Raw genomic sequence first — 144,179 nt, 5'->3', positions numbered from 1 at the left:
GCATGGAAAGAGATAAGGATCTATTTTCATCCTTCTACATATAGATATCCAATTTCCTAGCACCACTTGTTACAGAGGCTGTCTTTTCTTCAGTGAATATTTTCAGCATTTTGTCAAAAATCATATGGTTGTAGCATCCTGTGTTTACATCTGGCTCCTCTATTCTGTTCCATTGATCTACATATCTGTTTTTGTACCAGTACCATAGTGCCATGCTATTTATTTATTTTTTTTTACTATGGCTCTGCAATATAACTTTTTAAAAATATTTTATTTATTTGCTTACGAGAGAGAGAGAGAGAGAGAGAGAGAGAGAGAGAGAGAGAGAATGGGTATGCCAGGGCCTCCAACTACTGCCAATGAACTCCAGATGTATGTATGTATGACCTTGTGTATCTGACTTATGTGAGTACTTGGGAATCAATCCTGGGTCCTTAGTCTTCACAGACAATCATCTTTTCCACTAAGCCATCTTTTCAGCCCTCTAATATATCTTTTTATGAAAAAAGGTTTATTTTGGCTTACAGATGCAAGGGGAAACTACATGATGGCAGGGGAAAATGATGGCATGAGCAGAGGGTAGCCATCACCTCCTGGCCAACATCCGATAGACAAGCAGCAGAAGAGTGTGTCCACAGCCCTGTAATTATATCTTAATAACAGGCATGGTGATACTGCCTTATTTTTATTACTCAGAATTGCTTTGGCTATTTAAGATTTTTTTTGTGTGCTTCCAAATCAATTTTAGGATTTTTTTTTTTTATTTCAGGAAAGAATGCCATTGGGATTTTGATGGGGATTGCATTAAATCTGTGGGTTGCTTTTAGTAAGACTGACATTTTCACAATTTTGAGTCTTCCAATCCATGAACATGGGCTGCCTTTCCATTTCTTAGCATCTTCTGCAATTGCAGTCTTGAGTGAAAGTTTTCATTGTAGAGATTTTTCACTTCCTTGGTTAGGTTTATATACCAAGGTACTTTAATTTTTCTTTTGAGACAATTGTGAATGGGAATGTTTTCCTGAGCATGTTTGCTATTGGTATCTAGGAAGGCTACTAATTTCTGTATATTAATTTTGTATCCTGCTACATTCTTTTCTTTTTTTTTTAAATTTATTTATTTGAGAGCAACAGACACAGAGAGAAAGACAGATAGAGGGAGAGAGAGAGAATGGGCGCGCCAGGGCTTCCAGCCTCTGCAAACGAACTCCAGACGCGTGCGCCCCCTTGTGCATCTGGCTAACATGGGACCTGGGGAACCGAGCCTCGAACCGGGGTCCTTAGGCTTCACAGGCAAGCGCTTAACCGCTAAGCCATCTCTCCAGCCCTACATTCTTTTTTTTGTTTATTTTTACTTATTTATTTGGCAGCGACAGACAGAGAGAGAAAGAGGCAGAGAGAGAGAATGGATGTGTCAGGTGTTCCAGCCACTGCAAACAAACTCCAGATGCATGTGCCCCCTTGTGCATTTGGCTAATGTGGGTCCTGGGGAATTGAGCCTCCAACTAGGGTCTTTAGGCTTCACAGGGAAGCACTTAACTGCTAAGACATCTCTCCAGCCTTATCCTGCTACATTCTTTATTTAATTTAATTTAATTTATTTGAGTGTAAGAGAGAAAGAAGCAGAGGGTGGGGGGCAGATAGAGAATGGGTGCTCCAGGGCCTCCAGATTCTGCACACAAACTCCAGATGCAAGCACCACCTTGTGCATCTGGCTTTATGTGGGTTCTGGGGAATTGAACCTAGGTCTTTTAGCTTTGCAGGTAAGTGCCTTAACCATTAAGTCATCTTGCTAGGCCTGTTTTAATTTTTATTTATTTGATTTTTAAGGTAGGGCCTGGCTCTAGCATGAGAGAAAGAGAGAGAGAGAGTGAGAATGAGAATGAATGGGCACTCCAGGGCCTCCAGTCACACTGCAAATGAACTCCAGTTGCAGGTGCCACTCTGTGCTTCTGGCTTTACATGGGCACTGAACCTGGATTGTTAGACTTTGCAGGCAAGTGCCTTAACTGCTGAGCCATCTCTCTAGCCCTATATCCTCCTACATTTTTTTTTCAAGATAGTGTCTTGCTGTAGCCCAGGCTGACCTGGAATTTGCTATGTAGTCTTAGGGTGGCTTCAAACTCATGGCCATCCTCCTACCTCCACCTCCTGAGTGCGTGCGCCACTACCTCTGGCCCTGCTACTTTTTTGAAAGCATTTATCATCTCTAACAGTTTTCTAAAATATTTTTATTTATTTATTTATTTGAGAGCGACAGACACAGAGGGAAAGACAGATAGAGGGAGAGAATGGGCGTGCCAGGGCTTCCAGCCTCTGCAAACGAACTCCAGACGCGTGCGCCCCCTTGTGCATCTGGCTAACGTGGGACCTGGGGAACCGAGCCTCGAACCGGGGTCCTTAGGCTTCACAGGCAAGCGCTTAACCGCTAAGCCATCTCTCCAGCCCTCTAACAGTTTTCTAATTGAGTCTTTAGGGCCTCTTATTTATAGAATCATATTATCTGCAAATGATAATAATAATAATAATTTATATGAGAAGGAGAGAGAGAGAGAGAGGAAGAGAGAGTATAGGTGCACCAGGGTTTCCTGCCACTACAAACAAACTCAGATGTATGTGCCACTTTATGCATCTGGCTTTATGTGGGAAGTGGGGACTCGAACCCAGGCTCAGGCTTTGCAATCAACAATCAAGTGCTTTAACTGCTGATTCATCTCAACAAGACCATGGTAATTTATTTGTCTTCTTCTTTTCCTATTTATATCCCTTTTATTTGTGTCTCCTGTCTTATTGCTGTAGCTAAGACTTCCAATACTGCATTATATAAAAGTGGACACCCTTGTCTTATACCTGATTTTAGTGGAAATGCTTCAAAAATTTCCCCCATTTAGTATAATGTTAGTTATAGCTTTTTTTTTTTCAAGGTAGGGTCTCACTCTAGTTCAGGCCGACCTGGAATTCACTATGTCATCTCGGGGTGGCCTCGAACTCACGGCAATCTTCCTACCTCTGCCTCCCAAGTGCTAGGATTAAAGGCGTGTGCCACCATGCCTGGCCTAGCTATAGCTTTTCATAAATAGTATTTATTATGTTGAGACATGTTCCTTCTATTTCCATTTTCTCTTTCTTTCTCTTTTTCTTTTCTTTTCTTTTTTTTGGTGGGGGGTTGACATAGGGTCTTGCTCTAGCCCAGGATGACCTGATATTCACTATATAGTTTCAGGGTAGCCTCAAACTCATGGAGATCATCCTACCTCTGCCTCCCAAATTCTGGGATTAAAGGTGTGTGCCACCATGCCCTGCCTTCCTTTTTTTTTTTTTTTTTTAGGTAGGGTCTCCAGGTTGACCTTGAATTCACTATGTAGTCTCAGGGTGGTCTTGGACTCACAGAGATTCTCCTACCTCTGCCTTCTGAGTGCTGGGATTAAAGGTGTGCACCACCATACCTGGCTTCGCTTCGCTTCTCTTATCTTCCCTTCCCTTCTTTTCTTTTTTCTTTTTCCTCCCTCCTTCCCTCCCTCCCTCCTTTCTTTCTTTCTCTTTGGTTTCTCAAGACTGACCTGGAATTCACTATGTAGTCTCAGGATGGCCTCGAACTCAAAGCAATCCTCCTACCTCTGCCTCCCAAGTGCTGAGATTAAAGGCGTCTGCCACCCCCCCCTCTTTCTTTAGGACTTTGATCATAAAAGGATGTTGGATTTTGTCAAATGCCTTTCTGCATCTATTGAGATGATCATGTGTTTTTTTGTCCTTCAGTCCATTTATATAGTGTGTTACATTTATTGATTTGTGTATGTTGAATCATCTCAATTGCAGGGGTTTTACTGTATATAAATTGTTTTCTGCTCCTGTAGAAACATAATGGTTTATAATGGGAAATAAAGACCTACCATTTTTCTACTACCATATCACAGCATTTAAAGAACAGATTAGCCAGGCATGGTGGCGCATGCCTTTAATCCGAGCACTTGGGAGGCAGAGGTGGGAGGATCGGCGTGAGTTTGAGGCCACCCTGATACTCCATAGTGAATTCCAGGTCAGCCTGTACCAGAGTGAGACCCTACCTCGAAAAAAAAACTAAAAAAAAAAAAGAACAGATTAGTGTATTCACCAGGATTGGTGACACAGGCCTGAAATCCCAGCTACTTGAGAAGCTGAAGCTAGAAGATCAAAAGCTCGAGGCCAGTTTAGATAACTTAGTAAGACCGTCTATCAAAGGAAAAAAAAAAGGGCTGGAGAGATGGCTTAGCTGCTAAGGTGTTGGACTGCAAAGCCAAAGGATCGAAGTTCAACTCCCCAGGACCCTAGTAAGCTAGCTGCACAAGGGGGTGCATGCATCTGGAGTTGGTTTGCAGTGACTAGAGCCTCTGAGTGCCTCTTTTCTTTTTTTTTTTAAATATATTTTAGCCAGGCACTTGGGAGGCAGAGGTAGGAGGCTTGCCATGAGTTCGAGGCCACTCTGAGACTACAAAGTGATTTCCAGGTCAGCCTGAGCTAGAGTGAGACACGACCTCGGAAAAGGAAAACAAAAATATTTATTTAAGAGAGAGAGAGGGAGGCATATAGAGAAAAAGAGAGGAAGAGCATGCCAGGGCCTCCAGCCACTGCAAACGAACTCCAGAAGCAAGTGCCCCCTTGTGCATCTGGCTTACGTGGGTTCTGGGGAGTCGAATTGGGTCCTTAAGCTTTGAAGGCAAAGGCCTTAAACACTAAGCCATTTCCCCAGCCCCTGAGTGCCTATTCTCTTTTTTTTCCTCAGTTTTTATTAACATTTTCCATGATTATAAAAAGTATCCCATAGTAGTACCTCCCTCCCCCCTCACTTTCCCCTTTGAAATTCCATTCTCCATCATATGCCCTCCCCATCTCAATCAGTCTCTCTTTTATTTTGATGTCATGGTCTTTTCCTCCTCTTATAATGGTCTTGTGTAGGTAATGTCAGGCACTATGAGGTCATGGATATCCAGGCCACTTTATGTCTGGAGGGAGCACGTTGTAAGGAGTCCTATGCTTCCTTTGGTTCTTACATTCTTTCTGCCACCTCTTCCGCATTAGACCCTGAGCCTTGGAAGGTGTGATTGAGATGTTACTCAGTACTCCAGTTGCTTTTTTTTTTTGGGGGGGGGTTTCGAAGTAGGGTCTCACTCTGGCTCAGGCTGACCTGGAATTCACTATGTAGTCTCAGGGTGGCCTCGAATTCACAGTGATCCTCCTACCTCTACCTCCCGAGTGCTGGGATTAAAGGCGTGCGCCACCACGCCCGGCTCCAGTCGCTTCTTTTCAGCACTATGATACCTTCTGAGTCATCCCAAAGTCACTGCCATCTGAGAAGAGAAGATTCTCTACCCAAAGTGAGAGTAGCGTTAATATAAGGGTATAAATATTAAGAAAAGTGCTTACTGGGCAGTTTGATAAGCATAGTATATACATTTTCCCAGACATTAGCAGATGTTATACCCCTAGGGCTCATGACTACCCCTGTTTTCAGTTTTCAGTATCAGGGATGTGTTCCCCCCCCCCCCCCGTGGAGTGGGCCTCCAGTCCAATTGGAGGGCAGTTGGTTTCCACCATGACAGACCTGCCACTATTGCACCTGTTGGCTCATTTGGCCTGGCTGGCCAAATATAAAGCTTGCAGTGTCCACTGTTGAGTATCTTCACTGATTTTTTTTTTTCTTTCTCCCATTGAACTGCATGCAGAATGGCTTCTTCCAGCTTTCTGTCAGCTGGTCTACATGGAGGAGGTGATCAGCTCAGTTCCAGCAGGATTTCTCAGCGGCCTTGAAGCGCAAATATGTGGAGTCTTCAGCAATAGGGTCTTACCATCTATTCCTGGTGGGAAACCAAGGGCCTCACAATGGCCTATAATGTTTTGGGGTCATCAGGGACCTCCCTGGCCAACAACTCAATGGAGGTATCCATCCTGTGAGTGCCTATCTCTCTTTCTTAGTAGTGCTTGTGGTACTGACTTGAGGTTTTTTTTTTTTTTTTTTTTTTTGAGATAGGGTCTCATTCTAGACCAGGCTGACCTAGAATTTACTTTATAGTCTCAGGGTGGCCTCAAACTCACAATGATCCTCCTAACTCTGCCTCCCCAGTGCTGAGATTAAAGGCATGTGGTGTCATGCCTGGCCTGACTTGAGTTTTATTAAAAAAATCATTAAATGAATTTTGGCTTGGTATTATGACAGAATTTTCAAGATGTAATAGCTTCTAATGTACTTCTGGTATTTCATGCAGTATATTTATACAAAACTGCATTCTCACCGTTGACAATTATAAAAATTAAAACATTGATCAACTCTGAAGAATGGTGAAGATGATCTACATCCTGCCATTTTAGACAGTCAGCCAAGATTTAATTCTTTTTTGTTCATTTTTATTTATTTTTTTGATAGAGAGAGAGAGAAGGGGAGCACCAGGGCCTCCAGCCTCTGCAAATGAACTCCAGATGTGTGTGCCCCCTTGTGCATCTGGCTAACGTGGGTCCTGGGGAATCGAGCCTCGAACTGGGGTCCCTAGGCTTCACAGGCAAGTGCTTAGCTGCTAAGCCATCTCTCCAGCCCAAGATTTAATTCTTTATGTAAAAAATAAACATATCATTAATATGCCAATTTGCTTTAGCTCTGGTGAATGGTAAAATTATATGTATACCAAGGAATTGTTGGGGCTGAGGAGATTGCTCTGTGGTTAAAGGCACTTACCTACAAAACCTACCAGCCCTAGCTTGAACCTCTAGTACCCACCTAAAGCCAGATTCACAAAATGGCACATGAATCTGGAATTTATTTGCAGTGGCAAGGAGCCCTGCCCATTCTCTCTCTGTCTCTGCTTGCAAATAATTAAATAAATATTTTAAGTCAGGGAGGCAGAGGTATGAGTATCACCATGAATTCAAGGCCACCCTGAGCCTGCACAGTGAATTCCAGGTCAGCCTAGGCTAGAGCCAGACTCTACATTGAAAAATAATATATAAAACAAGGGCTGGAGAGATGGCTTAGCGGTTAAGTGCTTGCCTGTGAAGCCTAAGGACCCCAGTTCGAGGCTCGGTTCCCCAGGTCCCACGTTAGCCAGATGCACAAGGGGGCGCACGCGTCTGGAGTTCGTTTGCAGAGGCTGGAAGCCCTGGGGCGCCCATACTCTCTCTCTCCCTCTATCTGTCTTTCTCTCTGTGTCTGTTAATAAATAAAAAATTAAAAAAATGTTTAAAAAAAAACAAAACCATATATATATATATAATGTCTTAGGTGAAAGAGATTACAAAAGTAGAAAATGTTTGAGAAATTTTGACCTAATAACTAACATAGTGAAACTCCTGAATTCTTGCCAGGCACATGGCAAGAAATCAAGAAAGAGTGCTACTTGTTTGGTGTGGACAGTGATTGAGGGGGACAGAGTCCAAGAAAAGACTCTGGGCCAGACTGTCTGGACCAGCTCTTGCTAAGCTATGTGCACTCCAGTGAGCCACCTGACCTGTCTGTCCTAGGATGTTCTCAACTTAAAAGCCTGTTCCTATGTTAACATTTGTTAAATTTAAGGATATATTTGAGTGTAAGAAAACTGGTCACCCAAGGGAAGATGTGTTGGAGAAGGAATTGGCACAGTGTACTATACCCCATTTATGGGCTATAAATATTATTTCCACTGGCTGCTTTTGGGTTTTGATATTTTTTATTTTTATTTTTTATGAGGGATATATATAGAGAGAACTGCATACCAGGGTCTCCAGCCACTGCAATCGAACTCCAGATTGTGTGTGTCACTTTGTGCATATGTGTGACCTTGTGTTCTTGCATCACCTTGTGCATCTGGCTTACGTGGGACCTGGTGAGTCAAACACAGGTCCTTAGGCATCACAGGCAAGCACCTTAACTGCTAAGCCATCTCTCCAACCTTTTTTATTTGTTTTGCGATGGGGTCTGGAGCTCACTATGTAGCCCAGACAGACCTTGAATTAGTGACAATGTTCCTTCGTCAACCTCTCAAGTGCTGGGTTTACAGGCCTGAGTCATCCTTCCTGTTTCAGAGGCCATTTTGTCCTCTTGATTTCCCCATTCTCTTCAATTGACCATGGAATTGCAGCCTGAGTTGGGCTGAGAGAAAGATGAGATGACCCAGGAACCACCCCACATTCTAGCTCTGGCTCTCCGACCTGTATAGCTACCATTTCCCACTTTCCCTTCCAGAAGGCTGTGCCATTTGTTCCTTAGAAAGGGGTCCTAATTTATACAGTGGGAAGCTATGCATGTTGATACTTCCATAAACATACCCAGCTCTGCTGCTATCAGCAACAAGATAAGTTAACATATGCCCTCACAATCATACTGCTATACTTCTTGCTTAATGTTCCAAAGATACTTATCAACAAGATTCTGTGCCCAGGGTATGAGCTGTCATATTGTCTCAGAAATCACCCAGAGTCACGCACGACCACACAACTACAACCAGACACACTTCCGCATGCTGTCATCCTACAGCCTGGTGTTACCCCGGCCATCTCACCTCACCCCACCATCACAGCTAACCAGCCCCACACCACCTCACCATGGCATGGAACCACCTAGATGCTATCCACAAAGTCTCACCTATATTGTTACATTTTAAAAAAATTATTTAAATGGGACATGATGGCGCACGCCTTTAATCTCAGTGCTCCTGAGGCAGAGGTAAGAGGATCACCATGAGATCAAGACCACCCTGAGACTACATAGTGAATTCCAGGTCAGCCTGGGCTAGAGAGAGACGCTACCTCGAAAAACAAAACAATAATGAAGGCAGCTAACACACACTTCTAACTTTGCTTCTCAATGTGACTGCTCAAGTTACGGCAGGTTGAGGAGCATTGGTGTTTCCAGTGCTGAACTTAACTTGGGAAAGGGGTCAGTACATTCACACACCAAAAACAATTATTGATTTATTTTCACATGTGTTGGGTGTGTATGGATGGGCACTCCAGGGTCTATCTCTTGCCACTGCAAACAAATGCCCATCTGGCTTTATATGGGTGGTTAGGGAATTGAACCCAAGCTATCAGGCTTTGCAAGAAATCACCTTAAACTGCTGAGCCAGCTCCCCAACCCTATATTGTTACATTTCTACATCGTAATTTCGGTTATAAAGCATTATACCCACCACCTTATCCAGCCTCACAAAGTCATATAGTTCAGCTAGATGTTGTCTTCAAATAACCACAGACACTGCTACACACCCACCTGACACTGACATTTATTTAGCCAAACATGTACTCCCAGCTCTAGATTCAAGTCTTTTACAAAAGCTTTGAAGGTACAGAGAATGGAAATACTGTGGCCCAGAGGATAGGGTTGTAAAGAATGATGGCTCTCTGTGGAGGACAAGCCAGGAATGGTGACATATCCCTATCATCCAAGTGCTCAGGAACTGAGGCAGGAGGCTCTTGAGTTTGAGGCCAGCCTGTATTACATAGGGAGTTCACCCTGTCCCAAAACAAACAAAACAAAACAAACAAAAAAATGTCCAGAGTGGTAAGTGCATGCCAGTAATCCCAGCACTTGGCAGGAGGAGGAGGAGGAGGAGGCAGGAGGATCAGGAGTTCAAGTACATCCTGAGCTACATAGTTTGTGACCAGCTTGGACTACATGAGATCCTGTCTCAAAAAAATCAAAACTAACAAGAAAGGAGGGGTTGGAGACTACCCCTGCCTCAAAGCCAAGGCCATACTGTGTGTCCTCAAGAGCTGAGTGGAGCCACCACAGTGGTACTGGTGGTAGGAGGCACAGGGCCTGTGGGAAAGGAACCTGTGGGTGATCCCAGCAGGGGTCCAGGGAAAGGCATAAGGTGGCTGACGGGCCCTGATAGCACCACAGGGCCTAGGCCTGGGTAGAGATGAGCAGTACCTGCAGTGCCCAATGTTAAGCCTGAAGCCACCTCCCCACAATTCCCATTACTACTGCCAGCTACCACCATGAAGCCACCAGCTGGTCCTTCAGCTGGTCCTGTTCCTCCCAGATTCGACCCGCGCTTCTTTTTCCCTTTTCCAGATGCCTTGCGGTTCCGAGTCTGAATTCCATCCTTCCTCATGGTCAGTGGTCTGTTCACCTGCCAAAAGGGAGACCACAGGTTGGATAGCTCAAGCCCTTTGCGTCTCTATGTCTGGGCTAAGGGAGCCCTCTTCACCCCACTTTAAGCATAGAGAATTAAAACCAGGCATAGTGGTGCATGCCTTTAATCCAAGCCCTTGGGAGGCAGAGGTAGGAGGATCACTGGGATTTCAGGCCACTTTGAGAATACATAGTGAATTCCAGGTCAGCCTAGGCTAGAGGGAGGCCCTAGCTAAAAACAAAAACAAACAAAACAAAACAAAAAAAAAAACACCACAATGGAGAATTAGTTCAAAGACCAGGAGAGCATTCCTGGGGCTGGCACAGATATTGGCCTAGAGAATCCTGACATTGTGAGGTCCTGAGCTTGAGACAGTCTCTGAAATTGGTGGGAGCTCCCCAAGACCTAGGACAGGGGAGTAGAAGGTAGTTGATGACTGGAGGTGTCAAGAGGAGAGACAAGAGAGGGAGGAGAGATAGATGGGAAGCGTGGGATGGAAAGGATGAGCAGAGCGGAGGAGGGGAAATGGACAAGGAAGGAGACAGTTAAGAAAAAATAGGGAGCCGGGCGTGGTGGCGCATGCCTTTAATCCCAGCACTCGGGAGGCAGAGGTAAGAGGATCACCGTGAGTTCGAGGCCACCCTGAGACTCCATAGTGAATTCCAGGTCAGCCTGGGCTAGAGTGAGACCCTACCTCGAAAAACCAAAAAAAAAAAAAAAAAAGAAGAAGAATAAATAGGGAAGAGGATGGAGTGAAGGAAGCACAAGGAGGGAAGGAAAGATTAGAAGAAAGGCAGAGGATGAAGGAAAGAAAGAAGAGGCAGCATTCTAAGTGGAAGAGGTTCAGGACAGATCAGGGCCAGATGAAGGGAGAAACCTGGTGTGAGGACACGACCATGGTGTGAGGATAGGATGCAGTGGGAGGGCAGGCTCTACGGAACAAGGTTTCACCTGGTGCAGTTTGTAGTAGAGGCCACAGGCATTGCACACTGGGTCTCCACTGGCATTTCTCCGCCACAGCGTTGTAGTGGTCGTCTGGCAGTTGGTGCATTGAGTACCTGCCCGTTTGCTGACAATCTGGGGACAAAAGGTTGTGAGGTCAGTGCTCTGGGGAGGTAGAAATAGGGGCAGAGGCTCACAGGGCCTGTGGAAAGGACCTCAGCGGTGCAGAGCTAAGATTCATCTTGAAAGCAAGTGTTACCGCCTGGGATGGAGGGCTATTTTATATTGTATGGGAGACTTCATTATTCATGGTTTTCAACTTTGGTCACATCAGCATTTCTTAGGGAAGCCAGACAGGGTGGCTCACATCTGTAGTCACAGCACGCAGGAGGCAGATGCAGAGGCAGGAGGATTACCATGAGTTTGAGGCTAGTCAGGGCTACATACCAAGACCCTGTTTCAAAGCAAGTAAGCAAGCAAGGAAACAAACAAAAACAAGACAAAACAAAAAGTATATTCTCAGCTGGGCATGGTGGCACACGCCTTTAATCCCAGCATTCGGGAGGCAGAGGTAGGAGGATCGCCATGAGTTCGAGGCCACCCTGAGACTACAGAGTGAATTCCAGGTCAGCCTGAGCTACAGTGAAACCCTACCTCGAAAAAAAGAAAAAAAAAATATTTTCTCTTGGGGAGCTACACAAAAAACCCTGTGACTGGAGGTGTAGATCAGTGTGAATGTGTTTGCTTAACATACATGAAGCCTCATGCTCCATTTTTAGCACCACAAAACAAAATCCTATTGCCCAGTTTAATAAAGCTATCATTTCTGTGGGAAGGGACCCAGGATGATTGGAATGTGAACCAGAGATAAACACACACACACACACAAAAAAAAAAAAAAAAAAAAAAAAAAAAAAAAAAAAAACACTGTAAGGGCTGGAGAAATGACTCAGCGGTTAAAGGTGCTTGCTTTCAAAGCCCAACAGCCTGGGTTTGATTCCCCAGTACCCACATAAAGACAGATGCATAAAGTGGCACATGTATCTGCAGGATGTTTGCAATAGCAAGAAGCCTTGGGGTGAAAGAAACCGTCACCCCTCTCTCCTTCTATCTTGCTCCCCTTATAAATAAATAAAATATTTTTTAAAAAGCCACTATATGGCTGGAGAAATGGCTTAGTAGTTAAGGCATTTGCCTGTGAAGCCTAAGGACCCTGGTTCGATTCCCCGGGACCCACGTAAGCCAGATGTACAAGGAAGTGCATGTGCCTGGAGTTCGTTTGCAGTGGCTGGAGGCCCTGGTGTGCTCATTCTCGCTCTCTGCCTCTTCCTCTGTCTCTCAAATAAGTAAATAAATAAATAAATAATATATTTTTAAAAACATCATAAAGGAAAAGGGAAAAGTTTCTACACATTTTGAGGACAGGGCTTCTGTTTGAAGGGCAGGGAGAAGATGGGAGGACAGAGCCTGGTTTCTATATTGGAAAAGGATGGGTATTCTCCTATGGTGAAAGAGTGGAGGAGACCTGTACAAGATGTTCATAAGGGCAAAAATGCTATGTAGGGTGGCAGGCAAGAGTTACACAGGGGTTCCTGAGCATGAGAGAGTGTAGGTTTGTGTCCTAGGCAGGAGAAACAAGGGTCCTGTACAGGTAAGGCCAACCTGTAGTCTTACCAAGCGCTTCTTGGGCCGAATGAGAGGCCGGTTCTGGCCATTCATCTTATGATACAGGCCACAGGCATTGCACAGGTAATGGCCTGTCCTGTCTCTCCGCCAAAGTGGAGTGGCTGTTGCGCCACAGTTCACGCACTCCCTGGCCTCTGGTAGGGTGAACAGAGAGAAGAGGAATTCAGATTCAGCTTCATTTTGCCTTGGGACGTCCAACCCAACTCGACTTCCCTGTCCCTTTTTGAGACCCTTACCACAAGAGGCCAAAGGTAGGCTTCCATGAAACTTAGGGGAAGAATAGGCTGCTGAACTGAGGGGGCTCCCTGTGGGGGAAAAGAAGGGACTGGGAAAGTCAGGTCCCCCATAAGCACTGCTGGCAACTGGGAGTGATGAAGGCAGTGCATTCCCTAGAGTCAAGAGGTCTGGACTCAGCCGCTCTGTCTTCAGGGTCTCCAAGAAGGTGGTGTTGCTCTTCCCATCCTGATCTTCCAGGGCTTGGGGAGGTGTGTCCTCATGGCTGGGGCACACAGTTGATGCAGGATAGAGCCCCGTCTTGCCATAGGCCCAGCCAGCATAGGGTGAGCCCCCTGGGATTCCCTCCATACAGTTGAGCAATGGGTACACCTGAAAGACTGTTGGAAAGGTATGGGGGGAAAATGAAAAGAAAGGGGAAGATCATCCAAGGTCATCCCATTTTCAGGGTGCAATGATGTCCACCATCAGCCCCAACATGGTCACCAGGTTTCTGACTTTTCCACAGGTTATCAGATACTGACCAGTACATGATCTCTAGATCCTGAGCTTCATTGGGCTTTGGGGATAACTACTGTTGGGATTGGGAGTCCACAGATCAATTGGTAATGAGGGGCAGCTAACACACACTTCTAACTCTGCTTCTCAATGTGACTGCTCAAGTTACGGCAGGTTGAGGAGCATTGGTGTTTCCAGGGCTGACCTTAACTTGGGAAAGGGGTCAGTACATTCACACACCAAGCTTCCAACCACTTCTAAGATAGCATTTTCGTGCAATTCTGACATACTAAGGTTCTCCCTGGCAATCCTAGCAGCATCCAGCCAATGCCAAGACAGCCATGCAAAGGGGTTACCTGAAGAGTGTCTATAGGCCTCGGTGTCCCTGTAGTAGGCCAGGGCAGTGGCTGCAGCCGTGGCTGTGCTTGATGCAGTGGAAGAGGCTGCTGCATCCAAGCCCTCAGGACCAGAGGGGAAGAAGCCCCCTGACTCTGGTGTCGAGGACACCAGGGCGGGGTCCACAAACTGGGGCAGAGGTTCTGAGGCCCCCAGGGCTCCCAGGCCAGGGAACTCCATGGGGCCACTGGGGTTTAACCTGTGAGGACCAGAAGGATTCTTAGACACCAAAATCTTCCTCCCACCGTTCTTTCCACCTGCTCCTCTTCCTTCCTTCGTCCTTTTCCTAACCACCATCTATCAGAGTACACATTTCTTCGATCTGCTTCCCAGATCCCTCTCCTCTTCTTCCTTCTCACACTACCATCTCTCTGGTCTCCCAGTCCATTCTCATTTCCTGTCTTCCTTCCTTTCATCTTACCCATTCTCCTCTTCATCACCCACTTTCTTTCCTCCTCCCACTTTCATCTGTTCCTTCATATTCCTTCCCCTTTTCTTCCTCCTTTCCATTTTCTCCTCCCTTTCTTTCATCTCTCCTCCTTCTTCCCTCATTTCCCCTTTTCTCTGTTTCCTTGCTTCTTTCTACTCCAGCCTTATTCAGTTCTTTTCTCGCTTCCTTTATTCCATCTTCTCTCCATTGCCCCATTCCTTGACCCCTTCTTTTTTTTTTAATTTTATTTATTTATTTATTTATTTGAGAGCGACAGACACAGAGAGAAAGACAGATAGAGGGAGAGAGAGAGAATGGGCGCGCCAGGGCTTCCAGCCTCTGCAAACGAACTCCAGACGCGTGCGCCCCCTTGTGCATCTGGCTAACGTGGGACCTGGGGAACCGAGCCTCGAACCGGGGTCCTTAGGCTTCACAGGCAAGAGCTTAACCGCTAAGCCATCTCTCCAGCCCCCTTGACCCCTTCTTTTTCCCCTTCTCTTCACTTTTGTCCCTTCTCCTTCTTGCCTCCTCCTCTTTTTCCGGCTGTTTTCTTTCCCCGTTCCTCTTTCCTCTCCTCTTGTCCCTTTCATCCTTTCCTTCCTTGAGCCTCTTCTCTCTCATTTCTTCTACTCATTTCCTCCCCCCCCCCGTTTCCTTATCTTAGTCTATCTCTGCTTCCATCCTTCCTCCCTTACTCCTGTAGAAGGGTCTGGGTAGGGCTGGAACGAGGTGTATAACCAAGGTCCCTTGAGCCCTTGGATAATTCCCCGAGGACTCTGGGGTTCACCCTCCTGTGCTCCCCAACGTCATCCCTATCAGTTGCATCATGCCATCTGACTCTCTTAGAAACCCCACGGTTTCCGGCTTTATTGCTCCTCCTCCACCTCAGTTGAGTCTGCAGACGAAGGCCTCCTTCGTTCCTCCCTGCCTCATGGGGGGGTCAGTACTCCCCTCCCCGCAGTGCTTATCAGTGCCATCCCCACCCAGCTTTTGAAATCACCCCAAGGCTACTGGCTTCCTCTAAGGAGGGTAACAGGTGGAGTGTTCCTTCTCTCCTCTCCAGTACCCAATCCCCTGCGGAATCTTCAAATCTCACCACTTCAAGGCCTCAGCTTTCCCCATCTGCTATATTGAAGGCGGCAGCTGAGGCTGAGCTAAAAGCTGGGAGATGGTCTTTGCCTCTGTCTTGTCTTGCATGTCTCTTTAGTTCTCTCTCAGTCTGTCTTCCCCTCACTGTTTCCCTTCAAGCATGACTCTGGGTTTTTCCCCATCTTTCTCTGCCTTTAAGGTGTATCTTGCCCCCTTTCTTCTCTTTCTGTGTTTTTTATGTATATTTCCCCTTCTTTTGTCCTGGATGGTCTCTCTCCATCTTTAGTTCTGTCTTTTATTTTTTTGTTTAAATGTCTTTCTCAGCTCTCCTGAAAGTTGTTACTTTGGCTTTCTCCTCCATGCGCATTGCTGAATGTCTTCCAACTTTGTTTCTCTTTTGGTCTCCCACTGTTTACCACAGGCATTGCTGAATATCTCTGCATCTTCCAACTTTGTTTCTTCTTCGCTCTCCCACTGCCTCTTCCTCCAGCTCTGGCTGTTTGAGCCCCCAGCCTTCTCTTATTAGTCCCCTATCCTAAACAGACTCCTGTAAACAGCCCAGGATAACCTCCTTCTGGCCCTTTCTGCTCAGTGTCATCTGTAGGGCGTATGTTGGAGTGACAGAAATGGAGTGGGTCACCTTGTCCCCTTTTCCCACCCACTGTATAGATACATAGGCCAAGGGCTGAGCCTAGTTTTGGGATCCGTGTGGAGAATGAGGCCACCCATGGATGTGTCAATCACCACCAAAGATGACCCCCTTGACCCCAAAGTTCCCACCATATCTCCCTGGACAAAGTCTGTTTTTCCATCTTGGCTTCCAACTCACCTTCCATCTCTTTTCTCCCTATCTTTCTGTCTGGATCCATGATCCTGTCTTTTCCTCCCTTCCTCCCTCCTTCACTCTCTTCCTTCTTCTTTTCATTTCTGCATGCCTCCTTCTTGTTTTCTGCTGCTGGCTGGCCTCTTCCTCTTTCCTACAGTCACTCTGTCTCTGCTTTGCTCTTTCTTTGATTCTTGTTTTTTTTTCCCCTTCATCTTTCTTCATGTCTGTTTTGTCTCTTGCTTCTCCTCTCTCAATGTCTCTGTCACTTGCACCTGAGTTTTCTTTTTGTTACTCTCTCTCTCTGCCTCAGTGTCTCTTGCTCTCTTCCTCTATCATACTTCCTTCATCCCTTTATCCTCATCCCCAGAATCTCCCTCTAACCCACTACCCACCACTGTACCTCACACCTTGGTGGGTTCAAGGCTGCCCACCCCTCCTGTGGCAGGGGCCCACCCCCACCCCAGTTATCACTTTTCGGAGAGAGATAAAGTTTATCTCAGGCTGGGGGATATGAAAGCTCCTTATCAGCTGCCCCAAGCGCAGAGGCACAGGCGGCAGCGGCACCTTGAGCTCTCTCGGTCCAGCCCCTCACCCCAGGTAACAGCCCTAGTGAAGCCCGCAGCCAGCATCTTGCAGGGCTAAAGGGGCACAGGCAGAGTCTAGGGGGCAGATATGGCACTGGGGGGGGGGGTGAGACAGGTGGAATTTGAGGGTCATATGTGGAGTTAAGTTGTTAGAGAGAAGTTTGGTGTATAACCGTGTCACTTGGAGGAAGCATATAGGAGGTTTGAAGAGCAAGGGTGAGCTAGGAAACTCAGAGGTACTTTTTGAGTTCAGAAATAGGAAAAAAAAACCAGATGAGGTTGGAGACTCGGAGGTGAATTTTGAGAGTTAGAAAAAGCTTCAAAGTTAGACATGTAGTTTGGCGGTTCAGAGATGGATTCTGGGGTCATATGAAAATGTGAGGGAGCCAAGGGTACTGCTGAGGCAGCTGCTGGGTTTAGGAGGGAGAGCGAGACTGATGATTGGATGGGGATTCTTGGAGCACAGGAAGGGTTTGGAGAAGCCAAGACAATTAGAGGTAGAGAAATTGTGGAATCAGGCAGATTTTAGGGCTTAGGGCAGACAGACATGAGGGTTCTTGTAGCAGAACAAATTTAGGGGAGCATAACGTCTAGAGTAACAAACACATTTTGACCAACAGACTGGGGCTGGGAGAGAGAAATGGTTTGGGGAAGTCAGAGAGAAGACCAAGAAAGCAGATATGGGGTTTGGTGCCTTAGCCACTAAGCCATCTCTCTAGCCCATGGGGTTTGGCATAATGGGGGCTGAAGCTAGGGTTTGTCAGGTCAGAAACAAGTTTGGGGAGCCAGAGACAATTTGGGGTAGAGACAGGTGTATTGGTTGGGAAGTAGATATAGCCTTGGGGAAGCCAAAGTGAGGTTTTTCAGGAGAACCTGGAGAAACAGACAAGTTTAGGTCAGTAGACATCAGATTAGGAGCAGATATAGGAGTTTTGGGGACTAAGTCATATTTAGGAGGCAGAGTTGGTATTAGGGGGTATGAGCAGAGAGTTAAGGGGCCAGGGACCATGGACATGTTGGGTATAATAAGTGGGTAGAAGTCAGGACGAAAGAGATGGTGTTTGGGGAGCAGAGATGGAAGTTGAAGACAGAAAGGGTCTGAGGAGCTATGAAGGGATTCAGGGGTGGTCCACAGTTTAGGGGCAAGTTGTGGGTAGGAGATGGAGCAGACTGGGGAGTAGCCAGGAGGCTGGAGCAGCAGGTGGGGGTTTCCTTGCTGGGGGGCCCTTTGAGGGCTGAGACTGACCTGGAGTGGTTGATGCAGAGGGTTCAGCCACCTTATGGATGTGGCGAGCTCAGTGTGATCCCAAAGGGTGTCCTCGCTGGCCTTGGCCTTTCAGGCTCCCTTCCTCCCTCCCTCCCTCCTCCTAGACCGCCCTCCCTCCCTTTCTTCTCCCTCCTCCCTCCTCCACAGGGAGTGGTTGGTGCCCTAGTGGGTGTGGCAGTGCAGAGGAGGGGGCGTGCCTCCTACTTGTGGGGGAGCGCTAGGGTACTGGGGCCCCTCCGGTCTACCTGCCCACCCTGTGGATTGTTGGATCCAGCTTGCCTTGGGCTTCCATGGAATCCAACATCCAGCCAAGACATATGAGATCAAATAAAGATAAATGAAAATGTATATATGATTTCATGGCTCCTGTGGGTTTTTCAGTGGGGCAAGCTCTACTGTGTGCCAGGCTGCGTGTAGGCTGGATCCCATATGCATGCGAGCCCTTCTGACTGCAGGGAGAGGAAAGATGAGGCTGTACCCATTTTGCAGAAAGAATGAGGCTCAGAGAGGTTTGGAAGGATTTGAACTAGAGCCCATGGGCCACTTTGTTGAACCACTCTGAGAGACTATCAGAGCTTGTGGAGGTGAGGAGGCAAGGGGACCAAGGCACACTCCTCCTGCGCCTGGGGCTTACGCCAGCTTTGGCCTGCCCTGGGGCGGCAGATAAGTCTTATCAGATGGAGGCGACTGTGGCTGTTGGCGCCGCAGTAACAGGCTGTCTTGGGGTTGAGGGGCAGGTTGGGGGGGCACACAGGGACAGGGACAGTGGCTTCGACTTCTTGCCCGCCATACTGTATTAGAGGCGGGAAACTGAGGTGACACCCAAAGTGAGTTCTCCAGTGAGTCCCCTAGGATTGGGATAAGATGGCAAAGGGGAAGGATAGGAAAGGACAGACAGACAGACAGGGACAGAAACAGAAATAGAGATGGGAATGAGATGGGGAAGGACCGAGATAACTAGAAGAAAAAAAAACAGGTGGAAGGAGGCAGAAGGGGTACAGAAAGGAGAGAGAGAGAGAGAGAGAGAGAGAGAGAGAATCCAAAGAGCCAGCCTGAAACAGTTAAAAATGAATATGTAGAGAGAAGCAAAGGGGAAAGAAAAAATCTGGAAGTAACAGAAGCCAAGGGCACAGAAGATGAAACAGAATGTTCTAGACAGGGACAGAGATGGAGATTATTTAGACAGAGTGTGAGATTTCCCCGGAGGCACTGTGGGGTAAGCCCTAGGCTGCTGTGAATGAGGTCGGGGTACTTTCGCCTCGGTTGCTGTGCTAGGAATCCACGCAGGCTCTCGCGCATGCTAGGCACGTGCTTTGCCACTTGAGCTGTATCTCTGGCCCATGCTTATGATGTTAGCGCTTTTACCAGCGTGAATATACAACCAGAAGCAGGATCGTGTGTTGACAGAATCTAGGAGCGGCGCAAAGTGCTTTCCTTGCCCAATTTTATTCCACTCTTACCAGGTTTTCGTAATATATAATCACTCCCGTCTTCCAGACTGGGAGTTGGACTCACATCTCATTTCTTCATTCCTGGAGGGGACAAAGGGAAGTAAAGGAAGTAAAGGGTGGGGAGTGGGGTGCCTCTTAGGCCAGGCCTCACCCCATTCCCTCCCCCATCCCTGTGGAGAGGGCACAGGCCCAGAAGTCTGTGACCACAGTTCAGCCAGCAGGGAGGCAGCTGGGAAGGCATAGATAAGGGAATCAGCGGGGGCCAGACCAGGCTTGGGGGAGCCCAGTGCAGGGTGGCAGCGGGGGTGGGGTGTCCTGGTCATTGCGCCCTCTGTCAGGCTTCCATCTGAGACCCACTGCAATGTCCTCTGTTTCTGGAAGCCTTCCTTGACTTGGTCTCCTCCCTCTTTCTGGGCATCTTCTGGGGTTCTGGAGTCGGCTTGATCCAAGCCTGGGCATGGATGTTTGTGCCTGTTTGGGACTGGAGTTCATTTACATGGAACTCAACTCACTTTGGTATTGATACCACAGATATGAAAACCGGGCCAAGGGATCATACGTTTGACCTCAGAATCAAATTGTTGTTAATGATTTTTTTTTCTTTAGAATTATTTTTGGGGCCGGAGAAATGGTTTAGTGGTTGAGGCACTTGCCTGTGAAGCCTAAGGACCCAGGTTCGATTCCCCAGTACCCACATAAATCGGATGCACAAGGTGGCACATGCATCTAGAGTTCATTTGCAGTGGGTAGAGGCCCTGGTGTGTCCATTCTTGCTCTCTCTCTAATAAATAAATACAAATTTCAAGAAATATTTTTGAGCAGTTAAAGGCACTTGCTTGCAAAGACTGACAGTCCTGAGTTCAAGTCCATAGTACTCACATAAGCCAGATGCACAAAATTGGTGCATACATCTGGAGTTCAGTTTTAGTGGCAGGAGGCCCAGGCATGCCTATGCTATCTCTCTCTCTCTTTGTCTCTCAAAGAAATAAATAAAAGTCTTTAAAAAGTGAGATCATATAAAAAATTATTATTATTATTATTTTGGTTTTTCGAGGTAGGTTCTCAGTCTAGCTCAGGCTAACCTGGAACTCACTATGAAGTCTTAGGGTGGCCTCGAACTCACAGTAATCCTCCTACCTCTGCCTCTCAAGTGCTGGGATTAAATGCGTGCACCACCATGCCCAGCAAAAATAATTATTTGGAGATGTAATAATGGCCCATGTTTATGGGTACAGCATGATTATTTGATACATGTATACAATGTGCAATGATTAGATAGGGGTAATTAACATATCCAGGTCCTCAAATATTTATGTTTTCTTAGAAGCTAAAAAATTGATCACAAAGAAGGAGTAATAGAATAATGGTTATTAGAGGCTAAGAAGGGGATGCTAGAAAAGAGGAATATATTGTAGTATTCTATAGCCCAGTAGGGTGACTAGAGTTTGCAACAACTGTTTAAATAGAATGTATGTGTTTTGGCTGAGTGAAGTGGTGCACACCTTTAATCCCAGCACTTGGGAGGCAGAGGTAGGAGGATTGCTGTGAGTTTGAGGCCACCCTGAGACTACATAGTGAATTCCAGGTCAGCTCGGGCCAGAGTGAGACCCTACTTTGAAAAACAAAACCAAGAAAGAAAGAAAAAGAATTTATGTATCTTGTTATCATTATTTAAAAGATGAAAGGAAATAACATGAAGCCTGGTGGACATGGTGATGCATGGCTGCAATTTTAGTACTTGGGAAGAAGAGACAGAAGGATCAGGAGGGCAAGGTCGTCCTCTGATACATAGGGAGTTTGAGGCCAGCCTGGGACAGATACTGTATCTCAAAAATTTAAAAGTTCAGAACAGTGATAAATGAGAAAAGTAACTAATTCAGTAATTGTTATATTTGTTTTTGTATTCTACCCAGTAGTCTCTACTATTAGTTTTCCTCCCTTAGAAAAAAAAAACAACCAACTTTTAACAACCTCCGTACATATACACAATATACCATGATCATAATCCCCTCTCACAACCCACCTTTCTCCCCACCCCTATCTCACCTCTACTGAATCCCTTTTTCTTTCCAACTAGTCCCTGTTCTATTTTGAGGCCATCATTTTTCTATTCCTATTATGCAGGTCGTGTGTAACCTGTGTAGGTAGCATCAGCAAGCTACTGTGAGGTCATGAATATCAAGACCACTTTGTGTCTGGAAGACAGTATTGTAAAGCACTCTCCCCCTTCCCCTGGATCTTTTATCTTTTTTATCTTTTATTTATTTATTTTCAAGGAAGGAGGGAGGGAGGGAGGGAGGGGGAGAGAGAGAGAGAGAGAGAGAGAGAGAGAGAGAGAGAGAGAGAGAGAGAGAGGGAGAGAGAGGGAGGGAGGGAGAGAATGGGCACACCAGGGCCTCTAGCCATTGCAAACGAACTCCAGATGCATGTGCTACCTTGTGCATCTGGCTTTCATGGGTTTTGGAGAATGGAACCTGGGTTCTTTGGCTTTGCAGGCAAGCACCTTAAGAACTAAGCCATCTTTCCAGCCCTGGCTTTTCTGTTCTTTAGGCCACCTCTTCTACAATGATCTCTGAGCCTTAGAGGGTGTGATAGAGATGTCTCAGTGCTGAACACTCTACTGTCACTTCTTCTCAGCACTATAATGAGTTTTGAGTCTCCCTAGGGGTCACCACCATTTGAAAAGAAAATTTTGTAACCAAAAGTGAGAGTAGCTTTAATATATGGGCATAATCATAAGTATTTAGAGGGCACTCTGGTGGTCATAATATATCCATTCAAACAAGCAACAGTAGTAGTTCCCCTCCTGGTGCTTATGACCTTCCTTGCCATAGGCTTTTGACTAGGTTTTCAGTACTAGGTATAAAGTCCCTCCCATGGAGTAGGCCTCCAGTCCAATCAGAGAGCAGTTGGTTTCTCTCATAACAGACATACCAGCATTGCACCACTTGGCAAATTTGGTTTGGCTGGCCAGCTGTACAACTTGCAGGGTCCACTGCTGATGAAGACCAATGATAACTTTTTCTCCCCCAGTGGGCTGCATAGGACTTTCCAGCATCCTGACAGCTAGCCCACAGGGAGGAGGCTTCCAGCTCAGCTGCAGCTCGATTTCTCAGTGACCTGCAACCCGAGCACGTGAGGTCTTCAGCCATAGGGTCTTACCATGTAGTTCTCATGAGCAACCAAGAGCCTCGGCAATAGACTGTAATGTATTGGAGGCATCAGGGGCCTCCCTGGCCAACAACTTGCTGGAAGGTATCCCACCCTGGAATTGAAATTTTCTTGTAATAATCTGACTTTTGGGCCCAGGATTATCCACCACTTTCAGGGTACTTCTTCCCAAATTCATTCTCTCTCTCTCTAGGTTTTTTGTTTGTTTGTTTGTTTGTTTGTTTTGTTTTTTGAGGTAGAGTTTCACTCTAGCCTAGGATGACCTGGAATTCACTACGTTAGTCTCAGGCTGGCCTCAAACTCACAGTGATCTTCCTACCTCTGTGCTGGGATGAAAGGTGGGCACTACAATGCCCTGCTCTCTCTCTTTTTTAAAAAAATTATTTATTTATTTATTTATTTGAGAGCGACAGACACACAGAGAAAGACAGATAGAGGGAGAGAGAGAGAATGGGCGCGCCAGGGCTTCCAGCCTCTGTAAACGAACTCCAGACGCGTGCGCCCCCTTGTGCATCTGGCTAACGTGGGACCTGGGGAACCGAGCCTCGAACCGGGGTCCTTAGGCTTCACAGGCAAGCGCTTAACCGCTAAGCCATCTCTCCAGCCCTCTCTTTTTAACATATATAGTTTTAGCTAGTGAAGAAGTAGGTTTCCATATGGCTTATTCATAACATCTTTAATTTGGATTAACTTGCCTCTATCCTCTTACCTTCCACCCCTTTTCCTGACCTGGCTTAAACCATTCCACCCCCAGCATTCTTCCCCTCTATTTATACACAGACATACTATACCCTCCCTCATGGCATCTGTCTAGCTACCTGACCTCTATTACTGACTTTTTCTCCAACTCAAATGCAAATCTAAACATTGAAAGCTAGGATCTGCATATGAGAGGGAACATGGACCTGTTGGCTTTCTGAGCCTGGGTTAGCTCACATTTGCAGATCCATCCATTTCTCTGAAGATTTCATAGTTTCATTTTTCTTTGTACCTGAATAAAACTCCATTGTGTAAATGTACCATATCTTCATGGTGTTCCCCCTTTTATGACTTAATATGCCCCCTTCATATCAGGACAAGGCTAACTAACTGCATAAATTATTGAAATTATTTTTTTGAGGTAGGGTCTCACTCTAGCCCAGGCTGACCTGGAACTTACTCTGCACTCCAAGGCTGGTCTTGAACTCTTGGAGAAATTTTTCAACAAAAAAAATATTTCATTCCCATTTAAAATCTAAGTTACACAAATAAATATGTAATTATTAGAAATAGCAAAAGGGGAAAAACAGGGAACAAGCTGGTACATTCATATACTAAAGGGGGTGCACTGGGATGGTAGCTCGGTTGTAGAGCTGGTGCTTAGAGTTTTTGAGACCCTCAGTTCCATCTCCAGCACTACAATCAAAACAAAACCAAACCCCGGAACGTTATATACTCAAATATCAACATTAGTTCTAGTCAATGACTATGACTAAATATTTTTCCATTTGTTTTTATGTATTTTTTTAATTTAAAAAATATTTATTTATTTGATAGAAGCAGAGAGACAGAGAATGGGTGCACCAGGGTCTCTAGCCACTGCAAACAAACTCCAGACTCTTGCCACCATGTGCTTATGTGGGGTACTGGGGAATCAAACCTGGGTCCTTAGGCTTTGCAGGTAAGCGCCTCAACACTGAGCCATCTCTCTAGCCCTTACATATTTTCTGAAACACTTATTTTGGAAAAAAGCCTAAAGATGAAGCTATTTATTATTATTATTTTGTTCTTTTTGTTGTTGGTATTGTTTTGTTTTTCAAGGTAGGATCTCCCTCTAGCCAAGGCTGACCTGGAATTCACTATGTAGTCTCAGAGTGGCCTCGAACTCATAGCAATCCTCCTACCTTGACCTCACAAATGCTAGGATTAAAGATGTGTACCACCATACCTGTCTACTATTATTTATTGTTCTTATCATTATTATTGTTAATTTTTAAAATTTTTTTGTTTATTTTTATTTATTTATTTGAGAGTGACAGAGAGAGAGAGAATGAGGCAGAGAGAGAGAGAGACAGGGAGGGAATGGGCACCTCAGGGCTTCCAGCCACTGCAAACAAACTCCAGACGCATGCGCCCGCATGTGCATCTGACTAACATGGGTCCTGGGGAGTTGAGCCTCGAACTGTGGTCCTTAAGCTTCACAGGCAAGCGCTTAACCACTAAGCCATCTCTCCAGCCCTATTATTGTTAATTTTGAGACAAGGTCTCAATATGTAATTTAGGCTGGACTTGAACTCATGAACCTCCTGTCTTAGTCTCCCAAATGCTGGCATTATAGGTGTGTACCACCAAGTGTGGCTCTTGCTGTAATCATCCCAGCAGGAACAAAGTATTCTAAGGAGAAACACTTGTATCCCTCTGTTCACTATCAGACTATTGAGATAATGGACCCTGAGAAATTAGAATTCTCCTATGACTCATACTGGGAGAAGGAAAAGGATGGGGCCCTAGACCAGTCCGAGGGAATTTGTCTCTCAGAAAGAGATGTCACAGAGTGCTGACAGATCACTTTGTAGCTGAGACTGGAGATAATGACAATGATGGTCAATGGTGGACAGGACCACACTTTGACCAGGACTGCTTAATTTTTCATACCTCTTGGCTTCTATTTAAACCTAAACCTCATGTCAGGAACTTGAAGATTAATTTGGCCAGTCACTGGATTCTATTTGTTCCTCTTCCCAATATGGCCACATTGAATATATCTCTTTTATTTGTTTATTTATTGGAGAGAGAGAGTGACAGAGACAGAGACAGAGACAGACAGAGAGAGAGAGAGAGAGAGAGAGAATGGGCATGCCAGGGCCTCCAGCCACTGCAAACAAACTCCATACTCATGTGCCACCTTGTGCATCTGGCTTATGTGGGTACTGGGGAATCGAACCTGGGTCCTTTGGCTTCACAGATAAATGCTTTAACTGCTAAGCCATATTTTCATCCTTTATTTATCTATTTATGAATGACAGGGAGATAGAGAGAGAGAGAGAGAGAGAGATGAATAAATCTCTTTTCTCTGTTTTTCACAGCAGCAAGAGGCCCTGGTGTGCCCATTCCCTCACTCCCAACCCCTTTCTCTCTCTACTTGCAAATTAATAAATACATATATATTTAAAACATTTAAGCCAGGCGTGGTTGCACATGCCTTTAATCACAGCACTCGGGAGGCAGAGGTAGGAGGATCACCGTGAGTTCAAGGCCACCCTGAGATTCCATAGTGAATTCCAGATCAGCCTGGGCTAGAGTGAGACCCTACCTTGAAAAAACAGGAAAAAAAAACATTTAAAAAGTGGGAAAGATGTTTGGGGAAGTAGCTCAGTATTAGAGGGCTTGCTTAGCATGTACAATAAAGTCCTGGGTAGAATCCTTAATAAGTAATGCACACACACACACACACACACACACACACACTTGGCTTTGAGTCTATTGATAGTGGGTCTTGACTTCTAAGTACTCTGCACAGTTAGAAGGACTTATTGAATTCCAAACCAACTTGCACTAATCTAAATATGTCTTTTTATTCTTTGGTTAGAGACCTGTAAACTTTATATATATATAATTTCTATTTATTTATTTGACAGAGAAAAAGGGAGAAAGTGTGAGAGAATGAGCATGCTAAGGGCTCCAGCCAGTGCAAACAAACTCCAGCTATCTCATGTGCCCCCTTGTGCATTTGGCTAACGTGGGTTCTGGGGAATTGAACCTGGGTCCTTTGGCCTTGTAGGCAAATGCCTTAACCGCTAAATCATCCCTCCAGCCCTAGAGACCTGGAATCTTATGTTGCCAAGGCTGGCCTCCAACTCCTGGGGCCCTACTCCTGTCTCAGACTCTTTTATTTATTTATTTAAGAATGACAGACAGAGATAGAGAGAAGCAGAGAGAGAGAGAGAGAGAGAGAGAAAGAATGGGAATGAATGGGCGTGCCAGGGCCTCCATCCACTACAGACGAACTCCAGACGCGTGCGCCCCCTTGTGCATCTGGCGAACGTGGTCCTGGGGAATCGAGCCTCAAACCTGAGTCCTTAGGCTTCACAGGCAAGTGCTTAACCGCTAAGCCATCCTTCCATCCCCAGACTCTTTTTTAATTATAATGTTATTTATTTATTTAAGAGAGAGAGAGAGAGAGAGAGATGCAGATAAAAAGAGAGAGAATGAGCACACCAGAGCTTCCAGCCATGGGAAAGAACTCCAGATTCATGTGTCACCTTGTATCTGTCATTATGTGGGTACTGGGAAATCGAACTCAGGTCCTTAGGCTTTGCAGGCAAGCACCTTAACTACTAAGCCATCTCTCCAGCCCCTGCCTCAGACTCTGGAGAGCCCACCTTGCCTGGCCTCTCTACCTTTTATATAATTTTTATTTTTTATTTATTTATTTTTTTTTTTGGTTTTTCGAGGTAGGGTCTCACTCTAGCCCAGGCTGACCTGGAATTTACTATGGAGTCTCAGGGTGGCGTCGAACTCACGGCGATCCTCCTACCTGTGCCTCCCAAGTGCTGGGATTAAAGGCGTGCGCCACCACGCCTGGCTAATTTTTGGTTATTTGTTTATTTGGGAGAGAGAGGATGAGTGCTCTAGGACTTCCAGCCACCGCAAATGAACTCCCAGTGCATGCGCCACCATGTGCATCTGGCTTACATGGATCCTGGGGAATAGAACCTTGGTCCTTTGGCTTTATAGGCAAGTGCCTTAATGGCTAAGCCATCTCTCCAGCCCTCTACCTTTTTTTTTTAAATAAAAAGATATTTTCTAAATTACTAAATGGAGAAGAATGGAATATGGCACCAATACTACTTGAGGCTCAACAGTCTCAATCCAGTCTTCTCTTACATTGTTAATACTGCTAATGTTACTTTTCAAACACACATAGTTCATGCACTTTAATAGATGAGCAAGCAACTAAGAAAAGTCCATTGCTATAAAATCAAGAATATATAAATTGATGCCAGGCATGGTGGCTCATCTCATAATCCCAGAATTTGGGAGGCTGCGGTTGGAGGATCACTGTGAGTTTGAGGCCAGCCTGGGCTATATAGAGTGAGTTCCAGGTCTGCTGCGCTAGCGTGAAACCCTACCTCAAAAGACAATGAAGCCAGGTGTGGTGGCACATGCCTTTAATCCTCGCCCTCAGGAGGCCAAGGTAGGAGGACTGTCATGAGTTTGAGTCCACCCTGAGACTACATAGTGAATTCCAGGTTGGCCTGTTGGCCTGGGATAGAAGGAGACACTACCTCGAAAAACCAAAAAAAAAAAAAAAAAAGAATATGTAAATTGATTACTTTCCCTCAGAGTGTGGCTTCTTAAGTAGAAATTGCCTGGGGAAACAAAAGGTCTCTGCCTATTTATTTATGAGAGAGAGGAAGAGGGAGAGAGAGAGACAGGGAGGGAGAGAGAGAGAGAGAGAGAATGGGGGCAACAGGGCCTCTAGCCACTGCAAACAAACTCCAGACACATGCTCCATCTTGTACATTTGGCTTATGTGGGTCCTGGGGAATCAAATCTGGGTATTTAGGCTTCACAGGCAAGCGCCTGAACCACTAATTCATCTCTCTAGCTCTCTCTTCCCCTTTTTATATTGAAGTATTTTCAAGAGGGGTTCCACCCACTCTTAATGTCAAAGAAACAATTAAGATGAAAAATAGCTGAGGTTCGCCAGGCATGGTGGCACATACCTCTAATCCCAGCACTTGGGAGGCAGAAGCAGGAGGATCACCCTGAGTCTGAGGCCACTCTGAGAGTACATAGTGAATTCTAGTTTGGCCTGGGCTAGAGTGAAACTCTACCTAAAAAAAAAAAAAAAAATTGAGGTTGAAAGATTGTTGAGAGTTCGAGGCCAGCCTGGGACTATAGAATGAGATCTAGGTCAGCCTGGCTAGACTGAGACCCTTACCTTAAAAAAAAAATCAAACAAAAATTACTAATTAAAATAAACTGAAACAATTTTATGTACTACCATCCCTTGTCCAATATGATTCAACTTTATTGAGACAGGGTCTCATGAAATCCACACTAGCCTATAACTCACTGAGTAGCCAAGGCTGTTCTGGAACTACTGATCCTTTTGCCTCTACTTCCCATATGCTTGGATTATAGGTGTGCACCACCACATCATGCATTAGTCAGTTTAGGAAAAAAAAGTTAGAAAAAAATCAGGGTTTTGAGGTAGGGTTTCACTCTGGTCCAAGCTGACCTGGAATTCACTATGTAGTCTCGGGTGGCCTCAAATTCACGGCGATCCTCCTGCTTCTGCCTCCCAAATCCTCGGATTAAAGGCTTGAGCCACCATGCCTGGCTAGAAAATATTTTTAGCCGGACATGGTGGAGCATGCCTTTAATCCCAGCACTTGGGAAGCAGAGGTAGGAGAATCACTGTGAGTTTGAGGCCAGCAGGCAAGCACTTTCACAGCTAAGCCATCTCTTCAATTGCTACTTTTTTTGAGACAGGGTCTTGTTATGTAGCCTATGCTGGCCTTGAACTCACAACCTTCCTGCCTCAAATCCCAGTGTCGATGTGTGTCACTATGCCAGATCTACTCTTTTTTTTTCATTTTTTTAAATTTATTTGAGAGTGACAGACAGACAGAAAGATAGATAGAGGGAGAGAGAGAGAATGGGCGAGCCAGGGCTTCCAGCCACTGCAAACAAACTCCAGACGCGTGCGCCCCCTTGTGCATCTGGCTAACGTGGGACCTGGGGAACCGAGCCTCGAACCGGGGTCCTTAGGCTTCACAGGCAAGCGCTTAACCGCTAAGCCATCTCTCCAGCCTGCCAGATCTACTCTTATTTATTGTATAGCATTTGTATGAGATGGTTCGGGTCTGCTGGATTTTCATTAGCTATGAGTGCTAGTCTTTCTTTTTTCTTTCTTTCTTTTTTTATTTTTCAAGCTAGGGTCTCACTCTAGCTCAGCGTGATCTGAAATTCACAATGTAGAGACAGGATGGCCTTGAACTCATAGTGATCTTCCTACCTCTGCCTCCCGAGTGCTGGGATTAAAGGTGTGCACTGCCACCACGCCCGGCCTTGGTTTTGGTTTTTTGAGACAGGATCCATAGTCCTGACTGGCTTGGAGCTCACCTCATAAACCTTGACTTGCAGTGACTTTCCTGCATCTACCCCCCTGAGTGCTGGGATATCAGTCCTGCGACACCCCACCTGGCTTGGGGACCAGTCCTGAAGATGTTTTACCTGAGCAAACCTTTTGACCTTGAAAATGTGCAGTCAGTTTATCCTGGGAACTGTTACATTTCTTCGGCTGTCTCCCCGTGCTGATTAAACACCCTGTCCCTGAGATAAGAGGGGTCTGCAGTAGCTAGTAAGAAAATGTATGAGAAAGGATGGCACAGAATACATGCTTTTTGTTCTCAGAAGATTAAAGAGCTACATTCCCAGCCCCAAACATTTGTATATTATTTGTTTTGTTTTGTTCTTGATGTAGGATCTTGCTGTAGTCCAGGCTGACTTGGAATTCATTATGTAGTCTCAGGGTGACCTTGAACTCACAGTGGCGCAAGCGTCTGGAGGTTTTTTTTCCCCCCAAGTGGCAAGTCCTGACAGACCAATACTTTTTCTCTCAAATAAGTAAAATCATTGTTTCGAAAAGAACAGGAGGACAGGCATGGTGACACATACCTTTAATCCCGGCACTTTAAAAAAAAATATTTATTTATTTATTTGAGAGCGGCAGACACAGAGAGAAAGACAGGTAGAGGGAGAGAGAGAGAATGGGCGTGCCAGGGCTTTCAGCCTCTGCAAACGAACTCCAGACGCGTGCACCCCCTTGTGCATCTGGCTAACGTGGGACCTGGGGAACCGAGCCTCGAACCGGGGTCCCTAGGCTTCACAGGCAAGCGCTTAACCACTAAGCAATCTCTCCAGCCCTGTTCCCGGCACGTTTAATTTTCCTTTTGAGCATAATTGTAGTTGGGGGTAATTTTAGCCTATTGTGGGGACATCCTAACAGGGGAGCAGGGGAGAAGGCCCTTTTCTTTTTCTTTCTTTTTTTTTTTTTAATGGGAGGAAAGGGCTTATTTTGACTTATAGGCTCAAGGGGAAGCTACATGATGACAGAGAAAATGATGGCATGGGCAGAGTTTGGACATCACCTCCTGGCCAATATCAGGTAGACAACAGCAGCAGGAGAGTGTGCCAAACACTGGCAAGGAGAAAGTGGCTATAACACCCATAAGTCACCCCCAACAATATACCATCTCTGGGAGTCTCCGTTTCCTAAATTGCCACCAGCTGGGGAACCTCATTTTCAGACCACATAAGTTTATGGGGGACACCTGAATCAAAGCACCGCACCAGTGTTGTGTATAATTTGGAGGGTTTCGACAAACTCACATGGCTGCATAACCACCACCACATGAGGATTTAGGACATTTGTGACATCACCATGAAGTTCTCTGATGTGCACCTGTAGCCAGTCCCTTCCTTCTATCCTATAGTAAACCCAGGGCTGCTTTCTTTTTTTTTTTCCTTAACTTGTATTAACATTTTCCATGATTATAGAACTTATCCCATGGTAATACCCTCCCTCACCACCTTCCCCTTTGAAATTCCATTCTCCATCATATCCCCTTCTCAGTCAGTCTCTCTTTTATTTTGATGCCATGATCTTTTCCTCCTCTTATGATGGTCTTGTGTAGGTAGTGTCAGGCACTGTGAGGTCATGGATATCCAGGCCATTTTGTGTCTGGAGGAGCATGTTGTAAGGAGTCCTACCCTTCCTTTGGCTCTTACATTCTTTCTGCCACCTCTTCTGCATTCGACCCTGAGCCTTGGAAGGTGTGATCGAGGTGTTACTCAGTACTCCAGTCACTTCTTTCCAGCACTATGATACCTTCTGAGTCATCCCAAGGTCACTGCCATATGAAAAGAGAAGATTCTCTACCCAAAGTGAGAGTAGCATTAATATAATTAATATAATAATTAATATAAATATTAAGAGAAGTGTTTACTGGGCAGTTTGATAAGCATTGTATATACATTTTCCCAGACATCAGCAGATGTTACACCCCTAGGGCTCATGACTACCCCTGTTTTCAGTTTTCAGTATCAGGGATGTGTTCCCCCCCCCCCCCCCGTGGAGTGGGCCTCCAGTCCAATTGGAGGGCAGTTGGTTTCCACCATGACAGACCTGCCACTATTGCACCCGTTGGCTCATTAGGCCTGGCTGGCCAATTATAAGGCTTGCAGTGTCCACTGTTGAGTATCTTCACTGGTGGTATCTCTTTCTCCCATTGAACTACATGTAGAATGGCTTCTTCCAGCTTTCTGTCAGCTGGTCTACATGGAGGAGGTTATCAGCTCAGTTCCAGCAGGATTTCTCAGTGGCCTTGCAGCCCAGGTATGTGGAGTCTTCAGCAACAGGCTCTTACCATCTATTCCTGGTGGGAAACCAGGAAGGCCCTTTTCATTACCTCTCCAAAACGCATTTAAGTTTTAATCTCATAACTTTTTGATAATACCTTACTCGCTTCATTTATAAAAATTAAATGAATTAGAGCCAGGTGTGGTGGTGCACGCCTTTAATCCCAGCACTCGGGAGGCAGAGATAGGAGGATCACAGTGAGTTCGAGGCCACCCTGAGACTACATAGTGAATTCCAGGTCACCCTGGGCTAGAGTGAGACCTTACCTTGAAAAAAACAAAAAACAAGAAAAAGTAAATGAATTGGGCTGAGGATGTTGCTCAGCATCATTGCCTAGCACATGCAAAGCCCTGTAATCTCAGCACTAAGGAGCTGAGGCAGGAGGATACCACAAGTCTGAAGTCAGCCTGGGCTATATAGTAAGTTCCAGATGGGTCTGCACTAGTCTCAAAAAACAAATACCAAAACAATCAATCCTCAGCATCACAAACAAAGAATAGATGAGGACCTGAGACATATCTCTGAGTTTGGTCCCCAGTACCTACCTAAAATACCAGGTGTGGCAGCTGAGTGCCTGTAATTCCAGCAGGGAGAGGCAATGACAGGTGTGGTGAGGCATACCTTTGATCCCAGCACTCTGTAGCCCATGGTGCTACAGAGTGAGTTCCTTGGCTAGAGTGGAATTCTACTTCAAAAAAAAAGCAAAATAATAAAGGCTGGGCATGGTGGCACACACCTTTAATCCAACCACTCGGGAGGCAGAGGTAGGAGGATCACCACAAGTTCAAGGCCACCCTGAGACTACAGAGTGAATTCCAGGTCAGCCTGAGCTAGAGTGAAACCCTACCTCAAAAGATCAAAATGAGCAAAATCATAAATAAAATGCATAAAAGAAATTAAAATGTACTTGTTTACAAATTATTTTTTAGGTGATTATTGTTGAATCCTCTTAATTATTAGGGTAGCACTGTGTTTGGTGTACAGTATTTAGGTATGTCTAATTTTCTGTTTTGTTTTTCGAGGTACGATCTCACTGTATCCCAGTCTGTCCTGGAATTCACTCTGTAGTCTCAGGCTGGCCTCAAACTCAAAGCAATCATCATACTTTTGCCTCCCAAGTGCTGGGATTAAAGGCATGCACCACCATGCTCAGCTAATTATTTTGACACAGCGTCTATGTGTCCCAGGCTGGCCTGTAACACAGGATCCTTTTGCTTCTGTCTTCTGAGGGCTGAGATTACAGGCTGTTCCAACATGGCTCAGTAAGAAACAGTCTTTTGGAAAAAAAAATAAACAAAAAATAAAATAAAAAAAGAAGAAGAAAAGAAAAAAAAGAAAATCTTTTGTTTTTATTTTTCGAGGTAGGGCCTCACTCTAGCCCAGGCTAGCCTGGAATTCACTATGTTGTCTCAGGCTGGACTTGAACTCACAGCAATCCTCCTACCATGCCTCCTCCCAAGTACTAGGATTAAAAGTGTGTGCCAACATGCCCAACAGAAATAGTTTTAATAAATATAAACAGGTGTATTACTTTATGTACAAGTGCATCTATTTTGTACAATATCAAAATGCTTATTTAGTAAAAGTAAACAGATGTAAACTTGATTTTATTTATGTAATTTTTTTAAAATTTTTTATTTATTTGAGAGTGACAGACACAGAGAGAAAGACAGATAGAGGGAGAGAGAGAGAATGGGCGCGCCAGGGCTTCCAGCCTCTGCAAACGAATTCCAGACGCGTGCGCCCCCTTGTGCATCTGGCTAACGTGGGACCTGGGGAACCGAGCCACGAACGGGGGTCCTTAGGCTTCACAGGCAAGCGCTTAACCGCTAAGCCATCTCTCCAGCCCTTATGTAATATTTTAAATTAATTTTTAAATTATATTTATTTTATTTTATGTTTATTTATTTGAGAGAGAGATACAGAAATTGGCAGGGAGAGAGAGAGAGAGGGAGGGAAAGAATGGGCATGCCAGGGCCTCCAGCCACTGCAAACGAACTCCAGATGCATGAGAACCCTTGTGCATCTGGCTTATGTGGGTCCTGGGGAGTTGAACCTGGGTCCTTTGGCTTTGCAGGCAAGTACCTTAACCGCTAAGCCATCTATCTCTCCAACCCAATTTTTAAAAGTTTTAATTAATTAATTTATTTGACAGAGAGAGAGAATGGGCGTGCCAGGGCCTCCAGGCACTGCAAATGAACTCCAGATGTGTGTGCCCCCTTGTGCACCTTAACTTCTAAGCCATCCCTCCAGCCCTCCAACCCAATTTTTCCCAGTCTAATTATTTATTTATTTATTTATTTTTATTAACAACTTCCATGATTGTAGACAATATCCCATGGTAATGCCCTCCCTCCCCCATTTTCCCCTTTGAAACCCCATTCTCCATTATATGCCCTCCCCATCTCAATCAGTCTCTCTTTTATTTTGATGTCATGATCTTTTCTTCCTTTTATGATGGCCTTGTGTAGGTAGTGTCAGGCACTGTGAGGTCATGGATATCCAGGCCATTTTGTGTCTGTAGGAGCACATTGTAAGTAGTGATACCCTTCCTTTGGCTCTTACATTCTTTCTGCCACCTCTTCCACAATAGACCCTGAGCCTGGTGAGGTGTGATACAGATATTGAAGTTCTGAGCACTCCTGTCACTTCTTTCCAGCACCATGATGCCTTCTGAGTCATCTCCAGGTCACTGCCATCTGAAAAGAGAAGGTTCTCTACCAAAAATGAGAGTAGCATTAATATATGGGTATGAACATTAAGAGAAGTGCTTACTGGGAAGTTTGCTGATCATAGTATATACATTTAGCCAGACAGCAACAGACGTTACACCCCTAGGGTTCATGACTACTTCTGTTTTAAGTTTTCAGTATCAGGGATGTATTCCCTCCCATGGAGCAGGCCTCCAGTCCAATTAGAGGGCAGTTGGTTTCCACCATGACAGATGTGCCACTACTATTGCACCCATCCAACCCATTTTTTTTTTTGTTTTTTTGAGGTAGGGTCTCACTCTAGCTCAGGCTGACCTGGAATTTACTCTGTAATCTCAGAGTAGCCTTAAACTCTCGGCGATCCTCCTACCTCTGCCTCCCGAGTGCTGGGATTAAAGGCGTGAGCCACCACGCCCGGCACCCAACCCAATTTTTAAATTACTTATTTATTGATTTGAGATACAGAGAGAGTGAGAGGCAGAGAGAGAATGGCACGCCAGGCCCTCCAGGCACTGCAAATGAACTCTAGATGCATGTTCCCACCTTGTGCATCTGGCTATGTGGGTACTGGGGAATCGAACCTAGATTCTTTGATTTTCCAGGCAAGTGCCTTCGCTGCTAAGCCATCTATCCAGCTCTTAAATTAATTTTTTTTCTAGTACAAAGAAATACTTCTAGGTTTATTTCTTTTCAGTTTCAAAACAAGCTGATATGACTAATTTTAGTCTTTAATATCAATGATGACTTATAAAATGTGCAATATAAAAACTGAACTCATGGATGGCATGAGCTAAATACAACGTTTAACAATCTTTCTATCTAATGTATTTTTCCTAACCTACAAACTAAAATCTGTCAATTTAAAATACTTGTGTGGTAATAATTTTGTAATGTAAAATACTCTGGATTTCTCCAAATACAATCTGTTTCACTATCCAGTTTTGTGCTTTCTAGCAGAGGTTTCCCAGGTCAATAAAAATACAAACGTGGGGCTAGAGATGTGGCTTAGAGGTTAAGGCACTTGCCTGTGAAGCCTAAGGACCCAGGTTCAATTCCCCAGTATCCACGTAAACCAGATGCTCATGGTGGCCCATGCATCTGTAGTTTGTTTGCAGTGGCCGAAGGCCTCAGCATGCCCATTCTCTCTCTCTCTCTTTCTCTCATATAAATAAAATTTTGAAATAATTGCTGGGTGTGGTGGCACACGTCTTTAATCCCAGAACTTGGGAGGCAGAGGTAGGAAGATCACTGTGAGTTAGAGGCCACCCTGAGAGTACATAGTGAATTCCAGGTCAGCCTGGGTTAGAGTGACACCCTACCTTGGAAAAAGAAAAGAAATTAATTAATTAATAAAATTAAAAGAAAAATACAGCTGGACATGGTGGCACACACCTTTAATCCCAGCACTTGGGAGGCAGAGGTAGAAGGATCACTGTGAGTTCGAGACCACCCTGAAACTACCTAGTGAATTCCAGGTTAGCTTGGGCTAGAGGTAGACCCTACCTCTAAAGAAAAATTAAAAATAAGCTATTGGGCTGGAGAGATAGTTTAGCAGTCAAGGCCCTTGCCTGTGAAGCTTAAGGACCCAGGTTCAATTCTCCAGGTCCCACATAAGCCAAATGCACATGGTGGTGCATGCTTCTGGAGTTTGTTTGCAGTGGTTAGAGGCCCTGGAGCACCCATTTTTTTCTCTCTCTCTGTCTTTCTCCCTGTCTCTAATAAATAAAATAAACAAAAAATAAATCAGAAAAAAATAAGTTATTATCATGAACTATAGAAGCTAGACATGGTGGTATATGCCTTTCATCCCAGTACCCAGGAGGCAGAGGTAGAGGATCGCTGTGAGTTTGAGGCCAGCCTGGGACTGCATAGTGAATTCCAGGTCACTCTGGGCTAGAGTGAGACCATGCCTTGAAAAAAAGAAAAAGGAAAGAAAGAAATGAAATGAAATATGGTGCAAGAAGAACAAGTTATAATTCACTTAAAAAGAAAATTTTACTTATTTGTGTTTAAGCATCACAGTTGCAAGAAACGCCCTTTTTAAAAGACTCATTAAAATGTATGTTTTTACTGAGACATTATTATTATTATTGGTTTTTCAAGGTAGTGTCTTACTAGCCTAGGCTGACCTGGTATTTACTATGTAGTCTCAGGATGGCCTCAAATTCACGACAATCGTCCTACCTCTCTTATATGCTACCTGGATATTAAATAGCATACAGACCACTTTTTAAAGAAAAAACTATGTTAACTAACTTAAAAAGCAAAATTCATTTATAGTTTGTATGCTACCCAATTAAAAGTATATTTATTAAGGGGCTGGAGAGATGGCTTAGAGATTAAGGTGTTTGCCTGCAAAGCCAAAGGACCCAGTTCGATTCTCCAGTACCCACATAAGCCAGATGCACAAGGTGGGGCATGCGTCTGGAGTTCACCTGCAGTGGATAGAGGCCCTGGTCATCCATCTTCATATTCTTTCTCTTTTTCTCTGCTTCTCTCTCAACTAAATAAAGAACTTTAAAAACGTGTCTATTAAAACCACTTGAAGTTATTCATTTGCAGTGGTAGGAGGCTTTCTGTCTCTGTTTTGAATAAAAAATTCCAATAGAGTGATGGCTTAGCAGTTAAGGCACTTACCTGCAAAGTCTAAGGACCCAGATTCAATTCCCTATACCCATGTAAGCCCGATGCACAAGGGGGTGCATGTGTCTGGATCTTTTTTACAGTGGCCTTGGCTTGCCCATTCTCTCTCTCTTCCTCTTTCTCTCTCTCTCACATAAATAAATAAAAATTTATGTCTAAAAAATTCCAACAGAAACAAATATAACTGGCTTAAAACCTTGCATTCTCAAAACATTATAGTGGGGCAAGTTGTTCCAAGTAATCATTCAGAGTGTAGGTAAGGAAAAGATCAGTGAGATCCCAGGCTTCCCATAGCTGAGGTAGCCATGGCAGAGGACTAGATCCATGCATTGCTTTTCTGTGGGTAAAAGGCAATTCTGAAATGGCTCTATATAACTAGGGATTTCTAAGCCAAGCCAAAGTGAACCATCAAGCTGAAATGTTCCATACTTCCATATAGTCAGCCAGGTGGGCTCAGAAGCTGTGAGCTGCTCAACTTCCCCAGACTGCAGACCACCCTGAAGCTCAGCCTGGAGTGTTCGATTGCTACTCAGAAGTATGGGGCAGGGCTGGAGAGATGGCATAGCGGTTAAGCACTTACTTGCCTGTGAAGCCTAACGACCCCGGTTCGAGGCTCAACTCCCCAGAACCCATGTTAGCCAGATGCACAAGGGGGTGCATGTGTCTGGAATTAGTTTGTAGTGGCTGGAGGCCCTGGTGTGCCCATTCTTTCTTTCTTTCTCTCTCTTCCTCTTTCTCTGCCAAATAAATAAATAAATAAAAATAAAATGCTTAAAAATTCATGTTTTGGGGTGTGTGTGTGTGCGCGCGCATGTAGGAAGTCAAAGGAAGACCTCAGGGCGTTAGTCTTCATCTTCTACCTTGTTTGAAATTGTGTCTCTCGTTGTTCATCCTTCCATTCACCTTGAACTAATGATGCTACTGCCTCCACCCCTCAAGGTGGCATGAACAATCACACACAACATCTGTAGGTTTTTTCTCACACAGTCTTGATTATTGCAGGAATGTAGTTTTAATTTTATTTTTTTTTATTTTTTTAAATATTTTATTTATTTATTTGAGAGCGACAGAGTCAGAGAGAAAGACAGAGCGAGAGAGAGAGAATGGGCGCGCCAGGGCTTCCAGCCTCTGCAAACGAACTCCAGACGCGTGCGCCCCCTTGTGCATCTGGCTAACGTGGGACCTGGGGAACCTAGCCTCGAACCCGGGTCCTTAGGCTTCACAGGCAAGCGCTTAACCGCTAAGCCATCTCTCCAGCCCTGAAGCATTTTTTAAAAATTTACTTTTATTTATTTATTAGAGAGAGAGAGAATAGGAATGCCAGGGCCTCTAGCCACTGCAACTGAACTCCAGATGCATGTGCCACCATGTGCATGGGACCTGGAGAATCGAACCTGGGTCCTTAGACTTCGCAGGCAAGCGCCTTAACCACTGAGCAGTCTCTCCAGCCCTTTTTGTTTATTTTTATTTATTTATTTGAGAGCAACAGAGAGAGACAGAGAGAGAGAGAGAGAGAGACAGACAGAGAGAGAGAGAGAGAGAGAGAGAGAGAGAGAGAGAGAGAATGGGTACATCAGGCCCTGCAGCCACTGCAATGAACTCTAGATGCATGCTTCACCTTGTGCATCTGGCTTACGTAGGTATTGGGGAATCAAGCCTCAAACTGGGATCCTTAGGCTTCACAGGCAAGCACATCTCTAAGCCATCTCTCCAGCCCCCTAGTTTTTATTTTTAAATATTTTATTTTATTTATTTATTTGACAGAGAGAAAGAGGGGGAGAGAGAGAGAGAGAGAGAGAGAGAGAGAAGGAAATGGGCGCACTAGGGCCTCCAGCCGCTGCAAATGAACTCCAGACTCATGTGTCACCTTGTGCTTCTGGCTAACGTGGGTTCTGGGGAATCAAACCTGGGTCCTTTGGCTTTGCAGGCAAGCGCCTTAACCTCTAAGCTATCCCTCCATCCCAGTTTTCATTTTTATAACAAAGGAGGGGGCAAGTTTCCAGACAGAGGATCACATGTCTGAACGGGCAGCAAAGTTCTTTTTAATATGTTATTTATTTATTTGAGAGAAAGAGGGAGAAGGTGAGGGAGAGGGAGAAAGAGAGAGAGAGAGGGAGAAAATGGGCATGCCAGGGTCTCCAGCCACTGCAAATGAACTCCAGATGCATGCACCACCTTGTGTGTCTGGCTTATGTGGGTACTGGGGAATCGAACCATGGTTCTTAGGCTTCGCAGGCAAGTGCCTTAACCATTAAGCCATCTCTCCAGCCTCTAGTTTTTTTTTTTTAAGATGTTATTTTTATTTTTATTTATTAGAGACAGAAAGAGTGAGAATGGGCACGCCAGGGCCTCTAGCCACTGCAAACGAACTCCAGACACATGCGCCCCCTTGTGCATCTGGGTAACATGGGACCTGGAGAATCGAACCAGGATCCTTGGGCTTCGCAGGCATGTGCCTTAACCGCTAAGCCATTTCTCCAGCCCCCTAGTTTTGTTTTCTTAATCGGGAGGTACGAGTTCTCAAAATCTGTTTTTTCTCTTTAGAATTGGTACAGATATCTTGGGCCCTTAGAATTTCCATGTAAGTTTTAGAATCAGTTTGTCAGCTTCTCAAAGGAACAGGCTTGGATTTTTTTTTTTTTTTTGTGGCAAGCCCAACAGATAGGAGTTGACGCACCAGGGCCTCCAGCCACTGCAATCAAACTCCAGATGCATGCACCACCTTATGCACCTGGGTCACCTTGTGTGTCTGGCTTACATGGGACCTGTAGAGTTGAACATGGGTCCTTAGCCTTCACAGGCAAGTGTGTCTTAACCGCTAAGCAATCTCTCCAGCACTTGGATTTTGATTGAGATTGTATTGTAGATCTGTAGATCAAATTATCATATTAACACTATAAAGCCTTCCAAATCATGTCCATGAACAAGTGAATTTCTCAACAATTTAGATCTTTTTATTTGTTTGTTTGAGATGGGCTCTTACTCTGTAGTCCAGACTGGCCTAGAACTTGCAATGTAGTCCAGGATGGCCTTGAACTCATGCAAATACTCCTGCTTTACCCTTCTAACTGCTGTGATTATAGGTGTTAACCACTATGCCTAGTTAAGTCTTAGTTTTTCTTTTGAGATAGGGTCTCATGTAGCTCAGGCTGGCCTCAAACTTGACATGTAGCTGAGGATGACCTTGAACTTCTGATGCTCCTGCCTCTACCCTCAGAATTCTGAGATTACATGTGTGTGCCACCATACTTAGTTTCTGGTTAGGTCTTCTAATAAATTAAGTAATACTTTATAGTTTTCAAGGTAGAAGTCTTGTTTGGTTTTGTTCCTTTTATTGCTAAATATTCCTTTACATTGATGCTATCATAATTGGAATTTTTTGTTTTGCAATGCTGGGGATCAAATGAACTGTCTGAGGCATGTTAGTCAAGCATTCTACCACTGAGCCATATTTCTAGTCCTGTAGCTAAATTTAGGTCAACAATACAGTATCTAATTATTAAGATTATGTTTAGTCCTATAATATTTTAACTTCATTTTTGGATCATTAGTTGTACACATGTGTGATTAAGGTTTACATGATCTTGTATCAAACGCAATCATATCTTAAAACCTTGCTGAGCTTATATAATAATGGGGCTCTATTAGTTGTGTTAAGGATTCCTTATGGCAAAGATCATGTTCTCTGCCAAAAGAGATAGGATTATCTTTTCCTTTCCACTGTGGATTTTTTTTTTTTTTTTTTGATTTTCGAAGTAGGGTCTCACTCTGGTGCAGGCTGACCTGGAATTCACTATGTAGTCTCAGAGTGGCCTTGAACTCACAGGGATCACTTTTGCCTCATGAGTGCTGGGATTAAAGGCGTGTTCCACGCCCAGCGAAATCTGGATTTTTTTACATCTTTCAAAATATTATTATTTTTCTGAACATGATGGCACATGTCCCAGCACTGAGGAGGTAGGGGAAGGAGGATCACTGAAAGTTCAAAGGCCAGCCTGGGGCTACAGAGTGAGTTCCAGGTCACCCTGGGCTAGAGTGAGACCCTACCCCCCAAAAGCACCAAAATTTATTATTTTTAATAACATGTAACAATCCATTTTCTCTCTTTTTTTAAATTTATTTATTTGAGAATGACAGACAGAGAGAAAGACAGATAGAGGGAGAGAGAGAGAATGGGCGCGCCAGGGCTTCCAGCCTCTGCAAACGAACTCCAGACGCGTGCGCCCCCTTGTGCATCTGGCTAACGTGGGACCTGGGGAACCGAGCCTCGAACCGGGGTCCTTAGGCTTCACAGGCAAGCGCTTAACCGCTAAGCCATCTCTCCAGCCCCATTTTCTCTCTTTTTTAAAATTTATTTTTACTTATTTATTTGAGAGTGACAGAGAAAGGGGGGAGATAGAGAGAGAGAGAGAGGATGGGGGTGCCAGGGCCTCCAGCCATTGCAAACAAACTCCAGACTCATGCATCCCCTTGTGAATCTGGCTAACGTGGGTCCTGGGGAACCGAGGTTCTTAGGCTTCACAGGCAAGCGCTTAATCACTAAGCCATCTCTAGAGCCCAAAGTTTTGTCTCTTTTTGGTCTAATAGCATCAAGATCCAATCTGAAAATTTCTTGTGGAATAACTTGAGTCTCTTCCCTCCTTGAGCATCTTCTGTGAAGACATTCTCCTTTAATATGTTGTTTTACGATATGAATTTTTATTCTTTGAAATGAAACCATTGTACAAACCATATCTACTGAAGGAATAAATAAGTGAAAAATTATACTGCTGTACAACAGGAGAAAAATTGTAAGAGTAAAAAAAAAAAATTAGGTAATGGTGACAAAAAGGTCTTTATAAACCCTAACGAGGTCCTTGGCATAACGAACATTCCAAATCACGACACTGGCTGGTAATGGGAGGTCACCATCCTCTGAGAATCAGTCAACAGGTTTTGGGGGGGGGTTGCTTTGGATCTCTTTAGGCCTTGGGGCCTGATGTCCACAGAAGGCATTTGTTTGGGATCCCCTGTGCTTGCCTGGGCTGGCTGAAAGGTCTTTGATTCACTGGTGGGGACTGGGGCGAGGGGCATGGAGTGAGGATGTAGGGAGCAGCAGACCGCAGGTGGAAGGAAGCACATTGGATTTCGCTGTCTGCCCTCTCCGCTTGGAAGGCCTTCCTGAGCAGCGTGGAGTGCCCAGCTGCTGGCGCTTCGCCTGGCGAGGCCTTGAAAGGGGATTGGCTGGTCCCTACCTCTGGTCCATTCTTACCTTCAGGCACTTCAAAGAAAAACTAATGACAGCCTCGGTACTGTGGGCGTCTTGTGGTTGCCTTCATTCTCAACTGTGCCAACTCCCTTTGCCTGTCCAGAGAGGCTGCAAGTGGGCAGAAGAGGGAAAGCTGGCCCTGACCGCCTTGCTGGCTCCATGAATGAGTGTGCTGGGTAATCCTTCATCTGTTTATACTGGATCCTCTCATCCCACCCAGCCAAAAAAAAAATTACTCAATTTCACCTTCCATCAAAATGGAGTTTTGCTGAAAAAACAACAACAACAAAACAACATTGCCCTAATCTAGAGGTAGAGCGCCTTCCGACCTTGAGGTACATTGAGAAGTTGTGCATCTTGTTGCATTCAGCCAAGACGAAGAACACAGTTCTCCACAGAACTGACCGCCTGAGGGGCAAAATTGATTAAGTACAAGTTTTTTTTTTTTTTTTTTGTTTTTCGAGGTAGGGTCTCACTCTGGTCCAGGCTGACCTGGAATTAACTCTGTGGTCTCAGGGTGGCCTTGAACTCACAGCGATCCTCCTTCCTCTGCCTCCCGAGTGCTGGGATTAAAGGCGTGCGCCACCACGCCCTGCGTTTTTTTGTTTTTTTTTGTTTTTTTTTTTAAAGACAGAAACCTTTTGGCATTTCTAACTTCAACATTAAGTTTTTGTCAGTTTTTTTTTCCCCCTTACTTCAGGAGATGTTTCTGCATGAAGTATTTGAAAGACAGGAGCATTTTGCTTCTTCTTGAAGTGCAGAAAATAGATAAGCTCCTTCTCAAAATAAATAAATAAATAAAAATAAATAGGAGCTCTACTCTCAGAAACTCTTAGAAAATAGAATCTGGCAGACACAGCAAAACAAAAACAAAACCACACACGACACACAACTCAAAGGAAGTTAGAACTCCAGTGCAGTAAAGAAAGCTTAGGAAAAGTTTTTTTTTATTTTTTTTTATTATTTATTTATTTATTTATTTGAGAGCAACAGACACAGAGAGAAAGACAGAGGGAGAGAGAGAGAATGGGCGCGCCAGGGCTTCCAGCCTCTGCAAATGAACTCCAGATGTGTGTGCCCCCTTGTGCATCTGGCTAACGTGGGACCTGGGGAACCGAGCCTCGAACCGGGGTCCTTAGGCTTCACAGGCAAGCGCTTAACCGCTAAGCCATCTCTCCAGCCCTTAGGAAAAGTTTTAAGGTCTGAGGGTTCCACATATTAATTAGGAGCAAATCAGGCCTCCGAACTCAACAGTCCTGCAGTTCATCTGAGAAGTGTCTCAACTGAGTGAGAGGAGGATGTCTAAGCAGGATCAGGGGAAGGGGAAAGATTGGGCTGCTTCTTTCTGGAGGAATGTACAAATCTTTCCAGTTCCTTGGTGCCTTGTTTCTAGCCTTTAAGGCCCAACCATCAAGGTCCACTTCGCAATGGAGACTGACAGCATGTGCTGGGAACGAGACTCCATCCACCTGTTTGTTGCCTTTAAGGGTCCAAGTGAGATGCAGGAGTAAGTGGCTGTCATCTTGCTTGGGGTTGGAGGAATGGGGGTGACGAAAGGCACTGGATTATTGTGGATTTGAAATCCAAGCCATGTTCCAGGAGCAAAGTTCAGCACCAGCTGTTCCTGCCACCTGTTCTCAGCCTTCTGGCCCCCAGCACTGTGTCAAGGAGAAAAGCTCATAGCCAGCCAGAGAAGCCTTCAGAGGTCCCAGAGAAAGAAGAGACAGAGGAGGAAGTGATGGTGGGGCTAATAGTGTGGAAGTGCCAGAAGAATCAAAGGGCTTTGCGTGTCAATCTGGGCTAGGAGCTGATAAACCCCTAACCCCCATGACCCTAGGAGGTGAAAGCACATCCCAGACAGAGGAGGCCAGCCCCTGGAGACTGGGACTGACCTCTGCAATCCCAGGGGCCCCATGGGCTGGTACTGAGGCTCAGGGTGTGTCCAAGTACCCATTCCCCCACCTGCCTGAATCAGACCCCTGAGGGGTGTCTGCTCTTGTGTGGCTCCGTCCTGCCTGCTGTGAAGTAGTCCTGGGGCAGATAGGCAGTAAGGTGGCAGGAGCCACCCCAAGAGGACACTTTGCAAAGAGAGATGCAAAAGCAGGAAGCATTCCAGAGGTCACCTCAAGGGCACAAGGCACACACACACACAAAAGAAAGCAGAAGGAATTTGTTGAATGGCGAAAAGCCCTGATGAAAATGAATTCCTGATGAGTATCCTCTCAAATAGCTTACTAGAGCATAGAGAAGTGGGGAAAAAAATACAGCACAACACAAATGTCATCTTGGCTTCCGAGACACTGTGCAGACACTCCTGAGCTGTCGACCCGCTTCCCCAAGGACAGTGTCTTCAAGATCGAGTGTTTCTCTTCACAGCAGAGTTCATCAGTGTCTGAATAGTTACACCGCTCTAGGTTTTCTTGGATTTGCACTTAGTAAACTTGAAACATTAGTAGCTCTGTTCGCACCCAAGAGGAATGACTTGGGCAGCTCTGTTCTAGAATTGAGCCTGCTGACGTACCTGCCATGAAACATGGACCAGAGAGGGTTCCACTCGGCATCTACATCTCTGTAGAGAGGCCTCCAGCTTCATCTTTTTAGAAGGTGGTACTCCTTCCAAATCCCTGGACAACTTCCCAGGTTCCTTGTCACCATGGCCAGAGTTCTGAGGCCTGGCTGCAGGTACCCCGAGATTGCTGAAGTCTCTGCAATCTGCAGATGGCTGCCATTCTCCTTTCTCTGAGCTGTTCATGGGGTTTTCCTTTGAAGACTGCGACTTCTGCTCTTCAGAAGCGTCTTCAGCTCCAGCGTGCTCTTTTCCTTCAGCCTGGGTCTCACCCATCTTGGCTTTGTTGCCATCTCTGGCCACAGCTCCCCTGGGCCCTGGGGCAGGGCTGGAGTTGCCGCTGTTCTGCTGTTTGGTGGGGGAGGCGTCTGCTATGGAGCTCCGATTGCTGTTGTCACCATGCATGTCCATCATCCCCAGGGAGGAGCTGTTCTCGAGTGGTCACCTCCGAGCCACACTTCCCGTCTTTGCCTTTCTTCTTATTCTTGCTTTTGTCAACTTTCGGCTCTGTCACAGGGACCCATTTGTAGACTCCTAGGGATGTGTCACTAACAGTCACCCAGTTCGTCTCCCATTTGTGCACTTTCTCCATAGCCGCCACGACCCTCTTGGTATCATCTTTGGCCCGGCTCCTGGTCTCCACTGGAACTGACCTGCCCAACATGGTTCTGGTGGGGGGAGAGAGAGAGGCTGCACCCCTGGGTCCTGCTTGCACTCTCGCGTGACCACACTAGCACTCACATACACACAGACACACACGCATGCATACACACTCTCTCACACATGCCCACATTTTTTTCTCTTTCACACACATGCCACTTAAAACATTAAAACATACGCGGTTTTTTTTTTTTTTTTGAGGATTCCATCTTTCTTTACAGTTTTTTTCTACATTCAAAAATGTATCTGAGTCAATTTATCTAATTTAATCCTGAGCAAAATAACTATTGTAATTAGACAATGAACTCTTCCTCTTTAACACCATATGACAGATACTGTTCTGAGCACTCTACAGATACCATCTCATTTACTCTTTTTTTTTGTTGTTTTTAATTATTTGAGAATGACAGACAGAGAGAGAGAGAAAGAGAGGGAATGGGCTCGCCAGGGCTTCCAGCCACTGCAAACAAACTCCAGATGCATGTGCCACCTTGTGCATCTGGCTTATGTGGGTCCTGGGGAATCGAGCCTCAAACCAGGGTCCTTAGGTTTCACAGGCAAGAGCTTAACCACTAAGCCATCTCTCCAGCCTGATCTCATTTACTCTTAAAGCTGTGTAACACTGTAAGGTCATAATTGTTGTTCTTCTCATCACCTCTCCATGCTGCTCATCATAGTTAGTAAAAGGACAGCAAAAGTCCAATGATGCCTTGGGCTTCCCCCAACATGTTTGAACTGACTTGATAATCAGCAGTTCAGTAGTTCAATAGCAAGCACCCACATTTGGTAACCACTGTATAGTCTTCTTTGGCCTTATAGAAACAGTATGAAAATACATGGTCCAGCAGGGTGCCATGAGTTCGAGGCCACCCTGAGACTACACAGTGAATTTCAGGTCAGCCTGAGCTAGAGTGAGACCCTACTTAAAAAAAAAAAAAAGAAGAAAAAGAAGAAAAGAAAATACTTGGTTCGCTGGGTGGACGTGCAGGAGGGTCATAAAGACCTGTGTCATGAGCAATTCATTATGTGTTCTCAGTAGAGCAGCCACATTGATGAGGTCATCTAGAGTGACATTCGGATAGCATCATACAGGTGATGCCCATCTTTAGGTCCTACCCAAGCTTACCTTAAGTTCCATAAACATACTTTTACTTATTTGTTTTTGAGAGTGTATGGGCACACCAGGGCCTCTTGCTGCAACAAATTTCCAACTCATATGCCACATTGTGCATCTGACTTCATGTGGGTAATAGGAAATTGAACCAGGGTTGGCAAGCTTTGCAAGCAAGTACTTTTAATCTCCTGAGACTTCTCTCTAGCTGCCTTTTACTTCTGTTTCTTGCCTAACTTCCCTATCTAGATTTTCTTTTTTTTATTTTTAAAAATATTTTATTTTATTTATTTATTCATTTCACAGAGAAAGAGGAAGGCAGAGAGAGAATGGGTGCACAGAAGGCCTCCAGCCACTGCAAATGAACTCCAGACATGTGCGCCCCTTTGTGCATCTGGCTAACGTGGGTCCTGGGGAATTGAACCTGGGTCCTTTGGCTTTGCAGGCAAACGCCTTAACCACTAAGCCATCCCTTCAGCCCCCTATCTAGATTTTCTGATAGGATATTGATTGGGTGTGGTAAGAAGATACTATTTTAAGGGAAGCTGTGTATTTCATCTTAAGTGTTATGCTAGTGGAGCAGCTTTGTGAAGATGCTCTTTATCATATAAATGAATTTCTATTTCTAGTTTGATGAGTGTTGTTTTTTGGGGGGGGGGTTAAAGAAATATTTTATTTATTTATTTCAGAGAGACAGAGAATGAATACATCAGGGCCTCTAACCACTGCAAATGAACTCCAGAAGCATGCACCATCTTGTGCATCTGGCTTACATGGGATTGATGAGTGTTTTTTAAACATTTTTATTTATTTATTTTATTTACTTGAGACAGAGGCACACAGAGAGAGAGAGAGAGAGGAAGAGAGAGAGAGAGAGAGAGAGAGAGAGAGAGAGAGAGAGAGAGAGAGGAGAGAATGGGCACACCAAGGCCTTCAGCTGCTGCAAACAAATTCCAGAAGCATGCACCACCATGGTGCATCTGGCTTATGTGGGTCCTGGGGAATAGAACTTGAGTCCTTTGACTTTGTAGGCAAGCACCTTAAATGCTAAGCCAATCCCTCCAGCCCTTGACGAGTGCTTTTTTTTTTTATCATGAAGGAATATTTTCTTTTTAAAATATATATTTTGTATTCATTTGAGAAAGAGAGAGAGATAAACTCCAGACATATGTACTATTTTGTGCACCTGGCTTTACATGGTTACTGAGGAATGGAATCCAGGCTGCCAGGTTTTGCAAACAAATGCCTTTAACTGCTGAGACATCTCCCCAGCCCATTAAGAGGTATTTTCAAATGCTGGTGTTTTCACGCTGTTAATACAGTGTATTGCATTGATTTTCTTGCATTGATCCAAGCTTGCATTTATGGGGAAATTCTACTTAGTCCTTTTCATGTTTTGTATCATCTTTTTTATGTTGCTGGGCTTATGTGAATCCTTATACTTCCCTATTCCTCCTTACCTGACCCATTAGCCCACATCTCCTGGTTTCAGAACTCTAACTGTTCTTGAATGCTTTAGCTGACATTTTCTTTCTGGTTGAACTCTTCCAGTCTCTATTTTCAAAATATTGCCAGAACCTAACCACATTACCCCTTTTCCTGCCTCTGACATAAGAGCTGGCCTGGAGCCCTGCAGTGGCTTCCTCCTCCCTGGCTCTCCTACATCAGCTCTCTCCTTCAGACTATTTCCCACATGGTAGACAGAGGGAATGAAGGAGAAATAGAAGAAAGCTAGGTTTCTTTAGGCAGTTTCAGTTGGGAACTGAAGCCCAGAGAAAACCGATACCACCCTTCCCTGGCGTGAATGGAAGCTTTGGCAGGAATGGAACTTGTGTCTCATCCACAACAACTACAGTGACTCCTGCTGCCCACAGTTTAGCACGCTGACTAGCCTTCACTACCCAGGTGGGCTGGCTCTGAAGCCTGCTCCTTTAAATCTACAAACAAATCAGGTCTTCCTTTTTTAAATTTTTATTTATTTGAGAGCAACAGACAGACAGAGAAAGGGGGAGAGAGAGAGAGAGAGAGAGAGAGGGAGAGAGAAAGAGAGGGAGGGAGAGAGAACGGGCGCATCAGGGCCTCCAGCCACTGCAAATGAACTCCAGATACATGTGCCTTCTTGTGTATCTCGCTTACATGGGTCCTGGAGAATCGAGCCTCGAGCCAGGGTCCTTAGGCTTCACAGGCAAGCGCTTAACTGCTAAGCCATCTCTCCAGCTCAGGTCTTCCTTTTTATACCTGAATCTGAAGGAAGAACCCCATTTTCAATCAACTATAAAGGCCTGTCGTGCTTTTTCCAGTCCCGTTTTCTGCCTTTACTCATTCTGCTCACAGGGATACATGTGAGTCTAGCTCACCTCCCACACGCAGCCTGGTTGGGTGCGTGGAGAGCACAGTACTGTGTGTGTGTGTGCGTGTGTGTGTGTGTGTGTGTGTGTTTGGTGTGAGTCGTTTTTCTGTTTGCCTCTGCTTTATACTTTGGGGTAACTTCTCACTTTAACTAGATGTATGATTTCCCCTGGTCTCTGAATCTATCCCATGCATATTTCCCTTACACTGTAGTTCTGCCACACGGGGCTTTCTCTAACTCTAGGCCTGTTTCCTCTGTAATTGCTCTCAACTTGGGGTAAGCGTGGGTATAACTTTCTTTCCTACCCATGGCTCATCTAATTTCTTGGTCTCTGCTTTGATATTTTCCTCTGCTGTTCTTCCTTAGGCCCCCACTGCTTGCTCTCCTCACTTTCTTCCACGGGAAGCTCAGGGGGAGGCTGTGAGTGTTCCTTCTAAGTCTCCCTACACCAGCCCAGGTTCTGTCTGCCACGTGCTTGTGGCTTCACTCCAGGCTTTCCTTGAAAGCCTCAATGTCTCCTACGTGAGCTTTATGAACGATCCTCCACATGCTTGTGGTGCCCTCCAGTCTTTCCTTGAAAACTTCAATTTCATGAATCTTAGGAGCTATGCTGTGGTTTCCACTGCAGTACACGTTTCCTGCTTCCCGCATGCTTATGGCTGTGCTCTAGTCTCCCTAGATCCCAATTTCCTTTAACTAGACCCCATGATTTGTGGTTTCTCCCTACATAAACTTAATATTTCACAATTTGTCATTTTTGAGCTCGTCATTATCGATTATTTGTTATAGGTAGGACAGAAGGCAAAAATGGGGGCTGGAGAGATGGCTTAGCGATTAAGCGCTTGCCTGTGAAGCCTAAGGACCCCGGTTCGAGGCTCGGTTCCCCAGGTCCCACGTTAGCCAGATGCACAAGGGGGCGCACGCGTCTGGAGTTCGTTTGCAGAGGCTGGAAGCCCTGGCGCGCCCATTCTCGCTCTCTCCCTCTATCTGTCTTTCTCTCTGTGTCTGTCACTCTCAAATAAATAAAGAAAGAAAGAAAGAAGGAAAAATTGGGGTTCATAAATTTGAGGGGCCCCTCCTGAAACCCCAAATCCCGCATCAGGAGCAGGTTGGATCCTTCCTTATGTCACTGTCCTCCTCTGCTCATGACCCTTCTGTAGCACCCCCTCACTCAGAGAAAAAACCAAAGTCCTCACTGGGCTCCATGAGTTCCTTCCTAAATCTGTTGCCTTTATTCCTTCCCTTGTCCTCCCCGGACTGTTCCTCTTCCTCCCACTCCCCAAATGCATTGGCACCTCAAGGCATTTGTGAAGAAGAAACAGGAGTCAGATACCTTTGTTAGGCATCACCCTGCATGCCCTGGTAGGACTAGAACCCACATCTGACCCAGCGTCTTTCAAGAATGCTGCAGGCAGAATTCCCTGGCAGTAGCTTCCTGCTTCTTTCTCAGCTCAGCACGCCTGGTGCCTCCTGAGTCAGCCTCTTGAGTCCACGAACCGATCATGTCTCTCCCTTACACACCTGAGTCTGCCAGCAAGGCTCGTCCTAATTGGATGTCTGACCTATATAAATGGGACTGCCATGGATGTAGATCGCTCTGATCTTCGCCTCCTCCTGTGATGTGGTTTTGTCTGAACACCAGTGTGTAAGCCTCTCTCTACGTCCCCAGCCTGGCTGGAAAGGGGAGGCGCTTCCTTCTGCCTGGGTATATTCCTGCTTACCTTCTACATGTGTCCTTTTGGAGTGTTTCTTCACAGCAATCCTACCTCTGTCTCCCGAGTGCTGGGCTTAAAGGTGTGTGCCACCATGCCCAGCATTCTTATTTACTTATTTATTTATTTTGGTTTCTCCAGGTAGGGTCTCTCTCTAGTCAGGATGACCTGGAATTCACTGTATTCTCAGGGTGGCCTCGAGCCATAGTGATCCTCCTACCTCTGCCTCCCAAGGGCTGGGATTAAAGGCATGCACCACCACTCCTGGCTTCTTTTTTTTTTTAATATTTAATCTGTGTTTCCAACAATAAACACATACTTCTTTGTAAAATGCAAATTATGAACGTTTGTAAGTTTTAAAAATATTTATTTAGGGCTGGAGAGATGGCTTAGCAGTTAAGCGCTTGCCTGTGAAGCCTAAGGACCCCGGTTCGAGGCTCGGTTCCCCAGGTCCCACGTTAGCCAGATGCACAAGGGGGCACACGCATCTGGAGTTCGTTTGCAGAGGCTGGAAGCCCTGGCGCGCCCATTCTCTCTCTTCCTCTATCTGTCTTTCTCTCTGTGTCTGTCGCTCTCAAATAAATAAATTAAAAAAATTATTTATTTAAGAGGGAGAGAGAGAAAGAGGATGGGCATGCCAGGGCCTCCAGCCACTGTAAATGAACATATGCACCACCTTGTGCATCTGGCTTTACACGGGTACTGGGAAATCCAACCTGGATCATTAGATTTCATGGGCAAGCACCTTAACCACTAAGCCATTTCTACAGCTCAAGTTTGTATTTTTTTTTTATTTTGCTGTTGGTTGCTTTTTATTGTATCTATTTATTTATTTGAGGGGAGGGGGAAGAGGCAGATACAGTGAATGGGCATGATTAGGGCCTCTAGCCATTGCAAGTGAACTCCAGATGCATATGGCATCATATATATCTGGCTTATGTGGGTACCTGAGACCTTAGGTTTCACAGGCAAGCACCTTAACTACTAAGCCATCTCTCCAGCCCCAAAGTTTGTAATTTTATTTATTTATTTATTTATTTGAGAGAATGGGCACACCATGCCTCTAGCCACTGAAAATGAACTCCAGATCTGGCTTATATGGGTCCTGGGGAATCAAACTTGGGTACTTAGGCTTCACAACCAAGCACCTCAACTGGTAAACTATTTCTCTAGACCCCAAGTTTGTCATTTTTTTTTGAAAGAATTTGTAAGTGTGTCTATAAATAGCAGCTCTGGGGGAATCCGAGACCTTGTTTTTGAAGAGGACCAGGTTTTCAAGGACAAAGATTAGCGGGTGGGTTGCAATGGTTGGGGCTGATAACCTTATTCTAAGAAGTCCCAGAATTTCTGTCACAGCACTGACTCCTTCCCAACCTGGCTGGCCAATGGTGGCCTTATCTAGAGAGACATTCTGTCCACAAGCTGTGTCCCTAAACTGTTCCAGTCCAATAGATGGGGTGGGGGTGTGGTGGGGGCTGAGTGTAGTAGTAATCCCAGCAGTCAGGAGATGGAGGATCAGGAAATCTGGGCCAATCTTGGTGAGTTTGAGGCCAGCCACTGGCTGTAAAACCCTGTCTCAAGCCACTGTTCTGTCCTTCCAGAAAATATTGGTTAGGACGTAGCTCAGTGGTAGAACATTTGGGCAGCATACTTAAGGCCTGGGACTCAATCCTTGGTATGGAGGTTATGGGCATGGTTTTACCCTGGCTTGTTGGCACACACCTGGAATCCTAGCACTGTAGAGCCTGAGGCAGGAGCATCATCAGATCGTGGCCAATCTTAGCTGCATAGTAACTGAGAGGCTCAGAAGCCAACCTGGGCTACATGAGACCCTGTCTCAAAAAAAATGGGGTCTGGGGAGATGGTTCAGTTGGGTAAAGGCATTTGTTTGCAAACCTGACAGCTCGGGTAAAATTACCCAGTACCCATGTAAAGCCAGACGCACAAAGTGGTCATGTGTCTGGAGTTTGTTTGCAGTGGTAAGGGGTCCTTGCGTGCCCATACTCACTCTCTCGGTCTCTGTCTCTGTCTCTGTCTCTGTCTCTGTCTCTCTCTCAAATAAATAAAAATAAAAACAGGCGTGGTGGTGCACTCCTTTAATCCCAACACTGGGGAGGCAGAGGTAGGAGGATCATCATGAGTTTAAGGCCACCCTGAGACTCCATAGTGAATTTCAGGTCAGCTTGGACTAGAGTGAGACCCTACATTGGAAAAACAAAGAATAGAATAATAATAAAAATAAAATAAAATAAAAGTGGGGTATGGTAGCTCACATTTTGTAATCCCAGCATTGGGAGGCTGAGATGGGAGGTCCGTCAATGAGTTGAAGGCCAGTCTGGGCTACAAGTCAGCCTGGGATAGATGAGACCCTGCCTTGAAAAGCAATAAATAAATAAAATAAACAAACAAAAATTAATGAACATCTTTAAAAAAGTTAATAAATGTATGGGCATGAAATTTATTAGAAACACTCAATTTATACCTTATAAAAGATTAGCCAGGCATGGTGGCACATGACTTTAATCCCAGCACTCTGGAGGCAGAGGTATGAGGATCACTGTGACTTCAAGGCCAGCCTGGGTACTACAGAGTGAGTTCCAGGTCAGCCTGGGCTAGAGTGAATTTATCTCAGAAAACAATAACAACAACAACAACAAAAAAAAATTAAATGAACATACAAAAAACTGACAGAATAGCCAGGTGTGGTGGCACATGTTATGAGTTTTAAGAAGTTTAATTTATTCATTTCATTTATTTATTTGAGAGAGAGAGAATGGATGCACCAGGGCCTCCAGCTGCTACAAACAAACTCCAGATGCATGTGCCACTTTGTGCACCTGGTTTTATGTGGGCACTGGTCAGGGCAGGCTGACATGAAATTCACTATGTAGTCTCAGGCTGGCCTCGAACTCACAACAATCCTTCTACCTTGGCCTCCCAAGTGCTGGGATTAAAGGCATGCATTACTATGCCTGGCTGAAGTTATTCTTTTTAATCCAAACACATACCTTTACTTATTATCCATCCTCTCTCCACATTCCATGACTTTCCTGGGGAGACATATAAGAAATGTCTGTCTACCTTAAACAGGGAAGGAGCTGACAGACCTAAGGATGATTCCATCAAGTGAATACATTGCTTTACTGGGATTATCACTGGAGGTGACTCACAGGAACCTGGACCACCAAGAAGTCCTACCTCCAGTCAATATTTTGTTTGTTTTGTTGAGGCAGGGTCTCACTCTAACCCAGGCTGACCTGGAATTCATTATGGAGTCTCAGGGTGGCCTGGAACTCACTGTGATCCTCCCACCTCTGCCTCCCAAGTGCTGGGACTAAAGGTGTGCACCACCATGCCCGGCTCCCCCATTCAATTTTTACCTCATATATAATTTAGCTCAGGCTGACCTGGAACTCACTATGTAGTCTTAGGGCGGCTTTGAACTCATGGCGATCCTCCTACCTCTGCCACCCAAGTGCTGGGATTAAAGGTGTGAGCCACCACCGCCCAGTCTACTTTATTATTTTTAAATATTTCGTTTATTTGAGAGAGAGAGACCGACAGACAGACAGAGAGAAAGAGGAAAACACAGAGTGATTATGGGAGCGCCAGGGTCTTCTGTCACTGCAAATGAATTCCAGATGGATGGGCCATTTTGTGTATCTGCCTTTATTTGGGTATGGGGGAATTGAACTCAGGTCACCAGACTTTGCAAGCAAGTGCCTTTAGCTGCTGAGCCATCTTGTCAGTCCCTACTTTAGTATTTTTAAGAAGATTTTGTGCAGCTGGGTCAGGAGGGAGTGGGGTTTGGAATCTCAGGGGAGAGCATTGTGAGGGTCTACCCCTTCCCCTCCTTCTCTCAAAGGGCTCTAGCTATCAGCTATATGGTTCTGTTTATTTCCTTTCATGACTGGGGGCCAAGGTCTCCTGTACATCATTACAGCTCAACTTGACTTTCTGCCTTGCATTACTGCTCTGTTCACATCCACACCTCTTCCAATCTACTTTTTCTCTCTCCTGTTATAATGGCAGCCCTACAACCATAGATAAGATTGTGTTTTGTTTTACTTTTGAGACAAGGTCTCCCTATGTTGTCCTTGCTGGCCTTGAACTTGCAGTGATCCTCCTGCCTCTGCATCCCAAGTGCTGGGATTACTCGCATGCACCACATGCCTGGTTGTATAGGCTTAACTGTTTGATACTGTTTCTGCAATGCCTGAAACAGAGGCAAACATACAACCTTTAAAATATTTTTTTGTTCATTTTTTATTTATTTATTTGAGAGCGCCAGACACAGAGAGAAAGACAGAGGGAGAGAGAGAGAATGGGCGCGCCAGGGCTTCCAGCCTCTGCAAACGAATTCCAGACGCGTGCACCCCCTTGTGCATCTGGCTAACGTGGGACCTGGGGAACCGAGCCTGGAACCGGGGTCCTTAGGCTTCACAGGCAAGCGCTTAACCGCTAAGCCATCTCTCCAGCCCACATACAACCTTTAAATGTGCCTTTTAGAGGCTTCAGTGGATAGGGGATGGGGATAGGAGACAAAAGAAAGTAATGGGGGTGGAGAGATTGCTTAGTAGTTAAAGGTAATTAGTAGCCAAGCCTGACTGCATGGGTTCAATTCCCCAGTACCCACATAAAGCCAGATACACAAAGTGGTACATGCATCTGGAGTTCCTTGCAGTGGCAAGAGGCTCTGGTGTGCCCCTTTCCTCTTTCTCATTCTCTCTCTCCTTGCAAATAAATAAATAAATATATTTTTTAAAAAAAAGTAAGGGGGGACTGGAGAGATGGTTTAGCAGTTAAGGTGCTTACCTGTGACCCAGGTTCGATTCCCCAGTACCCACATAAGCCAGATGCAAAAGGTGGCACATGAGTCTGGAGGTTGTTTGCCATGGCTGGAGGCCCTGGTGTGCCCATTCTCTCTCTATCTTCCTCTCTTTCTTTGTCTCTCAAATAAATAAATAAAATATTTTTTTAAAAAATAACGGGAAGGAGCCGGGCGTGGTGGCGCACGCCTTTAATCCCAGCACTCGGGAGGCAGAGGTAGGAGGATCACCGAGAGTTCAAGGCCATCCTGAGACTACATAGTGAATTCCAGGTCAGCCTGAGCCAGAGTGAGACCCTACCTCGAAAGACCAAAAAAAAAAAAATAAAATAAAAATAACGGGAAGGAATTATGGTCCAATATATTACATACAGAAATGAAAATTATCAATAAAGACTTTTTAAATTTAAAAAACTATTTATTTATTCAGAAGGAGAAAGAGAGAAAGAAAATGGGCACACAAGGGCCTCTAGCTGCTACAAACTCCAGATGCATGTGCCACTTTGTGCATCTGGCTTTATGTGGGTACTAGGGAATTGAACCTGAGTACTGGCTTGCAGGCAAGCGCCTTAACCACTGAGACATCTCTCCAGCTCCAACAAAAAGTTTTAAGTGGCCAGGCGTGGTGGTGCACACCTTTAATTCCAGCACTCGGGAGGCAGAGGTAGGAGGATCGCCATGAGTTCAAGGCCACCCTGAGAATACAGAGTGAATTTTAGGTCAGCCTGGCCTAGAGCAAGACCCAATCTTGAAAAACCAAGAAAACAAAAGTGCTGGAGAGTTGGCTTACAGTGGTACTTGCCTACAAAGCCTAAGGACCCAGGTTCAATTCTCTAGTACCCACAAAAGCCTGATGCACAAGGTGGCACATGTGTCTATTGTTTGTTTGTAGGGGCTAGAAGCCCTGGTGCACCCATTCTCTGTCTGCCCCTCTCCTCTCTCTTGATCAAATAAATAAATAAATGAGATTTTTTTTTTAAATAATTCCATTCCAAGTTTTTTTTTTAATTTTTTTTTTGTTCATTTTTATTTATTTGAGTGTGACAGAGAGAGAGAGAATAGGCGCGCCAGGGCTTCCAGCCACTGCAAATGAACTTCAGACGCGTGCGCCTCCTTGTGCATCTGGCTAACGTGGGACCTGGGGAACCGAGCCTCGAACCGGGGTCCTTAGGCTTCACAGGCAAGTACGTAACCACTAAGCCATCTCCCCAGTCCGAGGTATTTTTTATTAAGTAGAAACTTTGTATGGACACAGTGTATGTTGGTACCATCATTTCGCTCCTCCTTGCCCCCTCTCCACTGAGGGCCCTCCTTAGTGGAATTGATGGTATTCACCATAGTGTTGTAGGTTATAAGTTGTGGAACCAGCAGTCTGTCATTGTGGGGAGGGCTGTGTCCCTGGATATGCCTTTCCACCCTGTGGCTCTTACATTTTTTCTGCCTCCTCTTCTGCAAACTTCCCTGAGCCTTTAGTTCTACTTTGGTGGTGAGCGCTCAGTCATTTCTGCATTGCTGTGTTTTGAGTATTCTGAGGGTCTGCCTCCATCACCCTGGCCCAGGTGATCAGGCTTGCCCAGGAAGGGGTACTCTTGCTCATCTCATTAGTTCCTGCTTGGTTTCACCTGGGCCCTGGCTGCTGTGTGGGGGTGGTCCATCTCCTGCCAGGGAGTCAGCTAAATTAAAAGAAAAATTTTGGGGCTGGAGAGATGGCTTAGCAGTTAAGCGCTTGCCTGTGAAGCCTAAGGACCCTGGTTTGAGGCTGGGTTCCCCAGGTCCCACGTTAGCCCGATGCACAAGGGGGCGCACGCGTCTGGAGTTCGTTTGCAGTGGCTGGAAGCCCTGGCGCGCCCATTGTCTCTCTCTCCCTCTGTCTTTCTCTCTGTGTCTGTCGCTCTCAAATAAATAAATAAAAAATGAACAAAAAATATTTAAAAATATTTTTTTTTGGTTTTTCAAGGTAGGGTTTCACTCTAGCCCAGGCTGGCCTGGAGTTCACTACAGAGTCTCAGGGTGGCCTCGAACTCACGGTTATCCTCCTACCTCTACCTCCCCAGTGCTGGGATTAAAGGCGTGTGCCACCACACCTAGCTAAAAATATTTTTTAAAAGATGTTTCTTTGGGGGCTGGAGAAATGGCTTAGTGGTTAAGTGCTTGCCTGTGAAGCCTAAGGACCCCGGTTCGAGGCTCGATTCCCCAGGACCCACATTAGCCAGATGCACAAGGGGGCGCACGCGTCTGGAGTTTGTTTGCAGAGGCTGGAGGTCCCGGCGCGCCCATTCTCTCTGTATATCTGTCTCTTTCTCTTTGTCTGTCACTCTCAAATAAGCAAATAAAAATAAATTAAAAAGTTTAAAAGAAAAAAAGGTTTTTTCGGGCTGGAGAGATGGCTTAGTGGTTAAAGCATTTGCCTGCAAAGGCAAAGGACCTAGGTTTGATTCCCCAGGACTCAGATAAGCCAGATGCACAAGGGGGCATATGCGTCTGGAATTCGTGTGCAGTGCTGGAGGCCCTGGCGCGCTCATTCTCTCTCTCTCTCTCTCTCTCTCTCTCTCTTCTCTCTCTCTCTCTCTGTCAAATAAATAAATAAAAATATTTAAAAACCCATTTTTTCAAAGATGTCTTTTAGTTGAAAAAAATGAGTGAATGGGTTTGGCATGGAAGATGGCAGAAATAGAAGAAACTTTCAAGGTGTGGTGGCTCACACCCATAACTCAGGAGGCTGCTGCAGGAGCAGAGGCCATTCAAGGCTATCGGTCAAGACCCACTCAGAAAGACAGAGGCTAAGGAGATGGCTGAGTGGTTAAAGACACTTGCTTAAAAAGCTTGCCAACCTGGGATTGATTCCCCAGTACTCACATAAAGCCAGATGAACAATGTGATGCATGTATCTAGAGTTGGTTTGCAGTGGCAAAAGACCCTGATGCGCCTCTCCCTCTCTCTCCTTGCAAATGAATAAAATATTTTAAAGAAAACTTTAAAAAGAGTGAGAGAAAAAAAAAAGAAGGAAGGATCTTATCCCACCTATTCCAAAACTGAACAATTGTCATACATATCAGATCCAAATGGATAATGTGTTAAATACTCAAGAATGGCACCAGAGGAAGCTCTGTAGGGAGAGATGGCTTTGTCTGGTAGTGTCCTGGACAGTCTGACAGGAATTGTAGAGATTGTGGGTTCAGACATGGGTCCTTAGGCTTTGCAGGCACATGCCTTAGGTTCTAATCCATCTTTCCAGCCCTAAAGCCACCTTTTTTTTTTTTAAAAAAAAAATAGAAACAGTGCTACTTTTTTTTTAAATAGAAAGAGTACTACTTTTTACAAAATAGAAACAGTACTAATTAAAAAAATAGATATAGGGCTGGAGAGATGGCTTAGCAGTTAAGCGCTTGCCTGTGAAGCCTAAGGACCCCGGTTCGAGGCTCGGTTCCCCAGGTCCCACGTTAGCCAGATGCACAAGGGGGCGCACGCGTCTGGAGTTCGTTTGCAGAGGCTGGAAGCCCTGGCGCGCCCATTCTCTCTCTCTCCCTCTATCTGTCTTTCTCTCTGTGTCTGTCGCTCTCAAACAAATAAATAAATTTTTAAAAAAAAGTAGTACTGTTTCTGTTTCTTTTTAAGGTAGCGTTGTTTCTATTTGTAAAAAACTAAAAAACTACTACTATTTCTATTTTTAAAATTGTACTATATCTATTTTTAAAAATTTTTTTTTATTTATTTGAGAGCGACAGACATAGAGAGAAAGACAGGTAGAGGGAGAGAGAGAGAATGGGCGCGCCAGGGCTTCCAGCCTCTGCAAACGAACTCCAGACGCGTGCGCCCCCTTGTGCATCTGGCTAACGTGGGACCTGGGGAACCGAGCCTCGAACCGGGGTCCTTAGGCTTCACAGGCAAGCGCTTAACCGCTAAGCCATCTCTCCAACCCCACAGTACTACTTTTTGAAAAATAGAAACAGCACTACTTTTTAAAAAATGGAAACTGTACTACTTTTAAAAAAAAATAGGAGTACTACTATTAAAAAAAAAAATAAAAGCAAAAGCCACCTCTTTTGAGGTTTACTAATTTCAGTTGGTTATTCCCCCTCTTTATCTCTAAAAAATTTTTTTTTTCTCTGAGGTAAGGTCTCTCTCTAGCCCAGCCTGACCTGAAATAACTATGTAGTCTCAGGCTGGTCTCAAACTCATAGCTGTCCTGAGCGCACGTGTCACCATGTCCATCTAAAAACAATTCTTTTCCTTTTGGTTTTTAGAGGTAGGGTCTCACACTAGCCCAGACTGATGTGGAATTCACTATGTAGTTTCAGGGTAGCCTTGAATTTACAGCAATCATCCCACCTCTGCCTCCCAAGTGCTGGGATTAAAGGCATGCACCACCATAGCCAGCTTTATTTTATTTATTTATTTTTATTTTAGATACAGCGAGGTGGGAGGGAGAGAGAATTCATGCCCCAGGACCTCAGTCACTGAAATCAAACGCCAGGCACTTGTGCCACCTAGTGGTCATGTGCAACTTTGCACTTGCTTCCCCTCTTGTGCAATTGGCTTATGTGGGATCTGGAAGAGAGTTCAAACATGGGTCTTTAGGCTTTGCAGGCAAATGCCTTAACTGCTAAGCCATCTCTGCAGCCCTAAAGCCACCTCTTTTTATAAATGGAAACACTGTTACTTCTTTTCAAAATAGAAACAATATTACATTTTTAAATAAAAACAGTAGTATTAAAAAAATAGAAATAGTACTATTAAAAAAAAAAACAGAAAGAGTACTACTTTTTTAACAAAAGGTAGAAACAGTACTACTTTTAAAAAAGATAGAAACAAAAGCCACCTCTTTTTTTTCAAATTTTTTATTAACAACTTTCATGATTATGAAAAATATCCCATCATAATACCCTTCTGTCCCCCACTTTCCCCTTTGAAACTCCATTCTCCATCGTATCCCCTCCCCTTCTCAATCAGTCTCTCTTTTATTTTGATGTCATGATATTTTCCTCCTATTATGATGGTCTTGTGTAGGTAGTGTCAGGCACTGTGAGGTCATGGATATCCAGGCCATTTTGTGTCTGGAGGGAGCACGTTGTAAGGAGTCCTACCCTTCCTTTGGCTCTTACTTTCTTTCTGCCAACTCTTCCACATTAGACCTTGAGCCTTGGAAGGTGTAAAAAGAGATATTGTGGTACTGAGCACTGTGGTCACTTCTTCCCAGCACCATGATACCTTCTGAGTTGTCCCAAGGTCACTGCCATCTGAAAAGAGAAGATTCTCTATCAAAAGTGAGAGTAGCATTAACATAAGGGTATGAACATTGAGAGAAGTGCTTACTGGGCAGTTTGGTGAGCATAGTATATACATTTAGCCAGACAGCAGCTGACATTACATCCCTAGGGCTCATGACTAACCCTGTTGTAGGTTTCCAGTATCAGGGATGTATTCCCTCCCATGGAGCGGGTCTCCAGTCCAATTAGAGGGCAGTTGGTTTCCACCATGATAGACGTGTCACTATTGCACCCATTGGCTCCTTTGGCCTGGATGGCCAAATATAAGGCTTGCAGTGTCCAGTGTTGAGTATCTTCACTGGTGATTTCTCTTTCTCCCATTGAACTGCATGCAGAATGAAAAGCCACCTCTTTTGAGACTTTCTAATTTCACTTGGGTATACCCCCTCTATCTCTGAAAATAATATATATATATTTGAGGTAGGGTCTCACTCTAGCCCAGGCTGACCTGGGAGTCACTATGTAGTCTCAGGCTGGTCTCAATCTCATAGCTGTCCTTTTACCTCAGCCTCCTGAGTGCATGTTTCACCATGACCAGCTACAAATTTTTATTTTTATTTTTATTGTTTGAGGTAGGGCCTCACTCTAGCCCAGGTTGACCTGAAATTCACTATGTAGTCTCAGGGTGGCCTCAAACTCACGGCTGATGTTCCTATACCTGCCTCCTGAGTGCTGGGATTAAAGGCGTGTGCCACCACTCCTGGCTAAAATTTATTTATTTATTTATTTATTTGAGACAGTGAGAGACAGGTAGACAAAGAGGGTGAGATATTGGGTATGTCAGGACCTCTTGCCATTGCAAATGAATTCAAGATGCATGTGCCACTCTGTGCATCTGGCTTTACATGGGTACTAGGGACCTGAGCCCAGGCATCAAGCTTTGGAAGCAAGCACCTACAACTGCTAAATCATCGCCCTAGCCCAGCTCTTTAAAAAATTTTTTTGTTCATTTTTATTTATTTATTTGAGAGTGAGAGAGAGAGAGAGAGAGAGAGAGAGGGGAGAATGGGCGCGCCAGGGCTTACAGCCTCTGCAAACGAACTTCAGATGCGTGTGCCCCCTTGTGCATTTGGCCAACGTGGGTCCTGGGGAATTGAGCCATTTCTAAAGCCCCCAACTGTTTTTTGTAATGGAAAATGATATTATTAATACCCATGGTACACATCATTTATACAGGGGCCCACCAATATGTGCCTAGGAGCAAAAAATCTAATTCATCTATCCTAAGATCCAGAGAGGTAAGCTAAAAGATAGAAGAGGGCTCAGCTCAGAGTGAGGCAAATTAATAGCAAAGGGCAACAGAGGTGGGTAGGAATGGGGAAGACTCCACATCTCACACCCCAATAGAATTGAGATACATTGCTCCCTGGGGCACAGAGTTCATAACAGCTTAGGAACCTTCAGAAGCCACGTGTGGTGGCAAATGTGCACAGCTATAATTGTATCTACTTAGGAGCCTGACGTAACACTAATGAGGTCCACAAGAACCCAGAAGTTCTATGCCAGCCTGGGCAATGTAGCAAGAACCCCATCTCAAACAATCATGTCTCAGAAGCAGACCCACAATAAGATAGAATGGTCATATCCCAACTCAGCTCATAACTTCATAACCTGATTACAGGCTCACAGATAAACCAGAGCTTTCCTGCTCTGCAGGCACACTGCTCAGTAGAGCCAAGCCCTCTCACCTGAGAAGACAGCTCCCTCAAAACATCAGGATGAGCGGTTTTCCTGTGTTATTATTAACAATCTACCTATCAATGTGCTGTAGACCATTCACGTTGCTGATATGAACATCCAAACCAGGCAGTTTAGCAGAGGAAGGGATTTATTTCAAGTTTATCCGTGAGGGGAGAGTCCCTTCAGTGGTGGAAGAAGCTGCTCCCATATATCCAAGCAGAGAGAAACAACCCAACAGCCAGTGACAATCAAAACCAGCAAGCAGGAGGGAGCCGCCAGAGCTCACAGGGCTCTGCATTCCTTTGGGCTGGAAATCAGATCTTCCCCCAAGCACACCTCAGAGCACGACCCCAGGATCTGCCCCCACTGACACCTTCTCCAGCCAGGTGGATGGAGACCCAAGTTACAAACTTTAATAAGACATCCCAGTCCATCAGGGACACACATTCAAACTACCAATGTATGGTTGTGTTGGGCACCTGTAGTCCCAGTTACTCAGGACGCTGAGAGAGGAGGGTCACCAGAGCCCAGGAGTTGACGACCAGCCTGGGCAACATATAGAGACATCGGCCCCTTCCGTCTAGAAAAACAGAACTCTTTATACATATTTTATTCTTTTACTACCAAGGCCCTAAGGGTTTTGTTTTGCTGTGCTGATTTGGAACCCAAGGTCTCGGGCTGGAGAGGTGCCTCAGCGGTTAAAGCACTTGACTGTGAAGCCCAAGGACCCAGGTTTGATTCCCCAGGACCAACATAAGCCAGATGCACACGGTGGCGCATACATCTGGAGTTCGTTTTGAGAGTGGTCAGAGGCCCTGTTATGCCAATTCTTTCTATCTGCCTCTTTCTCTCTCCAGTAAATAAATAGACAAATATTAAAAAAAAAACAGAAAGGTAAACACACACACACACACACACACACACACACACACACACACACGGTGCCTTTCACCTGACTCTAGCACTGAGCTACTCTGCTGTCGCTAAAGGCCCCAAGATTAATGCCAAAGTCCCTGTGCTTTGCACTGCCTGCCTCTGTCAGCCGTGCCCTCCCATTCCTGCTCTTTGATCTCCTGGCTCTGAGCCAGCCCCAGGCACAGCCCACACCCAGCTGCCATGTTACGCCGTCTGCCACCCAGGCTGCCAGTCAGGATGTGGAGCAGGACATCAGAGAGTCAGGTGAATGTGGGGATCCTGGGGGCCCAGGGAATGGAGTTCGGCAGTCTGGCTGGGAATCCTAGACCAGTGTGGCAACCTGCTCCCAGGGCATGTTCTCAAAGACAAGCAGAGGGCAGCAGAGGGCATTTAAAGGCCATCATGCCCAAGCCGATGCAGGCCTACCCAGGCAAGAGGTCGGGAGTGTGGGGATGCAGTGGAGCCCTTAGACACAGGGCTGCCTAGTGTCTCTGGGTGACCCAGAGGAAAGCAGTTCAGCCCTGGGCAGGTGGAGAAACCCAAAGGGGTCTCAGGAGGGTAGCAGTGTTGAGGCTATCAGCATAAAACCGTGTGGGGAGTGGCCAGGAAATTAGGAGTTTTGTCAGGACGTTCATGCACCCCTGAGAGCCTGAAAGAAACTTTGAAGAGAAACCTGGAGGATGAAAGAATCATTTCCTGTGGTGGAAGGCAAGGAGGGAGGGCATGGTGGCCAAGGCACTACTAAGGGAGGAAGAGGCTGAGCTCATTTTCCATAGGGTGTCAGCACTGGAGAGGGAGCCAAAGCAGGGCTTAAGGGGGAACTTGGCGCTCGAAAGGCAAAGATTGGAGAAGCAGAAAAGCTGAAAAGCAATGACCTGATTTTTCATATCAAGAAGCTGGAAAAGGGCTGTAGAGATGGCTTAGCAGTTAAGGCACTTGCCTGCAAAGCCCAAGGACCCAGGTTCAATTCCCTAGGACCCATATAAGCCAGATGCACAAAGTGGCGCATGTATCTGGAGTTGGTTTACAGCGGCTGAAGGCCCTGACATGCACAATCATTCTGTCTCTCTCTGTGTCAAATAAATAAAATTTAATTTAAAAAATGTTTTTTTTTTTTAAACCATACCTGGCTTCTTAAAATTCATTTGCAAGGAGAGAGAGGAAAGGGAAATGGGCACACCTGGGCCTCTTGGGAATTGAACTGGGATCGTCAGGATTTGCAAGCAAGCACCTTTGACCACTGACTCAGCTCTCTAGTGCCCAGAAACAACTTTTATCAAACCCTAAGAAAATGGGAAGAAAGTATGAAGATAAAAGCAGAAACTGCTGGCATGGTGGCGCACACCTTTAACCACAGAACTTCTGAGGCAGGGTAGAAGGATCACTGTGAGTTCGAGACCAGTGTTGGACTGCACAGTGAGTTCCAGGTCAGCCTAGAAAAGACCAAAAAGAAAAAAAAAATTAGGCAGAACCTGGGGAAATAGAAAGCAAACATGCAATAAAGGTCAGCAATGTTTAAAGTTGGTTCTTTGAACACAATTAAGAAAATATTAGTAGTTAGGAGAAAAACATAAATCACTGCCACCAGGAACAAAAGATGTGCTCTTACAGATTCTACAGAAGTGAAAGGGTTAATAATACTTTTTTTGTAGGCAGAGGGTGGATGGGTGTATCAGGACCTCTTGCCACCACCAATGAACTCCAGATAGATACACCACTTTATACATCTGGCTTTAAGTGTATTGGGGAATCAAATATGAGCAGTTAGGCTTTGCAAGCCAGTGCTTTTAACTGCTGAGCCATCTCTCAAGTCTCCCAGAAGATGAATGGATTTATCTTCATTAGACCCCCAATGTCATTTATGCCTTTTTGTTTTTGTTTTTGTTTAAGAAAGCATCTTTCTTTAGTCTAGGCTGACTTGGAACTCACTCCATAGTCCAGGCTGGCCTGGAACTCATGGTAATTTTCATACCTCAACTTCTGAATTACTGTAGTTTTTTTAATTTAAAGTTTTATTTTATTTATTTGAGAGAAGGAAGCAGTTAGAGAGAGAATGGGCATACCAGCACCTGTAGCCACTGTAATCTAACTCCAGATGCATGTGCCACCTTGTGCATCTGACTCTACGTGCGTAGTGGGGAATCAAGCCCAGGTTCTTTGGTCTTGCAGGCAAGTGTCTTAACTGCTGAGCCACCTCTCAAGCCTTGGTTTTAGTTTTTTAAACAGGGTCTAACTCTGTAACTCAGAGTGGCCTGGATGTCAATATATACTCCAGGCTGTCCTTGATCTTGTGAAAATCCTCCTGCCTTGGCCTCACCAGTGCTGGGATTATAGGCATATGCCACCACGCTGGACCCATGTCGATATATCTGTGAGGACAGCAGGATGTGGTAACTTTACTAATGTATTCTCTACTCATGAAAACAGGACCACAGTATTTTTTGTATGTTTGTATTGAAATATTTTACTTGACAGAATGAATAGATGAATGATTATGGGTATGTCAGTACATGGTGGGCCAGGAAAAATCATGGAAAGGACAGAAAAGAGATTTCAAGAGCTACTGCCATGTGGAGAAAGAGCCCATGGGGAAAGTAAGGGCTTGTGGTCTGGCTGGGCCTGGGCTGATCAGAGGGGAAACTCATACCAACATCTGGAAGTTCCCACGTGGACAGGCAGCTCAGAGACCTTGTTTGCCTCTCACCAACACATTTACAACCTTATAGAGGTGGGTCTTCCCTTCTGGCTCAGGTGAGCCAGGGAGACAGTTGATTCATTAGGGTTATGGACTGTCTCAGCCAAGTTCTGGGGTCTAAACTTGAGCAACCACAATGTCAGGATTAGATTTAAATCCTAGGAGAGACCTCCCTCCCAGGAGGGGCCCAGGTTGTTTGTGGGAAAACAGAGCTAGGGTGGAGATAATATGTCAGATCATCTTTGAGCTCCAGCAAAGTAGAGACTGCAAGGATAGACCCAAAGGCATTTCTGTTTGTGACTTTCAGGGGCCCAGTCTCTCTAACTGCCTAAAAGAGCTACCCAACTCCCTCTCCTTTCCTCTCTTCAGGAGAGAATACTTCAACTATGAGGAGTCTGCTACACAACACGCTATCTGTAGCTGAAGGATGGCCTAGAACTCCCAGCCACTGATCCTCCTACCTCAGTCTCCCAAGTGCTGGGAATACAGGCAGGCACCACCACTCCCAGCTCTTTTTCACATCATTATTATGTTTTAATCTGGGGCTCAATGAATCTAGTAGTTTAAAACATATATGTTTGGGGCTGCAGAGATTGCTTAGTGGTTAAGGTGCTTACCTGCAAAGGCAAAGGACCCAGGTTCGATTCCCCAGTACCTGCATAAGACAGATGTACAAGGTGGTACATGTGTCTGGAGTTCACTTGCAATGGCTAGAGGCCACAGCATGCCCATTCTCTCTATATATCTGTCTGTCTCTATCTCTGATAAAGAAAATATATTAAAATTTATATAGGTTTAAGCCGGCTGTGGTGGCACATGCCTTTAATCCCAGCACTTGGGAGGCATTGGTAGGAGGATTGCTAAGAGTTCAAGGCCACCCTAAGACTACATAGTGAATTCCAGTCAAGCCTGGGCTACACTGAGACCCTACCTCAAAAAACTATACACACACACACACACACACACACACACACACACACGGGCTTGAATGGCATTAAACAGGAAGGAATGGGAAGGAATAAAATAACAAAATAGAACAGAATGGACTGTAATCCAGTAGAATGTAATGGAATCAACCAGCAGCCAGACTTTGTAGCAAGAAGTGGACGGAATTGTTGTAGTATACAGTCATACATTGAAATATTTGTTTGGGAGACAGAACAGATATCTTTTTTTGTGATACCTTATTACTACTTTGGTTTTTTTTTTCATTTTTTTAAACTGAGAACTTTATTTTAAAAACTTAGTGCATATTGGTCACAATCCCATTGAGTTATATATATTCTTATGGTTGCTCTCCCAAGCCCCCATTCCACTGAGGCCCTCCTCACTATGGTTCTCAATATTCACTGCAGGATCATGAACTCACTAGCCAGCCTCTGTGTGTGGAGGGGACAATGCCTCAGAGTCCAACTTTTACCCTGTGGCTCTTACAACTGCTTTCCTCTTCTGCATTGTTTCCGGAGTTTCAAAGCACTTGTTATTAAAACTTAGAAATATATACATATATTTAGTTTTGGTTATTTATTGGAGACAGAGAATGGAGAGAGAAGAGAGAATGATTGCAACAGGGCTTCCAGCCACTGCAAACTCCAGACACCTGCATCACCTTGGGCATCTGGCTTATATGGGTCTTGGGGAATCAAACCTGGGTCCTTTGGCTTTGCAGTCAAATGCCTTCACCACTAAGCCCTTAAATTCTTTTAGTGTTGATGTCTCAGCCTCCTCTGATCGTCTGCTTGGATGAGTTTTGAGTCTCAGTGCAAGAGTCTCCGAGTTTAAGAAATCTCTTTATTGAGGCTCTCAGGAATTCAGGAAATCAGAAACCGGCCTGGCTATCTCAAAAGCAGGCAAACTACTGACAGATGATTCCAGGGAAGCTGGTCACCTGGGCTGCTATCTCCAAAGCAAGCAGTGGGCCCCCATCACTCCCTCATCTCCTTCTCTCCCCGCCAGCATGATCCCACCTTTAGATAAAAGCCCTCTGCAAAAAGCCCATAGTCCTAGGACTGCTGAAATGTGAAATGTCGCTCGGTGACCTCGGAACAAAATTCTCCTTCTTGCCAGAGATATCCACCTGCTCCTTCCTTTCAAATTTACCTCTACAGTTTTTCCTCACGCTTGGTGTCTACTGCCATCTCCCTGGAAGAAGTTTTCTGGCTAGCAGTGAGAGCAGAACTCATAGTTAAGCCACCACTTCCTCTGTTATGTGTCTTGGGCCCTGACAGATGTGACAGAGATGGCTGGTCACATGCTAGGCCGCTGGCTGTCTTTTCTTGTCATTCTGTAGGGTCTTGAGTCTCCCTGGTATTTGAGGCCATCTGTAAAAAGCAGATTCTGTACCCAAGACCGAGAGAAGCATGTATCAAAGGGGATAAACAGATAATTAGAATATTATAATATTAGCCAAAGAACAGACAGGGAGTCAGGTAGCTTTGTTAGGTAGTTTTAGGGTGGCTGAGCCCTGAATATAAGAAGCAGAGATGTCCTTAAGTCTGTCATTGCAATCTCCACTTTATTAGATTTCAGAGAAGGATCTCTCTCCTCCTTAGCTCTTGCCTAAAAGTGGTCTCTAGACTTGTTTTTCTATGAAAAACCTGAGCCCCTCCCTGGGAGGAAGTTCCCCTTTCTTAGAATATAAATCTGATTTTGACATTGTGGCTGGTTAAGCTCAGCCCTAAAACTTGACATCATGGCTGGCCTCTTCTTGAGCCAGCCCGAGGCCAAAACAATCAGCCCTCACTCTGACTCCCCTTAGCCTGAAGGTGAGGCCCACCACACTGAGGTTATAAATGGACCCTTACCATGTAGTAAGTCTCGGTTGGCTGCCTGTTTACTCTCCTAAATGTCCAGGTGCTGGTAACCCCAACATGGGTTCCCCCTCTCCTGTGCTCCACATGGCATGTGCTATCTGCACTTTCTTCTCTTTCCTCTTAAAACCACTTTTCATGATTTTTCCAGAACATCACGGGTGCTCTCAAAGCAAATGTGTGGGGGGGGATCCATTTCCTTTCTCTTGGTTTTATACTTCGACTAAATACATATAATAATTTAATAAATATCCTCAGTCTTCTATATCAAAATCTTTGGTTAAAAACAGGCATTATTGCTGGGCATGGTGGCACACACCTTTAATCTCAGCACTCGGGAGGCAGAGGTAGGAGGATCACGGTGAGTTCGAGGCCACCCTGAGACTACATAGTGAATTCCAGGTCAGTCTGGGCTAGAGTGAGACCCTACCTCAAACAAACAAACAAACAAACAAACAAAAAAACCCACAAACATTGTTGAACACCCCACACCCCATTACAGAACAGTGGACCCTTCCCTTTAGGGTCTATAACCTTCTAAGCCATAGGCTTCTGACTCAGTTCTCCATGCCAAGGATGAATTCCCTCCCTCTTCGTGAGCTTCATACCCAGTCGGCGAGCAGATGATTACCCCCACAGGCTGTGTGCCACTGTTGTACCAGTGTGTACATCTGGCCTGGTGGGTGACTTTGTAGCTTAGAGGACCCGCTGCTGGTTCCCACTGTTGGGGGCCTTGATCCGCCGTCACCTTGAGCAGCACTTTCCAGCACTAGCAGGGTAGGCAGCAGGGAGCTGGCTTCCTCCGCAGTTCCAGCACGGTCTCTCTCGACGTCCTGCAAGCACAGCCTGTACTGTCTTCAGCAATAGGGTCTCACCACTTAGAGCTGCTGGGCGGCCAAGTGTTTTGACAATGGCCTGCATTGTTTGGGGCCTCATGGGCTTCCCTGACCAATAGCTCCCTGTGGAGGTAACTCACTTCTGGCACAGGGATTTACCAGCAACAGCCTATGGTTTTAGGGTAAAGCTTTCTCCATCAAATCAGGGTGCTTCTACCCACCATTTCCCCCTCTCCCCTCTCTCTTATTAAGACAGTAATATATATATTTCTTTTTTGGTTTTTCAAGGTAGGGTCTCGTTCTAGCCCAGGCTGACCTGGAATTCACTATGTAGTCTCAGGGTGATCCTCCTACCTCTGCCTCCCGATGGCTGGGATTAAAGGCATGTGCCAACATGCATGGTGTAGTTATCTTTTTTGTTTTGAGGCTATCCCAACTGATGACCTTTTTTTATTCTAAAGAGAGCAAAAGCAAGCAAGCAAAGACACAGACACACAGAGAGAATTGTTGTGCCAAGGCCTCAGCCAGTGCAATTGAACTAAAGATGCTTGTGCCACCTACTGTGCATGTGTGACCTTGTGATTGTGTTACCTTGTGTGTCTGGCTTACGTGTGACCTGGAGAGTTGAACAAGGGTCCTCATGCTTCACAGGCAAGTGCCTAAGCTGTTAAGCTATCTCTCCAACCCAGACTGGCCCCCTTTTGGGGGATTTTCAAGGTAGGGTCTTACTCTAGCCCAGGCTGACCTGGAATTCACTTTGTCATCTCAGGGTGGCCTCCAACTCACTGTGATCCTCCTACCTCTGCCTCCCAAGTTCTGGGATCAAAGGCATTCACCACCATGCCTGGCTTAAAACTGGCCTTTTTAAAATGTGTGTGTGTGTGTGTGTGTGTGTGTGTAAGAGAGGGAGAGAGAGAGAGAGAGAGAGAGGAAGAGGAGGAGGGGAGGGAGAGAATGATCATGCCAGGCCCATAGCCACTGCAGTCAAACTCCAATTGCATGTGCCCCTTGTGTGCATGCGGGGCCTTGTGTACTTGCATCACTTGTGTGCCTGGTTTATGTGAGGCCTGGAGAGTTGAACGTGGGTCCTTAGCTTCCACAGGTAAGAGTATTAACTGGTAACCCATCTCTCCAGCCTGAGTTTATACTTTAATAGGCTAATCAAGACAAAGGTCTCTATGGTAGTGATTCAAGGCATTGTTAGTTTTGCATATCTCCTCACTATCCCCCCTCAGTCCCCTATGGATCCTTCTACTCCCTGTATTCCATTGCTCCACTTGCCCGTAAAGCATTCTCTCTCTCATCCCTTCCTGCTTCCCCTATTTCTAAGCCTCTTTCCTTATTAATACTACTGATGCTCACTATAACTCATAAACACATCAAACTATTCCATGTTAGGATCCACATATGAGAGAGAACATGTGGCCTTTGTCTTTCTGAGCCTGTGTAACTTTGCTTAGAATAATTTTTTCAGGTCCATCCATTTTTCCTTCAAACATGATTTCATTTTTCCTTACCACCGAGTAGAATTCTACTGTTGATATGTACCACATTATCATCATTATTCATTCATCAGTTGATGGCATCTGGGCTGATTCCATTTCCTGGCTGTTGTGAATAGAGCAGTAACCAAAATGAGCAAGTATCTCTACAGGAAAGGGTAGTGTAGGATATATGTCCCGAAGTGGTATAGCATGTCAAAGTATGTCTATTTATAGTTTTTGTTTATTTTTTCAAAGTAGAGTCTCATTCTAGCCCAGGCTGACCTGACACTCTCTCTGTAGTCCCAGGCTGGGCTCTAACTCACAGTGATCCTCCTACCTCTGCCTCTTGAGTTCTGGAATTAAAGGTGTGTGCCACTATGCCCAGAGTATTTTAGATTTTGAGGAACCTTCATACTGATTTCCATACTGGCTGTACAAATTTGCACTCCTACCAATATTACATAAGCATTTGATTTTTAAAAATATATTTTAAGTCTTTTTTATTTAAATTTTTATTTTATTTACTTATGAGAGAGAGAGAGAGAAAAGGAACAGATATATAGAGCGAATGGGTGCACCAGGGCCTGTAGCTGCTGCAAATGAACACCAGATGCATGCACAACCTTGTGCATCTGGCATACATGGGTCCTGGGGAATTGATCCTAGATCTTTTAGCTTCCCAGGGAAGATCCATAACCACTAATCAATCTCTCCAGCTCACATATGATTTTTTTTTAAAGAAAACACATATGCAAGTATGGACATTCTTTTTAAAAATTATTTGTATTTTATTTATTTATTTGAGAGCGACAGAGAGAGAGAGAAAGAGGCAGATAGATAGATAGAGAATGGGCACGTCAGGGCCTCTAGCCACTGCAAAGGAACCCCAGATGCGTGTGTCCCTTGTGCATTTGGCTAACAGGAGTTCTGGGGAACTGAGCCTCTTACTGGGGTCCTTAGGCTTGACAGGCAAGCGCTTAACCGCCAAGCCATCTCTCTAGACCGGCATATGATTTTTTTGATGATAGCCATTCTGACTGGAGATGGAATCTCAGAGTAGTTTTAGTTTGTATTTCTCTGACTGCCAAAGATGTTGAACATCTTTTGAGATATTTATTGGCCCTTTGTATTTCTTCTTTAGAGAACTTCCTGTCAGGTACCCTGCCCAATATTTTGGTTGATTGATTGATTTTTTTCTTACATTAAAAATTATTTATTTATTCTATTATTTATTGGGGAGAAAAAAAGAGAAAGAAGCAGAGAGAATGGGAATACTATGGCCTCTATCTACTGCAAACAAACTCCAGACGCACGTGCCACCTTGTGCATCTGGCTTTATGAAGGACTTGGAAGTTGAACCTGGAGCGTTTGGCTTTGAAGGCAAGTGCCTTAACCACTAAGCCATCTCTCCAGCCCTATGGCTTACATTTTGGAGTTAGATCTTAGTATATCCTAGATATTAAACTTCTGTCAGATGTATAGCTGGCAAAGATTTTTCTCCCATTCGATATATAGGGTGTCTACTGATTCTGTCAATAGTTTGCTTAGCTGTACAATAGCTTTTTAGTTTCAAGAGATCCTAAAGGTTGAATGTTTGTCTAATTCCCTGGGCTACTGAGGTCTTATTCAGAAAATCTTTCCCTATGGTTCTATCTTGGAAGATTCTCCCTATTTTTTCCTAGAGTCGTTTTTGTTTCAGGTCTAATGTTGAGGTCCTTTACCCATTTGGAGTAGATTTTGTGCAGGGTGAAAGACAGCCTCGATTCATTCTTGCACAAGTGGTTATCCAGTTTCTCCAACAGCACCATTTGTTGAAGACACTAGTCAGACCCAACAGTGACGCAAGCGTGCAATGCCACGAATGGCCACAAGGCGGCGCACCTGCCTGGATTTTTGTTCACAGCTGCTGAAGGGCCCTGGTGTGCTCATTCTCTCTCTCTCTCCGTGTGTGTGTGTGTGTGTGTGTGTGTGTGTGTGTGTGTGTGTGTGTGTGTGTGTGTAAAAAAAAAAACAACTAGATGAGTCTGTTGAGATTTGGAATGATGGTAAGGACTGTGAATTTTAACTACATAACCAGAATATAATCATCAACATGTCAGCTTTGTTCTAAGCACTTAAAAATAAAATTCTTGAGCCAGGCCTGGTGACACATGCTGTAATTCCACCATTCAGGATGCAGAAGTGCAATTGCCACTAGTCTGAGTCCAGCCTTGGCTTATATACTGAGTTCAACTCTAGCCTGGCCTACATTATGAGACCTTGTCTTAAAATAAAACAATATTTATAAAAGTGAGAAAATATATATTTATCTGGCTGAAGGGATGGCTTAGGCATTAAGGTATTTGCCTGCAAAGCCAAAGGACCAAGGTAAAACTCACCAGGACCCACGTTAGCCAGATGCACAAGGGGGCGCATGCATCTGGCGTTCGTTTGCAGTGGCTAGAGGCCCTGGATGCTTATTGTCTATCTCTTTCTTTCTCCTCTCACTCTCTCTCTCTCAAATAAATAAATATATATAAAAAATAAAATATATGCATAATATTTTATTTTATTTATCGTGTCTATTTAACTGAGAGACTAAGACACAGAGGGATTAAATAATTTATTTTCACCATCTATTCTCTCCCTTTTTGTGTCTTTATTCATGGCACAGGGATGGATCCCAGGGTCTCACACATGCTGGGCAGATGCTTTATGAGTAAATTACAACCACAGCTCTGAGTCTGTTATATCATGGCATGGTGTATGTGTGGTGTATGCATGCTTGTATGCAGATGCATGCACCTCATGCACACATGGCAGAGGACAGTGGAGAATGTCCCCCCTCCATGGTTCATCTGTGTGTCTCCTTCAGTTTGCTGTTTTCACAAGTTCCAGTGATCCTGTGGTCGCTGATCCTCCAAGGACTTGAGTTATAGATGTGCATGCTATGAACCTGGGTGCTGGAGAATTGAACTCAAGGTAAATCAGCAACTCATGCTTGCACAGGATGGGCTTTTACCTGCTAAGCCATCTCTTTAGCCCCTCTGAAATAATGTGTTCTTTGAAATAATGTGTTCTACTCTCTGGTGTAAGAGCCACATGATGGGAAATTGGGCCCCGAGGCATTGCCTCCCCACAATAACTGACTGCAGAATGGAGATAGGAAGGAGGGAACAGATGGTACCAACACAAGATGTAGCCATACAAAGCATGTTCTTAATAAAAAAAAGAAAGAAAGAAAGAAAGAAGAAAGTTTGCTGGAGAGATGGCTTAGTGGCTAAGATGTTTGTCTTCAAAGCCAAAGGACCCATGTTCAACTCTCCATTCCCACATAAGCCAAATAAACAAGATGTTCCATGCATCTGGAGCTTGATTGCAGTGACTAGAGGCCCTGGTATGCCTGTTTTCTCCTCCTCTTTCAAATAAATACATAGAAATAAAAAATAAAGAAAAAGAAGAAAAATAATGAAGTCAAAGGTTGGCTCTAGAGAGAAGTGGAAGAGGAAAGAGCATCATCTCCATCCTGGTTGTCAAAGTGGCTCTGCAAATACATAAACAAATGAATTCCTTTTGTTTTTACTTTTTTTCCGAGGTAGGGCCTCACTCTAGCTCAGGCTGACCTGGAATTGACTATGTAGTCCTAGAGTGGCCTCAAACTTGCAGCGATCCTTCTACCTTTGTCTCCCTAGTTATGGATGGAAGAGAAGGAGAATCAAAGAGGTAGACAGTGCAATGTGGTTTCTTCAGACTTAAAAAGTATTTTATTTTATTTATTTATTAACAATGGTAGAGAGAGAGAGCGACAGACAGACAGAGAGAATGGAGATGCCAGGGCCTCTAGCCATTGTTAACAAACTCTAGATGCATGTACCCTTTACATGGATATTGGGGAATCAAACCCAAGTTGTTGGCATTGCAGGCAATTACTTTAACCACCGAGCCATCTCTCCAGCCCTTTTCTGACTTCTTCTTTTCAGGTAGTGTCTCGTTCTAGACCAGCCTGGCCTGGTATTTGCTACATAGTCTCAGGGTGGCCTCAAGCTCACTGAGATTCTCCTACCTCAGCCTTTCAAGTGCTGAGAATAAAGGCATGTGCCACCATGACCATCTTCCTCTGACTTTTTCTTTGTTATGTTTTGTTTTTGTTTTTATGAGATAGGGTCTCACTCTAGCCTAGGCTGACTTGGAATTCACTATGTAGACTCAGGGTGGTTTCGAACTTGTGGCGATCCTCCTACCTCTGTTTCCATAGTGCTGGGATTAAAGGCATGCACCATCACACCCAGGAGTTTTGACTGTTTAAGACAGACCTGGAGCCAGGCATGGTGGCGCACAGCTTTAATCCCAGCACTCGGGAGGCACAGGTAGGAGGATTTCTATGAGTTAAAGGCCACCCTGAGGCTACATAGTGAATTCCAGGTCAGCCTGGGCTAGAGTGAGACCCTACCTCACAGAGACCCTCCTACCTCAACTTCCCACATGCTGGGATTATAGGCATGAGCACAGCCTTTTCTTATTTATGTCTTTATTTTGACATTGCAGTCATGGAGGACCAGCAATGAGACGCCTCCACCATGCCTTATCCACAGACTGGACCACATTGTGATGACAGTAAGGAACATCGAGGACACTACCATGTTCTACTCCAAGACCCTGGGCATGGGGGTCACTACCTTCAAGGTAAGCACTTCCCCAATGACCAACTGGGTGCATGAAAATGTTATAACACTTGCAATCGTAATTTGAGGTCTGGCGATATAGCTCAGCAGAGAAGCACCAGCCTAACATGCAGTAGATACTGAGTTAAATCCTAGTCCCTAAAAATGCCAAATATAATGTAACTCCAAGAACCAAAACATTGGAATTATGAGAGAAATTATGAATCAATGAAGGATATTCCCAACTCTGAATAAGGGGACATTCAGAGAGAGCATGAAGAAAATGTAAGGGAGGAAATTATTATGGAAACAATGCAGAAGCCTTGGAGTTCAAGAACAGATTGTGCAACATTGCAAAACTCACAAAAAATACAAGAGAACTTTGCATGCTTTATGTACAAAAAGTCAGCTGATTGCCTAGCACAATGACATATGTGTAATTCCTGATGAAATCCATTAAAAAGTAGCTGGGCCTAGGCATGGTGATTGTGGTACTTTGAATAGATGGCCCCGATATATTCAGTGTTTTATTAGTTTGTAGTTTACATCTGCAGCCACCTGGCGGGAGGCAGAGTCACTGGGAAGTTCTTAAGGGGTGATGATGGGTTTGAAATTTTAATCCAGACTAACTTCTGGTTAAGATGGTGGCGTAGGTACCACGCCAAAGCAGCCTGGGGGGAAAAAAGATCAAAAAACCCCCAGCAAAATACACACTTTTACTAAAAAGTGAGGTGTATAGGAAATTGAAGTGGCAGCGGAGAAGTAGGAGAGATCCAGAGCCCGCACAGGCCGGCAAAAGCGGCTCCGGCAGCTCTGTCAACCACTGAGGCCGCAGCGCACCAGAAAGCCGCCAGGCTCGGCTCGAGCCGCAGGAAAAGCCAGGTGCGGGATTTTCCCCTCACACCGCGCTCTCCGCAGCTCAGGAAACGTGAGGGGAGAGCGGCAGCGAGCAGCGGAGGGAGGAGCAGACCGCGAGGTAGAAGAACACGTGGAGCAGCGAGACAACCAGAGCAGCCGCGGCTCCCTCCCCTCCCCCACCGCCTGAGCCCAGCTCCAGCGAACACAGCAGCTTCCCGGGACCCGGCCACGCCAACTTGGGGTGACAGCAGGACCCAGCAGCTCCAGCACCGGCAACAGAGGCCCCAACAGCAGCAGACCCAGCAGCAGCAGCTTCAGCAGCAGCAGTGGCTCCAGAAGTGGCAGCTACAGCAGCAGCAGCAGCAGCAGAGGCAGCAGCAGCGGTGGGCCCAGCAGCAGCAGCTTCAGCAGCTGACAGACCCATCAGAGGCAGCTTGAGCAGCAGCAGTTCCAGCAGCAGGGGTGCTGATCTGCAGGGCCACAGTTTCCAGGCTCGGTTTGCCCCGCAGGAAAAGCCAGTGCTCAGCTCCAGAAATCAGAACAGCAGCCCGACGACCAGGCAGCAACTTGACTGAGACCAAAATCATCCAAAGTAACTGGGATTGCACCAGGGAAGGGTCTCACTTGGTCACAAGCTGACTTGGATCCCTCAACAGACCAGAAATCTTAACCTCTATGTTGATAGAGGATCTGGTTGTAATAATAACTACTCTGGCATACATAATTGGGGCTGTATTTGATTGAATGGGTACAGTGTTTAGTTAACTTTTAGAATATACCTGTATTTTATTCCACTCAGCCTACTTGAATACTCCCATAGCAAGGAAATTCAACCCCTAGGAGCACCTTTGTAGATACTCTGAGAGTCTTAAGAGCCACACCTAACACCTTAAGCTCCTACCCTGAAAATATATAACATCAAATCAACTGATACAGCTAAGAATACCCAGCTAGCTAGAAAATCCAAGCATTAACTTAATCCAACATGCAAAAATATATACATTATAACACAAGGAACACTAAAAGGCAAGACGATATAAATACACCTAAAAGTATTAATGCATCAGAAATGTCCTCCAGTGAGAATGAGTTAGAGGAAATGCCTGAAAAAGATTTCAAAAGAATGATTGTAAATATGTTCAAAGAAGTCAGAGAACAAATCAAAGGAGTCAAAGAGGAACTTAAAAAGGAAATCAAAGGAATCAAAGAAGATGCAGGACACCAATTTCATGAAATAAAGAAGGCAATACAAGACATAAATAAGGAAATAAAAATAATAAAGAAAAACCAGTCAGAATTACTAGCAATGAAGAACACAGTTAATGAATTAAAAAACTCTGTAGAAAACCTCACCAGTAGAATGGATGAAGGAGAGGACAGAATAGCGAGAAGACCAGGTGGCAGATATAATACAGTCCAACAAAGAGAAAGTCAAACTTATAGAAAAGTATGAGTGGGAATTTCAAGATATTCGGGACACTATGAAAAGATCCAATATAAGAATTCAGGGCATAGTAGAAGGAAAGAATTCCACTCCAAAGGGATAGTAGGTGTCTTCAACAAAATCATAGAAGAAAATTTCCCCCAAATTGGGAAAGAAGTGCCAATGAAATTTTAATCCAAATTTAGGCAAAGTGTGCTAGCTGGAGTCCCTGAGGTGTGCTGTGCTGTGTGGCTCTTGACTTTAAGGCTTGGACTTCTCTCTGTGTGTTGGAACCTGTGAAGGCAGGCCAGCTTCTTCTGCCATTATGGAACTTCCCCTACATCTGTAAGCTTCAATAAATATCTTTTCTTCCATAAGTGTGCCAGGTCTGGAAGTTCATCTCAGCGAACCTGAAGCTGTCTGCTACAGTGATGCATGCCTTTGATCCCAGCACTTGGGAGGTAGAGGTAGGAGAATCACCTTGAGTTTTGAGGCCAGCCTGAGACTATATGTTGAATTTGAATTTCAGGCCAGCTTGGGTTAGAGTGAGACCCTCCTTTGAAAAAAAAAAAAACACAGAAAGAAAGAAAGAAGAAAGAAAGAAAGAAAGAAGGAAAGAAAGAAAGAAAGAAAGAAAGAAAGAAAGAAGAATGCAAGCAAGATTCTATGAATTTTTCAAGAGATTAAAAAGTAGTTATTCTACAAAGGAATTAGAAACATGTAAAGAAGGCTGGTGGGATGGCTTAGCAGTTAAGGTACTTGCCTGCAAAGCCAAAGGACCCAGGTTTGATTCCTCAGTACCCATGTAAAGGCACATGAATAAGGTGGCACATATGTCTGGAGTTCTGGTTGCTCGCTCTCTCTCCTTCCCACCCTCTTTCTCTGTCAAAGAAATAAAAATAAAATATGTTTTGAAGAAAGAAACATGCAAATATTAAATTTCTCAAGAATCACATCGCAGGCCAGAAGACAATGGGAGAGTTTCAAGATTCTAAGGGAAAAAAATATCCAAATTAGAATTCTATGTCCAATCAAGCTAGTTATCACAGATAAGTGTTGAATAAATTATCGTTAGGCCCCTAAGCCTGGAAAGGCACTGGGAGATGGCTCAGCAGGCAAGAGTGCTTTTCACACAGCTTGAATGACTGAGGGCTGAGCTGGCATGTATTCAATCCCCAGGATCCCCCTAAAAAGCTGGGAATGGGGGGCTCAGTGGTTAACAGTCTGCCTGAAAGCCCAGCTCTGGGTTCAGTGAGAGAATCTGCCTCAAGAAAATAATAAAGACCAAGGTGTGATAGGGGAGAAGAGCCAGATGTTCTCCTCTGGCTGTGCACATCTGCACACTTATAGGTTTACATCTGGAAAACATGAGACCATCTCAAAACAAATATATAAATATGGCAAAAGAACAGGGGCTGGGAGATGGCTCAGTGCTAAAATGTGCTTGCTTGCAAAGCCCACTGGCCCAGGTTCAATTCCCCAGTATCCACATGAAGCCAGGCCAGACTCATTTGCAGTAGGAGGAGACAAACTCTGACCTCCACATGTGTACACACACACACACACACACACACACACAATGTTTGAAGAAAAACACACACAAAACAACAACAAAGCACATTAGCTTTGTGGGCCAAGGGCTGTTGTTTAGTAGCCCTGTTCTCTTTTTCTCAAAACCTCCCTGAAGTAAACAGGAGGTCTTTAGCTCAAATTCATCTTTTCAGGTGGTTTCCTCTCTCTCTTCTATAGGGAGACCGGAAAGCATTGTGCTTTGGTGACCAAAAGATTAACCTACACGAGGCGGGAAAGGAGTTTGAACCCAAGGCAGCTCACCCTGTTCCGGGCTCCCTGGACATCTGTCTAATCACAGAAACACCTTTGCAGGAGGTGGTCCAGCATCTCAAGGTGAGTGTGACATCACTTTTACTGAGAAAGTTGCTGTAGAGATGGTGAAAATAGAAGCATGACTCAGGGAGACCTGCCTCAAACCACACACATGACAAGTTCTCACATCCACATCATGCCTGTACACAATTATCTACTCATTATTTTCAGTGATGTCATTTTTCTCAACCCAATAGATAAGAAAAGGAAGAATGAAGGGGATGGGGAGATAACTCCATAGATAACTGCTCAGCCAGTCTAGCCCAAGGAGTGAGCTCACTCAGGCCAAAGAGAAATCCTGTCTCCAAAGGGGGTGGAGGACATTCCTGAGGCTCACACCTAGGGTTGTTCTCTGGACTCCATGTATGTCTCCACACAGGGGAACACACAGAGCTGCATACACAAGTATGTGCACATGCATAATAAAAGGAAATATGAGGACCGAAATTGAGATCACACTTTCAAAGACATATCTGAATTCTTTCACATAATTAATTTACTTCTTAAAATTTTTTTGTTCATTTTTATTTATTTACTTGAGAGTGACAGAGAGAGAAAGAGAGAGAGAGAGAGAGAGAGAGAGAATGGGCGCGCCAGGGCTTCCAGCCACTGCAAACGAACTCCAGACGTGTGCGCCCCCTTGTGCATCTGGCTAACGTGGGACCTGGGGAACCGAGCCTCGAACCGGGGTCCTTAGGCTTCACAGGCAAGCGCTTAACCGCCAAGCATCTCTCCAGCCCAATTAATTTACATTTAAGTAAAGTAACCTACTTTACTTAAAATTACTTTACTTTTCTTTACTGCTGGGTAGAACTCCACTGTGTTCGATTCCACATTTCCCACGTAAAGCCACGTGCACAAAGTGACAAGGGACCTGGAGCTTGTTTGCAGCCGCTATAGGCCCTGGCGCACCCATACTCTCTTTCTGTCTCTTATTTCTCTCTGCTTATAAATCAGTAAATCAAAATAATTTTATAAAGGAAATGATGTTTCACAATGTATATGAAAACTCCATTTTATCTTTTATCACCTATTTTATTGACAACTTCCCTAATTGTAATCAATATCCCATGGTAATTCCCTCCCTCCCCCCACTTTCTCCTTTGAAACTCCACTCTCCATCATATCCCCTCCCAACTCAATCAGCTCTCTTTTATTTTGATATCATGATGTTTTCTTCCTATTATGATGGTCTTCAATAGGTAGTGTCAGGCACTGTGAGGTCACGGATATCCAGGCCATTTTGTGTCTGAAGGAGCACGGTGTAAGGAGTCCCACCTTTCCTGTGGCTCTTATACTGTTTCTGCCACCTCTTCTGCTATAGACCCTGAGCCTTGTAAGGTGTGATAGAGATATTGCAGTGCTGAGCACTCCTCTGTCACTTCTTCCCAGTAACATGATGCCTTCTGAGTCATCCCAAGGTCACTGCCATCTGAAAAGAGAAGGTTCTCTACCAAAAGTGAGAGTAGCATTAATATATGGGTATGAACATTAATAGAAGTGCTTACTGGGCAGTTTGCTGAGCATAGTATATACATTTAGCCAGACAACAGCAGACATTACATCCTAGGACTCATGAGCACCCCTGTTGTAGGTTTTCAGTATCAGGGACGTATTCCCTCCCGTGGAGTGGGCCTCCAGTCAAATTACAGGGCAGTTGGTTTCCACCGTAACAGACGTGTCACTATTGCACCCACTGGCTCACTTGGCCTGGCTGGCCAAATATAAGGCTTGCAGTGTCCACTGTTGAGTATCTTTACTAGTGATTTCTCTCTCTCCCTTTGACCTGCATGCAGAATGGCTTCTTTCAGCTTTCTGTCAGCTGGTCTACATGGAGGAGGTGATCAACTCAGTTCCAGCAGTATTTCTCAGTGGCCTTGCAGACCAAGTATGTGGAGTCTTCAGCAATAGAGTCCTACCATCTATTCCTGGTGGGAAACCAAGGGCCTCAGCAATGGCCTGTATTGATTTTGGGGCATCAGGGATATCCCAGGCTAAGAACTCACTGGAAGGTAACCCATCCCTGGCACTGAAGATTTTCTAGTAACAATCTATGGCTCCTGAGTGTTCCATTGTCCAAAATAGTAGGTTTCCATGATGTATTTATATCCTCTTAGATTTTGATTAGCCCTCCCTCCACTTTTCCCTTATTCAATCTCTTCTGCTGACCTCACTTCAACATTTTCACCCCCATTAATCTGTTCTTCTAATTAAATATATACAATACCATCCTACTAAGTCTCCCCCTCTATTTCTATTCCCTTTTTATATACTTTCTAGATTACTGGCCTCTCCTACTGAGTTTTATTCCTACTCACATAGAGGTCCATTCATTTGTAAGTAGCATCCATATATGAGAGAGAAGATATGATGTTTAGCTTTCTGGGCCTGGGTTGCCTCACTAAGTTTAAGCCTTTCCAGATCCATCCATCTTCGTGCAAACTTCAAAACTTTTCTTTTCTTTACTGGAGGGTAGAACTCCACTGTGTAAATGTGCCACATCTTCATTATACACTCATGAGTTGAAAGACATCTAGGCTGGTTCCATTTCCTAGCTATTGTGAATATTGTGAATAGAGTGGCAAAAAGCATGGTTGAGCAATTATCTCTAAGGAAATGAGATGAGTCCTTTGGATATATGCCTAGGAGTGCTATAGCTGGGTCATATGGTAGATCTACTTTTAGCTGTCTCAGGAACCTCCATACTGATTTCCACAATGGCTGGACCAGATTGCATTCCCACCAACAGTGTAGAAGGGTTCCTCTTTTTCTGTATCCTTGCCAGCATTTATGGTCATTTGTTTTCATGATGGTAGCCAGTCTGACAGGAGTGAGATGGAATCTCAAGATAGATTTAATCTGCATTTCCCTGAGGACTAGGGATGTCAAACATTTTTTTTTAGATGTTTCTATGCCATCTGTATTTCTTCTTTTGAGAACTCTCTCTTTAGTTCCGAAGCCCATTTTTAATTCAGTTGTTTTGATTTCTTATTATTTAATTTTTCTGAGTTCTTTGTATATCCTAGATATTAATCCTCTGTCAGATGCACAGCTGGCAAAGATTTTCTCCCCATTTTACGCTGATATAATGGGAAGGTAAAAACCAACAGCGATAGGACTGAGGATATAGCTCATTATTGAATGCTTGCCTGGCCATAGGAGACTCTGAGTTCCAGCCATGGCACTGGGAAAGAAAAAAATAAAAAGAATATAAACTTTGTCTGGGGATTGTGGTAATGCACGCCTTTGATCCCAACACTCAGCAGGCAGAAATAGGAGGATTGCCATGCTTTAAGTCCATCCTGAGACTACACATAGTGAATCCCAGGTCATCCTGGGCTACAGCAACACACTACCTCAAAGAAATATATATAAGCTTTGAGCTGAGCTAATTTTGTTTGAATTCTGGCTTCAGTAGTTACTAGATAATACTTGGTACTATTACCATCCCTATTTTACAGATGAGAAAATTACTCTGCCATGGTTATACATGTTCAACAGAATAAATGAGGACATAATGGTAGGATATGGGGTCAGAAAGACAAGGATGTTCTAGAGGATTCTAGGCCACCTTTAGGAATTAAATTTCGGCTGGGTTTATATAGCTCACTATTATAGCACTTGATTAGGATTTGAGTTCAATCCCCAGTGTAACAGGGATAAAGATAGAATTTTCCAGAAATTAAGTTTTGGTTTTATGCACATGGATTTTTTTTTTTAATAAGGAGAGAGAATGAATAAGAGAGTAGACATGTCAAAGCCTCTTGCCACCTGCAGCAAACTCCAGAAACATGTACCACTTTGGCATCTGGCTTTATATGTTGATTGGGGGATTGAACCTGGGCCATTGAGCTTTGAAAGCAAGAGCCTTTAAATACTGAGTCACCTCTGCAGCCCACACATGGATTTTGAGAAATGACTTTTATGTTCTCTGTTCACTTCAGGCTTGTGACGTACCCATTGAGGAGGGTCCAGTCCCCAGAACTGGAGCAAAAGGACCTATCATGTCCATCTACTTCCGGGATCCTGACAGAAATCTGATTGAAGTATCCAACTACATTGCCTCCTGATTGACACTGACTCTCTTCCGTTCAGTACCCTATAATGGCATCATCTCCTTTCCTTCTGCATTCCTTTGCCTAGTCACAGAGACCTTGTAATTCTAAGAAGTTTGGCTCTTCACACATCCTTTAAAATTGACCTGTGGTGTTTTGAATGTGAAATGTTCCCCAGGCCCTCATGTGTTTGTGTTGGGAGGTGGTCTTGCTGGAGGAGGAATGTCACATGGGTAGGGCCTTGGGGTGTTATAACCCAAACCCCCTTGCCAAAGCTGGCTCACTTTAGCTGATAATCTCAGCAGCTGGGGCAAAAATGTGATGCCCAGACAGTTCTCTGCCATGCTGTGATGAAACTTCCCGTCAAGACTGTAACCTGCAATAAACCCTTTCCTTCCATATGCTGGTTATTCACGTTTTTTATTCCAGAAGTGACAAAGTAATTGCAACAGAACTACAGAAAGATATGATTCCAAATGAATTTTTGGATTGTTTTTCCTATTTCCATGAAGAAAGCCTTTGGAATTTTGATAGGGATTGCATTAAATGTGTAGATTGCTTTAGGTGAGATTGCCATTTTCACAATATTGATTCTTCCAATCCAGGAACAAGGGATGTTTCTCCACTTTCTAGTGTCTTCTGCAATTTCTCGCTTGAGTGTTTTAAAGTTCTCATTGTAGAGATTCTTTACTTCCTTGGTTAGGTTTATTCCAAGGTACTTTATTATTTTTTTTTGATGCAATTGTGAATGGAAGTGATTCTCTGATTTCATCCTCTGTGTGTTTGTTGTTAGCATATATGAAGGCTACTGATTTCTGTGTATTTATTTTGTATCCTGCTACATGGCTGTAGGTTTTGATCAGCTCTAACAGTTTGCTAGTACAGTCTTTAGGGTCCTTTATGTATAGAATCATGTCATCTGCAAATAATGATAACTTGATCTCTTCCTTTCCAATTTGTATCCCTTTTATGTGTGTCTCTTGCCTTATTGCTATGGCTAAGACTTCCAAAACTATATTAAATAAAAGTGGGGACAGTGGACACCCTTGTCTTGTTTCTGATTTTAGTGGAAAAGCTTCCAGTTTTTCCCCATTTAGTAATATGTTGGCTGTAGGCTTGTCATAAATAGCCTTTATTATATTGAGATATGTTCCTTCTATTCCCAGTCTCTGTAGGACTTTTACCATGAAGGGATGTTGGATTTTGTCAAATGCTTTCTCTGCATCTAATGAGATGATCATGTGATTTTTGTCCTTCAACCCGTTTATGTAATGTATTACATTTATAGATTTGCGTATGTTGAACTTTATCGCTGGGATAAAGCCTACTTGGTCAGGGTGAATGATCTTTTTGATATACTCTTGTATTCTGTTTGCCAATATTTTGTTGAGAATTTTCGCATCTATGTTCATGAGGGAGATTGGCCTGTAATTTTCTTTTTTTGTTCTATCTTTGCCTGGTTTTGGTATCAGGGTGATGCTGGCCTCAGAAAGATATATGTATATCGAATCCCCTCCAATACATGAATAATCTTTTTATGTAATTTTATCATTCTTGTCCTGGTCCATTGTCTAGGGATTTGGCAGTACATGAGCTGTCTTGGGTCTTTGAAAGTCTTTGACTAGATTATGACATCTCTCGTTACCACATATAGGGTCATACTTTGGGATTCAAGGCTTCTGACAGGCTTCTCCTTATCAATGACCTATCACCCCTATTTTTGTTTTTTAGAAATATTGATTTATTTAGATGGCTCAGTGGTTAGGCATTTGTCTACAAAGCCAAAGGATTGTGGTTCAATTTTCCAGGACCCACATAAGCCAGATGCACAAGTGGGTGCATGCATCTGGAGTTTGTTCGCAGTGGTACTTCAATCCCTCCCTCCACTCCCCCATTGATACTCCATTCTCCATAATATCCCCTCCACCTCTCAATCAGTCTCTCTTTTATTTTGGTGTCATGATCTTTTCCCTCCTATTATGATGGACTTGGTAGGTTTATCAGGCACTGTGAGGTCATGGATAGCCAGGCCATTTTTTTGTCTGGGGGGAGCAAGTTGTAAGGAGTCCTACCCTTCCTTGGTCTCTACATTCTTTCTGCCACCTCTTCTGCAACAGACCCTGAGCCTTGGAAGGTGTGATAGAGATATTACAATACTGAGCACTTCAGTTGCTTCTTTTCAGCACGATGATACCTTCTGAGTCAACCCAAGGTCACTGCCATCTGAAAAAACAAGATTCTTTTCCAAAAGTTAGATTAGCATTAATATAAGGGTATGAACATTAAGAGAAGTGCTTACTGGGCAGTTTGATAAGCAAAGTATATACATTTAGCCAGATATCAGGAGATGTTACACCCTTTGGGCTCATGACTACCCCTGTTTTAGGTTTTCAGTATCAGGGATCTATTCTTTCCCATGGAGCGGGCCTCTAGTCCAATTAGAGGGCACTGGGTTTCCACCATGGCATATGTACAACTATTACAAGCGTTGGCTCTTTGTCCTGGCTGGTCAAATATAAGTCTTGCAGTGTCCACTGTTGGGTATCTTCACTGGTGATTTCTCTCTCTCCCATTGAACTGCATGCAGAATGGTTCTTCCTGCTTTCTGTCAGCTGGTCTACATGGAGGAGGTTATCAGCTCAGTTCCAGCAGGATTTCTCAGTGGCCTTGCAGCCCAAGTATGTGGAGTCTTCATCAATTGGGTCTTCCCATCTATTCCTGGTAATAAACCAAGAGCTTTTGCAATGGCCTATAATGTTTTGGGGACATCAGGGACCTACCTGGTCAACAACTCACCGGAAGGTATCCCATCCCTGGCACTGAAAATTTTCTAGCAACAATATATGGCTCCAGAGTGTTCCATTGTCCAAAAAAGTAGGTTTCCATATGATCTATTTATATTCTTTTAGATTTTGATTAGCCCTCCCTCCATCTTTCCTTTACTCAATCTCTTCCCCTGACCTCACTTGGGCCTTTTCACCCCATTAATCTAGTTTTCTACTTACATATATACAATACCATCCTATTAAGTGCTCCCTTCCCTTTACATCTCTTTTCTGGATTATTGGCCTTTGCTACTGAGTTTTCTTCCTACTCACACAGAAGTCCAATCATCTGTAGCTAGGATCCACATATGAGAGAGAACATGTGACCCTTGGCTTTCTGGGCCTGGGTTACCTCAGTTATTATAATCCTTTCCAGATCCATCCATTTTGCTGCAAATTTCATAACTTCATTTTTCTTTACTCCTGAGTAGAACTCAATTGTATATATGTGCCATAACTTCATAATCCATTCATCAGTTAACAGTCATCTAGGCTTGTTCTGTTTCCCAGCTATTGTGAATTGAGTGGCAATAAACATGGTTGAGCCAGTATCTCTAAGGTAATGAGAGACGTCCTTAGGATATTTGCCTAGGAGTGCTATAGCTGGGTCATATGGTAGATCTATTTTTAGCTTTCTTAGGAACCTCCACAGTGATTTCCACAATGGCTGGTCCAGATTGTATTCCCACCAATAGTGTACAACTGTTGCTCTTTTTCCACATCCTCGCCAGCATTCATGGTCATTTGTTTTCATGATGGTAGCATCCCCCAACCAAGTCACAGTCCCTTAGGTTTTGTGTTGCCCCACACCCTTAATCCTGTCAACTAGGAGGTTAAGATTTCTGCTCTGTTGAGAGTTCCTAGTCAGCTTGTGACCAAGAGAGACCCTTCCCTAATGAACAACAGAAGAGGGAAAAAATCCACTATAAGTCAAGAAGCAACAAATAACAAGCCCCAAATATAGCTTATTTAAGAATGGCAAATCTCAGCATCCATCAGATTTAACATGTAATTTATCCTGATGTGGAAAGTGCAATTAGCTTTCTCATTCAAGCCAATATACCAGGCTTGTTTTACATGTACTGACCTGGTGTAATCCCAGTTACCTTTTGGGATGATTTTGGTCTCAGCTATGCTGTGCTCCTGTTTGGGTTCCTCTTTGGTGAGCTGTGGGTTCAAGTAGGCTGGCTGGGTCGCTGGATCTCTCCTCTGGTCACGGGTGCTGGGTACTGTGAGCTCCTTTCCCAGGTCTCTGGTGCTTGCTGGCGCTTGTGCTGGCAGTGGGGGAGGGGAGGCAGTATAGGGTGGCTCTCCTTCTCCCGCTGGTCATTGTGATCCTCTACCTCGTGACCTGCTCCTCAGTAGGGTGCTGTGGTCCTCCCTTCATGTTTCTTGAGTTTCTGAGGAGCTCCGGTGTGAGTGGAAAATCCCCTCACATGGCTTTTACTGCGTCTCAAGCTGTTGGTCGCCTGGCTGGTAGAAATCACCCAACCAGGAGCAGCTTGTGGGAAAAAGAGGTTTATTTTGGATTATAGGCCCAAAGGGAAGCTCCACTATGGCAGGGGAAAACTATGGCATGAGCAGCGGGTGGACATCACCCCATGCCCTATCTAAGGTGGACAATGGGAACAGGAGAGTGTGCCTCCAGGCTTTTTAAAATTGTGTGCATGTGTGTAACATAAGCATGTATGTGTGCAGATGTGCACAGCCAGAGGAGAACATCTGGCTGTTCTCCCCTATCACTTTTCTGCATTTATTATTCCCTTGAGGCAGATTCTCTCACTGAATCCTAAGCTGGGTTTCAGGCAGACTGTTAACCACTGAACCTGAGTCCTCAGGATTCCCAGGCACTTGCGAATAAGCCATATCTCCGGCCCTAGTCCACTTTTTTCTGTGTATGTATATATATATATTTTTTTTTTCCTCCTTTTTTCTTTTCTTTTTCTATTTTTTTCTTCTAGCGCACTCTTTGAATTGATTGTTTGGTTTATTATTATTTAGGATTTTTCTCTTTCATTTTTTTTATTAACAACTTCCATGATTATAAAAAAATATCCCATGGTAATGCCCTCCCCACCAACTTTCCCAGTTGAAATTCCATTCTCCATCATATCTCCTCCCCCTCTCAATCAGTCTCTCTTTTATTTTGATATCATGATATTTTCTGCCTATTATAATGGTCTTGTGTAGGTAGGTTTTTTTAAAGTATCCTAGATATTAATTCTCTGTCAGATAATAGCTGGCAAATATTTATCCATATTCTGTAGGCTGCCTCTTTGCTATATTCACAGTGTCCTTTGCCATAGAAAAGGTTTTCTTTTATATTTTGGTTTTTCAAGGTAGGGTCACACTGTGGCGCAGGCTGACCTGGAATTAACTATGTAGTCTCTTTGAGGGTGGCCTCAAAGTCACAGCAAACCTCCTACCTTTGCCTCCTGAGTGCTGGGATTAAAGGAGTAAGCCACCACACTGAGCTTAGAAAAGGTTTTATTTTTTTGTGGTTTTTCATTCTTTCTCTTTATTTTTTATTTCTATTTATTTATTAGAGAACTGGCATGACAGGGCCTATAGTCACTGGATTCAAGCACCACATGCATGCAACATCTTGTTCATCTGGTTTATGTGGGAGTGGAGAGTTGAACATGGGTTCTTTGGCTATGAAGACAAACACCTTAGCCACTAAGCCATCTCTCCAGCAATCTTTCTTCTTTCTTTTTTTTTTTTTTTTAAGAAGTACATACTTTGTATGGATACATCTTGTGATTGTACCATCTTTTCCCTCCTTCCTGTCCCCATTCTGCAGGGAGCCCTCCTTAGTGGGCTTGCTGGTATTCCCCATGGTGTTAGGGGTTATCTGTTGTGGGAGCAGCAGTCAGTTGGGGGAGACAATGTCTCTGGGCCTGATGTCCCAGCATGTGGCTCTTATATCAGGAGTAGAACACATGATTTCTAAGAACAGACTCAGAGGAGCTAAAGAGATGGCTTGGCAGGAAAGATCCCATCCCTTGAAAGCATGAGGACCTGATTTACCTTTAGTTCAATTCCGAAGCACCCAGGTAAATACCATACACATCTATAACTCTAGTCCTTGGAGGAGCAGAGATCCCAAAATAACTGGGGCTTGTGAAAACAGCAAACTCAAGGGGGCACGCAGATGAACCATGGAGGGGGGACGTTCTCCACTGTCCTCTGCCACATGTGCATGAGGTGCATGCGTCCGCATACAAGCATGCATATACCACACATCCACCATGCCATGACACAATGACTCAGAGCTGTGGGTGTAGTTTACACGTAAAGCACCTGTCTAGCATGTGTGAGACCCTGGACTCCATCCCTGTACCACAAATAAAGAAACAAAACCAGGAGAAAATAGATTCTTGAAATAAATTATTTAATCATTCTGTGGTTCAGTCTCTCCTTCAGTAAAATAGACATGATAAATAAAAATAACATATTATATATAATATATATTATATATATTATATATATAACATAATATATAGTATGATATTTTTATTTATTTTTTTGAGAGAGAGAGAAGAGAAAGAGATAGAAAATAGTTGCTCAGGACCTCCAGCCACTGCAAACAAACACCAGACACATGTGCTTCCATGTGGAACTGGTTATCATGGGTCCTGTGGATTGAACCTAGATCCTTTGGTTTTGTTGGCAAACACCTTAACAGCTAAGCCATCTCTCTAGCTAGATATATATGTATATATATTATTTCTCATTTCTATAAATACTGTTTTATTTTAAGACAAGGTCTCATCATGTAGGCCAGGCAAGTATTGAACTCTGTATATAAGCCAAGGCTGGACTCAGATTACTGGCAATACTACTTCTGCATCCTTAATGGAGGAATTACAACATGTGTCACCATGCCTGGCTCAAGAAATTAGTTTTTAGGGCTTTGAAAAAAAGCTGACATGTTTACAATTATATTCTGGTCATGTAGTTAAAATTCACAGTCCTTCCCATGACCGAAAATATCAACAGCCTCTCCTAGTTCTTTTTTGAGACATACAAACACACAAACATACACAGACACACAGACACACAGACACACAGACACACATACACACACACAGAGAGAGAGAGAGAGAGAGAGAGAGAGAGAGGGGAAGAGAGACAGAGAGAATGGGCACACCAGGGCCTTTCAGCCTCTGTGAACGAACTCCAGGCATGCTCGCCCCCTTGTGGGCAGGCGTGGCATCGCATGCTTGAGTCACTGGGTATAGGTAAGGTCTGGAGGATTCGAACAGGAAACTCATAGGCTTCAAATGTAAGCACCTTAATAGATAAGCCATCTCTCCAACCCATCTTCTTTTTCTAAAATATTTCATATATTTATTTTGAAAGTAGATGGCTTTTTCTCCCATTTGATATATAGGTTGTCTACTGACTCTGTTGATGGGGTTGTTTAGCTGTTCATTAGCTTTTTAGTTTCAAGAGATCCTAGTGGGTGAATATTTGTCTAATTCCATGGGCTACTTGGGTCGTATTCAGAAAGTCTTTTCCTATGCTTATATCTTGGAAGATTCTCCCTTCTTTTTCTTCTAGTCATTTTAGTTTCAGGTCTAATGTCGAGGTCCTTTACCCATTTGGAGTAGATTTTGTGCAGGGTGAAAGAGAGCCACATGTGGTTATCCAGTTTCTCCAACAGCACCATCTGTTGAAGATCCTGTCTTTTCTCCAGTGTGTATTTTGTAGCTGTAGTTACTAGAACTTACACCTGGTTCTTCTATTCTATTCCATTGATGTCTCTATCTGCTTTGTGCCAGTACAATGCTGCAAAACAGAGATATTTACTACTCTAAAGCTCATTTTCTAGGCAGGTAGAGTGGTAGTTACATGTGCAAAGGTCCTGAAGCTAAAAACGCAAGGATGTTTTTTATAACGTACAGGAAAAAATGTAGTGTAGCTACATTCAACAACACTAGATGAGGGTTACAGAGATCTTTATTTGGTTAAGGCACTGACCTGCAAAGCCTAATGATCTGGGTTTGATTCCTCAGTACCCATGTAAAGCCAGATGCACAAAATGGTGCATGCATCAGGAGTTTGTTTAGAGCAACTGGAGGCCCTGGTGTATCCGTTCTTTTCTGTTTTTGTCTCCTCTAATTGAAAAATAGATAAAATATTTTAGAAAGGTAACTTGGGCTAGAGAGATGGCTCATCTGTTAAGGTGCTTCATCACGAAGCCTAGGAACTCCTGTTAGGATCCTCCAGATCCTATGAATAGCCAGACGCAACAGTGACGCAAGCATGCAATGCCACACACGCCCACAAGGGGGCAGACGTGCCTGGCCTATATGATGAGATCCTGTTTTAAAATAAAACAATATTTATAAAAATGAGAAAAAAATATGGCTGGAGAGATGGTTTAGCTGTTAAAGTGTTTGCCAGTATAGCCAAAAGACCCAAGTTCAAATCCTCAGGACCTATGTTAACCAGAAGCATAAGGGGACACATGTGTCTGGAGTTCATTTGCAGTGTCTAGAGGCCCTGAGTGCCTATTTTCTATCCTATTCTCTCTCAAATATATTACATTTTAAAATTTTTATTTATCATGTCTATTTTACTGAAAAGAGACCAAAACACAGAAGGATTAAGTAATTTATTTCCAGATCAATTTTCTCCCTCTTTTTGTTTCTTTATTTGTTGGACAGGGATGGAACCCAGGGTCTCACACATGCTACACTATGCTTTACACGTAAACTACACACACAGGTCTGAGTCTGTTATATGATGGCACCGTGTATGTGTGGTGGATGTGTGCTTGTATGCAGATGCATACACCTCATGCACGCATGGCAGAGGACAGTGGAGAATGTCCTCCCTCCATGGTTCATCTGCGTGTCGCCTTGAGTTTGTAGTTTTCACACGCCCCAGTGATCCTGTGGTCGCTGCTATTCCAAGGACTTGAGTTATAGATGTGTATGGTATTTCCCTGGGTGCTGGGGAATTGAACTCAAGGGAAATCAGCTCCTCATGCTTGCACGGCCCATCTCTTTAGCCCCTCTGAGTCTGTTCTTTGAAGTAATGTGTTCTACTCCCTGTAGTAAGAGCCACATGTTTGAACATATGGAACATCATGCCCAGAGCCATTGCCTGCCCCCAAGAACTGACCACTGCTCCCACAAAGCATAACCCCTAACCCCATGGGGAATACCAACAAGTCCACTAATGAGGGCCCCCTGCAGAATGGGGACAGGAAGGGGGGGAAAGATGGTACCATCACAAGATCTATCTATACAAAGTATGTTCTTAATAATAAAAAAAGAAAGAAGAAAGAGAGCTGGAGATGGATTAGTGGCTAAGGTGCTTGCTTTCAAAGCCAAAGGACCCATGTTCAACTCTCCATTCCCACATAAGCCAGATATGCAAGATGCTGCATGCATCTGGAGCTTGATTGAAGTGACTAGAGGCCCTGGTGTGCCAGTTCTCCCTACCTCTTTCAAATAAATGAATAGAAATAAAAGAAATAAAGAAAAAGAAGGGAAAAAATGAAGTCAAGAGTAGGCCCTGGAGAGAAGTGGAAGAGGGAAGAGCATCACCACCCTGGGTGTCCAAGTGGCTCTGAAAATACATAAAGAAATGCATGCCTTTTGTTTTTCCTTTTTTTCCCCCAAAGGTAGGATCTCACTGTAGCTCAGGCTGACCTGGAATTCACTCTGTATTCTCAGGGTGGCCTCAAACTCACAGTGACCCTCCTACCTCAACTTCCAACATCCTGGGATTATAGGTATGAGCACAGCTTTTTCTTATTTATGTCTTTATTTTGACATTGCAGTCATGGAGGACCAGCAATGAGACGCCTCCGCCATGCCTTATCCACAGACTGGACCACATTGTGATGACAGTAAGGAACATCGAGGACACTGCCATGTTCTACTCCAAGACCCTGGGCATGGGGGTCACTACCTTCAAGGTAACCACTTCCCCAATGACCAACTGGGTGCATGACAATGTTATAACACTTCCAATCGTAACTTAAGATTACATGAAAAGAGAGAGACAGAGAGAAGCAGCAGATATATAGGGAGAATGGGTGTGCCAGGGCCTGTTGCTGCTGCGAAGGAACTCCAGATGCACGCACCACCTTGTGCATCTGTCTTACATGGGTCCTGGGGAATTGAACCTGGGCCTTTTAGCTTCACAGGCAAGCACTGTAACCACTAATCAATCTCTCCAGCCCACATTTGATTTTTTTTGATGATAGCCATTCTGACTGGAGATGGAATCTCAGAGTAGGTTGAAATTGTGCCAAAGATGTTGAAGATCTTTTTAGATATTCATTGGCCATTTGTACTTCTTCTTTAGAGAACTTCCTGTCCAGTTCCCTACCCCATTTTTTAGTAGATTGATTGTTGGTTTGTTTGTTGTTTTTTTTTTTTTGCTTACATTAAAAATATTTTATTTATTTATTCTATTACTTATTGGAGAGAGAAAAAGAGAGAGGGGTCTGGAGAGATGTCTTAGCGGTTAAGCGCTTGCCTGTGAAGCCTAAGGACCCCAGTTCGAGGCTCGATTTCCCAGGACCCACGTTAGCCAGATGCACAAGGGGGCGCACACGTCTGGAGTTCATTTGCAGTGGCTGGAGGCCCTGGTGCTCCCTTTTTCTCTCTCTCTCTCTGCCTCTTTCTCTCTCTGTCGCTCTCAAATAAATAAAAATAATTAAAAAAAAAAAGAAGCAGAGAGAATGGGCATACCAGGGCCTCTATCTACTGCAAACAAACTATGGACACATGTATCACCTTGTGCATCTGGCTTTATGTGGGACCTGGAAATTGAACCTGGGTCCTTCGACTTTTCTGGCAAGTACCTTAACCACTAAGCCATCTACCCAGCCCTATGGCTTACATTTTTGAGTTAGTTCTTAGTATATCCTAGATATTAAACCTCTGTCAGATGTATAGCTGTCAAAGATTTTCTCCCATTCAACATATAGGTTGTCTATTAATTCTGTCGATGGTTTGCTTAGCTGTACAATAGCTTTTTAGTTTCAAGAGATCCTAATGGTTGAATGTTTGCCTAATTCCTTGGGGTTACTGGTGTCTTATTCAGAAAGTCTTTCCCCATGCTTCTGTCTTGGAAGATTCTCACTACATTTTCTTCTACTCGTTTTAGTTTCAGGTCTAATGTTGAGGTCCTTTACCCATTTGGAGTAGATTTTGTGCAGAGTAAAAGAGACCTCGATTCATTCTTCCATATGTGGTTATCCAGTTTCTTCAACAGCACCAGTGACCCAAGCATGTAATGCCACGTATGCCCACATGGGGGCGCAAGTACCTGCAATTCGTTCACAGCTGCCGAAGGGCTGGTGTGCTCATTCTCTCTCTCTCTCTCTCTCTCTCTCTCTCTCTCTCTCTCTCTCTCTCTCTCTCTCTCTCTCTCTCTCTCTCTCTCTCTCTCTCTCTCTCTCTCTCTCTCTCTCTCTCTCTCCCTCCCCCTATGTGTGTGTCTCAAAAAACAACAACAAAAACTAGATGAGGTTGTTGAGATTTGGAATCATGGTAAGGACTGTGAATTTTAATTAGATGACCAGAATATAATCATCGACATGTCAGCTTTGTTCTAAGCCCTTAAAAATAAAACTCTTGAGCCAGGCCTGGTGACACATGCTGTAATTCCACCATTCAGTATGCAGAAGTAGTATTGCCACTAGTCTGAGTCCATCCTTGGCTTATATACTGAGTTCAACGCTAGCCTGGCCTACATGATGAGACCTTGTCTTAAAATAAAACAATATTTATAAAAATGAGAAATATATATATCTGGCTGGAGAGATGGCTTAGCCGTTAAGGTATTTGCCAGCAAAGCCAAAGGACCCAGGTTCAACTCCTCAGGACCCACGTTAGCCAGATGCACAAGGGGGCGCATGCGTCTGGAATACTTTTGTAGTGGCTAGAGGCTCTGGATGCCTATTGCCTATCTCTTTCTTTCTCCTATCTCTCTCTCTTTAAAAAATAAATAAAATATTATATATATATATATATATATATATAAAATATTTTAGTTTTCATGTCTATTATACTGAAAAAGAGACTAAGACACAGAGGGAATAAACAATTTATTTCAAGAGTCTATTCTCTCTCTTTTTGTGTCTTTATTCGTGGCACAGGAATGGATCCCAGGGTCTCACACATGCTGGGCAGGTACTTTACAAGTAAACTACACCCACTGGTCTGAGTCTGTTATATGATGGCACCGTGTATGTGTGGTGTATGTGTGCTTATATGCAGATGCATGCACCTCATGCACGCGTGGCAGAGGACAGTGGAGAATGTGCCCCCTCCATGGTTCATCTGCGTGTCTCCTTGAGTTTGCAGTTTTCACACGCCCCAGTGATCCTGTGGGCTCTGTTCCTCCAAGGGTTTGAGGTATAGATGTGGATGGTATTAAGCTGTGTTCGGGGGAATTGAACTCAAGGTAAATCTTCTCCTCATGCTTGCATGGGATGGGCTCTTACCTGCTAAGCCATCTCTTTAGCCCCTCTGAGTCTGTTCATTGATATAATGTGTTCTACTTTCTGTTGTAAGAGCCACATGCTGGGACATCGGGTCCAGAGCCATTGCCTTTCCCCAACAACGGACTGCTGCTCCCACAACGCATAACCCCTAGCCCCTTGGGGAATACCAACACGTCCACTAAGGAGGGCCCCCTGCAAGATGGGGACAGGAAGGAGGGTAAAGATGGTACCAATACAAGATGTAATCATTCAAAGTATGTTCTTCATAAAAAGAAATGAAAGAAGAAAGAGGGCTGTAGAGATGGTTTAGTGGCTACGGTGCTTACTTTCAAAGCTGAAGGACCCATGTTCAACTCTCCATTCCCACATAAGCCAATGAATAAGATGTTGCATGCATCTGGAGCTTGATTGCACTGAGCAGAGTCACTGGTATGCCAGTTCTCTCCCTCTTTCAAATAAATAAATAGAAATCAAAAAAGAAAAAAGAAAAAGAAGAAAAAGAATGAAGTCAAGAGTAGGCTCTAGAGAGAAGTGGAAGAGGGAAGAGCACCACCTCCACCCTGGGTGTCAAAGTGGCTCTGCACATACATAAAGAAGTGCATTCCTTTTGTTTTTACTTTTTCTCTGAGGTAGGGCCTCACTCTAGCTCAGGCTGACCTGGAATTGACTATGCGGTCCTAGAGTGGCCTCAGACTATGTAGTCCTATGGTGGCCTCAAACTTGCAGCGATGCTCCTACCTTTGCCGCCATATTTTTGGATGGATGGAAGAGAAGGAGAAGCAAAGAGGTAGGCAGTGCAATGTGGTTTCTTCTGACTTTAAATAAATATTTCATTTATTTATTGGCAATGGTAGTGAAAGAGGGGGGTTGAGAGACACAGACAGAGAGAATGGCCGTGCCACGGCCTCTAGCCATTGTAAACAAAGCCCAGATGCATGTACCCTTTACATGAGTATTGGGGAATCAAACCCAAGTTGTTAGGCATTGCAGGCAATTGCCTTAACCACTCAACCATCTTTCTATCCCTCTTCTGACTTCTTTTTTCAGGTAGTGTCTCATTCTAGACCAGGCTGACCTGGAATTCACTATGTAGTCTCAGGGTGGCCTCACACTCACCGAGATTCTCCTACCTCTGCCTCCCAAGTGCTGAGATTAAAGGCATGTGCCACCATGCCCACCTTCTCCTGATTTTTTTTTTTTGAGATAGGGTCTCACTCTAGCTCAGGCTGACTTGGAATTCACTATGTAGTCTCAGGATGGTCTTGAAATCATGGCAATCCGCCTACCTCTGGCCCCCTAGTGCTGGGATTAAAGGCGTGTGTCACCACACCAAGCAGTTCTGACTGTTTAAGACATATCTGGGACTCACTCTGTAGCCCAAACTGGCCTAAACTCACAGAGACCCTCCTACCTCAACTTCCCATGTGCTGGGATTATAGGTATGAACACACCTTTTTCTTATTCACGTCTTTATTTTGGCATTGCAGTCATGGAGGACCAGCAATGAGACGCCTCCGCCATGCCTTATCCACAGACTGGACCACATTGTGATGACAGTAAGGAACATTGAGGACACTGCCATGTTCTACTCCAAGACCCTGGGCATGGGGGTCACTACCTTCAAGGTAAGCACTTCCCCAATGACCAACTGGGTGCATGAAAATGTTATAACACTTCCAATCATAACTGGGAGGTCTGGCGGTATAGCTCAGCAGAGAAGCACTGGCCTAACACGCAGTAGATACTGAGATAAATCCTAGTCCTTAAAAATGTCAAATATAATGTAACTCCAAAACCAAAACGTTGGAAATATGAGAGAAAATATGAATCAATGAAGTATATTCCCAACTCTGAATAAGGGGACATTCAGAGAGAGCATGAAGAAAATGTAAGGGAGGAAATTATTATGGAAACAATGCAGGAGGTCTTGGGAATTCAAGAACAGATTGGGGGCTGGAGAGATGGCTTAGCAGTTAAGCGCTTGCCTGTGAAGCCTAAGGACCCCGGTTCGAGGCTCTGTTCCCCAGGTCCCACGTAAGCCAGATGCACAAGGGGGCGCACGCGTCTGGAGTTCGTTTGCAGAGGCTGGAAGCCCTGGCGTGCCCATTCTCTCTCTCTCCCTCTATCTGTCTTTCTCTCTGTATCTGTCGCTCTCAAATAAATAAATAAAAATTTTAAAAACAATTTAAAAATAAAAAGAACAGATTGGGCAACAGCAAAACCTTCAAAAACTACAAGAGAACTTTGCAGGCTTTATGTACAAAAAGTCAGCTGAATGCCTAGAAAAATGACACATGAATGATTCCTGATGGAATCCATTAAAAAATAGCTGTGCTCAGGCATGGTGATTGTGGTACTTTGAATAGATGGCCCCTGATATATTCAGTGTTTTATTAGTGTGTAGTTTGCATCTGCACAAACCTGGCTTGAGGCAGTATCACTGGACAGATCTTAAGGTGTGGTGGTGGGTTTGAGATTTCAATCTAAAGATAGGCAAAGTGTGCTAGCTGGAATTCCTGAAGTGTGCTTTGCTGTGTGGCTTTTGACTTTAAGGCTGTGTGTTTGGTCCTATGAAGGCAGGCCAGCTTCTTTTGCCATTATGGAACTTCCCCTAGATCTGTAAAGCTTCAATAAATATCTCTTCCTCCGTAAGTGTGCCTGGTCTGGAAGTTCATCTCAGAGAACCTGAAGCTGTCTGCTACAGTGAGGCATGCTTTGATCACAGCACTCAAGAAGTAGAGGTAGGAGGATCACCTTGAGTTTCAAGGCCAGCCTGAGACTAGATGTTGAATTTGAATTTCAGACCAGCTTGGGCTAGAGTGAGACCCTCCTTTGAAAAAAACAAAGAAAAAAAGAAAGAGAGAGAGAGAGAGAGAGAGAGAGAGAGAGAGAGAGAGAGAGAGAGAGAAAAGAAAGACAGAAAGAAAGAAAGGAAAGAAGGAAGCTCCTGTGAATTTTTAAAGAGATTAAAAAGTAGTTATTCTACAAAGGATTAAGAAACATGTAATAGGGCTGGAGAGATGGCTTAGCAGTTAAGGCACTTGCCTGCAAAACCAAAGGTCCCAGGTTTGATTCCCCAGTACCCATGTAAAGCCACATGAACAATGTGGCACATATGCCTAGAGTTCATTTACAGGGGCTGGAGGCCCTGGTGTGCCCATTCTCTCTCTCTGTATCTCTCCCTCCTTCCCACCCTATTCCTCTGTCAAATAAATAAAATAAAATAGTTTTTGAAAAAATAAACATGCAAATAGTAGATTTCTCAAGAATCACATTACCAGAAAACAATGGGACATTTTCAAGATTCTAGAGGGGAAAAAAAAAACCAAGTTAGAATTCTATGATCAACCAAGCTAGTAATCATGGATAAGTGTTGAATAAATTATCATTAGGCCCCAAAAGCGTGGAAAGGCACTGGGAGATGGCTCATCAGGTAAGAGTGCTTTTCATACAGCTTGAATGACTGAGAGGGCTGAGCTGGCATGTATTAAATCTCCAGGATCCCCCTAAAAAGCTGGGCATGGGGGGGCTCAGTGGTTAACATTCTGCCTGAGAGCCCAGCTCTGGGTTCAATGAGAGAATCTTCCTCGAGAAAATAATAAAGACCAAGGTGTGATAGGAGAGAAGAGCCAGGTGTTCTCCTCTGGTTGTGCACATCTGCACACTTAAATGTTTGCACCTGGAAAACATGAGACTATCTCAAAACCAATGTATAAATATAGGAAACCAACAGAGGCTGCGAGATTGCTCAGTGGTTACACTTTTGCTTGCTTGCAAAGCCCACTGGCCCAGGTTCAATTCCCCAGTACCCACATGAAGCCAGGCCAGACTCATTTGCAGTAGGAGGAGACCAACTCTGACTTCCACATGTGTACACACACACACACACAATGTTTGAAGAAAAACACACACAAAACAACAACAAAACACATTAGCTTTGTGGGCCAAGGGCTGTCGTTTAATAGCCCTGTTCTCCTTTTCTCAAAACCTTCCTGAGGTAAACAGGAGGTCTTTTAGCTTGAATTCATCTTCGTCATTTAGTTTCAGGTGGTTTCCTCTCTCTGGAATAGGGAGACCGGAAAGCATTGTGCTTTGGACCAAAAGATTAACCTACACGAGGCAGGGAAGGAGTTTGAACCCAAGGCAGCTCACCCTGCTCTGAGCTCCCTGGACATCTGTCTAATCACAGAAACACCTTTGCAGGAGGTGGTCCAGCATCTCAAGGTGAGTGTGACATCATTTTTACTGAGAAATTTGCTTTAGAGATGGTAAATATAGAAGCAATACTCAGGGAGACCTGCCTAAAACCACACACATGACAAATTCTCACATCCACATCATGCCTGTAGACAATTATGTACTCATTATTTTCATTGATGTTATTTTTTTCAACCAAATAGATAAGAAAAGGAAGAATGAAGGCTATGGGGAGATAACTCCATAGATAACTGCTCAGCCAGTCTAGCCCAAGGAGTGAGCTCACTCAGGCCAAAGAGAAATCCTGTCTCCAAAGGGGGTGGAGGACATTCCTGAGGCTCACACCTAGGGTTGTTCTCTGGACTCCATGTATGTCTCCACACAGGGGAACACACAGAGCTGCATGCACAAGTACGTGCACATGCATAATAAAAGGAAATATGAAGGCCGAAATTGAGATCACACTTTCAAAGACTTATATCTGAATTCTTTTACATAATTAATTTACATACAAAGGAAATAATTGGGGCTGGAGAGATGGCTCAGTGGTTACAGCATTTCCCTGCAGAGTCTAATAACCTGTGTTTGATTCCACATTTCCCACGTAAAGCCAGTTGCACAAAGTGACACAGGAACCTGGAGCTTGTTTGCAGCAGCTAAACGCCCTGGCGCGACCATTCTCTCTTTCTGTCTCCCATTTCTCTCTGCTTCCAAATAAATAATTCAAAGTATTTTTTATAAAGGAAATGATGTTCCACAATGTATATGAAAACTTCATTTTATCTTTTATCATCTTTTTTTAAATTGACAACTTCCACAATTGTAAACAATATCCCATGGTAATTCCCTTCCTCCTATCATATCCCCTCTCCATCTCAATCAGTCTCTCTTTTATTTTTATATTATGATCTTTTCTTCGTATTATGATGGTCTTGTGTAGGTAGTGTCAGGCACTATGAGGTCATGGATATCCAGGCCATTTTGTGTCTGGAGGAGCACATTGTAACGAGTCCTACCCTTCCTTTGGCTCTTACACTCTTTCCACCACCTCTTCCGCAATGGACTCTGAGCCTTGGAAGGTGTGATAGAGATATTTCAGTGCTGAGCACTCCTCTGTCACTTCTTCTCAGCACCATGGTGCCTTCTGAGTCATCCCCAGGTCACTGCTGTCTGAAAAGAGAGCTTCTCTCACCAAAAGTGGGAGTAGCATTAATATATGGGTATGAACATAAAGGCAGATATTTACTGGGCAGTTTATTGAGCATAGTATATAAATTTACCAAGACATCAGAAGACATTACAACCCTAGGGCTCATGACTACCCCTGTTGTAGGTTTTTAGTATCAGGGATGTATTCCCTCCCATGGAGCAGTCTTCCAGTCAAATTAGAGGGCAGTTGGTTTGCCCCATAACAGACGTGCCACTATTGCACCCATTGGCTTATTTGGCTGGCTGGCCAAATATAAGGCCTGCAGTGTTCACTTTGAGTATCTTCTCTGGTAATTTCTCCCTTTAAACTGCATGCAGTGTGGCTTTTTCCTGCTTTCTGTCAGCTGGTCACCAGCTCCATCATGACTTCTCAGTGACCTTGCAGCCCAAGTATGGGGAGTGTTCAGCAATACAATCTTACCATCTATTCCTGGTGGGAAACCAAGGGCCTCAGCAATGGCCTGTGATTATTTGTGGTACCAGGGACCTCCCAGGCCAAGAACTCACTGGAAGGCATCCCATCCCTGGCACTGAAGATTTTCTAGTAACAATCTATGGCTCCTGAGTGTTCAATTGTCCAAAAAAGTAGGTTTCCATGATGTATTTATATCCTCTTAGATTTTCATTAGTCCTCCCTCCACCTTTCCTTTACTCAATCCTTCCGCTGACCTCACTTGGACCTTTTCACCCCCATTAATCTGTTCTTCTAATTAAATACATACAATACCATCCTATTAAGTACCCCCTCCATTTCTATTCCCTTATATATACTTTCTAGCTTACTGGCCTCTCCTACTGAGTTTTATTCCTACTCACATAGAGGTCCAATCATTTGTAGCTAGGATCCACATACGAGAGAGAAGATATGATGTTTAGCTTTCTGGGCCTGGGTTACCTCACTAAGTATAAGCCTTTCCAGATCCACCCATTTTCCTGCAAACTTCATAACTTTTCTTTACTGCTGTGTAGAACTACATTGAGTAAATGTGCCACATTTTCATTATCTACTCATAGTTTAGAGACATCTAGGCTGGTTCCATTTCCTAACTATTGGGTATATTGTGAATACAACAGCAATAAACAAGGTAGTGAGACGAGTCCTTAGGATATATTGCCTAGGAGTGTTATAGCTGGGTCATATGGTAAATCTATTTGTAGCTGTCTCAGGAACCTCCACACTGATTTTCACAATGGCTGGACCAGATTGCATTCCCACCAACAGTGTAGAAGGGTTCCTCTTTCTCCACATCCTCACCAATATTAATGGTCATTTGTTTTCATGATGGCAGCCAATTTGACAGGAGTGAGGTGGAATCTCAACATAGTTTTAATCTGCATTTCCCTGAGAAGTAGGGATGTCGAACATTTTTTGAGATGTTTATATGCCATGTGTATTTCTTCTTTTGAGAACTCTGTATGTAGCTCCATAGCCCATTTATAACTTTTTAAAAATTTTTATTTATTTATTTGAGAGTGACAAAGAGAGAGGGAGAGGAAGAGAATGTGCTCGTCAGAGCCTTCAGCCACTACAAACTAACTCAAGATGTGTGCCTCCTTGTGCATCTGGCTAACATGAGTCCTGGGGAATCGAGCCTCAAACCAGGGTCCTTAGGCTTCACAGACAAGCGCTTAACCATTAAGCCATCTCTCCAGCCCTCCTTAGCCCATTTTCCTTTCTTTCTCTCTCTCTTTCTTTCTTTCTTTTCTTTTTTTTTTTTTTTTGTTTTCTGAGGTAGTGTCTCACACTAGTCCAGGCTGACCTGGAATTCACTATGGAGTCTCAGGGTGACCTTGAACTCACGGCAATCCTCCTACCTCTGCCTCCCAAGTGCTGGGATTAAAGGTGCGCACCACCACGCCCAGCTTCCTCAGCCCATTTTTAACTCAGTTATTTTGATTTCTTATTATTTAATTTTTTGAGTTCTTTGTCTATCATAGATATTAATCCTCTATCAGATGCACAGCTGGCAAAGCTTTTCTCCCCAGTTTATGTTGACATAAAGGGAAGGTAAAAACCAATAGCTATAGGAGTGAGGATGTAGCTCACAATTGAATGCTTGCCTGGCCAGAGGAGAATCTGAGTTCTAGCCATGGCACTGGGAAAGAAAAAATAAGAACATAAAGGTTGGCTGGGCATTGGGGTAATGCATGCCTTTAATCCCAACACTCAGGAGTAAGAAATAGGAGGATTGCCATGCCTTTAAGGCCATCTTGAGACTACACATAGTGAATTCCAGGTCATCCTGGGCTAGAGCAGCACACTACCTCAAATATATATATAAGCTTTGAGCTGGGCTGTCTGAGTTTGAATTTGGCTTTGGTAGTTACTACATAATACTTGGTCCTATTACCATCCCTATCTTACAGATGAGAAAATTACTCAGCCATGGTTATACATGTTCAACAGAATAAATGAGGGCACAATGGAAGGATATGGGTCAGAAAGACAAGGATGTTCTCGAAGATTCTAGGCCACCTTTAGGAATTAAATTTCAGCTGGGTATATATAGCTCAGTAATAGAGCACTTGATTAGGATTTGAGTTCAATCCCCAGTATCACAGGGATAAAGATAGAATTTTCCAGAAATTAAGTTTTGGTTTTATGCACATGGACTTTTTTTATAAGGAGAGAGAAAGAGAGAGAATGAATAAGAGAAGAAACATTCCAAATCTTCTTACCACTTTCAGCAAACTCCAGATACATGTACCACTTTAGCATCAGACTTTATGTGGAGACTGGGGGATTGAACCCGGACAGTCACGCTTTGAAAGCAAGCGCCTTTAAGTACTGAGCCACCTCTCTAGTCCCTCACACATGGATTTTGACAAATGACATTTATGGTCTCTGTTCACTTCAGGCGTGTGACGTACCCATTGAGGAGGGTCAAGTCCCCAGACCTGGAGCAAAAGGATCTATCATGTCCATCTACTTCCAGGATCCTAACAGAAATCTGATTGAAGTATCCAACTACATTGCCTCCTGATTGACACTGACCCTCTTCTGTTCTCTATCACACATTGGCATTCTCTCCTTTTTTTCTGCATTCCTTTACCGAGTCACAGAGACCTTGCAATACTAAGAAGTTTGGCTCTTCACACATCCTGTAAAAGGGACCTGTGGTGTTTTGAATGTGAAATATTCCCCATGCCCTCATGTGTTTGTGTTTAAACCTCAGACTCAGTCCCCAGCTGGTATCAATATGGGAGGTGGTCTTGCTAGAGGAGGAGTGTCACATGGGCTGGCCTTGGGGTGTTATAACCCAAATCCCCTTGCCAAAGCTGGCTCACTTTGGCTGATAGATCTCAGCAGCTGGGGCAAAATGTGATGCCCAGATAGTTCTCTGCCATGCCATGATGAAACTTCCCCTCAAGACTGTAACCTACAATGAACCCTTTCCTTCCATATACTGGTTTTATTCATGTGTTTTATTCCAGATGTGAGAAAGTAACTGCAACAGATATATATATATCTAATCTATTCTATCTAAGCAAGCCCAATAAATGAATAATCTCTTTATATAAGCTCATCATTCTTGTCCTGGTCCAATGTCTGGGGATCTGGCAGTACATGAGTTGTCTGGGCTTTTTGAAAGTCTGTGACTAGATTATGATATCTATCATTACCAAGTATAGGGTCATACTTTGGGATTCAAGGCCTCTGCCAGGCTTCTCCTTATCAATGATCTATTACCCCTATTCTTGCTTTTTTGAAATATTTATTTCGGGCTGCAGAGATGGCTTAGCAGTTAAGGCATTTGTCTATAAAGCAAAAGGATCCTGGTCCAATTCTCCAGGACCTACATAAGCCAGATGCCCAAGTGGGTACATGCATCTGGAGTTTGTTTGCAGTGGTATTGCCCTCTATCTCCCCATTTTCTCCTTTGAAACTGCATTCTCCATAATACCCACTCCCCCTCTCAATCAGTCTCTCTTTTATTTTGACGTCATGATCTTTTCCTCCTATTATGATGGTCTTGTGTAGGTAGTGTCAGGCACTGTGAGGTCATGGATATCCAGGCCAGTTTGTGTCTTGGGAGAGCATGTTGTAACGAGTCCTACCCTTCCTTTGGCTCTTACATTCTCTCCGCCACCTTTTCTGCAATAGACCCTGAGCCTTGGAAGGTGTGGTAGAGATATTGCAGTGCTGAGCACTCCTGTCACTTCTTTCCAGCACCATGATGCCTTCTGAGTCATCCCAAGGTCACTGCCATCTGAAAAGAGAAGGATCTTTACCAAAAGTGAGAGTAGTATTAATATAAGGGTATGAACATTAAGAGAAGTGCTTACTGGGCAGCTTGATAAGCGTAGTATATACATTTAGCAAGACACCAGAAGACTTTACAACTTTAGGGCTCATGACTACCCCTGTTATAGGCTTTCAGTATCAGGGATGTATTCCCTCCCATGGAGCAGGCCTCCAGTCCAATTAGAGGGCACTTGATTTCCACAAGGACAGATGTGCCACTATTCTTCCTGTGGTGGTTTGAATAGAATAGATAGCCCCCAACATATTCAGTTGTTTGTTTGTAGTTTGCATCTGCAGACACCTGGCTGGAGGCAGTGTCACTGTGTGGATCTTAAGGTGTGGCAGTGGGTTTCAGATTTCAATCTAAAGATATGCCAAGTGTGCCTAGCAGGTGTTCCTGAAGTGTGATGTGGCTTTTGACTTTTGGCTTGTGCTCCTCTCTCTCTCTCTGCTTGGACTTGTGAAGGCAGGCCAGCTTCTTCTGCCATTATGGAACTTCCCCTGGATCGGTAAGCTTTAATAAATATCCCTTCCTCTATAACTGTGTCTGATCTGAAAGTTCATCTCAGTGAACCTGAAAATGTCTGCTATACCACCCATTGGCTCATTTGGACTGACTATCCAAATATAAGGCTTGCAGTGTCCACTGTTGAGTATCTTCACTGGTGATTTCTCTCTCTCCCATTGAACTGCATGCAGAATGGCTTCTTCCAGCTTTCTGTCAGCTGGTCTACATGGAGGAGGTTATCAGCTCAGTTCCAGCAGGATTTCTCAGTGGCCTTGCAGCCCAAGTATGTGGAGTCTTCAGCAATTGGGTCTTACCATCTATTCCTGGTGGGAAACCAAGGGCCTCGGCAATGGCCTATAATGTTTGGGGGGCATCAGGGACCTCCCTGGCCAACAAATCACTGGAGGCATCCCATCCCTGACACTGACAATTTCCAGCAACAATCTATGACTCCTGCGTGTTCCATTGTTGAAAAAAGTATGTTTCCATATGATTTATTTATATACTTTTAGTTTTCGATTAGCCCTCCCTCCACCTTTCCTTTACTCAATCTCTTCCCATGACCTTACTTGGGCCTTTTCACACCATTAATCTATTCTTCTGCTTACATATATACACTACCATCCTATTAAGTACACGTCTCCCTTCCCTTCTCTTCCCTTTATATCTCTTTTCTAGATTACTGCCTTTGCTACTGAGTATTCTTCCTACTCACACAGAAATCCAATCATCTGTAGCTAGGATCCACATATGAGACCGAACATGTGACATTTGGCTTTCTGAACCTGGGTAACCTCAGTTAGTATAATCCTTTCCAGATCCATCCATTTTCCTGCAAATTTCATAACTTCATTTTTCTTTACCACTGAGGAGAACTCAATTGTATAAATGTACCATATCTTCATTATCCACTCATCAGTTAAGAGCGTCTGGGCTGGTTCCATTTCCCAGCTATTGTGAATTGAGCAGCAATAAACTTGGTTGAGCAAGTATCTTTAAGGTAATGAGACGAATCCTTAGGATATATGTCTAGGAGTGCTATAGCTGGGTCATATGGTAGATCTATTTTTAGCTTTCTTAGGAACCTCCACACTGATTTCCACAATGGCTGGACCAGATTGCTTTCCCTCCAATAGTGTAGAAGGGATCCTCTTTTTCCACATCCTCACAAGCATTTATGGTCATTTGTTCTCACGATGGTAGCCAATCTGACAGGATTGAGATGGAACACAACATAGTTTTAATCTGTATTTCCCCAATGAGTAGGGATGTAGAACATTTATTTAGATGCTTATATGCCATCTGTATTTCTTCTTTTGAGAACTCTCTATTTAGTTCCCTAGCCCATTTTTAAGGTACTTTATTAGTTGTGGGTTTTTTTTGATGCAATTTTGATCTGCTCTTTAGTAGATCACTGCGGTCCTCCCTTCATGTTTCTTGAGTTTGTGAGGAGCTCTGGTGTGAGTGGAAAATCCCGTCACCATGCTTTTTCTGCGTCTCAAGCCCAGCCTTGCTGCTGTGGCCCCATGGGCCTGGTGCTGCTGTTCACATTGCTGTAGAAATCACCCAAGCAAGAGCAGCTTGTGGGAAAAAGAGGTTTATTTTGGCTTACAGACTCAAGCGGAAGCTCCATGATGGCAGGGGAAAACGAGGGCATGATCAGAGGGTGGACATCACCCTATCTAAGGTGACAATGGGAACAGCAGAGTGTGCCTCGAGGCTTTTGTAAATTATATGTGTGTGTAGCATAAGCATGTATGTGTGCACATGTCCACAGCGAGAGGAGAACATCTGGCTGTTCTCTCCGTGAAGCAGATTCATCACTGAATCCTAAGCTGGGTTTCAGGCAGACTGTTAACCACCGAACCTGAGTCCTCAGGATTCCCAGGCAAGTGCCTTGACCACTAAGCCATGTCTCCAGCCCTAGCATAGTTTTTTTTTTTTTTTTTGTATATGTGTATATATATAATTTTTCCTCTTTTTTTCTTCCAGCGCAATTTGATTGGATTGTTTGATTTAACATTATCTAGGTTTATTTTTCTTTACAATCTTTTTATTAACAGCTTCCAAGGTTATAAAAAATATCCCATGGTAATGCCTTCCCTCCCCCCACTTTCCCCTTTGAAACTCCATTCTCCATCATATCCCCTCCAGCCTCTCATTCAGTCGGTCTTTAATTTTGATGTCATGATCTTTTCCTCTTATTATGATGGTCTTCTGTAGGTAGGTTTTTTTTTTTAATTTTTAACAGTATCCTAGATATTAATTATCTGTTAGATAATAGCTGAAAATATTTATTCATATTCAGTAGGCTGCCTCTTTGCTATATTTCCAGTGTCCTTTGCCATAGAACAGCTTTTTTTAATATTTTGGTTTTTCAAGGTAGGGTCTCACTCTGGCACAGGCTGACCTGGAATTAACTATGTAGTCTCATGGTGGCCTCAAACTCACAGCAAACCTCCTAGCTTTGCCTCCTAAGTGTTGGGATTAAAGGAGTAAGCCACAACGCTGGGTTTAGAAAAGGTTTTCAAGGGGCTGGAGAGATGGCTTCGTGGTTAAGGCGCTTGCCTGCAAAGCTAAGACCCTTTTTTCAAATCTCCAGGTCCCACATATAGACAGACACCCAAAGTGACTCAAGCATGCAATGTCACGCATGCACACAAGGGGGCGCAAGCGTCTGGAGTTAGTTCACAGCAGCTGAAAGGCCCTGGTGCACCATTCTCTCTCTGGTTGTGCCTCATTCTTCCTTGCTCTGTCTCTCTTTCAAAAAATAAAAAAAAAAATAGCAAAAACAAAAGAAATGCATTTCTTTCTTTCTTTTTGGCTTTTTCGAGGTAGGGTCTTACTCTAGCTCAGGCTGACCTGGAAATCACTCTGTAGTCTCAGGGTGGCCTTGAATTCATGACAATCCTCCTACCTCTGCCTCCTGAGTGCTGGGATTAAAGTTGTGTGCCACCATGCCCGGCAGAAATGCATTTCTTGGTGTATGTCCAGAGCCACTTTGACACCCAGGGTGGAGGTAATGTCTCTTTCCTCTACCACTTCTCTTTAGAGCCTACTCTTGACTTCATTCTTTCTCTTTATTTTTTATTTCTATTTATTTATTAGAGAACTGACATGACAGGGCCTATACTCACTGCAATCAAGCACCACATGCATGCAGCATCTTGTTCATCTGGCTTATGTGGGAGTGGAGAGTTGAACATGGGCCTTTGGCTATGAAGACAAACACCTTAGCCACTAAGCCATCTCTCCAGCAATCTTTCTTTCTTTTTGTTTTTATGAAGTATATACGTTGTATGGATACATCTTGTGATTGTACCATCTTTTCCCTCCTTGCTGTCCCCATTCTGCAGGGAGCCCTCCTTAGTGGGCTTGCTGGTATTCCCCAAGGGGTTAGGGGTTCTGTGTTGTGGGAGCAGCAGTCAGTTGTTGAGGGAGACAATGGCTCTGGGCATGATGTCCCAGCATGTGGCTCTTAGAACAGGAAGTAGAACACGCTATTTCAAAGAACAGACTCGGAGGAGCTAAAGAGATGACTTGGCAGGAAAGATCCCATCCCATGCAAGCATGAGGACCTGATTTACCTTTAGATCAATTCCAAAGCACCCAGGTAAATACCATACACATCTATAACTCTAGTCCTTGGAGGAGCAGAGACCCCAAAATAACTGGGGCTTGTGAAAACAGCAAACTCAAGGGGGCACGCAGATGAACCATGGAGGGGGGACATTCTCCACTGTCCTCTGCCATGTGTGCATGAGGTGCATGCGTCCGCACACAAGCATGCATCCACCACACATCCACCATGCCATGACACAATGACTCAGAGCTGTGCGTGTAGTTTACACGTAAAGCACCTGTCTAGCATGTGTGAGACCCTGGACTCCATCCCTGTACCACAAATAAAGAAACAAAAAGAGGGAGAAAACAGATTCTTGAAATAAATTATTTAATCCCTGTGTCTTAGTCTGTCAATAAAATATTCATGAAAAATAAAAATATCATATTCATTTATTTACGAAAGAGGAGAGAGACAGAGATTAGGCAATAGGTGCTCAGGGCCTCAAGCCACTGCAAACAAACACCAGACACATGCGCCCCCTGGTGGACCTGGCTAACATGGGTGCTGGGGAGTTGAACTTAGGGCCTTTGGCTTTGTTGGCAAACACCTTAATAGCTAAGCCATCTCTCCAGCCAGATATATATGTATATATTTTTTTCTCATATCTATAAATATTGCTTATTTTAAGACAAGGTCTCATCATGTAGGCCAGGCAAGTGTTGAACTCACTACATGATCCAAGGGTGGACTCAGACGAGTGGCAATTGCACTTCTGCATCCTGAATGATGGAATTACAGCATGTGTCAACATGCCTGGCTCAAGAGTTTTATTTTTCAGGGCTTAGAACAAAGCTGACATGTTCATGAATATATTTTGGTCATCTAGTTAAAATTCACAGTCCTTCCCATTACTCAAAATCTCAACAGCAACATGCTGGGTTTTTTTTGTTTTTTTTTTTTTGAGACATACACAGAGGGGCCGGGGAGAGATAGAGAGAGAATGGGTACACCAGAGCCTTTCAGCCACAGTAAATGGACTCTATGCACGTTCGCCGCCTTGTGGACATGCGTGGCATTGCATGCTTGAGTCACTGTTGTTTCTGGCTGTACATAGGATCTGGAGGATTCCCACAAGAGAGTTCATAGGCTTCACAGGTAAGCACCTTAATAGATCAGCCATCTCTCCAGCCCATGTTCTTTTTCAAAAATATTTTATTTATTTATTTTTCAAGAAGAGGAGACCAAGATACAGACAGAAAGAGAATGGACACACCAGGGTGTCTAGTTGCTGCAAACAAACTCCTGATGCATGCACCATGTTGTGCATCTGGCTTTACATGGGGACTGGGGAATCAAACCCAGATCATTAGGCTTTGCAGGCAAGTGCCTTGACCAATTAACCAACTCTGTAGGCCTTGTCTACTGTTGTTGAACATAGCTGCACTACATTTTTTCCTGTTCTTTATAAAGGACATTCTTGTATTTTTAGCTACACGACCTTTGAACTTGTAACTACTACTCTTCCTGCCTAGAAAATAAGCTTGTCAGTAGTAAATATTTCTGTTTGGTAGCATGGGGCTGGCACAAAACAGACACAGACATCAATGGAAAAGAAGAGAAGATCCAGGTGTAAGTTCTAGTAAGTAACTACAGCTACCTGATTTTTGTCAAAGAGACAAAATACACACTAAAGGAAAGACAGTATTTTCAACAAATGATGCTGTTGGAGAAACTGGACAACCACTTGTAGAAGAATGAATCGAGGCTCTATTTCACCCTGCACCAAATCTACTCCAAATGGGTAAAGGACCTCAACATTAGACATGGAACTAAAATGACTAGAAGAAAAAGTAGAGAGACTCTTCCAAGATAGAAGCATAGGGAAAGATTTTCTGAATAAGACCTCATTAGCCCAGGGAATTAGACAAACATTCAACTGTTAGTACCCCTTGAAAATAAAAAAGCTATTGTACAGCTAAGCAAACCATTGACAGAGTCAATAGACAACCTATCTCTAGAATGGGAGAAAACCTTTGCCAGCTATATAGCTGACAGAGGTTTAATATCTAGGATATACTATGGACTAACTCAAAAATGTAAGCCATAGGGATGGAGAGATGGCTTAGTGGTTAATGCACTTGCCAGAAAAGCCAAAGGACCCAGGTTTGATTTCCAAGGGGCACAGTTGACACATGTGCCTGGAGTTTGTTTGCAGTAGATAGAGGCCCTGGTATGCCCATTCTCTCTGCCTCTTTCTCTTCTTCTCTCTCAAATAAATAAGTGAATAAATAAATAAAATATTTTTAATGTAATCAACAAAAATCTATCGATCTACTAAAAAAAGTTGGGCAGGGAACTGAACAGGAAGTTCTGTAAGGAAGAAATACATATGGCCAATAAATAGCTAAAAAGATGTTCAACATCTTAGGCCGTCAGAGAAATATAAATTAAAACTACTCTGAGGTTCCATCTCCTGTCAGAATGGATATCATCAAAAACAATCAAATGCAGGTTGGAGAGATTGCTTAGTGGTTACAGTGCTTTCCTGTGAAGCTAAAATACCCATGTTCAATTCCCCAGGACCCATGTAAGGGCAGATGCACACGGTGGTGTATGCATCTGGAGTTCATTTACAGCAGTGAGAGTCTCTGGCACACCCATTTTCTGTACATATCTGTTGCTTGTCTCTCTCTTAAATAAAAAGAAATTTAAATAAAACAGTTAAATATATTTTAAAAATTCAAATACTTACTCAGTATTGGCTGGAGGGCAAACATATACAGCCACTATGGAAATCAGTATGAAGGTTCCTCAAAATCTAAAATACTCCAGGCATAGTGGCACACACCTTTAATTTCAGCACTCAGGAGGCCGTGGTAGCAGGATCACTGTGACTTAGAGCCCAGCCTGGGACTACAGAGTGAGTGCCAGGTCAGCCTGGGCTAGACTCAGGCCCTACATCAAACAAGAAACAAAAAAACTAAAAATAGACACACTTTGACATACTATACCACTTTGGGACATAGAACCTAAAGACTCTACCCTTTCCTGTAGAGATACTTGCTCAGCCATTTTGGTTACTGCTCTATTCACAACAGCCAAGAAATGGAATCAGCCCAGATGCCATCAACTGATGAATGTATATTGGCGATAATGTGGTACATTTCAACAGTAGAATTAATTCTACTCAGTGGTAAGGAAAAACGAAATCATGTGTGGAGGACAATGGATGGACCTGAAAAAAGTTATTCTAAGCAACGTTACAGAAGCTCAGAAAGACAAATACCAAATGTTCTCTCTCATATGTGGATCCTAACATGGAATAGTTTGATTTGTGTATGAGTTGTAGTGAGCATCAGTAGTATTAATAAGGAATGAGGCTTAGAAATAGGGGAAGCAGGAAGGGGTGAGAGAGAGGATGCTTTACAGCAAGTGGAGCAATGGAATACAGGTTGCAGAAGGATCTGTAGGGGGGGCTGAGTTAAAAGAGGGGTGGGAGGATAGTGAGGAGATATGCAAAACTAATAATGACTGGAATCAGTAACAAAGAAACTATTGTCTTGATTAGCCTATTAGAATATATAACTCAGGCTAGAGAGATGGCTTAGCAGTTAATACTCTTACCTGTGGAAGCTAAGGACCCACGTTCAACTCTCCAGGCCTCACAGAAACCAGGCACACAAGTGATGCAAGTACACAAGGCCCCACATGCACACAACGTGCACATGCAATTGCAGTTTAAGTCAGTGGCTTGGGCCCTGGCATGCTGGAAGTCCTGGTGCCCCCATTCTCTCTCTCTCTTTCTCTCTCTCTATCCCTTCTCTCTCAAATGAATAAACAAAAAATAAAAAACCCAAAGTATAATAACAAATGCTCTAAAATGCAGGAAACAATGCACAAGAAATGAGGGATTGTAAGAGCCCCAATGTGGAAAGATGGACTCTGAGGCATTGTCCCCTCCACACACAGAGGCTGGCTGGTGCGTCCATGACCCCACATTGAATTTTGATAACTATAATGAGGAGGGCCTCAGTGGAATGGGGGCTTGGGAGAGCAACCATAAGACTATATACAACTCAATGGGATTATGACCAATATGCACTATGTTGTACAACAAAGTTCTCTATTTATAAAAAGAAAAAAATAGCAATAAAGCATTACAAAAAGATATTTCTTTTGTCTCCCAAAAATCATTGCAATGCATGACTATATACTACAACAATTAAGTCTACTTCTTGCCACAAAGTCTAGCTGTTGTTGATTCCATTTGATTTTATTGGATTACAGTACATTCTGCTCCATTTTATTATTTTATTCTTTTCCATTCCACCCTGTTTAATGCCATTCAATCCCATATATATATATATATGTGTGTGTGTGTGTGTGTGTGTGTGTGTGTGTGTGTACACACACACATAGATATAGATATAGATATAGATATAGATATAGATATAGATATAGATATAGATATAGATATAGATATAGATATAGATCTGGTTTTTCCAGGTAGGGTCACACTCTAGCCCAGGCTCACCTGGAATTCACTATTTAGGCTCATGGTGGCCTCAAACTCTCCGTGATCTCCTACATCTGCCTCCCCACTGCTGGGATTAAAGGCATGTGCCACCACGGCCGGATTAAACCAATGTAATTTTTAATATTTTTCTTTATCAGAGAGAGAGAGATAAAAAGAGAGAGAGAGAGAGTGAAAATTCGCATGTTGTGGCCTCCAGCCATTGCAAGTGCATTCCAGACACATTATTTTAAGACAAGGTCTCATCGTGTAGGCCAGGCAAGCGTTGAACTCACTATATGATCCAAGGGTGGACTCAGACGAGTGGCAATTGCACTTCTGCATTCTGAGTGATGGAATTACATACAGCATGTGTCAACATGCCTGGCTCAAGAGTTTTATTTTTCAGGGCTTAGAACAAAGCTGACATGTTCATGAATATATTCTGGTCATCTAGTTAAAATTCACAGTCCTTCCCATGACTCAAAATCTCAACAGCCTCATGTAGGTTTTTTTTTTTTTTTTTTTTTGAGACATACACACACACACACATACACAGACTGGGTGCGGGGGGAGAGAGAGAGAGAATGGGGCACCAGAGCCTTTCAGCCACTGTGAACGAACTCCAGGCATGGTCGCCGCCTTGTGGACATGTGTGGCATTGCATGCTTGAGTCACTTGTGGCTGGCTATACATAGGATCTGGAGGATTCGAACAGGAGTTCATAGGCTTCACAGGTAAGCACCTTAATAGATCAGCCATCTCTCCAGCCCATGTTCTTTTTCAAAAATATTTTATTTATTTATTTTTCAAGAAGAGGAGACAAAGATACAGACAGAAAGAGAATGGACACACCAGGGTGTCTAGTTGCTGCAAACAAACTCCTCATGCATGCACCATGTTGTGCATCTGGCTTTACATGGGGACTGAGGAATCAAACTCAGATCATTAGGCTTTGCAGGCAAGTGCCTTAACCAATTAACCATCTCTGTAGGCCTTGTCTACTGTTGTTGAACATAGCTGCACTACATTTTTTTCTTGTTGTTTACAAAGGACATCCTTGTATTTTTAGCTTCACGACCTGTGAACTTGTAACTACTACTCTTCCTGCCTCGAAAATAAGCTTGTCAGTAGTAAACAGTTCTGTTTGGTAGCATGGGGCTGGCACAAAACAGACACAGACATCAATGAATACAATAGAAGATCCACGTGTAAGTTCTAGTAACTACAGCTACCCGATATTTGTCAAAGGACAAAATACACACTGGAGAAAAGAGTATCTTCAACAAATGGTGCTGTTGGAGAAACTGGATAGCCACATGTGGAAGAATGAATCTAGGCCCTACTTCACCCTGCACAAAATCTACTGCAAATGGGTAAAGTACCTCAACATTAGACCTGAAACTAAAATGATTAGAAGAAAAAGTAGGGAGAATCTTCCAAGATAAAAACATAGGAAGGCTGGAGAGATGGCTTAGCGGTTAAGCGCTTGCCTGTGAAGCTTAAGGACCCCGGTTCGAGGCTCGGTTTCTCAGGTCCCACTTTAGCCAGATGCACAAGGGGGCGCACGCGTCTGGAGTTCGTTTGCAGTGGCTGGAAGCCCTGGCTCGCCCATTCTCTCTCTCTCCCTCTATCTGTCTTTCTCTCTGTCTGTCACTCTCAAATAAATAAATAAAAATTGAACAAAAAAAAAAACATAGGAAAAGACTTTCTGAATAAGTCCTCAGTAGCCCAGAGAATTAGACAAACATTCAATGGTAAGGATCACTTGGAACTAAAAAGCTATTGTACAGCTAAGCAAACCATCGACAGACTCAATAGACAACCTATATATAGAAGTAGAGAAAATCTTTGCCAGCTATATATCTGACAGAGGTTTAATATCTAGGATATACTAAGGACTAACTCAAAAATGTAAGATATAGGGATGGAGAGATGGCTTAGTGGTTAAGGTACTTCCCATCAAAGCCAAAGGACACAGGTTTGATTTCCAAGGGGCACAGTTGACACATGTGTCTGGAGTTTGTTTGCAGTAGATAGAGGCCCTGGTATGCCCATTCTCTCTCCCTCTTTCTCTTCTTCTCTCTCAAATAAATAAGTGAATAAGTAAATGAAATACTTTAATGTAATCAACAAAAAAATCTACCGACTAAAAAATGGTGCAGGGAACTGAACAGGAAGTTCTGTAAAGAAGAAATACATATGGTCAATAAATATCTAAAAAGATGTTCACCACCTTAGTCCATCAAAGAAATATAAATTAAAACTACTCTGAGATTCCATCTCCTGTCAGAATGGATAGCATCAAAAAAAGGTCAAATGCAGGTTGGAGAGATTGCTTAGTGGTTGCGGTGCTTTCCTGCGAAGCGAAAACACCCATGTTCAATTCCCCAGGACCTATGTAAGCCAGATGTACACGGTGGTGTATGCACCTGTAGTTCATTTACAGCATTGAGAGGATCTGGAACGCTCATTTTCTCTATTTATCTGTTGCTTCTCTCTCTCTCAAATAAATAAATAAAATAGAAATTTATATAAAAGCAGTTAAATATATTTTAAAAAATCAAATACTTATCTAATATTGGCCAGAGGGCAAATGTATACAGCCACTAAAAATATCAGTATGAAGGTTCCTCAAAATCTAAAATACTCCAGGCATGGTGGCACACACCTTTAATTTCAGCACTCAGGAGGCCGTGGTAGCAGGATCGCTGTGTCTTAGAGCCCAGCCTGGGACTACAGAGTGAGTGCCAGGTCAGCCTGGGCTAGACTCAGGCCCTACATCAAACAAGAAACAAAAAAAACTAAAAATAGACACACTTTGACATACTATACCACTTTGGGACATAGAACCTAAAGACTCTACCCTTTCCTGTAGAGATACTTGCTCAGCCATTTTGGTTACTGCTCTATTCACAACAGCCAAAAAATGGAATCAGCCCAGATGCCATCAACTGATGAATGTATATTGGCAATAATGTGGTACATTTCAATAGTAGAATTCTACTCAGTGGTAAGGAAAAACGAAATCATGTGTGGAGGACAATGGATGGACCTGAAAAAAATTATTCTAAGCAACGTTACAGAAGCTCAGAAAGACAAATACCACATGTTATCTCTCATATGTGGATCCTAACATGGAATAGTTTGATTTGTGTATGAGTTGTAGTGAGCATCAGTAGTATTAATAAGGAATGAGGCTTAGAAATAGGGGAAGCAGGAAGGGGTGAGAGAGAGGATGCTTTACAGCAAGTGGAGGGATGGAATACAGGTTGCAGAAGGATCTGTAGGGGGGGCTGAGTTAAAAGAGGGGTGGGAGGATAGTGAGGAGATATGCAAAACTAACAATGGCTTGAATCACTACCATAGAGACCTTTGTCTTGATTAGCCTATTAAAGTATAAACTCAGGCTGGAGAGATGGGTTACCAGTTAATGCGCTTACCTGTGAAAGCTAAGGACCCACGTTCAACTCTCCAGGCCTCACATAAACCAGGCACACAAAGTGATGCAAGTACACAAGGCCCCGCATGCACACAACGTGCACATGCAATTGGAGTTTGACTGCAGTGGCTTGGGCCCTGGCATGCTGGAAGTCCTGGTGCCCCCATTCTCTCTCTCTCTTTCTCTCTCTCCATCCCTTCTCTCTCAAATGAATAAACAAAAAATAAAAAACCCAAAGTATAATAACAAATGCTCTAAAATGCAGGAAACAATGCACAAGAAATGAGGGATTGTAAGAGCCCCAATGTGGAAAGATGGACTCTGAGGCATTGTCCCCTCCACACACAGAGACTGGCTGGTGCGTCCATGACCCCGCAGTGAATTTTGATCACCATAATGAGGAGGGCCCTCAGTGGAATGGGGTCATGGGAGAGCAACCATAAGACTATATGTAACTTAATGAGATTATGACCAATTTGTACTATGTTTGTACAATAAGGTTCTCAACTTAAAAAAGAAAAAAAATAGTAATAAAGTATTACTAAAATATATTTCCTTTGTTTACCAAAAAGTATTGCAATGCATGACTATATGCTTGCTACAAAACGAAGTCCACTTCTTGCCACAAAGTCTGACTGTTGTTGATTTCATTCCATTCTATTGGATTACAGTTCATTTTTCTCTATATTGTTATTTTATTCTTTTCCATTCCACCCCAGTCAAACACACACACACACACACACACACACGGTTACTTGATTTTTCCAGGTAGGTTCTCACTCGAGCCCAGGCTCACCTGGAATTCACTATTTAGTCTCATGGTGGCCTCAAACTCTCCGTGATCCTCCTACCTCTGCCTCCCAAGTGCTGGGATTAAAGGCATGTGCCACCACGGCCGCTTTAATCCAATATAGTTTTTAATATTTTTCTTTATCAGAGAGAGAGAGAGAGAGAGAGAGAATGGTCATGCTGTGGCCTACAGCCATTGCAAGTGAACTCCAGACACATGTACCACCTTGTGCATCTGGCTTACACAGGTACTGGGGAATCGATCCTGGGTCATTTTGCTTTGCAGGCAAGTACCTTAGCCACTAATCCATCTCTGTAGCCCCAAATCTATATATTTTAAACAAATGGCTTTATTGAGCCCAAGCATAAAATATAATAATAATGTAAAAAAGAAGTGCTGGATGTGGTGGTGCCTGGCTTTATTCTCAGCACATGGTAGACTGAGGTAAGAGGATCAATCCCTGGGAGTTCTAGGCCATCCTTCAGCTAAAGATAGGGTGTTGTGCAGCAGATTCCTCCTAATTGAAATATTCTCTCCTGAAGAGAGGAAAGGAGAGGGAGTCAGGTAGCAATTTTAGGCACTTAGAGAGACTGGGCCCCTGAAAGTCACAAACAGAAATAACTTTGGATCTATCCTTGAAGTCTCTACTTTGTTGGAACTCAAAGATGATCTGACATATTATCTTCCCTAGGTCTGTTTTCCCACAAACAACGTTGGCCTCTCCTGGGATGGAAGTCTCTCCTAGGATGTAAATCTCACCCTAACATTGGGGTTGCTTAAGCTTAGACCCCAAAACTTGGATGAGACAGTCCCTTACCCTAGCCAATCAACTGTTCCCTTGGCTCAACTGAGCCAGAAGGGAAGGCCCACCTCTATAAGGTTATAAATGTGTTGGTGAGAGGCGAACAAGGTCTCTGAGCTGCCTGTCCACGTGGGAACTTCCAGTTACTGGTATGAGTTTCCCTCTGATCAGCTCAGGCCCAGCCAGACCAAAAGCCCTTACTTTCCACATGGGCTCTTTCTCCACATGGTAGTAGCTCTTGAAATCTCTTTTCTTTCTTTTCCCTGATTTTTCCAAACACCATATACTGTCATACTCATTTTCATTCTGTCAAGAAAAATATTTTAATACAAATATACAAAAAATACTGTGGCCCTGTTTTCATAAGTATAAACTATGCTAGGGCTGGAGACATGGCTTAGTGGACTCAGGTTCGGTGGTTAACAGTCTGTCTGCAACCCAGCTTAAGGTTCACTGAGGAATCTGCCTCAAGGGAAGAGCACCCTGATGTTCTCCTCTGGCTGTGCACATCTGCACACATACATGCCTATACTACACACATGCACACAATTTTAAAAAGCCTGGAGGCACACTCTCCTGTTCCCATTGTCCACCTTAGATAGGGCATGGGGTGATGTCCACCCGCTGCTCATGCCATCGTTTTCCCCTGCCATCGTGGAGCTTCCCTTTGGGCCTATAATCCAAAATAAACCTCTTTTTCCCACAAGCTGCTCTTGGTTGGGTGATTTCTAGAGCCATGCGACCAACAGCTTGAGGTTTGTGGGCCTCAGTGGCAAGGCTCTGCTTGAGATGCAGGAAAAGCCAGATTTTCCACTCACACCGGAGCTCCTCAGAAACTCAAGAAACATGAAGGGAGGACCACAGCGCCCTACTGAGGAGCAGGTCACGAGGTAGAGGATCACATGGACCAGCGGGAGAAGTAGAGCCACCCTATACTGCCTCCCCTCCCCCACTGCCAGCACAAGCGCCAGCAAGCACCAGAGACCTGGGAAAGGAGCTCACAGCACCCAGCACCCGTGACCAGAGGAGAGATCCAGCGACCCAGCCAGCCTACTTGAACCCACAGCTCACCAAAGAGGAACCCAAACAGGAGCACAGCAGAGCTGAGACCAAAATCATCCCAAAAGGTAACTGGGATTACACCAGGTCAGTACGTGTAAAACAAGCCTGGTATATTGGCTTGAATGAGAAAGCTAATTGCACTTTCCACATCAGGATAAATTACATGTTAAATCTGATGGATGCTCAGATTTGCCATTCTTAAATAAGCTATATTTGGGGCTTGTTATTTGTTGCTTCTTGACTTATAGTGGATTTTTTTCCCTCTTCTGTTGTTCATTAGGGAAGGGTCTCTCTTGGTCACAAGCTGACTAGGAACTCTCAACAGAGCAGAAATCTTAACCTCCTAGTTGACAGGATTAAGGGTGTGGGGCAACACAAAACCTAAGGGACTGTGACTTGGTTGGGGGATGCTACCATCATGAAAACAAATGACCATGAATGTTGGCAAGGATGTGGACAAAGAGGAACAGTTGTACACTATTGGTGGGAATACAATCTGGACCAGCCATTGTGGAAATCAGTGAGGAGGTTCCTAAGAAAGCTAAAAATAGATCTACCATATGACCCAGCTATAGCACTCCTAGGCAAATATCCTAAGGACGTCTCTCATTACCTTAGAGATACTGGCTCAACCATGTTTATTGCCACTCAATTCACAATAGCTGGGAAATGGAACAAGCCTAGATGACTGTTAACTGATGAATGGATTATGAAGTTATGGCACATTTATACAATTGAATTCTACTCAGGAGTAAAGAAAAATGAAGTTATGAAATTGGCAGCAAAATGGATGGATCTGGAAAGGATTATAATAACTGAGGTAACCCAGGCCCAGAAAGCCAAGGGTCACATGTTCTCTCTCATATGTGGATCCTAGCTACAGATGATTGGACTTCTGTGTGAATAGGTAGAAAACTCAGTAGCAAAGGCCAATAAGCCAGAAAAGAGATATAAAGGGAAGGGAGCACTTAATAGGATGGTATTGTATATATGTAAGTAGAAAACTAGATTAATGGGGTGAAAAGGCCCAAGTGAGGTCAGGGGAAGAGATTGAGTAAAGGAAAGATGGAGGGAGGGCTAATCAAAATCTAAAAGGATATAAATAAATCATATGGAAACCTACTTTTTGGGACAATGGAACACTCAGGAGCCACATATTGTTGTTAGAAAATTATCAGTGCCAGGGATGAGATACCTTCCGGTGAGTTGTTGACCAGGAAGTTCCTTGATGTCCCCAAAACATTATAGGACATGGAAAAAGCTCTTGGTTTATTACCAGGAATAGATGGTAAGACCCTATTGCTGAAGACTCCACATACTTGGGCTGCAAGGCCACTGAGAAATCCTGCTGGAACTGAGCTGATAACCTCCTCCATGTAGACCAGCTAACAGAAAGCTGGAAGAAGCCATTCTGCATGCAGTTCAATGGGAGAGAGAGAAATCACCAGTGAAGATACTCAACAGTGGACACTGCAAGCCTTATATTTCACCAGCCAGGACAAAGAGCCAACGGTTGTAATATGCCATGGTGGAAACCCAGTGACCTGTAATTGGACTGGAGGCTCATTCCATGGGAAAGAATAGATCCCTGATACTGAAAACCTAAAACAGGGGTAGACATGAGCCCAAAGGGTGTAACATCTGCTAATATCTGGCTAATTGTATATACTTTGCTTTTCAAACTGCCCAGTAATGTTCATACCCTTATATTAATGCTACTCTCCCTTTTGGCAGAGCATCTTCTCTTCTCAGATGGCAGTGACCATGGGCAGACTCAGAAGGCACCATGGTGCTGGAACGAAGTGACCGGAGAGCTCAGCACTGCAATATCTCTATCACACCTTCCAAGGCTCAGGGTCTGTTGCAGAAGAGGTGGTGGAAAGAATGTAAGAGCCAAAGGAAGGGTAGGACTCCTTACAACGTGCTCCCCCCAGACAAAAAATGACCTGGATATCCATGGCCTCACAGTGCCTGACACCACCTACACAAGTTCATCAAAATAGGAGGGAAAAGATCATGATATCAAAATAAAATAGAGACTGATTGAGAGGTGGGGGGGTATTATGGAGAATGGAGTATCAATGGGGGAGTGGAGGGAGGGAGGGAAGTACCACTGCGAACAAACTCCAGATGCATGCACCCACTTGTGCATCTGGCTTATGTGGGTCCTGGAAAATCGAACCACAATCCTATGGCTTTGTAGACAAATGCCTAACCACTAAGCCATCTAAATAAATCAATATTTCTAAAAAACAAAAATAAGGGTGATAGATCATTGATAAAGAGAAGCCTGTCAGAGGCCTTGAATCCCAAAGTATGACCCTATATGTGGTAAGGAGTGATGTCATAATCTAGTCACCGACTTTCAAAAAGCCAAGACAGCTCATGTACTGCCAAATGCCTAGACATTGGACCAGGACAAGAATGATGAAATTACATAAAAATAGTATTCATGTGTTGGAGGGGATTATATATACATATATCTTTCTGAAGTTCTGTTACTTTGTCATTTCTGGAATAGAACACGTGAAAAAAAAACCCAGCATATGGAAGGAAAGGGTTTATTGCAGGTTACAGTCTTGACGGGAAGATTCATCATGGCATGGCAGAGAACTGTTTAGGCATCATATTTTGCCCCAGCTTCTGAGATGTATTAGCTAAAGTGAGCCAGCTTTGGCAAGGGGGGTTGGGCAAGACCATCTCCCACATTGCCACCAGCTGGAGATTGAGTCTGAGGTTTAAAAACACAAACACATGAGGGCATGGGGAACATTTCACATTCAAAACACCACAGGTCCCTTTTACAGGATGTGTGAAGAGCCAAACTTCTTAGTGTTGCAAGGTCTCTGTGACTCGGTAAAGGAATGCAGAAGGAAAGGAGATGATGCCGTTATAGGGTACGGAACGGAAGAGAGTCAGTGTCAATCAGGAGGCAATGTAGTTGGATACTTCAATCAGATTTCTGTCAGGATCCCGGAAGTAGATGGACATGATAGGTCCTTTTGCTCCAGTTCTGGGGACCGGACCCTCCTCAATGGGTACGTCACAAGCCTGAAGTGAACAGAGAACATAAAAGTCATTTCTCAAAATCCATGTGTGGGCTGCAGAGGTGACTCAGTATTTAAAGGCTCTTGCTTTCAAAGCTCAATGGCCCAGGTTCAATCCCCCAATCACCATATAAAGCCAGATGCCAAAGTGGTACATGTTTCTGGAGTTTGCTGCACGTGGCAAGAGGCTTTGACATGTCTACTTTCTTATTCATTCTCTCTCTTTCTCTCTCCTAATAAAAAAAAATCCATGTGCATAAAACCAAAACTTAATTTCTGGAAAATTCTATCTTTATCCCTGTGATACTGGGGATTGAACTCAAATCCTAATCAAGTGCTATAATACTGAGCTATATAAACCCAGCCGAAATTTAATACCTAAAGGTGGCCTAGAATCCTCTAGAACATCCTTGTCTTTCTGACCCCATATCCTTCCATTATGTCCTCATTTATTCTGTTGAACATGTATAACCATGGCAGAGTAAATTTCTCATCTGTAAAATAGGGATGGTAATAGTACCAAGTATTATCTAGTAACTACTGAAGCCAGAATTCAAACAAAATTAGCTCAGCTCAAAGTTTATATATATTTTTTTGAGGTAGTGTGTTGCTGCAGCCCAGGATGACCTGGGATTCACTATGTGTAGTCTCAGGATGGACATAAAGCATGGCAATCCTCCTATTTCTGCCTGCTGAGTGTTGGGATCAAAGGCGTGCATTACCACAATCCCCAGCCAAAGTTTATATTCTTTTTATTTTTTCCTTTCCCAGTGCCATGGCTGGAACTCAGAGTCTCCTATGGCCAGGCAAGCATTCAATAATGAGCTATATCCTCAGTCCTATCGCTGTTGGTTTTTACCTTCCCATTATATCAACGTAAAATGGGGAGAAAATCTTTGCCAGCTGTGCATCTGACAGAGGATTAATATCTAGGATATACAAAGAACTCAGAAAAATTAAATAATAAGAAATCAAAACAACTGAATTAAAAATGGGCTACGGAACTAAAGAGAGAGTTCTCAAAACAAGAAATACAGATGGCATAGAAACATCTAAAAAAAAAAAAAACGTTTGACATCCCTAGTCCTCAGGGAAATGCAGATTAAATTTTTCTTGAGATTCCATCTCACTCCTGTCAGACTAGCTACCATCATGAAAACAAATGACCATAAATGCTGGCAAGGATACAGAAAAAGAGGAACCCTACTACACTGTTGGTGGGAATGCAATCTGGTCCAGCCATTGTGGAAATCAGTGTGGAGGTCCTGAGACAGCTAAAAGTAGATCTACCATATGACCCAGCTATAGCACTCCTAGGCATATATCCAAAGGACTCATCTCATTTCCTTAGAGATAATTGCTCAACCATGCTTTTTGCCACTCTATTCACAATATTCACAATAGCTAGGAAATGGAACCAGCCTAGATGTCTTTCAACTCATGAGTGTATAATGAAGATGTGGCACATTTACACAGTGGAGTTCTACTCTCCAGTAAAGAAAAGTTTTGAAGTTTGCACGAAGATGGATGGATCTGGAAAGGCTTAAACTTAGTGAGGCAACCCAGGCCCAGAAAGCTAAACATCATATCTTCTCTCTCATATGTGCATGCTACTTACAAATGAATGGACCTGTATGTGAGTAGGAATAAAACTCAGTAGGAGAGGCCAGTAAGCTAGAAAGTCTATAAAAAGGGAATAGAAATGGAGGGGGAGACTTAGTAGGATGGTATTGTATATATTTAATTAGAAGAACAGATTAATGGGGGTGAAAATGTTGAAGTGAGGTCAGCAGAAGAGATTGAATAAGCGAAAAGTGGAGGGAGGACTTATCAAAATCTAAGAGGATATAAATACATCATGGAAACCTACTATTTTGCACAATGGAACACTCAGGAGCCATAGATTGTTACTAGAAAATCTTCAGTGCCAGGGATGGGATACCTCCCAGTGAGTTCTTGGCCTGGGATGTCCCTGATGCCCCAAAATCAATACAAGCCATTGCTGAGGCCCTTGGTTTCCCACCAGGAATAGATGGTAGGACTCTATTGCTGAAGACTCCACATACTTGGGCTGCAAGGCCACTGAGAAATCCTGCTGGAACTGAGTTGATCACCTCCTCCATGTAGACCAGCTGACAGAAAGCTGAAAGAAGCCATTCTGCATGCAGGTCAAAGGGAGAGAGAGAAATCACCAGTGAAGATACTCAACAGTGGACACTGCAAGCCTTATATTTGGCCAGCCATGCCAAATGAGCCAGTGGGTACAATAGTGACAAGTCTGTTATGGTGGAAACCAACTGCCCTGTAATTTGACTGGAGGCCCACTCCACGGGAGGGAATACATCCCTGATGCTGAAAACCTACTACAGGGGTAGTCATGAGCCCTAGGGGTGTAATGTCTGCTGCTGTCTGGCTAAATGTATATACTATGCTCAGCAAACTGCCCAGTAAGCACTTCTATTAATGTTCATACCCATATATTAATGCTACTCTCACTTTTCAGAATGCAGTGACCTTGGGATGACTCAGAAGGCATCATGGTACTGGGAAGAAGTGACAGAGGAGTGCTCAGCACTGCAATATCTCTATCACACCTTACAAGGCTCAGGGTCTATAGCAGAAGAGGTGGCAGAAACAGTATAAGAGCCACAGGAAAGGTGGGACTCCTTACACCGTGCTCCTTCAGACACAAAATGGCCTGGATATCCGTGACCTCACTGTACCTGACTCTACCTACACGAGACCATCATAATAGGAAGAAAAGATCATGATATCAAAATAAAAGAGAGCTGATTGAGTTGGGAGGGGATATGATGGAGAGTGGAGTTTCAAAGGAGAAAGTGGGGGTGGGAGGGAATTACCATGGGATATTGATTACAATTATGGAAGTTGTCAATAAAATAGATGATAAAAGATAAAATGGAGTTTTCATATACATTGTGGAACATCAATTCCTTTATAAAATTATTTTGATTTATTGATTTGTAAGCAGAGAGAAATGGGAGACAGAAAGAGAGAATGGGTGCACCAGGGCTTTTAGCTGCCACAAACAAGCTCCAGGTGCATGTGTCACTTTGTGCACCTGGCTTTACATGGGAAATGTGGAATCAAACACAGTGAAGTTTTACCTAGCAGTAAAGAAAAGTAATGTTAAGTAAATTACTTTACTTAAAAGAAAATTAATTGGGATGGAGAGATGGCTTAGTGGTTAAGCGCTTGCCTGTGAAGTCTAAGGACCCCAGTTCGAGGCATGATTCTCCAGGACCCACGTTAGCCAGATGCACAAGGCGTCTGGAGTTCGTTTGCAGTGGCTGGAAGCCCTGGCGCGCCCATTCTCTCTCTCCCTCTCTATCTGCCTCTTTCTCTCTCTGTCACTCTCAAGTAAATAAATAAGAATGAACAAAAATTTTTTTAAAAAGTAAATTAATTACGTAAAAGAATTCATATATAAGTCTTTGAAAGTGTGATGTCAGTTTTGGCCCTCATATTTCCTTTTTTTCAACTTATTTATTTATTTATTTATTTGAGAGCGACAGACACAGAGAGAAAGACAGATAGAGGGAGAGAGAGAGAATGGGCGCGCCAGGGCTTCCAGCCTCTGCAAACGAACTCCAGACGCGTGCGCCCCCTTGTGCATCTGGCTAACGTGGGACCTGGGGAACCAAGCCTCGAACCGGGGTCCTTAGGCTTCACAGGCAAGCGCTTAACCGCTAAGCCATGTCTCCAGCCCTCATATTTCCTTTTATTATGCATGTGCACGTACTTGTGCATGCAGCTCTGTGTGTTCCCCTGTGTGGAGACATACATGGAGTCCAGAGAACAACCCTAGGTGTGAGCCTCAGGAATGTCCTCCACCCCCTTTGGTGACAGGATTTCTCTTTGGCTTGAGTGAGCTCACTCCTTGGGCTAGACTGGCTGAGCAGTTATCTATGGAGTTATCTCCCCATAGCCTTCATTCTTCCTTTTCTTATCTATTTGGTTGAAAAAAATAACATCAGTGAAAATAATGAGTAGATAATTGTGTACAGGCATGATGTGGATGTGAGAACTTGTCATGTGTGTGGTTTGAGGCAGGTCTCCCTGAGTCATGCTTCTATTTTCACCATCTCTACAGCAACTTTCTCAGTAAAAGTGATGTCACACTCACCTTGAGATGCTGGACCACCTCCTGCAAAGGTGTTTCTGTGATTAGACAGATGTCCAGGGAGCCCGGAACAGGGTGAGCTGCCTTGGGTTCAAACTCCTTTCCCGCCTCGTGTAGGTTAATCTTTTGGTCACCAAAGCACAATGCTTTCCGGTCTCCCTATAGAAGAGAGAGAGGAAACCACCTGAAAAGATGAATTTTACCTAAAGACCTCCTGTTTACCTCAGAGAGGTTTTGAGAAAAAGAGAACAGGGCTACTAAACGACAGCCCTTGACCTACAAAGCTAATGTGCTTTGTTGTTGTTTTGTGTGTTTTTCTTCAAACATTGTGTGTGTGTGTGTGTGTGTGTGTGTGTGTGTACACATGTGGAGGTCAGAGTTGGTCTCCTCCTACTGCAAATGAGTCTGGCCTGGCTTCATGTGGGGAATTGAACCTGGGCCAGTGGGCTTTGCAAGCAAGCACATTTTACCACTGAGTCATCTCCCAGCCCCTGTTCTTTTGCTATATTTTTATATTTCTTTTGAGATGGTCTCATGTTTTCCAGATGTAAACATTTAAGTGTGCAGATATGCACAGCCAGAGGAAAACATCTGGGTGTTCTTCCCTATCACTCTTTGGCCTTTATTATTTTCTTGAGGCAGATTCTCTCACTGAACCCACAGCTGGGCTTTCAGGCCGACTGTTAACCACTGAGCCCCCCATGCCCAGCTTTTTAGGGGGATCCTGGGGATTGAATACATGCCAGCTCAGCCCTCAGTCATTCAAGCTGTGTGAAAAGCACTCTTACCTGCTGAGCCATCTCCCAGTGCCTTTCCAGGCTTCTGGGGCCTAATGATAATTTATTCAACACTTATCCATGATTACTAGCTTGGTTGATCATAGAATTCTAACTTGGTTTTTTTTTTCCCCCTAGAATCTTGAAACTCTCCCATTGTCTTCTGGCCTGCGATGTGTTTCTTGAGAAATTTAATATTTGCATGTTTCTTTCTTCAAAAAATATTTTATTTTTTATTAATTTGACAGAGAAAGAGGGTGGGAAGGAGAGAGAGAGAGAGCGACCAGAACTCCAGACATATGTGCCACCTTGTTCATGTGCCTTTACATGGGTACTGAGGAATCAAACCTGGGTCCTTTGGCTTTGCAGGCAAGTACCTTAACTGCTAAGCCATCCCACCAGCCTTCTTTACATGTTTCTAATTCCTTTGTAGAATAACTACTTTTTAATCTCTTGAAAAATTAATAGGAGCTTGCTTGCTTTCTTCTTTATTTTTTCTTTCTTTGTTTTTTGTTTTTTGTTTTTTTTTTTTCCAAAGGAGGATCTCACTCTAGCCCAAGCTGGCCTGAAATTCAAATTCAACATATAGTCTCAGGCTGGCCTCAAAACTCAAGGTGATTCTCCTACCTCTACCTCCCAAGTGCTGGGATCAAAGGCATGCATCACTGTAGCAGACAACGTCAGGTTTGCTGAGATGAACTTCCAGACCAGGCACACTTATGGAGGAAGAGATATTTACTGAAGCTTACAGATGTAGGGGAAGTTCCATAATGGCAGAAGAAGCTGGCCTGCCTTCACAGGTTCCAACACACAGAGAGAAGTCCAAGCCTTAAAGTCAAGAGCCACACAGCACAGCACACCTCAGGGACTCCAGCTAGCACACTTTGCCTAAATTTAGATTAAAATTTCAAACCCCTTAAGAACTGCCCAGTGACTCTGCCTCCCACCAGGTGGCTGCAGATGTAAACTACAAACTAATAAAACACTGAATATATCGGGGCCATCTATTCAAAGTACCACAATCACCATGCCTTGTCCCAGCTACTTTTTAATGGATTTCATCAGGAATTACACATGTGTCATTGTGCTAGGCATTCAGCTGACTTTTTGTACATAAAGCATGCACAGTTCTCTTGTATTTTTTGTAAGGTTTGCAATGTTGCTCAATCTGTTCTTGAACTCCAAGGCTTCTGCATTGTTTCCATAATAATTTCCTCCCTTACATTTTCTTCATGCTCTCTCTGAATGTCCCCTTATTCAGAGTTGGGAATATCCTTCATTGATTCATAATTTCTCTCATAATTCTAATGTTTTGGTTCTTGGAGTTACATTATATTTGGCATTTTTAGGGACTAGGATTTAACTCAGTATCTACTGCATGTTAGGCTGGTGCTTCTCTGATGAGCTATACCGCCAGACCTCCCAGTTATGATTGGAAGTGTTATAACATTTTCATGCACCCAGTTGGTCATTGGGGAAGTGGTTACCTTGAAGGTAGTGACCCCCATGCCCAGGGTCTTGGAGTAGAACATGGCAGTGTCCTCGATGTTCCTTACTGTCATCACAATGTGGTCCAGTCTGTGGATAAGGCATGGCGGAGGCGTCTCATTGCTGGTCCTCCATGACTGCAATGTCAAAATAAAGACATAAATAAGAAAAGGCTGTGTTCATGCCTATAATCCCAGCACGTGGGAAGTTGAGGTAGGAGGGTCTCTGTGAGTTTGAGGCCAGTCTTGGATACAGAGTGAGTCCCCGGCATGTCTTAAGCAGTCAAAACTGCTGGGCGTGATGGTGCACACGCCTTTAATCCCAGCACTAGGGAGACAGAAGCAGGAGGATCACCACGAGTTCAAGACCAACCTGAGACTATATAGTGAATTACAAGTCAGCCTAAGCTAGAGTGAGACCCTATCTCGAAAAAACAAAAACAAAACAAAACCAAAGATAAAGTCAGAGGAAGATGGGCCTGGTGGCATATGTCTTTATTCCCAGCACTTGAGAGGCTGAGGTAGGAGAATCTCGGTGAGTTTAAGGCCACCCTGAGACTACGTTGTGAATTCCAGTTCAGCCTGGTTTAGAACGAGACACTGCCTGTGAAAAAGGAGTCAGAAGAGGGCTGGAGAGATGGCTCAGTGGGTAAGGCAATTGGCTGCAATGCCTAACAACTTGGGTTTGATTCCCTAATACCCATGTAAAGGGAACATGCATCTGGATTTGTTAACAATGGCTAGAGACCCTGGCACATCCATTCTCTCTGTCTGTCTGTCTCTCTCTCTCCCCCCCTTTCTCTAACATTGCTAATAAATAAATAAAATACTTTTTAAGTCAGAAGAAACCACATTGCACTGTCTACCTCTTTGCTTCTCCTTCTCTTCCATCCAACACTAGGGAGGCAAAGGTAGGAGGATCGCTGCAAGTTTGAGGCCACTCTAGGACTGCATAGTCAATTCCAGGTCAGCCTGAGCTAGAGTGAGGCCCTAACTTGGAAAAAAAAAAAAAGTAAAAACAAAAAGGAATGCATTTGTTTATGTATTTGCAGAGCCAATTTGACAACCAGGATGGAGGTGATGCTCTTCCCTCTTCCACTTCTCTCTAGAGCCTACCCTTGATATCATTCTTTTTTATTCTTTATTCATTTTTTAAAATTCTATTTATTGAAAGAGAGAGAGAGAACTGGCATACCAGGGGCTCTGGTCACTGGAATCAAGCTCCAGATGCATGTAACATTTGCTCATCTGGCTTATGTGGGAATGGAGAGTTGAATTTGGGTCCTTTAGCTTTGAAGGTAAGCATCTTAGCCACTAAGCCATCTCTCCAGCACTCTTTCTTCTTTCTTCCTTTTTTTTTTTAATTAAGAACATACTTTGTATGTCTACATCTTGTGTTGGTACCATCTTCCCCCCGTTCCTATCTCTATTTTGCAGGGGGGCCTCCTCAGTGGGCTTGTTGGCATTCTACATGGGGTTAGGTGTTATGCATTGTGGGAGCAGCAGTCAGTTTTTTTGGGGGGGATGAAATGCCTCTAGACCCGATCTCCCAGCATGTGGCTCTTACAACAGAAAGTAGAACACATTATATCAATGAACAGACTCAGAGGGGCTAAAGAGATGGCTTAGCAGGTAAAAGCCCATCCTGTGCAAGCATGAGTTGCTGATTTACCTTGAGTTCAATTCTCCAGCACCCAGGTTCATAGCATGCACATCTATAACTCAAGTCCTTGGAGGATCAGCGACCACAGGATCACTGGGGCGTGTGAAAACAGCAAACTGAAGGAGACACACAGATGAACCATGGAGGGGGGACATTCTCCACTGTCCTCTGCCATGCGTGCATGAGGTGCATGCATCTGCATACAAGCACACATCCACCACACATACACCATGCCATGATATAACAGACTCAGAGCTGTGCGTGTAGTTTACTCATAAACCACCTGCCCAGCATGTGTGAGACCCTGGGATCCATTCCTGTGCCATGAATAAAGACACAAAAAGGGAGACAATAGATTCTGGAAATAAATTATTTATTCCCTCTGTGTCTTAGTCTCTCTTTCAATAAAATAGACTTGACAAAAAATATATTTTATATATAATTTTTATGCATATTTATTTATTTGAGAGAGAGGATAAAGAAAGAGATAAAAAATAGGCATCCAGGGCCTCCATCCACTGTAAACGAACACCAGACGCATGCGCCCCCTTGTGGATCTGACTAACATGGATCCTGGGGAGTTGAACCTTGGACCTTTGGCTTTTGGGCAAATACCTTAATGGCTAAGCCATCTCTCCAGCCAAATATATATATATATATATATATATATATATATATATATATATATATATATATATATGTATGTATGTATGTATATATATATATATATGTGTGTGTGTGTGTGTATATATATATATATATTTCTCACTTTTATAAATATTGTTTTATTTTAAGACAAGGTCTCATCATGTAGGCAAAGCTAGCGTTGAACTCAGTATATAAGACAAGGCTGGACTCAGACTAGTGGCAATACTACTTCTGCATCCTGAATGGTGGAATTACAGCATGTGTCACCATGACTGATCAAGAGTTTTATTTTTAAGGGCTTAGAACAAAGCTGACATGTTGATGATTATATTCTGGTCATCTAGTTAAAATTCATAGTACTTACCATAATTCCAAATCTCAACAGACTCATCTAGTTTTGTTTTGTTTTGTCTCACACACACACACACACACACACACACACACACACACACACACACACACACACGGAGAGAGAGAGAGAATGAGCACACCAGGGCCTTTCAGTAGCTGTGAACAAAAATCCAGGCAGGTGCGCCGCCTTGTGGACACTCGTGGCATTGCACGCTTTCGTCACTGTTGGGTCTGACTACAGTGTCTTCAACAAATGGTGCTGTTGGAGAAACTGGATAACCACTTGTGGAAGAATGAATCGAGGCTCTTTTTAACCCTGCACCAAATCTACTCCAAATGGGTAAAGGACCTTGACATTAGACCTGAAACTAAGATGACTAGAAGAAAAAATAGGGAGAATCTTCCAAGATAGAACCATAGGGAAAGATTTTCTGAATAAGACCTCAGTAGCCCAGGGAATTAGACAAACATTCAACCTTTAGGATCTCTTGAAACTAAAAAGCTATTGTACAGCTTAGCAAACCTTCAACAGAGTCAGTAGACAACCTATATATCAAATGGGAGAAAAATCTTTGCCAGCTATACATCTTACAGAGGTTTAATATCTAGGATATACTGAGATCTAACTCCAAAATGTAAGCCATAGGGATGGAGAGATGGCTTAGTGGTTAAGGCACTTGCCTTCAAAGCCAAAGGCTCCAGGTTCAATTTCCAGGTCCCCGATAATGCCGTATGCACAAGGTGACATGTGCATCTGGAGTTTGTTTGCAGTAGAGAGAGGCCCTGGTATGCCCATTCTCTCTTCTTCTTTCTCATTTTCTCTCTCTCCAATAAATAATAGAATAAATAAATAGTTTTTTCAATGTAAGAAAAAAAATCAATCAATCTACTAAAAAATGGGGCATGGAACTGGACAGGAAGTTCTCTAAAGAAGAAATACAAATGGCCAATAAATATCTACAAAGATGTTCAACATCTTTGGGAGTCAGGGAAATACAAATTCAAACTACTCTGAGATTCCATGTACAATCAGAATGGCTATCATCAAAAAAAAATCATATGAGAGCTGGAGAGATTGATTAGTGTTTACGGTGCTTTCCTGGGAAACAAAAAGATACAGGATCAATTCCCCAGGACCCATGTAAGCCAGATGCCCAAGGTGATGCATGGATCTGGAGTTCATTTGCAGCAGCTATAGGCCCTGGCACATCCATTCTCTCTCTATATCTGTTCCTTCTCCCTCCCTCTCTCTCTCTCATAAGTAAATAAAATAAAAATTTAAATAACAAAGAGGAAAATATATTTTTAAAAATCAAATGCTTATCTAATATTAGTAGGAGTGCAAACTTGTACAGCCAGTATGGAAATCGGTAGGAATGTTCCTCAAAATCTAAAATACTCTGGGCATAGTGGCACACACCTTTAATTCCAGAACTCAAGAGGCAGAGGTAGGAGGATCACTGTGAGTCAGAGCCCAGCCTGTGACTACAGAGTGAGTGCCAGGTCAGCCTGGGCTAGAATGAGACTCTACCTCGCAAAAATAAACAAAAACTATAAATAGACATACTTTGTCATACTATACCACTTCGGGACATATATCCTACACTACCCTTTCCTGTAGAAATACTTGCTCATTTTGGTTACTGCTCTATTCACAACAGCCAGGAAATGAAATCAGCCCAGATGCCATCAACTGATGAATGAATAATGATGATAATGTGGTACATATCAGCTGTAGAATTCTACTCTATGGTAAGGAAAAATGAAATCATGTTTGAAGGAAAATGGATGGACATGAAAAAATTATTCTAAGCAATGTTACAGAGGCTCAAAAAGACAAAGGCCACATGTTCTCTCTCATATGTGGATCCTCACATGGATTAGTTTGATGTGTTTATGAGTTATAGTGAGCATCAGTGGTATTAATAAGGAATGAGGTTTAGAAATAGGGGAAGCAGGAAGGGATGAGAGAGAGAATGCTTTACAGCAAGTGGAGCAATGGAATACAGGGAGTAGAAGGATCCATAGGGGACTGAGGGGGGGATAGTGAGGAGATATGCAAAACTAACAATGGCTTGAATCACCACCATAGAAACCTTTGTCTTGATTAGCCTAGTAAAGTATAAACTTAGGCTGGAGAGATGGGTTACCAGTTAATACTCTTATCTGTGGAAGCTAAGGACCCACGTTCAACTCTCCAGGCCTCACATAAACCAGGCACACAAGTGATGCAAGTACACAAGGCCCCGCATGCACACAAAGTGCACATGCAATTGGAGTTTGACTGCAGTGGCTATGGGCCTGGCATGATCATTCTCTCCCTCCCCTCCTCCTCTTCCTCTCTCTCTCTCCCTCTCTTACACACACACACACACACACACATTTTAAAAAGGCCAGTTTTAAGCCAGGCATGGTGGTGAATGCCTTTGATCCCAGAACTGGGGAGGCAGAGGTAGGAGGATCACCGTGAGTTTGAGGCCACCCTGAGACGACATAGTGAATTCCAGGTCAGCCTGGGCTAGAGTGAGACCCTACCTTGAAAATCCCCAAAAAGGGGGCCAGTCTGGGTTGGAGAGAGAGCTTAACAGTTAAGACACTTGCCTGTGAAGCATGAGGACCCTTGTTCAACTCTCCAGGTCACACGTAAGCCAGACACACAAGGTAACACAATCACAAGGTCACACATGCACAGTAGGTGGCACAAGCATCTTTAGTTCAATTGCACTGGCTGAGGCCTTGGCACAACAATTCTCTCTCTCTTTCTCTCTCTTTGCTTGCTTGCTTTTGCTCTCTTTAGAATAAAAAAAGGTCATCAGTTGGGATAGCCTCAAAACAAAAAAGATAACTACACCATGCATGTTGGCACATGCCTTTAATCCCAGCCATCGGGAGGCAGAGGTAGGAGGATCACCCTGAGACTACATAGTGAATTCCAGGTCAGCCTGGGCTAGAACGAGACCCTACCTTGAAAAACCAAAAAATAAATATATATATTACTGTCTTAATAAGAGAGAGGGGAGAGGGGGAAATGGTGGGTAGAAGCACCCTGATTTGATGGAGAAAGCTTTACCCTAAAACCATAGGCTGTTGCTGGTAAATCCCTGTGCAAGAAGTGAGTTACCTCCACAGGGAGCTATTGGTCAGGGAAGCCCATGAGGCCCCAAACAATGCAGGCCATTGTCAAAACACTTGGCCGCCCAGCAGCTCTAAGTGGTGAGACCCTATTGCTGAAGACAGTACAGGCTGTGCTTGCAGGACGTCGAGAGAGACCGTGCTGGAACTGCGGAGGAAGCCAGCTCCCTGCTGCCTACCCTGCTAGTGCTGGAAAGTGCTGCTCAAGGTGATGGCGGATCAAGGCCCCCAACAGTGGGAACCAGCAGCGGGTCCTCTAAGCTACAAAGTCACCCACCAGGCCAGATGTACACACTGGTACAACAGTGGCACACAGCCTGTGGGGGTAATCATCTGCTCGCCGACTGGGTATGAAGCTCACGAAGAGGGAGGGAATTCATCCCTGGCATGGAGAACTGAGTCAGAAGCCTATGGCTTAGAAGGTTATAGACCCTAAAGGGAAGGGTCCACTGTTCTGTAATGGGGTGTGGGGAATTCAACAATGTTTGTGGGTTTTTTTGTTTGTTTGTTTGTTTGTTTGTTTGTTTGTTTGAGGTAGGGTCTCACTCTAGCCCAGACTGACCTGGAATTCACTATGTAGTCTCAGGGTGGCCTCGAACTCACCATGATCCTCCTACCTCTGCCTCCCGAGTGCTGAGATTAAAGGTGTGTGCCACCATGCCCACCAATAATGCCTGTTTTTAACCAAAGATTTTGATATAGAAGACTGAGGATATTTATTAAATTTTTATATGTATTTAGTCGAAGTATAAAACCAAGAGAAAGGAAATGGATCCCCCCCCACATTTGCTTTGAGAGCATCCGTGATGTTCTGGAAAAATCATGAAAAGTGGTTTTAAGAGGAAAGAGAAGAAAGTGCAGATAGCACATGCCATGTGGAGCACAGGAGAGGGGGAACCCATGTTGGGGTTACCAGCACCTGGACATTTAGGAGAGTAAACAGGCAGCCAACCGAGACTTACTACATGGTAAGGGTCCATTTATAACCTCAGTGTGGTGGGCCTCACCTTCAGGCTAAGGGGAGTCAGCGTGAGGGCTGATTGGTCTGGGCTTGGGGCTGGCTCAAGAAGAGGCCAGCCATGATGTCAAGTTTTAGGGCTGAGCTTAACCAGCCACAATGTCAAAATCAGATTTATATTCTAAGAAAGGGGAACTTCCTCCCAGGGAGGGGCTCAGGTTTTTCATAGAAAAACAAGTTAGAGAAGCTTTTAGGCAAGAGCTAAGGAAGAGAGAGATCCTTCTCTGAAATCTAATAAAGTGGAGATTGCAATGACAGACTTAAGGACATCTCTGCTTCTTATATTCAGGGCTCAGCCACCCTAAAACTACCTAACAAAGCTACCTGACTCCCTGTCGGTTCTTTGGCTAATATTATAATATTCTAATTATCTGTTTATCCCCTTGGATACATGCTGCTCTCGGTCTTGGGTACAGAATCTGCTTTTTACAGATGGCCTCAAATACCAGGGAGACTCAAGACCCTACAGAATGACAAGAAAAGACAGCCAGCTGCCTAGCATGTGACCAGCCATCTCTGTCACATCTGTCAGGGCCCAAGACACATAACAGAGGAAGTGGTGGCTTAACTATGAGTTCTGCTCTCACTGCTAGCCAGAAAACTTCTTCCAGGGAGATGGCAGTAGACACCAAGCGTGAGGAAAAACTGTAGAGGTGAATTTGAAAGGAAGGAGCAGGCGGATATCTCTGGCAAGGAGAATTTTGTTCCGAGGTCACCGAGCGACATTTCACATTTCAGCAGTCCTAGGACTATGGGCTTTTTGCAGAGGGCTTTTATCTAAAGGTGGGATCATGCTGGCGGGGAGAGAAGGAGATGAGGGAGTGATGGGGGCAGGCTGCTTGCTTTGGAGATAGCAGCCCAGGTGACCAGCTTCCCTGGAATCATCTGTCAGTAGTTTGCCTGCTTTTGAGATAGCCAGGCCGGTTTCTGATTTCCTGAATTCCTGAGAGCCTCAATAAAGAGATTTCTTAAACTCGGAGACTCTTGCACTGAGACTCAAAACTCATCCAAGCAGACGATCAGAGGAGGCTGAGACATCAACACTAAAAGAATTTAAGGGCTTAGTGGTGAAGGCATTTGACTGCAAAGCCAAAGGACCCAGGTTTGATTCCCCAGGACCCATATAAGCCAGATGCCCAAGGTGATGCAGGTGTCTGGAGTTTGTTTGCAGTGGCTGGAAGCCCTGTTGCAATCATTCTCTCTTCTCTCTCCGTTCTCTGTCTCCAATAAATAACCAAAACTAAATATATGTATATATTTCTAAGGTTTAATAACAAGTGCTTTGAAACTCCGGAAACAATGCAGAAGAGGAAAGCAGTTGTAAGAGCCACAGGGTAAAAGTTGGACTCTGAGGCATTGTCCCCTCCACACACAGAGGCTGGCTAGTGAGTTCATGATCCTGCAGTGAATATTGAGAACCATAGTGAGGAGGGCCTCAGTGGAATGGGGGCTTGGGAGAGCAACCATAAGAATATATATAACTCAATGGGATTGTGACCAATATGCACTAAGTTTTTAAAATAAAGTTCTCAGTTTAAAAAAATGAAAAAAAAAACCAAAGTAGTAATAAGGTATCACAAAAAAAGATATCTGTTCTGTCTCCCAAACAAATATTTCAATGTATGACTGTATACTACAACAATTCCGTCCACTTCTTGCTACAAAGTCTGGCTGCTGGTTGATTCCATTACATTCTACTGGATTACAGTCCATTCTGTTCTATTTTGTTATTTTATTCCTTCCCATTCCATCCTGTTTAATGCCATTCAAGCCCGTGTGTGTGTGTGTGTGTGTGTGTGTGTGTGTGTGTGTGTATAGTTTTTTGTGGTAGGGTCTCAGTGTAGCCCAGGCTTGACTGGAATTCACTATGTAGTCTTAGGGTGGCCTTGAACTCTTAGCAATCCTCCTACCAATGCCTCCCAAGTGCTGGGATTAAATGCATGTGCCACCACAGCCGGCTTAAACCTATATAAATTTTAATATATTTTCTTTATCAGAGATAGAGACAGACAGATATATAGAGAGAATGGGCATGCTGTGGCCTCTAGCCATTGCAAGTGAACTCCAGACACATGTACCACCTTGTACATCTGTCTTATGCAGGTACTGGGGAATCGAACCTGGGTCCTTTGCCTTTGCAGGTAAGCACCTTAACCACTAAGCAATCTCTGCAGCCCCAAACATATATGTTTTAAACTACTAGATTCATTGAGCCCCAGATTAAAACATAATAATGATGTGAAAAAGAGCTGGGAGTGGTGGTGCCTGCCTGTATTCCCAGCACTTGGGAGACTGAGGTAGGAGGATCAGTGGCTGGGAGTTCTAGGCCATCCATCAGCTACAGATAGCGTGTTGTGTAGCAGACTCCTCATAGTTGAAGTATTCTCTCCTGAAGAGAGGAAAGGAGAGGGAGTTGGGTAGCTCTTTTAGGCAGTTAGAGAGACTGGGCCCCTGAAAGTCACAAACAGAAATGTCTTTGGGTCTATCCTTGCAGTCTCTACTTTGCTGGAGCTCAAAGATGATCTGACATATTATCTCCACCCTAGCTCTGTTTTCCCACAAACAACCTGGGCCCCTCCTGGGAGGGAGGTTTCTCCTAGGATTTAAATCTAATCCTGACATTGTGGTTGCTCAAGTTTAGACCCCAGAACTTGGCTGAGACAGTCCCTAACCCTAATGAATCAACTGTCTCCCTGGCTCACCTGAGCCAGAAGGGAAGGCCCACCTCTATAAGGTTGTAAATGTGTTGGTGAGAGGCAAACAAGGTCTCTGAGCTGCCTGTCCACGTGGGAACTTCCAGTTGCTGGTATGAGTTTCCCCTCTGATCAGCCCAGGCCCAGCCAGACCACAAGCCCTTACTTTCCCCATGGGCTCTTTCTCCACATGGCAGTAGCTCTTGAAATCTCTTTTCTGTCCTTTCCATGATTTTTCCTGGCCCACCATGTACTGACATACCCATAATCATTCATCTATTCATTCTGTCAAGTAAAATATTTCAATACAAACATACAAAAAATACTGTGGTCCTGTTTTCATGAGTAGAGAATACATTAGTAAAGTTACCACATCCTGCTGTCCTCACAGATATATCGACATGGGTCCAGCGTGGTGGCATATGCCTATAATCCCAGCACTGGTGAGGCCAAGGCAGGAGGATTTTCACAAGATCAAGGACAGCCTGGAGTATATATTGACATCCAGGCCACTCTGAGTTACAGAGTTAGACCCTGTTTAAAAAACTAAAACCAAGGCTTGAGAGGTGGCTCAGCAGTTAAGACACTTGCCTGCAAGACCAAAGAACCTGGGCTTGATTCCCCACTACGCACGTAGAGTCAGATGCACAAGGTGGCACATGCATCTGGAGTTAGATTACAGTGGCTACAGGTGCTGGTATGCCCATTCTCTCTCTAACTGCTTCCTTCTCTCAAATAAATAAAATAAAACTTTAAATTAAAAAAACTACAGTAATTCAGAAGTTGAGGTATGAAAATTACCATGAGTTCCAGGCCAGCCTGGACTATGGAGTGAGTTCCAAGTCAGCCTAGACTAAAGAAAGATGCTTTCTTAAACAAAAACAAAAACAAAAAGGCATAAATGACATTGGGGGTCTAATGAAGATAAATCCATTCATCTTCTGGGAGACTTGAGAGATGGCTCAGCAGTTAAAAGCACTGGCTTGCAAAGCCTAACTGCTCATATTTGATTCCCCAATACACTTAAAGCCAGATGTATAAAGTGGTGTATCTATCTGGAGTTCATTGGTGGTGGCAAGAGGTCCTGATACACCCATCCACCCTCTGCCTACAAAAACAGTATTATTAACCCTTTCACTTCTGTAGAATCTGTAAGAGCACATCTTTTGTTCCTGGTGGCAGTGATTTATGTTTTTCTCCTAACTACTAATATTTTCTTAATTGTGTTCAAAGAACCAACTTTAAACATTGCTGACCTTTATTGCATGTTTGCTTTCTATTTCCCCAGGTTCTGCCTAATTTTTTTTTTTCTTTTTGGTCTTTTCTAGGCTGACCTGGAACTCACTGTGCAGTCCAACACTGGTCTCGAACTCACAGTGATCCTTCTACCCTGCCTCAGAAGTTCTGTGGTTAAAGGTGTGCGCCACCATGCCAGCAGTTTCTGCTTGTATCTTCATACTTTCTTCCCATTTTCTTAGGGTTTGATAAAAGTTGTTTCTGGGCACTAGAGAGCTGAGTCAGTGGTCAAAGGTGCTTGCTTGCAAATCCTGACGATCCCAGTTCAATTCCCAAGAGGCCCAGGTGTGCCCATTTCCCTTTCCTCTCTCTCCTTGCAAATGAATTTTAAGAAGCCAGGTATGGTTTAAAAAAAAAAACATTTTTTAAATTAAATTTTATTTATTTGACACAGAGAGAGACAGAATGATTGGGCATGTCAGGGCCTTCAGCCGCTGTAAACCAACTCCAGATACATGCGCCACTTTGTGCATCTGGCTTATATGGGTCCTAGGGAATTGAACCTGGGTCCTTGGGCTTTGCAGGCAAGTGCCTTAACTGCTAAGCCATCTCTACAGCCCTTTTCCAGCTTCTTGATATGAAAAATCAGGTCATTGCTTTTCAGCTTTTCTGCTTCTCCAATCTTTGCCTTTCGAGCGCCAAGTTCCCCCTTAAGCCCTGCTTTGGCTCCCTCTCCAGTGCTGACACCCTATGGAAAATGAGCTCAGCCTCTTCCTCCCTTAGTAGTGCCTTGGCCACCATGCCCTCCCTCCTTGGCTTCCACCACAGGAAATGATTCTTTCATCCTCCAGGTTTCTCTTCAAAGTTTCTTTCAGGCTCTCAGGGGTGCATGAACGTCCTGACAAAACTCCTAATTTCCTGGCCACTCCCCACACGGTTTTATGCTGATAGCCTCGGCGCAGCTACCCTCCTGAGACCCCTTTGGGTTTCTCCACCTGCCCAGGGCTGAACTGCTTTCCTCTGGGTCACCCACAGACAGGAGCCAGCCCTGTGTCTAAGGGCTCCACTGCATCTTCCACTCCCGACCTCTTGCCTGGGTAGGCCTGCATCGGCTTGGGCATGGCCTTTAAATGCCCTCTGCTGCCCTCTGCTTGTCTTTGAGAACATGCCCTGGGAGCAGGTTGCCACACTGGTCTAGGATTCCCAGCCAGACTGCCGAACTCCATTCCCTGGGCCCCCAGGATCCCCACATTCACCTGACTCTCTGATGTCCTGCTCCACATCCTGACTGGCAGCCTGGGTGGCAGACGGCGTAACATGGCAGCTGGGTGTGGGCTGTGCCTGGGGCTGGCTCAGAGCCAGGAGATCAAAGAGCAGGAATGGGAGGGCACGGCTGACAGAGGCAGGCAGTGCAAAGCACAGGGACTTTGGCATGAAACTTGTCGCCTTGAGAGATAGGCGAATAGCTCAGTTGTGGAGTTGTGTTAAAGACACCTTGTGTTCTTTTTGTCTTTTCATTTTTTTTTTTTAAAAATTATTGGCTGTAGAGATGGCTTACTGGTTAAGGCATTTGCCTGCAAAGCCAAAGGACACAGGTTCAATTCCGCAGGACCCACATAAGCCAGATGCACAAGGGGCACATGCCTCTGGATTTCGTCTGCAGTGGTTGGAGGTGCTGGCATGCCCATTCCCTCTGTCTGTCTCTCTTCTTTTATCTTTCTCTGCTTGCAAATAAATAAAAATTAAAAATTAAAAAAATATATATTTCTTTATTTACTTATTTACTGGAGAGAGAAAGAGGCAGATAGAAAGAATGGGCAAACCAGGGCCTCTAGCCACTCTCAAAACGAACTCCAAATGTATGTGCCACCTTGTGCATCTGGCTTATGTTGGTCCTGGGGAATCAAACCTGGGTCCTTGGGCTTCACAGTCAAGTGCTTTAACCACTGAGGCACCTCTCCAGCCCGAGACCTTGGGTTCTAAACTCAGCACAGAAAAACAAAACCCTTAGGGCCTTGGTAGTAAAAGAATAAAATATGTGCAAAGAGTTCTGTTTTTCTAGATGGAGGGGGGCAATGTCTCTATATGTTGCCCAGGCTGGTCGTCAACTCCTGGGCTCTGGTGACCCTCCTCTCTCAGCGTCCTGAGTAACTGGGACTACAGGTGCCCAACACAACCATGAATGTGTGTCCCTACTGGAATGGAATGCTTTATTAAAGTTTTTAACTTGGATTGCTAGCCAAGCTAGAGCGAGACCTTAGCTCAAAAAAAAAAAAAACAATATTTTTTTTTTAGTGATAGAGAAGTAGGGGATACCTAAGTGAAATTAGTAAGTCTCAAAAGAGGTGGCTTTTGTTTCTATTTTTAAAAAGTACTGTTCTAGTTTTATCAAAAAGAAGTACTGTTACTATTTTTAAAAAGTAGTGTTGGGGGCTGGAGAGATGGCTTAGCGGTTAAGCGCTTGCCTGTGAAGCCTAAGGACCCCGGTTCGAGGCTCGGTTCCCCAGGACCCACGTTAGCCAGATGCACAAGGGGGCGCACGCGTCTGGAGTTCGTTTGCAGAGGCTGGAAGCCCTGGCGCGCCCATTCTCTCTCTCTCCCTCTCTCTGTCTTTCTCTCTGTGTCTGTCACTCTCAAATAAATAAATAAATAAATAATTTTTTTAAAACAGTAGTGTTGGGGCTGGAGAGAGGGCTTAGTAGTTAAGCGCTTGTCTGTGAAGCCTAAGGACCCCGGTTCAAGGCTCGATTCCCCAGGACCCACGTTAGCCAGATGCACAAGGGGGCGCACGCGTCTGGAGTTCGTTTGCAGTGGCTGGAGGCCATGGCGTGCTCATTCTTTCTCTCTCTCTCTCTCTGTCTATCTGCCTCTTTCTCTCACTCTGAAATTAGTAAATAAATAAATGA

The 144,179-nt window shown here is 44.0% G+C and overlaps 4 protein-coding genes and 1 pseudogene across 4 annotated transcripts; 2 read left to right on the top strand and 3 right to left on the bottom strand.

The window, feature by feature from the left end:
* Positions 1 to 9,707: 9,707 nt before the first annotated feature.
* Positions 9,708 to 14,015, bottom strand: Gata1 (GATA binding protein 1). The gene is made up of 5 exons (XM_004670103.2): positions 13,796 to 14,015; positions 12,944 to 13,321; positions 12,696 to 12,841; positions 11,031 to 11,156; positions 9,708 to 10,076 (listed from the first exon to the last, which is right to left on the bottom strand). Exons 1-5 carry the CDS (start codon positions 14,013 to 14,015, stop codon positions 9,708 to 9,710), a joined length of 1,239 nt encoding a protein of 412 aa, XP_004670160.1.
* Positions 14,016 to 45,164: 31,149 nt separating this feature from the next.
* On the bottom strand, positions 45,165 to 45,897 carry LOC101614551 (annotated as a pseudogene).
* Positions 45,898 to 63,958: 18,061 nt separating this feature from the next.
* On the top strand, positions 63,959 to 84,840 carry LOC123456731 (glyoxalase domain-containing protein 5). Its single transcript, XM_045140991.1, has 4 exons — positions 63,959 to 64,020; positions 76,106 to 76,243; positions 80,252 to 80,407; positions 84,331 to 84,840. Exons 1-4 carry the CDS (start codon positions 63,994 to 63,996, stop codon positions 84,454 to 84,456), a joined length of 447 nt encoding a protein of 148 aa, XP_044996926.1. The 5' UTR covers positions 63,959 to 63,993; the 3' UTR covers positions 84,457 to 84,840.
* A 1,583-nt stretch (positions 84,841 to 86,423) lies between these two features.
* Positions 86,424 to 105,134, top strand: LOC101614834 (glyoxalase domain-containing protein 5). The gene is given in 6 exon segments (XM_045139860.1): positions 86,424 to 86,432; positions 94,066 to 94,203; positions 98,232 to 98,369; positions 100,815 to 100,837; positions 100,839 to 100,968; positions 105,009 to 105,134. Coding segments are annotated over 6 exon segments (564 nt in total).
* Positions 105,135 to 123,651: 18,517 nt separating this feature from the next.
* On the bottom strand, positions 123,652 to 142,621 carry Glod5 (glyoxalase domain containing 5). Its single transcript, XM_045141067.1, has 4 exons — positions 142,530 to 142,621; positions 130,533 to 130,670; positions 128,273 to 128,428; positions 123,652 to 124,129 (listed from the first exon to the last, which is right to left on the bottom strand). Exons 1-4 carry the CDS (start codon positions 142,590 to 142,592, stop codon positions 124,004 to 124,006), a joined length of 483 nt encoding a protein of 160 aa, XP_044997002.1. The 5' UTR covers positions 142,593 to 142,621; the 3' UTR covers positions 123,652 to 124,003.
* Positions 142,622 to 144,179: the final 1,558 nt, after the last annotated feature.

Source organism: Jaculus jaculus, chromosome X (assembly GCF_020740685.1).
Source record: "Jaculus jaculus isolate mJacJac1 chromosome X, mJacJac1.mat.Y.cur, whole genome shotgun sequence".
Classification (NCBI taxonomy): domain Eukaryota; kingdom Metazoa; phylum Chordata; class Mammalia; order Rodentia; family Dipodidae; genus Jaculus; species Jaculus jaculus.
Note: the sequence above shows the minus strand (reverse complement) of the source record. Positions and strands in the feature narration are given on the sequence as shown.

Coding starts and splice junctions, on each gene's coding strand:
- Glod5 (XM_045141067.1), bottom strand. CDS start 142,592: ATGTTACGCCGTCTGCCACCCAGGCTGCCAGTCAGGATGTGGAGCAGG. Junction 128,429..130,532: donor TGGGGGTCACTACCTTCAAG/GTAACCACTTCC, acceptor TCTCTTCTATAG/GGAGACCGGAAAGCATTGTG. Junction 124,130..128,272: donor AGGTGGTCCAGCATCTCAAG/GTGAGTGTGACA, acceptor TGTTCACTTCAG/GCTTGTGACGTACCCATTGA.
- LOC123456731 (XM_045140991.1), top strand. CDS start 63,994: ATGTGGAGCAGGACATCAGAGAGTCAG. Junction 64,021..76,105: donor GCAGGACATCAGAGAGTCAG/GTGAATGTGGGG, acceptor TTGACATTGCAG/TCATGGAGGACCAGCAATGA. Junction 76,244..80,251: donor TGGGGGTCACTACCTTCAAG/GTAAGCACTTCC, acceptor TCTCTTCTATAG/GGAGACCGGAAAGCATTGTG.
- Gata1 (XM_004670103.2), bottom strand. CDS start 14,015: ATGGAGTTCCCTGGCCTGGGAGCCCTGGGGGCCTCAGAACCTCTGCCC. Junction 12,842..12,943: donor CCTACCTTTGGCCTCTTGTG/GTAAGGGTCTCA, acceptor TCACCCTACCAG/AGGCCAGGGAGTGCGTGAAC. Junction 10,077..11,030: donor TCTACTACAAACTGCACCAG/GTGAAACCTTGT, acceptor CCCTTTTGGCAG/GTGAACAGACCACTGACCAT.